The sequence below is a fragment of the Periplaneta americana genome, chromosome 17 (assembly GCF_040183065.1).
Source record: "Periplaneta americana isolate PAMFEO1 chromosome 17, P.americana_PAMFEO1_priV1, whole genome shotgun sequence".
NCBI lineage: Eukaryota > Metazoa > Arthropoda > Insecta > Blattodea > Blattidae > Periplaneta > Periplaneta americana.
In genome coordinates, this window is record NC_091133.1 from 28,113,315 (window position 1) to 28,251,830 (window position 138,516).

Here is a 138,516-nt window from a genome sequence, read left to right on the forward strand (position 1 = left end):
AAGAGCTTTCAATATTGAATCATATTTTCGCACAGGTACTGTCCGTTTGCCTACGTCGCATCCCTATTTCCCCCACCTGCTTCTGCTCGCCCCTCTGTAAAAGCTGGGCTGTCTTAGCTCTTTTCTGAAAACATTAATTTCTGTTAGGAATTGGACGTTTACATAATATTATACAGCTGTTTAATTTAACTTAAATAAAAGGGCCTCGTTAAGTAATTAACTGTCACGTGATTTCCTCCCTTTCTACAATCCTGCGGCATAGCCACTTGGACGGACAGTAGATAGCATGTCTGAGTAATTTTATATTTTCGGGTCGGGCAGAAGTGAAGATTGAATGTACAGTACTTAGAGTAGGGACAGAATTATTTCAACATGAGTTACTAGTACGAAGGACGAAACTGGCAATTGGAATTAGATGCAATAGTCTATAGTGCGATAATATGCACAAAAGAACTGAAGCCGGTATCGAAATGAACGGCCACCATTTTCAAAATTGTGTTTAAATATTCATATTATGATTATTTTTCAATTCAACTTCTTTCTCTATATTGTACGCTAATGTGCTGTAGACAGTATAATATATACTGCATAATGAATACGTTCGCATGGATAACTCACTTCGTGAGTAAAAACACTTATTCTTAATACAGTACTGTACTTTGATTAAAGAAAAACCTAATGAAAATTATCAAACTCAAAATCGCGATATTTCCTAGTTTACGTAAATGGATGAACTACTTTTCTTCCTTCCTATACCCAGGAGAGTGATTTGTGTTTTACGCCAGTATCATCGAACTCCAGTCTTTAAGGGGGGAGCAAGCGTTGTTTCCGGTTCTCTAAAGGTATAGATAGGTTAATATTAAAAATGTTAGTAAAAATAAAATGATATTAATACATATGGTAAAAAAATGTATGGGATAGAAAAAATACGTAACAAAGGAGGTCACAATACAGTAAGGCTGCATCATACTTGACGCAAATTACGTGACACAGACAAGCGGTCTAACATTTTAAGAATTCGGAAACAAAACCCATCAAGTTTTCTCCTGCGAAAACTGAATCGACGTTTATATTCTAAGACGGAAGGGCTGTTCTGTTGGAAGGTGAGCAGTTTGGCTTCAGGAAGGGAAAAGGTACTAGGGACGCAATTGGACTACTACGAACAATCGGCGAAAGATAGGCCTAGAGAAGAATAAAGAAGTGTATAGGCCTATAATATTTGTGGACTTAGAAAAGGCGTTTGACAGAGTGGATTGGAACAAACTGATGGAAATCCTGAAGAAAATAGGTGTTGATTGGAAAGAGAGTAGGCCGTTCAGTAATCTTTATATGAAACAAGTCAAAGCGAGGATAGAAGAAGAAATGTTAGAGGGAAGTAAAAATAAACATCTACTTGGACTTACTAAAGAACTGTTTTCAGAACATGGGAGGGGTGACAGTAGGAGAAAGAATAAAGTGCATAAGATTTGCTGAAGATATGGTGTTGTTAGCAGAAGAGGAGATATGGTAGTGAAGGTAAATGACAGCTGTGCGCAGTATGGGATGAAGATAAATGTAAACAAGATGAAGACCATGGTTGTAGGAAGGAAAATACAGAAGGTAAACGTGCAAATTCGAAATGAGACAGTAGAGCAAGTGACAGCTTCAAATACTTGGGGTGTAATATAAGCAGTAACATGAGCTGCTGCAAGGAAGTGAAAAGGAGGATAGCAATGGCAAAGGAAGTTTTTAACAGAAAAAGTCTGCAGACCTCTGGAAAAAGAATTAAGGAAGAGACTAGTTGAGTGCTTTGTGTGGAGTGTGGCATTGTCTGGGGCACAAACATGGACATTACGACGAAGTGAAGAGAAGCGACTAGAAGCATTTGAAATATGAATATGGAGAAGAATGAAGCGTGTTAAATGGACAGACAGAATAAGAAATGAAGCTGTTGGAAAGAGTGGAAGAGGAAAGAATGATCTTATTTTCTTTTACGATAGTCAACTCAACGTTATGTACGAGACATACTGCGGCAATTTTTGCCATATTGACTGAAGATGAAAAAAAAGCTTACTTCCAGCAGGATAACGCCACTGCACATACAGTAGTTATATCATTAGAAGAATTACATGATCGCGTAATTAGTGACGTTCGCCAACTTGTTCCTCGAATTTAAATGTTTGTAATCTGTATATGTGTGGGAATTTAAAACATGTAATGTATGTGAACAATCAACACTCTCATGAAGAGCAGGAGAATGGAACCTGGTGAATGCTGAAAGTTTCAGAAGGTGTTGGCCTCAGTATTTTCTACACTGATGTGATTCTTGCATCGAGTCGCGGAGTTAGTATAGCGCTGGCCTTCTATGCTCGAGGTTGAGGGTTCGATCCCGGCCGAGGTCGATGGCATTTAAGTGTTTAAATGCGACAGGCTCATGTCAGTAGATTTACTGGCATGTAAAACGAACTCCTGCGGGACAAAAAGTCCGGCACACCGGCGACGCTGATATAATCTCTGCAGTTGCAAGCGTCATTAAATAAACCATATTTCTTTTTCTCCTTGCATCGAGAAAGGTGGACATCATTTTCAACATACGAGTACACTTTAACAAAAGGTGAGGTTAATATAACGTTTTCTTATTATCCCTTACGGGTGCATTATTTGTATGGAACTACAGGCCTGAATAACTGACATTCACCGCCGATTAGTTTTTCCCGTGCGAGAAAGGTTGGATCTCCCCACTAAAGGCGCGTTACGACCGGTTATAATGCCAGTGAGTTGTACATGCCGCGCACTGTATTGGCCTCAGTTCTGCAGGTACATTATCTTTCAACTTGCCTTTAGCATGGAACCTTTCTGCTGTTCTTGGCAGGAACGTATATAGAAATGTTTCATAAAACTATTTATTATTATTATTATTATTATTATTATTATTATTATTATTACTTATATTAAGTTCTTAATTAGACCTTAATTTACGAATAAAATATCATCAGAATATACCCACTTTTAGGTCTTGGTTACCATGTCTTAAATTACTCTCGCTTTTAGAAGAGAGGAGTCTGAATAATGTACCTCGCAATTATTGTAGTCACAGTTTAATTAAATTAAAGTCATCTGCACCTGTACTTGAAATTAAATCTAGGACAGCAATGGGCAAATCATATTCGACACCAAAAAACCAGCACTATTGTGCACAACATATTTTGTATACGTCTTTATTGCTAATATATGTCTGAAATCGACTTGTTTTGCATGTAGCCAACATGAAAGATGTATAAGATAAAAACAATGTTTAAATTTAAATTATTACACAACAGCAGAAAAAAATAATAAAAAAATATTTTGTTCTGCGACTAAATAGGCCTATTTCGAATAAAGACTTTCACGAAATGGAATGGAGAAAAAGGGGACTGCGACTCCTTGCCCCCCCCCCCTTTCCATCTGTATTCACGCTTGGTTCTTGGGCCATCTTTTTGCATTTAATAAACATGTTCAACTATTTGTTTAAAATAATTTCCAGACACTTGGAATAAAGCCATTCATTCGTCTTCGCACTGGCCAATAAAATTCTCCTTGGTCTTCAAAATCTCAATTAAATTTTACAAATAATTTTCATGACCTTGATACCCAGAAATGCACCTACGCCATGGAACAACAAGGTCGTGACGTAGCAGTTCAGCATTCCCGCCTAGTTTCGTGTAACAAGTAAACAGTAGAGACGAACATCGTGTTCTCTTTCTGCACTTTGTTCCAACAAAGCCTCACGAGTTATCAGCCTGCCTGATCTCTTGAGCTACACGTTCATCACGTGTACAGCAATATCGCACGTGCCAAACCAGAGAAGTTGTTCACAGAAACATCCAAATGAAAGAATGAATTCATGCTCCTCCAGTTACAGAAAAGGGGCGTTGAGGGCAGAAGTGTACGCGTATGTTAAGGTTCACTTATTGACTTTAGCTCCAGTGGACGGATGTTTACGCAATTGCACACATCGGAAGTAGCCCGGCGCACCTTGTGCTATACAATGAGTAGGTTCAATATTACTTTCATAATTTTGTAACTATGTTCTATCGGCAGTATCACATAAATCCCAAGTGAAAACAATTCCTTAAGCACTATCAATTTTCGTATATAGCAATGCAATAAGTTACCACTTGTTAATGTTTTTACTTTTTTCTTACACAAAATATGAAATAGAAGGTTTGCGATCCATCAAAAATCTACTTCGAGATTTTAATATAAATAGCCCGTATTTTTTCAGAAACACTGATACTAAAGAAGGCGAACCATTCCCATTCTGGGAAAATTAAATCATATACTGCGTAGAAGAGTTTAATAGATTAGACATCATAAAACAACCAGAAATCTTGAACATACAATGCCTACTAATGTTAAGACAAAAGATCAAAACAGAATACGTACGAATGACGAAAGGATTCCAAGTAAAGGTTTTTAATGCTATCCTTGAAGTAAAGACCCTTGGTGTTCACTTGCACTTAAGAGAAGACTGAAAAGGATAGTAGGCCTATATCAATTGTTGATATTTTACAGTGTGCCAAATTTCTAGCACAACAGTTTGGTCAGTATACGGCTACCTCACTGGGAACAAATATCTCCAAATACTAAAAAGAACAGATAGGCCTATATCTGTGTTTGTCGAATGCGAATCATCATGCTTATGAAAAGGCACTTTCCAGTGCCAATTTTTTTATTTTGTGTGCACAAGGTTAGAATGTTGCGGAAAGAGAAGGAAGATAATCGTGTTCCGAAATTTATCCACTTTATCCAACAGTTTAAGTACACATTACCGAGGCTCACTATAGTGTTCCATAAATCGCATTCTTATTAATTTCCATCAACATGGAAATGAACTTTTAAGATTAAAAATGTCTTCGAAATATAAACAACGTTTCGATCTAACCTCCTAGTACTATAGACGAAAGAATAATGCCAATAAGTATTCTGCGAGCACACATGTCAAGTCATAAGATCATAAATCATTAATGTAGCCAGAGATTTTAATTTTGCCGCTGAACAAGATTCTGACTAAAGAAGAATACGCTATCGGTACGTCTTTCGCCCTCTCCAGGGACATGACCCTTCGAGCCCTTCTCTGGGAGTGGAGATCATTCGGAGTAAACTTATAAAAAAAATTAAAAAGTCTTGAATGGAAGGCACTGTCAGAGGAGTCAAACAGCGTAATACAAGATGTGCGCATGGTTAGGCAATATTCTGCCACGTTGCATTAAATAAATCGGCATTTTCCTCGGAGGTATACTCATGTTATTGGGCATACATGTACTCAATCATAACATGATCCAAGACAACTACATGCCTTCACTTGCCAATGACCTTTCACAGCACAGCCAAACACAAACAGAATCCTAAATGCTTTCAGGTAACCAAGTGAATTCAATGCACCTCACATAATTACTATAACAAAAAGCAACACATAGTAGGTAGATCTAAAGTCACTGTACAAGACGAATAAATACCGTTCACTGGCAAAGTCATCAAGAAAAAGTATGGAACATCACATAAAATAGCTTAGGATTAATAGGACTTTAACAGTACACTTATTCTTAATTAATCACGTGAAATCTATTACATTTTCTTAGTCACTTATTTGAATCTCATTTGAAGTTCAAATTAACAATTTGAAAATAAATTGTTGCCATCACAGAACATATTTTTCTTCAAGCAATTTTTACTGTCACCAATCCTAGCAATAGGAAGAATATAGTCGGTTTTCAGTTTTGTTGTAAATATTTACCACCACGTGACAACAGTGTGAACTTAATTTGAACTTACCTAAATCTTCGACGAGCTTCAGCATGACACCACCGATGTGCAAATCACCTTTCACCCTGAGAGTCCTTTCCACCTGAAGATCTGTGACGTACACCCGCAAATTCCAGGAGCCATCGCCAACCAAATACCCGTCGGCCATCATCTTGAGAGATTTAATTTATAACAACAGTACACGCACGTTATATATACAGAGTTTCTCGAGGGTTTGAATTTTATTTTCTTCAAAATTTAAAAAGCTTTTCACCCTTCATCTCTATATGTAACACGTGTTATAGAATATCTTAGCCGGAGACAGTGCAGTGTAACAGAAGAAATGTTGTAATAATAAATTGTTCGAAAGTCTGCAACGAGCACGATGATGTCTTGACGAAAGAGACACTTCAGAGCACGACAAACGAACGCAACACGTCTATCTACTTTTCACTGACACTCTTGACTGTTCTCAACTACGCGCCGTGTTTCCCCCACTCCAGTCTCTGGTAAAAGTTTTACCGATGCTATGCCGCGTCTCACCCACAACTAGCGGGGCCCGTCTTGTTACTTACTCAAATCTTAGATATAAAGAAAATCTCAATATGTCAGTTCTCTTAGACGTGTTTAGTAGTTCCACAATAATGAACGCATCTACAAGATGGATAATTTGTGATGGTATGTTTGCATCATTATTATTTTCTTTTTCATTTTTAGGGATAAAATCCAAACTTGCGGTTGTGAACTTGGCAATGTCCGTAAAAGGTAACGAGGACAACTTCGTTGAAAGTAGAGTTCTGATTGGCTCATATTTGAGAACATCATGGAGGATCGGATACGAACGTAACTAGAACAGGAAGATTTTTATTGTGTATATTAATTTCATCAAACTATCAAATAACATTTTATTGAACATTGCATTTGAATAAATATTACCACATATTTAATAAAGACATACTTTTTTCAATCGTAACTAGTTACAAATTTCCCCATATTACCACACGTATACTTGTACATATAATCTCCGTTAGGTGCAGCACTGTCCATTTTGACAGCGCAACCAACTTTGCAAAATGACCACTAGGTTCTTCCAATATCAACACTATAGTGTTATACATTTCATCATTGGACGATCGCGCATCACATCTCATATTTATTTAGGGTTGCACGCGTAATGCATAATAACAACTCGTCAGAAGAAAACATATAATTACATTGGGGTTTCAATGTATTTGACATCTTCCAATTGCCTTTCTCCATTCTTCACTGTCACGTCATAGATCATCTTCCAAATTCCTTTAGCTTTGAAATTTTATGTAAGCCAAATGAAACAATTACGTTATAATTATTGTCAAACACCCAGAACTTCAATTTTTCATTGTCTTAATATATTTTTGGATGAAAGGACTGAATTTTAAAAGTGTAAACAATAATTAAAACGTCACAAAATGGTTTAAGAATCCGCTATGTACTGGACAAGTTGTTGAAACAGACACACAAAAGTGATATAGACTATAAGATAAAATTTATTGCTTTATGGTACGGTATCTAAGAGAATTGTTTCTCAATTTAATAGAACCAATTTTTCGGAAACAATCGTCTTACAAATTGAATAAAAGCGAACAATCCTTTATCCTCCACTCGTATGAAATCTCTGATCTTGGAGCTAGTACGTTTGCCGGGGGGAGGGGGGGAGAATGACATTTATATTGTTACAGATTTAAGACTACTTCTGATATATGATTAGACCTCAGCTGTGAATGGACGTTGCAGTGCTTTATTCTCCATTAATTACCATAAGAATTTAGGTAGTAGAAGCTATAATACAAACTGTTTACTAGAAATATTTAAACTAATAAATTATATTAATTTGCTTTAGTTGGGGACATAACTATCACAGGAACTCATCCCGCCATCGCTAAATGCACTCATACTGGGTGTCAAGTTTGACATCCTCACGTCGACCTGGTTGGCGAGTTGGTATAGCACTGGCCTTCTATGCCCAAGGTTGCGGGTTCGAGCCCGGGCCAGGTCGATGGCATTTAAGTGTGCTTAAATGCGCCAGGCTCATGTCAGTAGATTTACTGGCATATAAAAGAACTCCTGCGGGACAAAATTCCGGCACATCCGGCAACGCTGATATAACCTGTGCAGTTGCGAGCGTCATTAAATAAAACATAACATTAACATCCTCATGTTTCCGACATACCTACATTTTTATTTCCCGGAACGGCGTTCCGGTCCAACTACACCACTGCTCTTGTATCTTCAAACATTTTTCTTATATTCCGTTTCTGTATCAGGCTTTTTCAACGGTCATACTGTCCTTCCTTTACCTTTGTACATTCCCCACTACAGTGCAAGTTTAATCTTATTCATTTTCCTGCTTGCTGACGAACTGCTAACAATTGTACTTGGGCAAGCACATACAAATTCATATATTTTATGCTTTTTTTAATATGAATACTCAATGTGTTAATATTGAGAGTTTTTGTATTCATACAGGGCTTTCGTTTCAAAACTTCCCGGTCTAAATAACTATATAATTTAAGTTGAATTTAATTAAACAAAAAAAAAAACACGTCAATTTAGATATTGAGGGGGAAGTTTAATTGCATATTAGGTTTCACCCCCAGCCACCCCCACTTTTAAATTTCAAATGGCACCCTTATCTTATGATACTTAAGTTGTTGAAGTTATATATCGCATTCATTTGTTTTCGCATCTTTTGTTTTTTATTGTCGTCTGGAAAACTGGATTGTCGTTATTGTTAATGTGCATATACACGATTCAACTTTTCTTTCAATGTTACGCATGCAAAATTCATATATGTATGACGTTAAAAACGGCGCACCATGTAGACACAAAATCTTCATGCATCTTAATAATTGAACGCGCGTTTTAAACTTGATTCTTTCAATATTCTTACCAGATTGCATGCGTACGCGCATGGAAAATTGAACTGTGTAGTTGATTGTAGGATGAAAAAAAAGTTAATTTTGTGTAATTTCTTAAATTTAATCAATAATGATGATTTCTGTTCTCCCTTGAATGCTATAGACACTTTTAAAATAATTTAATACCCAAACACAACAAACAATTACACGAAATTCTGAATAGTCTTTGTAGCTTTATTCTCTTCAGCTCTGATATAAAATAAAAATCTAGGTTGCCAGGCGACGATAGAAAACAAAAGATGCGAAAACAAAATGAATGAGATGTATAAACAAAATACTCTTTTAAATTTAAGTATTACAAGATAGGGGTGCCATTTGAAATTTCGAAGTGGGGGTAGCTGGGGGTGACACATAATATGCAATTAAGACTGGTTTTAAACTTTCCTCTCAATATCTAAATTGACGTGTTTTTTGTTTAACTAAATTTAATTTAAATTATATAGTTATTTAGACTGGGAATTCTTCCAATGAAAGCCCTGTATAGTCCTAATGGATTGCATTCGCGAATCGTGGTCGTCTTTGGAGAGTAAAATGTGTATCCATCTATAATAGAATTAGATTAATTTAATTCTCTGCTAGACACATTTTGCTGTCCATATGCATATGGCAATTATGAAAACTGTTAATTTTCAATTTGTTATATTGGCATGCCTGCGTCATTGTGTCGTATGGTATCGTACAAAATAGAATCTTGTGTGACGATCCAATTAATGTTGAACAATTTATAGAGATACGTTATTACATATGTAAGTTTCACGTGAAGGGATATACGATTTTATTATGCATATGTAGATGACAAAGTGAATAAACTGCAATTTGCAATACCAAGAAATGGTGTAAACATTTTGTGTTGAGGTTAGGGGGAGACATGTTGATTTCTGGTATTGTCAATGATGTAATTCACTGTTTTGTAAAATTACGACTGTATATAATAAAGTACTCGTTATAGGATTTCATTGAATCTTCTATCTCACTACGCATCACACACGAGACTGACGTCTGAATTGTATTGCATTATTTCATGACGAAAAAGATGCGTTACAACACTTCGGCGTTCTTCACCACCACAACGAAGGGAGGGAATTAATATCATTTGGTTTGTACCTGTAGTAATCAGCATCACAGTTTTCGGAAATACACATGCCGCTAATTATATCGTGGGAAAATATTCAAATTTGTATTATTTTAGTCTACGATAAAATACTAATTTTCACTGCATTTACGTTGTACTTTCGGTCCAAGGGAAATACCCATCTTTTAGGAAAATACATTTTATTCACAGATTTATAGTGCCATTTTTGGGCTAGGGAACATACTCTAACTCAAAAAAGTCTAAGGATCGTCTCGGATTGTACAATTTAATCTATGCACTGTGAAGGTAAAGAAGTTTTGGCTAATGTAGCGCTGCCACCAGAGCTACCTCAGCGTTAGTTTTACCGAAAAAATGTAGGCGTACTTAAATCATTGAAAATAACCTCAAAATTTCACACGAAATCATCACGTAACCTAGTTGTGGCACCATTATGTTGCACTACGCGGGAAAGCACTCCGGTCAAGAGTAAATTTGTGTAGGCCCTACCTACTTACCTAAAAAAAAAAAAAAAAAAAAAAAAAGTCACCGATCCTCGACCTTAACAAAACTCGTCTATTTATTCTTTCAGGTAATGTGTATTTCTAGAGTTACACCGTTTTTTCTTCCGTGTATTGTGCGCAGTGGGATCAAAGATTCACCAGAATTTCTTGAGAGAGGTCTAATCTCGGAGGACAGTATCGGAAATTATATTTTTAGTTTACGTTGGAATTGATTCCTTTTTTCAGTTTTTGTTATTTAAATAATTGCAAGTGAATACAGTACTTAAATATAGAAAAATGTTAAAATAATTCAGTTGTGTTCAAAACACAGCAGTAGGAATTTATTTATAACAATCTGAGATTATCTTTCTTGAATTTAATTAGAAATCACGAGGTAAAAAAATTTGACAATTATTTTACGATGTAATTCACATCATTGGCAATACTATGAATTCATTAATTGCAACTTTTATTTATAATTTAGCACAACTTATTGTAAATCCAAAACTATTATTTTATTCACTTTATCAAATGCTTTGTACTCCTGATTCTTAGATTAAATGTGACAATGACTAACCAATCATACAACTTGCAACAAAAATTTTAATATTTGTGTATGTGAATATGTAAATTTAATGAGTACACAGGTAATTTCCTAAAAAGTTTCATCCCTAAATATACTTTAATTATACAGAGAAACAAACGTAACTTGACCTAATTGCAACGACATTATTAAATCTAGGCCAGATAAGTTACGTTGTCCCGTGTCATAGCTGTATGTATAAGCCCTTATGTCTTGGACTAGAGATACTGAATGAGCACTGGATCAAATCGTCATGTGGGAAGAAATTTTCCTATGAAATTTCGTCCTAGTATTGTAGTGAATGTGGGGAGTTGCTTTTTAGGAAATTACTAGTAATCGCCTGTAGGACTACATTTGTGTCTTGGACACACTTATACTTGTGTACTGTGTATTACAGCTTTCAATTGTGAATAGTGCAGCCTGTAATGTACAGTGGGAGCCATAGATTTTGGCAGATGGATTTTGTTAATCTGAACTCCAGAGCGAGTTACTCACCGCTGCAAGGTGGGCTGATATCTCTGTTACAAGCAAACTGCAGCTAGAATGGGTGGGAAATAAGTGTAAACATACAGGCCCGAGTGGACTTGGATGGACAGTCACCTCCAAAAACTATGCACTAGTTAGCTATATAGCTAACTATAGAACTACTGTCTATAATGTGTGCATCTATATAAAAAGGGACCAGTTCCCGGCACACAGTTTTCGAGATAATTCTGTATAATCTTTTCCTTGTTACTATAAAGTATAAAGAACTATTCTATAATTAACAGTCTGAGGCCTGGTTTTTTCAACCTTTGTTATATTATAATAGTATGTTATTCCATTTTAACTGAAACTTAACAGTTGAAGCATTTCTTCAATTACTGTTAGTACTGACAAGCTGTTAAAACCCATGTTAATTTAACTGCTCAATTTCATGCAGTTAAATAATTTAATTCTCTGTTAGCATAATTTATTCAATATGGTTGGTAAGTTAGATGCTGAACTTCTATATCTTGGTTATTTAGAAAATGATATCCATGAATATATAAACAGAGCAGATCATTTCAGTGATTTGACAGAACAGAAGTTCATACAAAGGTATAGGCTATTTTCTGCCAGGCCTTACTTTTCGCTTTCAACGTAGATCCGTTTGTTTGTTATTCTCAATCATCATCATCAGTGCCACAGCCCTTGGTGGGCCTGGGCCTTCCTCAGTAATTGTCGCCATCCGTCTCTGTTTATTCTCAATAATTGGTTTACCCAGTATATTGCGAAATTATTTCCAGCAGAAGGGTTCTCTTGAATGAAGAGAAATTAGTACTACAGTTTCTTTTTGTTCCATTGTTTTCCATTTCACAACAGCAATACCAATACGGCAATACACTGCTCCATGCTACTGTGATATAAATGATGGAAAAAGCATAAATCAAACCTGAGAGAACAGAAAGACTTCTATCCTCTCTGAATCAAACAACAGAAACAAGTGAGAATCGCAATTGTCAGAGTTCAGAAAACAGAATTGGACCTATACTTGGATATAGGTTATGGTTAAACTCTAGAATCTCTGGTTCTAATAGAGAGTTAACAGACAGAATGTTAAAATGTGAAATGTAAAGTTAAATAAAAGCAATATTTTTAACAGAATTTATACTTTTAACTTACATTTAATTAACACTATGTTAGGCCTAGGTGCATTTTAACAAAGGTTGAAGAAACCGGGCCTGACTCATCACCTTAAATCTTCTTCCGTGTGTGTAGGTTTCTGTTAATCATTAGTCAGAAGATAAGGCGGAGTTTTACGAAATACGAACATTAAAGGATGGAAAATGGCAGGTAGTAATGATCAATAATTATACTGATTAATTTTTTTTGAACCAGCAGACATGCAGCCTTTAAATTTAAAATAGAGTCTCCTTTATAAAATTGGGTTAGACTATTGATCTCATCTCTCAGAATTGTTTCTAAATTGTTTCATGTACTCCCTCCAGTAACTTCTCAGGTTTGTTTTTATCCTCTAATGGAGCAGAGAGGAGGGAGAAGGAGTTGACGGTTTTAAAAATTCACTAAAGTATTTGGAATTAGCCACATTGAGACTTAAAATTTAAAATGAAGGTTACTCTCTACAATTTTGGTTAAACATTCTTAGATTTTTTTAAATACCATCTCCTAAGGTACTGGTGAAAAGGCAGAAGGGAGTGAGAAACCTCGTGTCATCTGATCTCGACGAAAGTCGATATCTGGGGATCTTTGGGATCACAGAATACGAATATGGTATTTTGTCCGAATTTATTCCTAAAGTGGTGGAGTGGGACAAAAATGGGTGAGAAATTAAATTTGATATCAGACCGGTTTTTGAGACGAAAATTTATACGAATTCAATGTGGCAGATTCAGTACTATAAAAAAATATATATATATATATCAGGTAACGCAAATAGACAAAAAACACAGTTAACACATGCATTTAAGGGGGTATGCAACACCTTTCGATAGTATAAATTTAGTAAAATCCAGAAATGTAATTTCTACATATCCTGAATGAATTTTGTGCTGAAATTTAGTATAGTTATCAGCCAATACTTCTAGATTAATAAACAAATTTTTAGAATCCATAAAATATTTATTGTGAATGGTAATTATATTTTTCAATTGGTGCAATTTGTGCAGGGAAAATTGGTTTCTCCGATATTTTGTACGATTTTGAATATTTTTAAATGCATTTTTCTCTCTTTTATTCACAACAGATCAATATATATATATGAAATATATGAAATATTTTTTTCTTTTGCTGCGAATAATTATTGTGAAATTAATTTTTTTACATAAAGAATTATTAATGAAAAAAAATTTTAAATGATAAAACAATGCTAAAGACAGGGCTTGTTTTCTAGTATGACATGCACTTGCTTGTAAAATGTCATAAATATATCATCTTTAAAACTGTCGAAGTTATGAGGGAAATAGATTTGGAAAATTTAAGTTACTGAAAATGAGCGACAAACTTATCAAAGATGAGAAGTTCTGTCCACATTTAAATGACCAAGTCAATTGACACAATCTCACGTTTTAAGTCATAACTCGAAAAGTCTTAAGAGATATTTTAACAAATTTTTCCCCATAGTTTTGAAGAAAGTTCATTCAAGAAAAAGAAAAAAAAAAATAATAATTTCCTCCATTTCCTTAGATGTAAACCGAAAATTGTCCCGTTCTTCTAGGTTGCAGATGAATGTTGATATCTACCTTCACAATCAGTGTGTATAATATTATAGTAACTAATTCAGCTGCATAAATATCTGCAGATAAAACAATAAATCATTTTCTACCAAAAAAAAAAAAAAAACAAACTAAAAATGTAATTTTTTAACCAAAATTTAGCAAAATTTCACCCATTCCTTTCCTTGTGGCGCTGAAGTTCATGAGGCAAAAACATAAAGATAATTCAAGTTCTGGTCCTTCATTTCAGAAGACCGCCACAAAGAAAAAGAACCTTGTTATTGGAGAAGAAGCAAAACTGCTGACACAGACTATGAAGATGGTGAAAAAGTTACACATTTTCTGCATTCCGTAGTTTGGGGGCGTCTTAATCAATTAATAAGGATTTAAATTGGTTAACAGCGGATGCAGCAAGAAATTCATCCAGACTATCAGACTCAGACTAAACAACACAAGAATCGAATCGATGACTTTTCTTGTGACCAATTGCTCAGAGAAAGCCTCATTGTCCAAGGATTACCATTCCTTGTAAACACAAACTATGCATGAATTAAATCATTAAATTAAGTTCTCATATTCATCTGTTTCAATTAATCCTTTTGGAACATGAGATTTCTTGCTTGGTTTATCTAATTACGTATTTCCTTATTTCAGGATGCTTTTTCTTTTGGTTATCACTCTTAAAACCGAACGTGTCTATTCCTGTCGCTTCCGCAACTCATTCTTGTACGTCATGAATGTTTGTTATTAATGAAGACAATTCGACACACTTCATACCTAATTTTTTGCCTGTCGCTTCATGAAGTAATAAACATTTGCAATAATTTCTTGGTTCTGACTATGCAATACTTTTTTCCTTTTAATTTAGAAAATGTAGGAGACTTATTGTAAAATGATTATGAACGAAAGTCATTTATGGCACTCCTATGAATCAGACTGTACTGTGGTGTTTCATAATAATGATATGAGCAGCGGGTATGAATATATAAACTACGACTGAGAGTATTATCGTAACTTATTCATGCAGCCCTAACAGGTCAACAGTAGCTCATCTACTGACATTGTCATTGTGGTCACCTGTCAAAATCACTGACTCCCACTGTAGGCTATATAAAATGTATTGGTTGTCATTGATAAAACTATACACACAGACAAATAACAAATAACTTTGATAGTTCGTGGTAACTCTATTTTTTTATGTAATATATTCTTAAGCTTTAATCACAAACATGTAAATATGCATTCCTTTTTGTAATTGGTATAGGCCTGTATATTTTGTGATACAATATCAGAACTCATGCAAAAGTACATTTAAATTTAAGAAACCAAAATTTAAAACAACAACACCGACAACATTTTATCAAAGATATTCAGGCTCTCACTGCCTTCAGAACATTCCCTTTGTTGAAATTTTGTCTTTGGTTTATAACAGGAAAAATACAGATGCATCAGGAAGACTGTTGACTACAGAACATCTACAATGCTTCAAATATCAAGAAATGTCAGGTTGTGCTTACAGCATTTATCACATAAATTAACATTAAAATCATGCATACCAAGAAATTTATCATTAGTGACTAAAACAAAATCTGCAGTTGCAGAATATCTTGACAGTCGTGGTATTCTGCGAGTGTCTGGTGAAGAAGCATCAGTATTCATCCAGGGTCTTATTACAAATGATATGAGACACATTGAAGAAGGAGCACCAAGCATGTATACCATGTTTTTAAATACTAAAGGCCGAGTCATGTATGATGCAATCATTTATAAATCAAAGGAGCAGAATGTTTTCTTAATAGAATGTGATAAATCAGCATCTCCACAGCTTCTGAAACATTTAAAAATGTACCGCGTTCGAAGAAAAATTGATATAAAAAATATAGATGACGAATTAAAAGTGTGGGTTATATTCGACCCCCAACTAGCAGATTACAATGAAAATGAGATTGACGGAAATAAACCTGTCAATCTTTCAGGTGTCAGCGACTCCACCAATACTGAAATAATGACGCATCTTGGAAACAGAAATGATTTAATAGTGTGTCGTGACCCTAGATTATCGGTCTTAGGAGTCAGAGTCCTTGCTCCATCTGGTGAAGATATTTCTTTGATAGATGGTAAAGATGATTCTTCACATCAGAAATACAAATCATGTTATCGTGCATTTAGATTTAAACTTGGAATTGGCGAGGGAGTGAATGATCTTCCACCAGGAAACTGTTTTCCTTTGGAAGCAAATGGAGATTACTTGCATGGTGTGAGCTTTCACAAAGGATGTTATATTGGACAGGAACTGACTGCTAGAACACATCATACAGGTGTAGTTCGTAAACGTCTTATGCCCCTTTTCTTTCATTCTGTGTCACAAACTGAATTGGAAATGAATGCTTCAATACAGCCGCTGAGTGGATCCAACAAAGTTTCACTTGGAAAGTTACGAGGTGTTGAGCATAACATTGGTCTTGCACTTCTGAGGGTTACAGAAGCGCTTGATGTTTCAAAGTTGAAGATATCGGATGTTACAGCAGAAACTAGGAAACCAAGCTGGTGGCCTCAGGAAGCACCAAAAGAACGAGTTTTTGCAGGAAAAACATAATGTATATCGAATTAAAGCATCTGTAGCCAGTCATACTATGCTGTGATAAGATATACCAAATGATATTATATTCATAATGATATTAAATTTGTTATAGTTTCTGATGCTTAAATAAAACATTTAAGTTAAATAATGTACATTTACTTGCTTAAGTTTTTTCTTCAATGTTACTCCATCTAAAAAACCTATTCATTATTATACACATTATCTGGGGCACTGGGTTCTTAGGAAACTCTCATAAACCAAATAATTCTAACAAGTGTACTAGGATGGTGATTATCATCATTGCATGGATTTATATGTAATTGAGGCATTTTCTGGAACAAGAACTTAACTGCAAAATCTTGAATTTGAGATATAGAGCATCAAACATTTTAGATCTCATATAACAGAATTGTGTCCTGCGCCGTGGTTTAAGGCCTCCTGACTGGGACTCGTGTTACGGAATGCTCGCTGGTTCGAGTCCTCATGGAGGAAGAAATTTTCTCATGAAATTTCTGCCAGTGTATGGGACCAATGCCCACACAGCATCGTGATGCACTTGTGGAGCTACAATAGACAGCAAAATCTGGTTGCGAAAGCCAGCTATAAAGCTATATGGGCTGGAGGGGCTCATCATGTTAACTACATGATACCTCCATTCTAATTGGATGATCGTCCACCTCTGCTTCGGCATGTGAAAGTGAGGCCAGCAGCCGGCTGGTCGATCTGAGCCCTTCAAGGGCTGTGGCACCATGGATTATTATAACAGCATTGTGCAGAATGACATTCAAATGTTTCTAGATGCTGCTGTGTTTGTTGGCAGGAAATATTTTGTCATGAGGAATATGTGTTATTAAAGATTCATTGTATGCTGGAAACAGAAAAAGGATGTAATGTACCTACGTTAACTTGTTATTTTAGGGAATGCCTCAATTACATATTCTGTTTCTTTCTATCAACAGACAGTGGCGGCTCATGAACCTGTGGATTGGGAGAGCTGCAGAAGATTTTGGTACATACAAATTTCACTTCTTGATACCATTACTAATAAGTACAGGACAAAAATAAATGCACTACATATCGAAAAACCAAAACTTCCTGACTTAGTTGGGAGATGTCTGTGGGACCATTTGCTAATCCCTAAGAAAAACTAATACCATCGATTTCAGTCTGAATTTCAGATCGGCAGACACTCAACTTACAATCTACCAGTTCATTCTGAATTGTCTTAGAATAACCTTAAACACTGGCATGTTCCAAATGATTTTTGAGAGGCTCGTTTAGATTACTCATGGACTGTAGCAACCCACAAAACACATCAGGGTTCTTCGAATCGTTTTTTCATCATGTCCCCTAAGGGGAAGTTCATATTGGCCACAAAATTTGATACAATCAAAATTTTTTTAAAAATAATTTCACAATTTTTTCTTACTTCTTGATTATGTTTGAGAATGTTTGTTCTGTTCGTTTCACTTAATTGCACAGCAGTATGAGTTGTGTAACATAGCCAATGAAACAACATTTTTCAGGTGAGACCGCGAAGATTCGTGCATTTTGCTTTTTAGGGGCAAATGTCCTAAATCTGTCACACCACTCCTAGTCCATGCAGCATCACCACCGAAGAGGAGGCAAGGAAAACAAAATACAGATTTTTTTTTTGTTCACATCCACGTAACCACAAATGCTTAGCATAAATTTCATTGTTATACTTCCTTACATATATGCACTATTTAGGCTGGATGAAGCTTAAGTAAGATTTAAGTCGGGGTAACGGACGACCCTTTAATTTCACTTCATTACATCAATTTTCTCTGCAAGGGAAAGTTGAGAAAAATAAAATTAATATTCTGTAATTCACACACACACACATGCTTGCAAATTTGCACTGGTTAAGTTACGGTATTAAGATGTCACACCAAATAACACTCAGATATACTGATGGTCAACAATTTTCTAAAACTGGAAAAGAAGTCTCTTTCGTATTTTACGTGCTATATCAAAAGGATTCTACTCATGAAATCATTTTGAGTTAAGGCAAATATTAGGTTCTGTTGGAAGCTGGATATATACGTAATAATAAGGCAAAAGAGAATATTAATTTCATTATATTAACTCGATAAGATTCTACAACAATAAGTATGTGAAAAGAAAATAAAAATTTTGTCATTAAGTTTCAAGGGAACAGAGAATCCATTTGACGCAGCATTACAATAGCGGTGTGGGAGGAGAGGGAAGATCCCTTGTGGCCTGGCTCTGCAAGCCACTGTAGCGAGATATGGATTTTAAACAGCGGCAGTTTCCCTCTGCTTCCCTTCACCTCTCTACCCCCTGACCATGCAAGACACTCTCTCTATGAGCTGACCACCCTGCAGATCCCAGGACGACTTTGAATGCAATGTCAATTCCAATACAGTCGACGCGCAAAAAGATTATGCATAAGATAATAGTACATATTCCCGGCCAGATGAAATATAAAGCAATTTACCAATAAAAGCTGTAACAATTCTTCTAAAAATTAAAATAAATATTATTTTTATTTTCCTGTCAAAGCAGGGAGTGCTGCAGCTCTGCAGCTCTTATGGACGGGCCGCCCCTGTCAACAGATCTGGAAAGCATAAATATTTGTGAATTACGATATCACTGATATAATAATTTTAAAACAAATGCTAAACAAACAAATGTTGATCAGAAAATTAAGATTTCGTGATATTTAATCCTGAAGTATTCAAATTCGTTTTTAAGTCCACTTTTAGGATTCACACATTTAGATGAAAGACACACTGACATCCGACAAAATTAAATTGAACACACAGAAGAAGATTCACAGAAATACGAATGCAATTGGCTTCAGCATGTTGACAAGTTGATTGATGATGAACTACACAACATTGCTCAGTGGATGAGATGATAAGACTTTGAGAGATGTAGAAGGAGATGGATGGAACAGGAACATTTGAATTTTATGAGACAGGACTAAATAACCCTAAATCTCGAACTTCGAGATGACGCTGAGATCTAGTAGGCTCTGAGGATGGTGTGAAGAAGCACCGAAATAGCTGTAAGCTGCACATGCTTACACAATTAACACGAGTAAGATCGCCATTTAATCAATTATTTATGAATGAAGTTACGGATGTGTAGAAAATAATTTCCAGAATTTGAAAGGGCAAATAATGACCTCAAAAATAATATGAGTCACACCAGTTGTAAATTGACAGATATTACGACACCATTAAATTTACAATTTAATCTATCGCTATATAATATATTTATGTAATTTCTCTTGTAGTATGGTTAGAGGTTTGTTTACTCTAGCTGCCAAAATTTTTAGCACAGACTTTAGATACTGAATCTGAATAAAGTCCCTTCTTCAATAGTGGAGAAGCAATTTTTATGCACAGGCTAGTGGAATACCAAAAACCACGTTTTCAGCATTGGGAATTCTGAAAACATATGTAAAAGCCAATCATCATCACAATACTTTCTCTTTAAATTTCGTAAACTGGGAAAACATAATTTTGCTGTCATAGGAATTCTTCCTAGAGATATCACTGATTGTGTATTTTGTGACCTGCTGGAGTATAAGGCCTTAACTCCGCCAGTATAAATAAATAATTAGATAGATAAAGTAATGTTAAATATATAATTCATGGTAATTTTTATGTGAATGTACAAAGTTGAGAATAAATTCGACTTTCTGGTTTAACAAAAGCGCCATTTTGGATTATTTTTATTTGCGATTTTATCAAAATCTAACTTCTATACATTATATACTTTCTTCACATTTCACATTTTTCACCAAATTTTTTCGTGGTTATGAAACTAGAAACTTTATGTCTGCAGGTATGTAATAAAATCTTTTGTAACATATTTTCAGGCATTACCAAATCTCAGTATTTTTTTTACCATCATGGAGTCTGAGAAAGAAATCATTGCTGATTCCACACAAGATACAAAAGAAGGTGGTACATTCAAGTGCATAAAATGTGGATTAGAGGAACATTATTCATATAAAGGGAAATGTCCACCATTTGCTAAGAAGATCCAATTTCTGGAGGACAGTTATGTGATGAGAGATCCATTCTCACCACCCAACAAAAACCAGTATTTGCTCCTTGGTTCAAATTGTGCTGTATGTGGGAATTCTGTGTGTCAGTCACCAGACTGCAGTATGTTTTATACCAAACGATTCTGTGTAACATGTGCTGAAGAAAATATGAACTACTTCCCAATTGAAGTACAATTAAAAATAAAAAAGAAATTAAGCGTAAAGAAGAACAAATGAATGTTTCAGGTTTAAAAGATACTATTAGTTTTAATTACAGTGCTGATGTATATCATGTCTAAAAACATGAAAATATAAATTTTGTTTTCATGGTCCACTTATTTATTTTAAACACTGTATTAGTGGTTTCTGTAATAAGTGTAAAATAAAACGTAACTGAATGAAAGAGTGGCATGTGAAAAGTTTGAAGTACAAATTAATTCAAAAGCGAGATTCATTCAGGATAGTAAGTAAACCAAATTATTTTTCAGCAATTTGTATTAAATTGCCCAATTATCTCTAAAATTACTGCAGCTAAGTATACAATTATTTGAAAATGTTCTGTCCATTCAATAAAGTGTATAAAGTAAATTTTGAATTAAATAAATTTAATTCTAATCTAATTATGTATCTAAATCATATCCGAACTTTCCAAAATCATTAGATTGGAACTGCCTTGGAAAATGCGTATCCAAAGAGGTACTGAAACGTTAAATACAAAAAATTAGCTGCTAATACATTGTATGGCACAAGAAACAGTTTCCAGAAATAGCATAAAATCTGCATTTGAGAAGTCTGATTTGATTATTTTATTTGCTGTAAACCTATGGCATGGACCTTCTACCTTCACGTCTGTCGTTGAGAAAGCTGTGCTAAGAATTTTATTTCCCTTTAAGGTGAGAAGGTACTGCCTATCATGACAATGTTAAGTTCATGAAGTTTGGATGCACATTACTCAAAAACTATTATAGATAATTATCTAAACAAGATTTTCAGGGAATGTTTTTACATTCTCAATCTTTAATAATACCTACTTACAAATTGAAGAATGTTAATAGGAGTTAAAAAATTCCACGATTTTTTGGGCTAAAATTTAATATCAATATATTTTTTAAATACGTCCATGAATCTCACAACAAAACCCATAGTTATTTTTAGTCTTTTGGGTTTGGTTAACATACAAAAAAATTTTCAGTTATTTTGGATGAACAGTTAAAAAAAAAATGCACCAGAAATTAACATTGTCAAGATAGGCAGTACCTTCTCACCTTAAATCCCATCACCCTCATCCAGCCTTCAAACTCATAAATTTCAGATCCAATGCCTAATACACGAAGAATAAGACCACTGAGGATGACCTTTCTCTTAAAACTCTTGAAACACATGTACAGTCAGAAACAATCGATGGTGCACAGATACTTTAAAAGTCCCTGAAAAAAAGCACTGCTCATGATCAGAGGATAAACGACCAAATTCACAAAGTGAACTACTAGTTGAGGTAATAACATTCGTTCTGTTTCGTTCTATGTTATCCCAAAGTAGCTAGAACAAGTGTCAGGGAAAGGAATTTAGCATAAATAAGTAGTACAATTAAGACTGTAAATGAAACAAAACAAAAGAAAGAAGAAAAAAAGAGAAAAACGATTCCAAGGAATGCATGACAGGAGGATCAAACATGCGACTGACTGCATGGGAAGCAGGCACTGTCCATTATAGAAATGGTCTGTATGAAGTGATGTAATACTTCAGAACTTACTTAAATCATGAAATTGGACATTAACTTAATTTAATTTAAATTAATGAGAAGCATTTTGCATTAGCTGTATAAATAAACCATCTTGTTATGCCTTGCGATTTATAAATGAAGTAATAGGGTGTGAAAATCGTTATTCATTTGCTTCAATATATGTTATCTACATCCTTTTATTAATATATTATGTTTAATTGTCACACTGTTGACTAGGGATGTAGACTATAGAAATTCATTCTGTAGCAGCATGACTGATAGGAAAGATCTGAGACAACATGTTATAGCACTAATAGAAAATGGCTTCTTAGTTTTGGAGGCAGGTCGAAGGTATCACTTCCCATTAAGGACAGCACAGAAGTGGACTCATAGATTTAAAAATTGTGCGATGTTTCGAAGGTGCTATTCTACTAGGCACCCGCGTTGTTCAACAAGGAAAGAGGATGCAGCCATTTGCAGAGTTCATGCAAAGAACCCATTTCGCTCTGCAAATCAGTTAAGAGCTGCAGCCAACTTCCCTGGCATTTCTCGAATGGTTATCAACTATTTGAGAGATGCAAATCTTCATTGTGGGTGAGCTACGGCCAAAGAGGGCTTACAAGAGGAACAAGCTGTAGACCGCTTAGCCTTTGCAACCAATTGAATGGATTTCAATTGGAGAAGAGTAATTTTCTCTTGATGGAACAGCCATCTCATCTGATTGCAAATCACGTGGCATGTTTATTGTGAGCCAGGCACCAGATATGACCCATGTTATGTCAAACATCTAAGGTCAGGACAATTTAGTATGTCTTGTCCACACCTGTGGAGTAACGGTTAGAGCGTCTAGCTGCGAAACCAGGTGGCCCGGGTTCGATTCCCGGTCAGGGCAAGTTACCTGGTTGAGGTTTTTTCCGGGGTTTTCCCTCAACCCAATATGAGCAAATGCTGGATAACTTTCGGTGTTGGACCCCGGACTCATTTCACCGGCATTATCACCTTCATTTCATTCAGACGCTAAATAACCTGAGATGTTGATAAAGCGTTGTAAAATAACCTACTAAAATAAAATAAAAAAATTAGTGTCTCTTGCTGGGGCTGGATGTCTTGCAATGGAGCTGGCATGCTAGAACACATTGACAACTGACAGAGAACTGCAGTATTTGCATTTTCCAGAAAAGTGTTGCTTCCTGCAGCCCGAGTTTGGTATCCCAAAGAAGATATAATTTTGCAGCAAGATAACCACACTGTGCCATAAACGTTCAAAGATGATTTGCGAGAAGGCCTGAGATCGAATTGATACCTGGCCTCTCAAGACACCTGACTTCAATGTTATCGAGAACATATGGACTGAACTGAAATGGAGGAAGATCGAAAATTATTTAAACCAGCGGTCGGCATTTCATGCGACAAGCCGCATTTTATGTTATATTTATGCAGGGGCAGTTCACTAATGCATCCCTCCACATGCACTTCACGTAGCACAAGCAGAGTACATATGTAACTGGCGATCAGCAGATCTGTTTCCAAACCATTAAATGTAAAGAGTGCAGCAAAACGAATATTTGTAGAAGAATGGAAATATTTGTTGTAACAGGAAGAAAATGTAACAAGTTTCGTATGTCCTAGACTACTTAAAGTGTTTCATATTACCACCATAAAGGAACATTATACAAAACTCTATTGTCACGTGTACTTTGCCATAATATTAATACTGATTAAGGAAAAAGCATTGCCGAATATCATTTTCTGATATTATAAAATTTTAAAACTTTGCAAAGAAGTCTAAATAAGATAAAATTTCTGAGATTTAAAAATTTTCCGAAAATTCACAATCCAAAATATCCATTACTTAGGTCATTTTGTGCTAGGTTTATTTCAGTGTTTGGATACACACACACGCACGCACGCACACACACACACAGTAGATGTGAGCAATTTCTTTAAAAAATGAAACATGTTAAATGTAAAGCAGGCTCCCGATTGATGGAGCAACATTCATTTGAGCAATTACAAATTGCAACTTGTGATGGAGAACCAGATTTCACTTCATTAATTAAAGCATCGAGATAGGCCTGATGAGTAATTTCAAATCCACCAGAAGTTTGTTGAGACATCATATAGTTCGGTAACTTACGAGGCGTGTTCTTAAAGTAAGTTCCGTTTTCAATTATAGCCGTCACATCGCTGCAATCGTTATTTTGCGCATGCATATTTTCTTCTTCAATCTTCAGACAAGCTGTGCATGCAGTTTCAGAGCTTCAGTCCGTGTGTGGGGTTAGTTATGATCAGTTGAAATGTTTAAAGTGATCGAGCACCCCGCCGACTGTGAGATGCGCTCTGTTATCCATTTCTTGAATGCGTGAAACATCAAACCAGCTGACATTCATCGTCAACTTTGTGAGGTGTATGGTGATGATGCCATTAATGATGGAATGGTCAGGAGATGGGTTAGGAAGTTCAAAGAGAGCCGCGTCTCTGTGCATGACGAGCAGCATACCGGTCGGCCATCTTTGGTCAATGACAATTTGGTGCGTGCTGTCAATGAAAAAAATCATGAGGACAGGAACAAATTGACCATCCCTCCTACAGCCCAGATTTGGTTCCGAGTGACTTTCATCTCTTCCAGCACCTCAAGAAGTTCCTCGGTAGTCAACGTTTTGATGGTGACGACACCCAAAATCTCATCTCGAAATTTGGCTGGGAACAAATTGACCATCCCCCCTACAGCCCGGATTTGGCTCCGAGTGACTTTCATCTCTTCCAGCACCTCAAGAAGTTCCTCGGTGGTCAACGTTTTGATGGTGACGACACCCAAAATCTCATCTCGAAATTTGGCTGGGAACAAATTGACCATCCCCCCTACAGCCCGGATTTGGCTCCGAGTGACTTTCATCTCTTCCAGCACCTCAAGAAGTTCCTCGGTGGTCAACGTTTTGATGGTGACGACATCCAAAATCTCATCTCGAAATTTGGCTCGGAACAAATTGACCATCCCCCCTACAGCCCGGATTTGGTTCCGAGTGACTTTCATCTCTTCCTGCACCTCAAGAAGTTCCTCGGTGGTCAACGTTTTGATGGCGACGACACCCAAAATCTCATCTCGAAATTTGGCTGGGAACAAATTGACCATCCCCCCCTACAGCCCGGATTTGGCTCCGAGTGACTTTCATCTCTTCCTGCACCTCAAGAAGTTCCTCGGTGGTCAACGTTTTGATGGCGACGACACCCAAAATCTCATCTCGAAATTTGGCTGGGAACAAATTGACCATCCCCCCTACAGCCCGGATTTGGCTCCGAGTGACTTGCATCTCTTCCTGTACCTCAAGAAGTTCCTCTGTGGTCAACATTTTGATGGCGACGAAGTGAAAACAGCAGTGCGGGAGTGGTTCGCATTGCAGGCGGGCGAATTCTACAATGAGGGGATAGAAAGACTTGTGCCACGACTCGATAAATGCCTCAATAATGGTGGAGATTATGTTGAGAAGTAATTGAAGTGTGGGGAATACAATGCAACAAAAATAGTTTGTAAATATCTTCCCTTTTACTTACTACACCCTTTTGGAACTTACTTTAAGAACACGCCCCGTATTTCTAGACTATATGGGGGGGGGGCAAGGTTCAGTCCTCTTTTCTCCCCAACCTACTACTTTCTATTACCCCTTGTCTTATAAAGTGGGCTGCATTTCATATGATGTCACCTATGCTGATGTTCTGCCGACCCCTGATCTAAATGATCCACCCTCAGAATCCAGGTCAGTTGTGAGATCAAGTTCTGGCTGGCTACCTGGGAAGATATTGCTCAGGATGAGAACTATTTCTACAACTTGGTGGACTCTATGCTCCAAAGATGCCAGGTGGTGATAAATGCTGGTGACATGTGGACAAGGTGTAATAAATGAGGTAAAACCTGTGCCGTGACCCTATCATGCACCGTGTCTATATCATCAGTGAATATAGAGGGGCAAGATAAGGTTTTAGTCTGAGCTGAACTTTCGTGTAATATTAAGTACATCACCGCTCACGTGCCAAACTCTTTTTGATAGCCTAATCTTTCTCTTCTTGCGTAACTTACATGCCATATCCCATCTCCTGAACTATATTAGATCTACATGTCTTTTTTTATATTTTTGCATTAATTTATCTTTGTTTTATTTCGGGAAAAAATTTATCTCCCAAGCAGTAGGATATATATTGTTTTTATTATCCAAGTTAAGTATTAACCCATAGGTGTTGGATATAAGTTGTTCCACTTAAAAAAACTGAATGCAGATTGGTAACATGTATAAAATTAGCAATATTATTTAAAAAGAAATTAAAATCCCCATGGACTGGGAATTGAACCGGGCCCCCCTGACATCACAAGCCTGCATGTTACTGAGTGCTCCACTGGGGTGAAGGTACAGAGATGGTACGAAGAGAGTCATCTGACTTGAGCTCAAAGGAGACAGCACACAACAAATTTACTGGTGTGAATCACTCTTCAATACATAAACTTTTTTGTCACCAAGAGTCGTGCCATCAATTGTTTCTGAAACTGTACATGACATGGCTGTCCAAGATTCTTCACCATGCATCATCAGCTAGGTCTTCAGAGCAAATATAAACATTATCTTGAACCATCTGTACTGTTGAACTTCCTGAATGGATAAGAGGGGGCAGAGGGAAGGAAGTTGGTGACAGAGGTGGAGCCAACAGAGTAGAGTACTAGGCCTATGCGCATGTTTCACATCACAATCTTTTGTTGAAAAACATAGAACTATTTTCTTCTCTGCGTACCATTGATAATGGATCAGCAACAGTGCAGCAGTTACGGTAAAATCATATCACTGCAAAGAAAAAGTAGCCCTGTTATCGACAGGAGGAAAATTATTACAAAATATCATTAAGTGTTGTGTGAAGAAAAATTAGATAAATGTTTGTAGGAACCTCTTGATAATGCTTATGAGAAAGCAACTATATACTTTGGCAAAAGTATTAGTTCTGTGAGGGTATTTAAGAAGGTTCAGTAATACAACAAAATGGCTATCACATTTCTCCGGGAAAAACTAAGTATGTGATGTTTAGAAAATACAGTTGTAATAGTTATGTTCGGTAATTTGTATTCCAAAAGTGACATAATAAGTTATTATAATGCTGCTATGAACAGGACTGCCCTTCGGGATTTATTAATCCTATTTATTAAACACAATATGTAAAACTATCAGCCATTTTTTATTTGTTCTATAGGCGTGGCTCTTGACCTCACAGACTGATGATGACTAGATTATTGGTAGAATGATGATAATGGTGAGGGGAAACGGGAGAACCCCAAGATAACCATGCTCCCACTGTGTTCACGTCAAATTCCTTCATGGCCCTGATGGGAATCGAACCTGGGTTGTGTCAAGATTGAAGGCAGAGAGGCCACAGGCAAAGTGAGTCCCAATAAAACCAAGCCAAAGGAATGCCGAGTAGACAAGCTTTTCGGAGTACATGGTCATAGGGTCCTTCATTTACCTCCTTACAACTGCGACCTCATTGCAGTTAACTTGGCCTGGGATAAAATGAAACACTATAGCTTATTCAAGCACACAATATGACGGGAAACATTACTTGTCTTGACAATGAAAGGACTTTCTGCTGTGATAGCAGAGGATTGGAATGGGTACTGCAGAAGAAAAATACCTTCAGAAGTCTGGGTGAATGGATGATGCCATTGATGAAATAGCTCATTTTGGACCAAGTGACGATGTCAGTAATGATAATGATATGGATTGTGCCTAATTGTAAAGTAATATAAATTAAAATAAGCCTGTAAAATAATATAAAAATATGTACACAATATTCTAAATAATATAGCCTAATATATAGACATAGCTGTAATAACTCCACCAATGCCTGTATGAGAGGTGGTTACACAAGACTATATTTAAATACTTACTCAATACAGGTTAGTTAAGACCTGCTATGAAATCATGTTTTCCTCTGAAAACCAGAGTGGCGTGAAAAGATACCTAATTTCATACTGCCAGTAGCTGAACCAAGATTCTTTACAGTAGAGAGCCCTGCAGTGAAAGGACCAATATATTCTGAAAAGAGTAGTGTTACCTGGGAGAAAGGCATTCATGCCAGTACATGCCGCACTGAGCAGTTCAAAAGACAGACTTATGGGATGAAAGTTCAAGATAAGTTATGACAACAGTATTACACTGAATTTATATGAAGAGGGTAAGAAATTTCCTTAGTGTTTAACAACACTAATGGTACACATAATTCACAATAGACACTGATTTAGTCATATTGTAACTTACAGGTTACATGAATCTGTTCCATTGTAGCATAATGTGTGCATTAACTAGCAATAAGCAGAGAAGTCACTAAAGTACTAGTTAAATGGAACATTTTACGCTATGTTACAAGTAATTTTTTTTGTGTCCTCCAGTTTGTATCGACAACTGGCTTTTCATAGGCTGCTTTTCCTCTACTGTATTTATTCATATATAAACTTTTAACTGGCTCTCCTAGACTGATCTCGGCTTAAGAGACATTATATAAATTTCAACATCTCTTGTAAACATCTCGTATATGCAGGTAAGTATCAATTCATTACACAAAGGATATGGACCAGTGAGATTTTGAATACACATATTCCCACAAGCTCTATCAGATTGGTAATGGTTAGGGACCGTAATTTTTGATGAAATAAGTTGTCAATCGAATGTATTACGTTATTTAATTATTTATGTACGCAGGAAAGCTTCTCTCACTGTCCACATTAGATGTATACTCCAACCAGGAGAAAGTCTCAGGGGAATGAGACGCAACGGGGTGATACTGTGAATGAATGTTGATGTCATAAGGTCACACACGTGGGTACACGCATCTCCATTGGCTAACTCTCAAAGCACAAATGATAACACTGATACACACATATTTATACTACTTTAGTTACAAAATTAGATCATGGTTAATTTCCTGGTCTTTTAATTGCTCCATACAGGAAATAACATATGCATGTTTTTTAAACTGACGTTATAATGGTAATATTATCTATCCACTTCGCTCCAATAGATGACACAATAGTAAGCACATTCCTTTCATGGTTAATCTCCTGGTTGGAGAACAGTAGAACCACACTGTCTGCAAACAATTTGGACAAATTCGTGAGGTGGCAGTATTTGACATAGGGTCATTTGTTTTTTACCATGAATATTAGATGAAATGGAGTATCGAATGATTAAGAATTTCACATTGATATTACAGTTGGATTTCCTTGGAAAAAAAAAAAATCGTAAATTTCAACGTTTGCATAAGATGCAGGCATACTAGACTACCACTGGATTCTTGGCGATTTAAATGACAGGCATATTAGTACTACAACCGGATTTAAAGTGATATGAGTCCAGACATGTCACCTTAGGCCACAACCCATGGCACAAGACACAGACATATTTAGTGTACCTGCTCATACTAAAACTGTGATTGGAACCCTTTATTTAGGGAAGTGCAATAAACCTATAGCACAGTTCCTCTTCAGTGAAAGCCAATTTAAGGGTTTAACTGCCCTCGAAAATTCATCACATTTGGATGGATTTTACTCTACGGCTCTAGGATCCAGTGACATATAACCTTACTTCATTAAGAAAATTTTTTGTATTTATAGTTCACTTATGATTCTTTGCTTCTAATATACAGTTGAACCTTCATACAATGAAAGCCACTATAATGATAAACCTTGTTGCAACGATAAATCTGATTGGTCCCAGTATATTTCCTATATTTTTAATATGTTAAAACAATGGTCAAATTTTGGAGAAACCCCGATGGCGATGGCAAGATAAAAACTTCGTATTTTTTAAATTTACTTCATGTTCAATACTATTTCACTTTTCATTTGGTATTGCTCTTAAAGATGTTTTCAGTTATTTCGCCTACTCTATTTCATACTTTTGTTGATTGATCTTGGCATTCTTTGTAAGGAATGTGTTACAATACAGCTCTACATGCTTCAAGGGTGCGTGATCCTTAACAAGATTTTCCTTCATGGTTCCTGTGATTGGCACCTTTCACATTCGAGTGTTAGTTGTTAATGAAGACAGGTGTAACACAGAAACAAATCAGTTTCGAAGACTAAATCAGCTGCATTTAGTTATTTAGATAGGGGACTGAATCAGACTGAAGTTGCTAAACATTATGAGTTTGCACAGTCAACAATCGCAACATTCATAAAGAAATGCAAAGAAATTGAGGGCAGTGTTGCAAGTGGTAAAATTAATCCTGAACATAAGTATTTAAAAACTGCAGAAGCAGAAGATGACATTGCTACCCTGAAGTGGTTTAATGTCTCTAGTATACCACTGGACCACCTGATTGTGCTCGAAGCAATAAGAATCACTTATGATACATTTTTCTTAGTCCCCAGAAAATTGGTGTATCGAAGTTCAACCGTATTTCTTTTTATTTGAAGTTCAACTGAGTCCAGACAACCTGCCACAATGGCAATACTGCCAATCACACATCTATTAATTTCTATTATGTATGTAATTAACGTGAAGTCCTTGGCATGATAATGCATGCAGCAGTCTTTTCCAATCTGCACATCACATCTCTTTTCAATCTCACAACCAACTTTTTTAGTGCATGTGCACATGGACTACTTGCTACAAGTACTTTGCCTAGCTTTTGTTGGATTCCTGCCCTTCCCCGAAAACCTGTTAAAACCTCCAAATTTTACAAGGTTGTTGGTAGGAAGTAATGCACTGCAAGGTTGGAGATCCTACTATACTTACTTACAAATGGCTTTTAAGGAACCCACAGGTTCACTGCCGCCCTCACATAAGCTCGCCATCAGTCCCTGTCCTGTGCAAGATTAATCCTGTCTCTATCATATCCCACCTTCCTCAAATCTAGTTTAATATTATCCTTCCATCTACGTCTCAGCCTCCCCAAAGGTCTTTTTCCTCCGGCCTTCCAACCCTAATATACTACCAAAAAATATAAGTTTACTTTAAAGTTGTTGCTTTACAGTTTACATGGACTGAAGTAAACTAAACAAGTTTTGTTCCTGACTTAGTGTCATTGGTAGCACCTGATTGCATGATGGTAAGTTACACTTGTTCGTTCAGAAGAAAATGATTTACTCTTATTTATTTCTTGTACACTGCAGTACATGCACAGAAATGTTATTAAATTGGTTGGCTATGTTGCAATTGAGTAAATTACTGAACTGACTATGAATTCTTTCTAAACTTAACATTAATAGTCGACATTCAACAGTTAATATAAATGTTCTAAAAAGAATAATAGGCATTTTAACTGAGACATTAAGAAGAGAAACAAATGAATCTAGTAATTTATATGTGGTACGATTTTATAAACGTCCATATTGTGACATCACTTCCAAATTTCTTGATTAGGCACAACTTGCATGAAAATAAAGTTAAAAAAAAACTGATAGTATTAGAATAGTGTATTATGTACTAAGAACTGTGAGACTTATCTGGTCGAGAATGCAGTTTGGGAAATCGAGGCCTGAAGGGCCGAAGTTTCCAAACATTTGAGATCAGATAAGTCACAGTTTGCAGTTAGTGAATAACTTTTTGCAATACTTGAAAATATGTAAAAAGTAATGATAAATCAAAATTGCATTTCTAAATTTTGCAATAGATTCATTAATTCAAGTAACACATGACTTGATTGCTATGTTACTTGTTTATGTATCGAAATTTAATGTTTGAATGTTTAATAGTTATGAAGCAGTAAAATTTCACTCAAATATTGTAAAAATGAGTGAGATTTGTATTGAAGAAGCTGTGGGTCTAGCATGTGCGTCACTTTTACCGGAAAAAGTAAATGAAAAATATGAAGTAGCTTACAACGGTTTTCGAAAGTGGTGTTTAGATAAAAACATTAATATTCATACCAGTCAGACTGTGTTATTGGCACATTTTCTTGAGAAATCTAAAAAAAATATATATTTCCAGCAAGCTTATGATGTGATTATTCAATGTTACAATCAACTATCTCTTTAAATTGAATTAGTTCTTAATGTTAACATGTCAAATTGCATATTTCACATTACAAACAATAAGTGGGTAATTCCACGAAAACCATATCAGATGTCACATATGAAGTTGTTGTTTTAAAGTCTTTACTATTTTCAAGTCTGAGAGTGATGAATGGACAAGACCGAGGCACAGAAGAGAGTTTGTTTTCGTTTATAGTTTGTTCTGAATGTGAGCGGGAAGTTAAAGCATATTATTCCTACAAGCAAAGCAACTGCAGTGAACTTTGGTCTCCCTTATCTCATCAGTCTGTGAATGATGTTAACAGTGAGTGGTTTGGTTGAACGTACACCTTCGCGAAAGAGGATGAAGCAGGTATAATACATTGCCTCATTCGATAGTTTTAACTTTTGTTATGAGATCATCTAAATCAGCTCAAGTTTATGTCCCGTCCGTTACCAAATGTTTGAATTTATTTAGTTTCAAGCCATACTATTGCAAACTAGCCAATGAAGAAACATATTCTCTTCCAATATTCCATGATGAACACCATGAACCTTCAAGACCTTAAATAAATTCAAAACAATATTTTTAATCGTGGCAACGGACGGGACATCTTGTGGTAACAGACGGGACAAGAATAACTGTCCCATCCATTACTTGTCCGTTATCATGAAGCCTATACCATGAATTCGTTATTATTGTTATTATTATTACTAGTATCATCACCATTATCATCATCATCATCATAGTCATCCATATAGTTAGTTAAAGTGTATATTGCAGGTTAATAGTACTTTAACAACATGGCAAATATGTCTCCAGCCGAGAAAATGAAGCGGTATAGAGAATGCCTGAAACAGTAGGAGAATTATGAAGCTGCTAAAGTTAAGGACGCAAGAAGGAAGAAACATGCACAGGCTCTGAAGAAGACAACTATGACACCGAAGGATATGAGAAAGCAAAGAAAATATGATCATGAACGGAAACATGTCTACCAGTAAAAATTAAATAGCCTGAGTCCAAGTGAAGAATCAACTTGTTCAAGTATTCTCTGTTTCTAACTCTAGGGCTAAAGTTGTCTATCGTGCTCTCCGTAATCTGCCTCAAAGTCCAAGAAGGCATTATGAGGTTGTGGGTGTATTAGCGAGAACCTGTGAATTATGCATGAAGGAAAGCAACATATCTGTAATAGGAAACCCTGTCAAAGATGTCGAAGATGATGCAATTAATTTTTATTGCAGGGAAGATATCAGAAGATAGGCTTCCGGAAGGAAAGACTGTTTAACAATTTACACAGATACTGGGAAGGTAAAAAATGCAGAAACAACATCTTGTGATGGATATTAAAGAAGCTTATAACCTATTCGTTGCAGGAAAAGGGACAAACATAACAAAACTTTCAAAATTTGCACCCCTTCGTCCCAAATATGTTCTTCCTATAACTTAACACCACACAATATCTGTATGTGTATGTATCACTGTAATGCCGAATATTTTAGTCAGAAACTTTGTCTTCCTACAATGAATACTGTTCGAGCTTACATGGAATCAGTAGTTAGTGATGTAGCAAACGAAAAGTTTATGTATGTTTAAATATTACTAACAAATATGGAGACTACGATAACTTGGACAAACGATTAGAAATTATGGAGGAAGATTTAAAGAAACAGGTTACATATAAACAATGGGCACATGCAAATGGAAGAGTATAAGAAATTGAAATCAGTAGTCAAATTGCAGAAGATGTGCAAGCATTGAAAAAGCAGACACCAACCCTCCTGATACATTGCTTCATCACAAGGCAACAAAGTGCATTTTTTAATGAAGTAAGACAAGCTTCATCTGAAGTGTGCTACCAGTGGACTTTTCGGAGAACTATTCCGCTATGTTTCAAAATGAAATACAGGCTGCCCATTGGAATAAGAAGCAAATTACAATTTTCACAGCAGTGGCGTGGTTTGGCAATGAACCTTGTAATTATGCCTTGACGTATGATAAATATGCTGTTTTTGCTTTCTTAGACGAAATTTTTAGAGACATAAAAATAATCATCCAAATGTGAAATACCTACACGTATTTTCTGCCTCTCCATTTAAGCAGAGATTTAATTTCACGAACATATCATTTGTAGAAGAATTTTATGGAATACAACTGTCCTCGAGCAATGGGAAAGAAGCTGTAGATAGTGTAGGGGCAACTATTAAAAGGCTTATTTGGACTCGGGTGAAAATAGGAAAATACACAGTTCAAGAGGCACAATCATTTGTCGAATGTGCTGCAACTTCTTCCGTCAAGATAATTTTGATTACAGATGAAACAGTGAAACATCATGATATGTTGAACACGCGTTGAAACAACGCAGCGTTCCTTCCAGAGACACAAAAAATGCATTCCATAATTGGAGTATCTCCATACAAAATCAAATGGAAATATTACTCTTACAGCTCTGATGACCATGAATTTACATTATATATATATATATATATATATATATATATATATTAAATGCATTTATGGTATGTATGTTCAATCTGATTTTTTTACTCTTTGTTTTATTTGTACTTGTATCAATCAACAGTTTTGGTATTACAACGTGAAATGATTATGTTGTACAATATGCGACATTATAGACATACTCAATTGTATTATTTTGTTGTTATAAGAGATATGCTAAAGTAATATGTGCAGATATAATGTCTATTAATTGTTTAAAACTTTTTAAAAGTAGTTCACTGTTTTATTCAGTTGTTCTTTCCATTCATTACAAGACATATTCGGAAAATGTCCCGTCTGTTACCCATTTTTAGACAGTTTCTCTCAATACACAATTCATATTACACAAAGTTTGAATGCACCCATGAATAGCTGTGTACACTCGCAGTATTTGGTAATATTGTGGTATTTTTGTATTTCATAGCAGGACAGAGATTGTATGGAGTTTGTGTTCATTGTATATACTGTGTCATTTTTATGTCCCGTCTGTTACCTTTCTTTAAACAGTTATAACTGTTGTCAAATATTTTTATAATTTGCTTTTCAACAGAAATAATATCAGCTTATAACCTGATGCAGGCATTCTGACTTTTATTTTGTATATTAAATAATTTCCGCACGAAATAAATATATATATTATACTGAACAACTTGTATGATTGTCCTGTCCATTACCATGGAATTACCCAAGTAATCAATGCATTTATAGATTTTGGTAAAGATCCATTAATTCAAGGTTTGGATGTTAGGTTACTATTCTGTTGGGTGCTATGTCATTTCCAACTAGTACTGTAAGTATGTCAGACTTGTTCAAGAATTGTTGCCATGGTAATTAAGAAATAAATTGTAAATTATACTTTCACTGCCAAATATAATATGTTAAAAATAATTAACTTACATAATTTTATTATCAAATCTTGCAAAAATATTATTCATAATAATCACACCAATGAAACAGCAAGGACTGAAGACCAAGGGCATAACTGCCTGTGATGTGGAAGAACGACGATGGGCTCTATATTACACTTGAAGACATTATTTCGATTTTAAATAACATTCATATTTCATTCATGCATTCCAAAAGTAAACTATTTACAGCATTCTTACAATAGTTGCGTTTCTTTCAACAATCACTTCTCAAGTTGCAATGATTTTTTTTTTCTGATGTCGCAACATTAATCCCCACCCTGCTTCTCCAAAAAGTGTTCAACTCTTTCTGTATTTGTCTCGCACAAACACTGCATGGGTCATAATTTAAATTTAGTTCTGAATGATTCTGTTAGTAATATTTAAGAAATAAGAGACTTATACACAACTGTACAGCATTAAATATTGCCTTGGACAATGGGATAACCAAACACACATTTAAAAACTCTGTCCTACGAGATAGTCTTCACAATTTGATTGCTAATTCGAGTTGAAAAATGGATTTTTGCAGGTGATGATATGTTTTGAGAATATAATTCTGTCATCTAACAAATCTTTCGGAAAAATACAGCTCTTGCATTGAAAAAGAAATTCAGTTCTTTTGATTTTGTTGTTATATTTGTGTTATAGTGTAAGATATTACAGTGCACCAGTATTGTTTCAAAATATTTACACGAAAAGTCCATTAATTTATTTATGGCCACATCATTGTTAACCTTCCAGTGCTGGTGCCAAGTCTCACAGACCCGGCACAATTACTTTTACTATTTACTCTGAAGTATTGGGGGGTAGAAATCTGTTTCTCCACCTAGCTTCCTGTTTCTTCCCATAGTTGACATGTGAGTACCGACTTGGATATTCGTGCAGCAGTTAGCGAGATAATTACGTAACGGGTCTGTCAGACTTGGCGTCAGTGTTGGCGTTACACAGTTTCGTTTTGAAGTTTTAGTGCTTAAGAATTATTTGTGGTAGTAATGAACTGATTGGTTCAAATATCAGCGGATTATTCTGTTTACTGATGATATGAAACATTTTGCTAGTTTTTAATTAATATTTAGCTTACGATATACTTCAAAAATGTCTTATGAAGAAAATGAAAAACGAGTTGTGACTTTGCTAGATACTTCTAAAATGTCTTACAAAGAAAATGAAAAATGAGTTGTGAGTTTGCTAGACGAGGTTTTAAGCTGTAAGAATGATAGTGAACCCTGTGATGATGACGCCGGCACTGATGAAGAAGATGGTGAAGTGGAAGTGTTTGATGGCAATACAGATACAGAACAGGAAGGTGAGAGCAAGTGGTGATGATGAACAATTTGAGATTCCGAACAAAGTTCCTAGACTTCCCGGCTTCAAATCTAAAGATGGTACGGTATGGAGACAACACTGCTCACCAAAGGCTGTTGGGACTCGGCAGTGTAATATTGTGACGCATCTACCAGGTGTGAGGCCATGAGCTAGACAGGCTAAAACTCCTAATGATTGTTGGTCTCTTGTTTTTGATGATGGCATATTAAATGTTATTTATAATTATTAGTCATCTACGTTTTGACAATACAGAAACAAGAAACGATAGAAAACAATGGGATAAGTTAGCTCCAATTCGTCAGGTGTTTGAAATGTTTTTGAACAACTGCAAAAAAGGATACACAATAGGTGAATTTGCAACAGTAGCTGAAATGTTGGAGGCTTTCATAGGCAGATGCTCATTCAAACAGTGTATGCCTAAAAAACCTAATAAATATGGCATCAAAATGTTTTCCTTAGTTGATGCTAAGACATGGTATGTACTAAATATGAAACCATATGTTGGTCAACAACCAGAAGGTCCATTTAGGGCAAAAAATGCTCCTCAAAGTATAGTCGAGCGACTTTTTCAACCAATATTAGGAACAGGGAGGAACATTACATATGATAATTGGTTCACTTCCTTTCCTCTTATTGCAAGCTTGCTGAATCGCCATAGAAAAACCTGTGTGGGAACAGTTCGAAAGAATAAAAGGGAGCTGCCAATAGAATTTGTGGATTCCAAAAAGAGACCAGTGGGATCTAGTGTGTTTGGTTTCCAAGAAGACATTACTATTGTTTCTTACATACCGAAAAAGGGCAAAAATGTAATTTTAGCATCTAGTATGCATCATGATGACTCAATAGATTCATCAACAAGTGACAGAAATTGTCACCTTCTATAACTCCACTAAGAGAGGTGTCGACGTGGTTGACAAACTTTGTGCTTATTATATTAATTGTTAAAATTTGTGCTGCCTATGATGTCGCAAGAAATACCAGAAGATGGCCAATGGTAATGTATGCACTACTGAATATTGCTGGAATAAATTCGCAAGTGATTTGTATCTTTAACAATCAGAAGGAAAACAGTGTCCACAGGAAGTATGTGAAGGAGTTGGCCGTGGGATTAACAGATGATCACTTGAAACGTAGAGCTGCCCTTACAAATCTTCCACGTGAAGTACGAGAAAGAGGGCAAGAGGTTGCTGGAACATCTTTTCAATATGTTAAGGCTGATCAGTTTCCAGAGGAAACGAGAAAAAAGTGCTTTTTCTGCAAAAAGGACAGTAAAACAAAATACTTTTGTAAAATATGTAAAAAATTTATACGTTTAAGTACTGCTCAGTTTTCATGCTCTGAATGCAGTGCTTAAATGATCTTCTGTCTCAAACCAGTATTTAAATATTATTTTTACTTTTTTAAGGAAAACCATACACAATATTTCAATTGTTTGCCGATTTGAAAGGCTTTTGTTGGTAAAGTTCACATTACATCCACTTTTTTTTCAATCTTTTAAAATTAATTAAAATAAATGTTATAAACAACAAACTGCTTATTATTTGCAATTCACCCATTTCAGTATATCCTATGGATGCTGTCAAATTGCTAAAATATTAATAAATTGGTTGGAAGAGTCAGAAATAAAATTAAATATATATGGGTCTACCAGACTTGGCGCCAGCAGTGATGTTCTAAAAGAGGGCGCCACTACTGGAAGGTTAAAACAAACCCGAAATATGATAAAGTTGAGGCAGCAATTTTCGAGTATGTTTTAAAGGAAGCAAAGCAAATTTTAAATTTCTGCAAAATAGACACTGTTTTCAAAACAACATGGCAACGCCACGTTATAAAGTTTTTTGATGAAATGGCAGTTGATGAATGATCACAGAATGCAGAAGAAAGGTTCTGAGTATTTGTTTTTAATGGTTGCCTGGACATCATAATTCAGTAGCTCAAAGTATGCTTTGAAAGCACGAATGATATCTCAGCTAAATTCTCGCTGCTCCTGCCTTCAAAACTCAGTACCTTAATCAAAAACGAAATGGTCGAAAAGGCCAAAATATCTTGCGAATATTATGCTACAAGTTTATCTCCTAATTTTCCTCAACAACTGATTAGTTTTCAATCCATAATGATGAAAGAGATTCGTAAACTTTTAACAATAAAGGAACTGGCTGGATTATTAATTGTAGAAAATCCTGCTATTGTCATCAATGTTCCTGATATGCACAATTCTACAACTTTTCCTCACTTTACCAGTCATGGCAGCAACAACCGAGCGCTCATTCAGTAAGCTAAGACTAGTAAAGACTTAACCTGCATAGCACAATGTCGCAGATGAGATTGAGTTCATTGTACCTGTACTTGCCATTGAAAGTGAAAAAAGCAATAACATTGATGTCAAAAAAGTCGCTTGTTCCTGTCAACGAAGCAATGACGCTTTGAAAAACTGTGAGACAAGTCCATTATTATTATTATTATTTGCTAAGTTAAAATTCACTACTGAAATAATATGGCATGTGTAGTTGCGAAAGATATATTGTTAACACAGCAATACAACTACTTTGGGCGTGGGCGGATATGAGAAATGAGGCCAATGGAAATTTTTTGTGGAGAGGGGGGAGAATATGCTTTTTTAGTTACGCTACTCCTGAAAGTATAGGCGGAGAGAGAACCATTTCCTTGGACGGAGCAAAGCAAAATCATAGAATCCCCATATAACGAGATTATGGGGGACATCATTTACCTCCTTCCCCCTGTTATAGCTTGACTGTGGTACAGTATATCGAAATATGATTACTTAATAAAGGTATTTTCTCAGGGCATGTTTCTTACAGTGTTACATCTACATCCGCGATGTTTCAGACTGAGGTGTATAAGGCTTGAACTGTAGGCTTATTACAAATTATAATAGGGCACAACTTAAAACAATCTCCCTCTTTTTCTCTCTCGTACAGAAACACATGCATACATCAATAAAACCACATAACAGTGCTAACAGAAACAGTTTACCTTCCTGAAGATATCATAATTATGAAATGCAAACTCTATTTTATTTAATCTCGTCTTTAAGTTTATACATTATACCGGGATCACTTTTCTTTTTTCTGCATTGTTGTGCAGTAGGTTATTCATATTTCTCCAAGTGGCGGCCTGAACACCTGCAGACTTGTACAGGTTGTTACAAAAGAAACATTATAGTGCTTCCATTCCTCAAATGAAGTATAGAAATGCTTATACATTCAGAAATTTAAAATAAATATTATAGTCCAGATACATGATCTGAAAACATTAATTCGTCAATTTAAGAACAGAAACTTAACCATAAACAAGAGCAAAAAAGATCTTTTGAATTCAATATTTTCTAACGTTAGCAGAAAAAAAAAATTCAGACAAGTTTGGGGGGGGGGCAGTTCCCTCCCATGCCTCCGCCTATGTCAGCTGAAGACTAATTTTTTTCTATTAGAAAGGACGAAAAAGCTATATGTCAAATAATGGAAGTTGAGCTTGTTATCAATCACAGAAACCTTAGCCAATAGTATATTTTAATTTCATGTCGGTATAATATGTTTTAAAGTACCTAAAATTCTTGCTCAGATTGTCTATTTTTCATGTATTATTTTTCAAGTTGCAAAACCGCCAAATAAATTGTTTGTGAGCTTCCACTACTTCATATACAGTTGGTCAGTGCAAATTGGGTCAGTAACATTCAACCTTTCTTAAATCAGCAGTCCAAAGTCAACTTACCTGGTTTACATGTGGTTCACGTGTAGGGGCCCAATCTGGAGCAGGATGCATAGTGTATCTCCAAGCCAAATCTCAGCTTTAACCTAGGTAGCTATTGCATTGTCTTTAAGGCAGAGATGTATTTGCAATCCTGATCTGTCCTCAAAAAGGAATTGAAGAGAACACAGAGCTACAAAGGTAAGCATATCTTCATCCTCTCAGATAGTCAAACTGCCTTTAAAGCACTTGAGTCCATCCAATTCAAGCCCAAATTGGTATAGGAATGCCTTCAAAACCTACAGGAACTGCCACAGAAAAACTCAGGAAAGCTACGATAAGCACCAGATCATCAACATATAGAGGCGGGTGGGAGGAGGGGACAAGCTGTCCAAGAAAGGAGCTTTGGACCTGAATCTGCCTGCAGTATTAACAATGAAATGTAAAAAACTGCAGAAAAATTATAGGCTAGAAGAGAACATCAGAAAATATGAGCAAAATATCCTGGCCAATTTATTGGCATAATGTTTGTCAAAGGCCCCAAACAAAGCCCTTACTAAGTTTCCTATGTCTGAACAGAAGAAAACTTAAAGAGAGCGGTTGGGTTAATTACTGGACACGGCCATTTCAGGAAACATCTAACTGTGGAGCTATTTCAAGGAGATCCATTTGTAGATTGTCTGAACAGCACACACAAACAGTAAAACATATACTGCTTGAATGTGAGATCTTAGATACAGGAGGAGACTCCAACAACTTGTCAAGAACAGAGAGCTAGAAATCATATGATGGGTTAAGGGATATCACAAAAAGCCCAAGAGGCTGCGTGAGAGAGACATTTCTCAAAATCCCCATTTTACTACTACTGTCTCGATATTTTTAAGGGTTCATTACTATTTATTTACATTAATTTCTGCTCCCACATTCCAAATATACAGTACGCTTCTCTATAAATAAGCAAGTGTTAATACATATTCTATAAGACAGACTTGATTGATAGAAAAAACACAAGACTACTAGTTATTTCCCCTCAACCATATTATCCTTAACCACGTTATTGATATGATTCCTGATGCCAAACTCAAATTCCCCAACAAGTCATGTAGAACAACATTAGCAGACTCACAAAAGAAGGCATAATGTGACAATTTGATATAAGAATATAACTATGCTGCACAGTGCCTCTTTCTCATGATACTCTTATTTATAGCTCTTTCTGAATGTAAAATATGTCAGTAATCATTAATACATACACAGTGCATTGAAAAGACAATGATTTAATATTAATAATATGAAAATCAGCATCCACGTTTCTTTTGTGGAGAGAACCGTGGACTTTCAAATTTCAGGCCACAAAACAATATCCGTAATCTGTCACCTCCTTGACTTCAACTTATTCAATATGAATGTATAAAACACTACAAGAACAGGCGTTTGTATTTACTCAGTAAAATTTACTTACTACCTTCAATTCTTACAATAATGTTTGAGTTTTTGCAGTGGTGAAGCTAAGATAAAAATACTGGGGATGATGAAAAAAAAATCTCCTTACCTTATATATTTATACAGCAGGTCCCAGCATTGATTTTTCTTGGTTGCAAAAATATCAATTACTCATTCCTTGAAACTCTGATCAGTTGCAACATGTTTAACCAATTTCTTTTCAATGGCGTTTGTACTGAGAGAACTTAATCTTTCCTTCTCCATTGAATTATGAAGATAATTTTTTTTATCCTTTTCAATGTGCTCATACTCCTTTCGGAGGAAGCTGTAGTAATGACGAATGCCAAGACCAACTAGAGAAGTTGTGTTAACTCTTTATAGATGGTTTGAAGACCATTGCTAATTATGAATTTCAGGAGGTCTGCAGGGAGTAAATACTTTTTTTATCTACATAAATATTCTTTCTAATAGTTCTTTGTTGAAAACTGGAAATAGTTATTTAATTTCATAACAAAAAAATTTAGTTCATATTCCACAAAGCTATTCTGATCTAGCAATTCATCACATTTAATCTTTTCAACATCTCCAAAATGCATTTCCATTTATAGTTATTTGCACTTTGACACAAATTTAAAGCTGGAAGAGCACTGCAAATGATCATGTATGAACTGTTTTTGTCTGGAGAGAAGTTCCAATAATAATTCAAGATAATTCCCTTTGTCGTCGAAACTTTCATCTTCAAGCTCTTGCTTATCTAAGAAACAAAACTTCGATAAGTCTCTCAATTACAAATCTATTTTGTTTCACAATTTCATTATGTTTGTTGGCTTAAAGAAAAAATTATCTTCATTCTGATGATGTCCTCTTTAACTCTAATGTTTCGCGACTTTTCTAACAATTTTTTTTTGTGACACAAACCCCATAAGATGACCACTCATTTTCACCCCCAAACAGAATACAGGCATAATAATGTAACTTATCTGTCTCAGAGCACGCTGTTATCTAAGAATATTTCTCATACCATGAGAACTGAAATTTTCTATTTTGTTTTCCTCCATCCACTATTTTAATATGCAAATGTGTTGTCGATCTCAAATCTTTGTAAGCACATTATTTTGTTTCATATGTCTAACTTGAAAACGGTTTCTCTTTTAATTCAACAAATAACGACTACAATGTTCTTTCAGTATGGGTAATTTTACACAAAATTAGTATGTTAAAAAAAAACATACACAGATATATGCACTTTTGATTAAACTAATGCTCAACAATGCAGCACATTCACAGAAGAACAATATAGTGCGACATATTATATATATACGTACTGAGTCTAGTCATCTTTCCTACGGAGCTGCAGTATCGAATTGATACTCCCTCTCCTCTTTTCTCACAAGCTTGTGTATGGTTTCGTAACATGCTGTTTTTTATGGTGATAGGTAGTTAGCCCTTCGCCCAACCCCCAAACTGGAGGACCACCCCTTATCGGCTGTTCACGACTGCTTATTCAATATATTCGCAGCTACCCTCCATATCTGGAGGCCATCTCCTCTATCTGCAACCTGAGGATGTGCCATGCCGTGGTGATAGGGACCCACAATACATGCACGATAACAGAATGTAAATGATAACTTGAATATTATTTATATCGCTAAAGAACGATAACAGAATATAAATGATAACTTGAATATTATTCATATCACTAAAGAACAATAACAAAATATAAATAATTTGAATATTTTTTACATTGCTAAAGAACAAAAACAGAATATAAATAATAACTTGAATATTATTTACATCGCTAAAGAATGATAACAGAATATAAATTATAACTTGAATATTATTTATATTGCCAACAAACAATAAAAAATAAAATGATAACTTGAACAAGACTCGAACTCACAACCTTCGAATCACTAAGCCAGCACTCTACCATTGCTCTATGAGATGCAGATATCGAATGACTCTTACTTAAACACAATAGTTCTGAAACTGCTTCAAGTGTGATTATACAGGTGCATGCATCATGTAACATCACCATGATCCAAAGTGAACTTAGAACATATTCGCTGTTCACGGAGTGGTGCCCATTTTTTTTTTTACAACTGTACCTTAACGCTGTCAGTGAAATAGGTCGATAAGGTGAGAAAAAAGAGAGAGAGGTGTGTAAACAAAAGAGACCAAAAAATTGCTTATTTAAATGATTTTTACATAGACTTATTAGTCTATATATATATATATATATATATATATATATATATATATATATATATACTTATGTATTGAGAGAGATGGACGTACACACACACACACACACACAGTTTGTAGTAAGAATACATAGCTGCATTGGGTACAGTGACACCTAATTTTGCAGAATTTTCATCATGAATTAAAACAGTATGATGGGTAAAGGATGGGAAGGTTGAAATCATACCATCTGATATCAGTACTACCTCAATACAACCAAAACACATCAAATCTAAAAGAATCTAAAATAATTTATTTTTGTTCAAATTTCTTTACATGTTAAAACAAACATACATACCAGTATAGCTATTTCAGTGATGGTTTGAATTTCATCTTCTTTGATAATGATTTTGGTTTCTTCGCAGACTTCTTGAATTTTAGGAGGGCCAGTTTTGATTTTGGGAGCAATTTATTACGCATTGCTATTTTCTTCAAGTCATCTTTGTTCTTTTTCTTTTTCTGTAAATGCACATGGATATTAAAACAAAATAAGAAATAGTCACTAAATAAAAAAAAGTAAAGCTATACATACATTAATACGTATGTTCAGCTATAAGCTGATTACACGATGTCCACTGTAAAACAAATATGCAATTTTCCAGAGCTGCGGATTGATGAGAATTTCATGTAATGAGTGGTTTTTCATTATTTCCTGCAGTTTATGGTTGGTGTTATTACGCTGAAGTAGAATGTGTTCTATTGTTTCTTTTTCTATTAAACATTTTTGACATAGTGGTGACTCTGATAATTTAAAGCAATGCAGATAAGATTCCGTAACAAGGTGTCCAATTCTAACCCGTGCAGCAAAAGTTTGTACCTGTCTGTACAGTAGATTTTCATATTGCTGGATTGTTTCAAAATTTTGAAAACTTTGAAGATGTCTGCTTATCTTTGCTCTTAGCTTGTGTGGATGATCTTGGGAAAGATCTCTGACTTATTTTGTTACTAAAAATGATTGCATTTCATACGCAACATTCTTGGATAGATTGATCCTTAAATAGAGGTATTGAATATGAATAGAATATGTCCAATAGTTTCGAAGAAATTGCTGCACACAGACAGACAACATGTTCAAAACCATATTTCTGTTATTGGGGATGCTGAAAACGTGCATTTTTGCGAAAATCTTTAAATCAATTTTTTTGCAACATTATAATAAGTAAAGGATGGAGCTGGACCCACTTTGACGGTGAAATTCAGGCAATAGAGATGGCACTAACACATCATTTCTACAGAATAAATTCATTTCAGCACGCAGTTATTTTAAGTGATTCAACTTCGGCTATACAAGCAATAGCAACTAATATCTCCAGTAAAGTGTTAGAAATAAAAAGATTATCAGATTATTGTTTAAACAATACTCTCTCATTGCGGGATCCACAGTAATGATATTGCTGATTTTTTGGCAAAGAAAGGCACCAAAATTTTACTAAAATCAAATCAAACTTTACCCCATCATTCTGCAAAAATTATAATTAAAAGAAACTTCCAGAAAGAACTGTTGCAGCACTTCAAAATTCAAAGTAATGACAAATCATGGGCAGCTATATTGCAAAATAAATACTTAATTCTTGAACACCCAAGACTTGATGCTGTAGCAACATTTAGATTGTTAACAGGTCACAACTATTTGGCTGCATACCTTTATAAAATTGGAATCTTCAACTCTCCAAATTGTATCCTGTGTGGTGAAGACAATTCTACAATGAATAAGCATCATCTTTCGAGCGTTTAGCTCTCAAGACATCATGTACAAGAACGCTGACTGGATTTTATTGGGAAGCAAGAAAACAAATAGAATATATCTAAGCATTTGGGCATTAGGCTACCACTACCACTACTACTACTACTACTACCTCGGCCTTAATATTCCTTCAGCATTACCACAATGATGGTGATCAATTTCTGGACAGATTCGTGACAGGAGATGAGACATGGGTACAGTTCGTGAATGCTGAGACCAAAGAACAGTCAAAGCAGTGGATGCACACCCATTCCCCGAACAAGTCAAAAAAATTCAAACAAACATTCTCGAACCGAAAGATGATGACTACAGTTTTTTGGGATCACATAGAAGTATTGTTGACAGAGTTTGTAGTGCCTGGGACAACAATAACAGCAGATGTTTATTGTGAAATGCTAAAGAAGCTTCGGAGAGCAATCCAAAACAAACGCTGCGGATTACTTTCCAAGGGTGTCATTCTTCTCCATGACAACGCAAGGCCCCATACTGCTGCTCGCACAAAGGCTTTGCTGGACAAGTACACATGGGAAACTTTCGAACATCCCCCTACAGGCCAGACTTGATGCCGAGCGACTACCACCTCTTTCTCAAGATGAAGATCTGGTTAGCCACTCAGCGCTTCAATGACGAGGAGCTCATGAATGAAGCGAAAACCTGGCTAAGTACACAGGCGGCATCCTTTTATGAAGAAGGAATACACAAGCTAGTTCCATGCTATGACAAGTGCTTGAATTTATATGGCGACTATGTTGAAAAATAGTGTCACTATCCAGGAATGTTTTCCAGGCAATAAATAGTTTGTAACATTGTGTTTTTTTTTTGTAGCCAATTGGAAGTTGATTTCTGAATAGTCCTCGTATTTATTTATTTATATGGTATATTAAATATCGATAGTGTTCAGGTAAAAGGGCTTAACCCTAATTTAAAAAAAATGTGACTTTTTTACTGTAATTATTAAAATTTTAATTACAAAATGCGAAGACACAACTTTTGCAATTATGTTTAAATTTCACATATATTAGGTAACTAATAATAAAGTGTTACATTTTAATTTTTGTTGTTCCTGAAACATCTTGTTTTGTGGGATAAGCCCTTTTACCTAAACACTATCGATATATTGATAGTTAAGAAATAAATGCAGATTTATCTCTAGTTTCTTCTAGAAGTAACTGTTCGGGCTATTCCATATGAAATCGGACAACGAAATACCATGACATGTCAGAATTGTTTGAAAATTCGTACTGAGGTTTAGTATGTGGAAACTAGTAAATGTACAAATTTTGACTTTCTTTAGCTCAGTAGTTTTTCAGATAAAATTCCTTAAAATTTAGTATATTTTGTATTTTATTCTTAATTTCAACGTGTACTACTATGTCTGGCTTCGAAATAAAAACTTAAGCTATAACTAATTTTGTAGTGCACATTTAAGTGTATTAATAGGGTATAACACATATATTTTATTATTTGTGAAAATTATGGATATGTTGTTTTTTGTGACTTATAACATGTTACCACCAGGAAAGTATGGATATGAAATACTATAACATTAGTTATTGTTCAGACAAAAACCATACAATTTTTTTTAAAAGCTGTTTTAAATGAAAAGCCTTAAAATAAATATTTCAAATCTCGCTATAAAATACGCACTCCCTGCAGCGTCATGCGGAGATGTGAGAGGAGCCAGAATATTCTTATCAGTTGACCTTGAATGGTCTTGAAACAGCTGGTGTGTTGTCACAACACAAGGAATGAAATGAATACGTGACCCACCAGCCAATCTTTTGTGTGTATTATTACAAAGTGACAGTGGTTATTCAATTCCAATGTTTGGGAGTTTTCCTTTATTGTGTTGCAGCAAATTAAAATATTAAGGTAAGATAGTGATTACATATTGTCTCAAAAGCAAGAATTATACCAAACGTAACCATCAGTAAACAGTAACAGGTTAGTGTAGTGATTATGTAATATCTGTATAAAATTATTTTAGTATTCAGAGAAATACAGTTTTCATTTCGAGCTGCTTTCGAATGCGTGAACTACTTGCATGATAGAACTTACGAGCTGCTAGCTTTGGCCAACTATGCGCACGCTCAGCTTGCTGTGAGATGGAGCTGTGCAGCAAAGAAATCCACAATGAGAATTCTTTTCTTTATTTTGGATCTGTAAACTGTGTTTTATTCTATATTAAGTCACCCATATTGTCGTATTTTTATTTTTTAGCTATTTCATCAAGGAAAAAAGTAATATATATAAATATGCCTAGTCAAGTGAATAAGAATTTAAAAAAATCCCTCCAAAGTCATTATATTACTCTTTGAGTCTGCTTTAAAAAGAGATGTCGTTGAAAATCCTACCACTAAATGTCTCTGAGCAATGTTCTTCCAAAACCTAGAATTTTATGAAAGTACAATAAATTTGACGCTCTGTAAAGTAATACTAGTTGGAGATATTTTAACCCACCACTAGGCTTGTCCAGTGAGGCCATTTAATGACAGAAGCACCTTTCTTTTCTTTAAATGCGAGGTCAAATTTTCTGAAATTTTGTCCGATTTCATATGGAATAACCGTTTAGTATGTTGTGACCTAATTGATTGGTTTTTGAAGGAAGAGAATCGTCGAGTGAATCTGCTGTACAAGTATGCAATAGTAATAGGTATATGACAGGTCCTACTTTTTTAATACATAAAATGCAAAATCTCATCAGTTCGTCTTGGCAGGCCTTAACTTTCAAACCCACTGTCCACCACTGGTTTATATACTTTTCACTGTAAATAGGCCCTAAGTGACTCTTCAGGTATTGCGAATAAGATTCTGATGATGAAAACTGTAAGTAGTTCTAAATTGCTAAACACATTAAGAGTCAATATATTGTTGGAAATCCTAAATTCTTACTCAGAACCTAATTAATATATTATGAAGTGATATCACACACTATACTTAATGGTATATTTGGAAAATAATCATTAACACTCCAAGAATTTTACAACTGATAAATAACCTAATGCAAAGTCTTAAATATTTACCAAAATCATTTTGATGTAGAATTACGTCTTTCTCTTCATTAGATATAGGTGAGTAACTTGGAAATTTACCATTGCATAAAAATACAACCCCCTCTCGCCCTTGTGTTTCCCATTGTTCTTGTCTTTCCTTTGTTATCCTTTTATTTCCCAGGCTCTTCTTGGGTTTCCCTTGTTCTCCTTGCATGTCCCTTGTATTCCTCGTATTCCCCTTGTTTACCTCTTGTTATACTTGTCATTCCTTTTCCTCATCTTCCTTGATAATGGAGCCAATATGTAGCTCGAAAACACTGTGTTCTTGCATCCAAAACAGTGAAAAAACCAAGGAATCCCCCACATTAGAATTCGTACTGACATTCAAAACTCCTTAAGATTTATCATATTTCTGATATTGTCTAGTGTCTAATTCAACAATGTTATCAGAGGAGATACATCTTTCACCCAGAGTTAAAGAGGTTTTTTGTATCTGTTTATATTATGACAATGGAAAAAAGTATTCAACGTACGAAAGTTGGATGCAGCATAATGTAGGGTAAAGTAAAATGTAATGTGAAATTAAACTGATAAATAATAGTTTGTAAACCGATTTTACCTTCTTCTTGTCTGCTACCTTCTGACCTTGGAACCCAGAAACTTTATGTTCTGAGTCTGTTTCATTTTTTTCTAATTTGATAGTGGGCTCAACAACATCAAGATCTTCTTGTTCATCCAATGTCGGAGAATCTTCATTACTTTCCTTTTCCGTTTTCAAACTTTGCAATTTATTTTTCCCTGGATTAGGTATCTTTATGTCATCAAACTTCTTATGGGGCTTTTTCACACATCGCTCCACGCGAATTTCTCTTTTCTTTAGTACCTCGCCATTGAGTTTCAAAGCCAGTTCCACTGCATCAGTAGTCTGTAACATTAAATATACATAACAATGATTTTCAATGCATTTCGGTTTTCACTAGTCTGTTTTGAATAAAAGTCTATGAAATAAAATGAAGTATAACAAAGTCATATTATATAACATTCAAAAACTGGTTGGAACAGTAGCTCACTGCTTAATCATGTAACTGATAATGGAGGTGTGTCGACTTGGAGACTTATTTTACTTTCTTATAAAGAGAAAGTATTATGATGCTGTAAAAAAATGTATTTAGAGTTTGTCACGGAAACATATGATTCCAGCATTACTGATGATGAAAAAGTCGTTTTGGCATGTTGTCTATGTATACTGGTTTATCCCAAACTATTGAACAGATTTCATTCATATTTAGTATTTAAGAGTCAACTCAACCAGGATTGATGAAATATAATTTTTATGTAAGAATTAATGAGTCTGTACTTGAAGTTAAAAATATATAATAGCAATTCAGTCGAAAATGGCTCTAACGATATGCCTTTAAATTTCCTTTCTTACCTAACATGATACTATAACTAAGTTACACAGTGGGTATATCCCCAAAAATGTTGTTGTTGTTGTTGTTTTCTAATGCCAGGCGTTTGACAATAAAGTCATTTGACCTCTTGCACTCCAATATTTTTCAAAGATATTATCATGACCAGCCACTGAAGCACAGATTTTGTTATACCGCCAGCATTCCATTGTAAGATGTTTAGTTGATTCTGTACCATTAAAGTAGTCCCCACCCGGAGATCCAATTGGGGGACTATTTTACCTCCAGATAATTTTACCTTAATGGTACTCATTTCATATTGGAGTTAAATGGCAAGTTGTAGCCGATTTAAGTGAACATCATATTTTAACGTTTTGGTGGCTACTTCATTCACACACAACCCCCAGAATGTCTGGAGGACCACACCTGCTGTTGGTCGATGGGACCATTGGACCTAGCTGGGAGATCTTGTTGATCACCAGCTTTCCCTCCTTAAGCCACTGGAGGACGATTTTAGTGCCATAGCAGGTCAGCACTAGGAACAGAAAAGTAGAAAGAGGAGGAAGGAAAGGGAAATGAACCCCTAGGCCTCAAATGCTCTAATGCCGTCGGGGTCGAAGAAAGTAAGAGTTCAGTCAGAGGACTGGATAGGAAAGGTTAAAGAGGGAATTAGGTATTGGATAGAGGAAAATTATACCAAATTCAGTCAATAACTCATCAAGCTGACCAGTGCTAATGGATGAGTAGCCCCTCCCTTTAGTTCAGCTCGTAAAATTATGCTTACTAACAGCTGCACCACGGGAAGGTAGGGATGGGACATTGGGTATTTGTCCAGGTTGGTTCCTTAAAGCCTTCAATGGGAAGGATTAATGACTCTCCTCCCTGTATCTGACAGATACCCTTTATCCCCAAAAATGTTCATGTCAGAACAATTAATTAAATTCTTCAGTTAAAAAGTTGGAGCTCAAGAATGTCTGTCTGTGTTGATTATTGAAATTAATATAAATGAACAAGGAGAGGAACTTAGAAGAATATTACAGACTGGCAAAAAATGGTGCACTTTATGTTTCGAGATAAACTCTCCTCCTTTCTCTTTGTATTCCTATTGTTCTTCTCTCAATACAAATCATTTAATAGTCTAGCAAGTCTTGAAGTTCAGAGGTAAATAGATCAGAGAAAAGAGCTGTAAAATTCTTGTATGTCTGGTTTATACCTCATATTATCTATGGAACTATTACTTGGGAGGCTGGAAGGGAAAAGACCTTTGGGGAGGCCGAGACATAGGGTAATATTAAAATGGATTTGAGGGAGGTGGGATATGATGGTAGGGACTGGATTAATCTTGCTCAGGATAGGGACCAATGGTGGGCTTATGTGAGGGTGGCAATGAACCTCCGGGTTCCTTAAAAGCCAGAAGCACGTAAGTAAGTTTTATCTATGGAACTCTCAAATACCAAAATATCTATTACCAAATTTATCTCAAGGAAATGAAAATCTTACATGACATTTAATATTACTTCACAAATAGAATAATAGGCTACATAAAAAAATATCAAAATAAAGACAATATGTCAATACGAAATTGACAATATTGCAGTCACATATGGCTCTTATTGGTTGAAATTCAATGGATTCTTATACTTCATTGGTGAACTGGTACATGAGTGAAACAGTCACCGTAATTAATGAAAGTGTATCTTCCACATTTAAAGTAACAGAAAAGGAATATATTGTTTCTCTACTAAATGTAGTGCCTTACTCTAAGGCTTACTATACCAAAATTATTTGCTTTTCATAGGAATCACCAAACTTACATTACTTTCTAACAATTTTTTTGTATTAATGGCAGGTATGAGTACTTGACTGTTCGTCTGTTACCCATATGAAGCCAGTTGTGTAGACCAATTTACTGACAGAGTCATTACCCAGAATGTGCCACAAGAGGCTAGTTTATGCTACACCTGTGATAAGATATGATTTGTTGGGATACCACAGGGCAAATGGAGCTCACGCAGAAAATCTCTATGTTATCTACACACCACTGGCTTGTCTAACAGACGTTATTGGAGCTATGCCCGGGATCAAACCCGGGTACACAAGATTATAAGTCCAGTGCTCTAGCTACTGGACCACCAAGGCAGCACACTTTCTAAGAAGTACAATGAAACCTCGGTAAGGCACTCTTCAAGAGACCGCATAAAAACAGCGTATTAAATGAGACCACGTGTCGTACGCCAGACTCCTGGTCGTTTCGCTCTCCGACGTGTTGTCGAGGTGGGGAGGGGAAACGGGAGTGACGTGACAAGATGGCTGTGGTTTGTGGGTGGGGTGATACGAAACTGTGGTGAAGGTTAAAGGAAAGACTGTTTTTAAAGTAACATTTGTTTATTACAGAAATTGCTAACAAAGAAAGTATAACTGTGGTTCCCTCCTAGTTCTGTAGTAGGGGTAACGGGAGAGTCGTGATAGAAATTGATAGTTTAGAAATTCGTCCTGAGGCTTCGATGCGAGGAGAGTTATGATGCGTGATAGTAAAGTACGACTTGAATGAGAGGGAGGTAGGGGTAACAGGAGTGCCTGGGGAAAATCGGCTTGCTTTCATGTGTGTTGTGGGGTGGGCAGGATAACGAGAGAGATGGAATCGGGATGATGGTTGATTCTCTAGGTCGAAGGATCAAACACAGAGTACTGTGCGACATCGACGTTCGAGAACACACCCCTTTGGATTCGGAGGATCAACACAGCGCACTATGCGACTTACCGACTCCAAGAGGGGGAGGAATGGTGGCCTCTAGCGTTCGGAGGATCAACACAGCGTACTATGCGACTTACCGACACTAGGGGGGGGGGGTTGGTGGCCTCTAGCGTTCGGAGGATCAACACAACGTACTATGCAACTTACCGACACTAGAGGGGGGGGTTTTCAGGCGAGGACTGTGGTTTATCGAACAAGCTGGGATAAGTGGGAAGTCGAAGTCAGGAAGAGAAGTGGGTGGGTTGGAGGTGGTGATGAGACTAGTAGCGAGACGAGAATAACATAAGTTTAAGATACGTAAGAAGTGAGGAAGATTCGGCTGGTGTAAGAAAGAATACAAGAGACAGGGGCGCAGCTTGGCTCCCTGTTCCCGGAGTGGTGGCCGTGTGTAGGCACGTCCGAACAAAAGACAACCATGGCATAGGCCTGGTTGGAAGACTGCTGCCAGTGACGGAGGACGTGTTAGAGCTACCTCTTTGCCATCTGGCGAACGAGTGTCTGAAGTCACGGAGATGTGGTATATTTATACCCCTCGGAACAATGGTGGTTGAGGACGCCCTTGACGTCACAGTGCCTGGGGGTATTTTCTACTGCCAACGTGACTCGTCGCCGCGCAATCTTTGCTTTCTCCCTTACAAGAGGGAAAAAAGCGAGCCAACCTGCTTTCTGAGGGAGAAAGCAGCGACTCTCATTTGCGCGGGTGGATTTGAACCGCTTAAAGTAGGACGCACGGGCATCGAGAATTGATATACACAACACACGTATTAGTGAGAGTGGGTCATTTTTGGACTTGTTTAATTTAAACACAGAGATATGAATCAGCATAAAGATTTGTTGCAGAAATTTAAGGATAAAATACTGTAATTATGCAGGATAAAAGGTTATTTTATTTTCTTTCCTTTCAGAAAATGTCAGAACAAATACATTTCTTATCAATTAAAGTGCCTCTTTACTAAAAAAGTAAAAAATTGTTTTCCGTCGTGCACTTGATCCAGTAGTATGAATAATTGGATTTTCCACATGATTTAAATCGGACGTGACATCAACAATTTGACTACTAGAAACATTAATGAATCTATGAATCACAGATACCGTGGCAAGGGCTTCGTTGCGAGAAGAATTTGGAATGTCTACTGCTTCTACTTCCTTTTCATCAAGTCTTCAGTGACAATGTGATTTAAAACTGCCAGCAAGAACGACAGGCTCTGAATACAGTAGTCTTGCAGGTACTCAAGAGTCGCATTCCATTCCATTGTATTCACCAAACAAAGACCAGTAAATGTAGAAGTCCAGGAAAATTTTCTCAGTATCCTTTAAAGTACAATATTTTAGAATTTTCATCAGATGAAAGAGTGTATTAAACAGGATGATGAGCATATTAAATGGTGGATTTTATATGGTTTTATATAGGGATGTCAAGGGACCAGACGAAAATAGTGTATAATGCAGGATTGCATAACAAATGGGGGGTGTATTATCAGGGTTTCACTCTATCATTAATATATGGAGATAATGGCGGGCTTATGTGAGGGCGGCAATTAACCTCCGGGTTCCTTAAAAGCCAGTAAGTAAGTAAATGGTATACCCACTTTAGTCTTTATTATAAAGTTAACTTTTTTGTAACTGGTTTATTTTACTATGCTTTATCAACTGCGATGGTTATCTAGCATCTATGTGAAATGAAGATATGATGTCAGCGAAATGAGTCCAAGGTCCAATGCCAAAAGTTACCCCCCAGCACTTGCTCTTAATGGGTTGAGGGAAAATCCTGGAAAAAAAAACCTTAACCAGGTACCTTGTTCCAATCATGATTTGAAATTTAAAATTTAAATTATGTTTTATTTAACGACTCTCACAACTGCCGAGGTTATATCAGCATCGCTGGTGTGCCAGAATTTTGTTCCACAGGACTTCTTTTGCATGCCAGTAAATCTACTGACATAAGCCTGTCGCATATAAGCATGGGCTGGGATCGAACCTGCAACCTCGGGCACAGAAGGCCAGCACTCTACAGACTGCACCACCTAGGTATACTCATGATTTGAACTCAGGCCCATTCGTTTCATTGTCAGACATGCTAACCATTACTCCACAGCAGTGGACTAAAGCCAACTTGTAAACAGTCATTGTCTAAAAACACAGATACTTCTCTGAAGAGGGAAGACTGTGATTACTGAGTGACTGAAGGTTCCAATGCCATGTTTCTTCACTTTATGAGATCGAAACATGCTTTCCAATGGAAACAGTGTGAAAATAATGTTTAGATAGTATCACTTATGGCAACTGGGTAGTTCAGTTGCTGGAACAAGAGGCTAGAGATTAAAGGTCCTGGGTTGAATCCAGAGTTGTGGTGGATTTTTTCTTGTTGCCAAAACTTTCAGAATGGTCCTATCAAATTGAGTATCGTTTCATTTCCAGAGGTAAAAGACCGTTGAAGCATGTTGCTGACCACGCCACTTCATTCCAATGTTAAGGGCTCTATTTCTAAGTTTCTTCGTGTCATGTAAAGGATGCACCTTTACCTTTAGTAGTACTCGTATTTGCAGTAGGGGACTGCAATAAAGAAAGAAACAATGCTTCTCTTCCTCTACTGTTTCAAACATATGAGAAACACGTCCATAAGTAAGTTACAGCAATATAGTAATTGCATACAGAGCAATCATTTTATCACTTAACTGCCACTTTTGGCTCTAGCATTAACTCGGATTACACTGATGGGCATGTATGAACATGCTAATCTTTTTTGCAACTCTAGTTGTGATGATGTCACTGCCTCGGTATCTGCTGATGCAAGTGCTGGTAACCTCTCACGTGTGCTTACATTAGGGTAGATGAGAAGCCATAAAATTTAATGATCTCTATAGAATATGATAAAAAAAGATTTTAACGAGTTTCGAACTTGCGACTGCACAATCACCAATATCACACCTACAAATTGAGTCATTGCTGCAACCTATCACAAGTAGGAGGAAGACAAGTACATTAACTACTATGAAAACAACAGCTTTCAGCTTTTACTGGCGATAACTCAGCAACCTTTGAAGATTTATGTGATTTAGCTTCACTATAATTCATTTCTATCATAAGGTCATGTGATGCCATTTGAACCAGCTAGTTTTAGCTTCATTTGTGTGTGTATTACTTACAAATCTGTGATTATTGTATTCTGAATTGTGCTGAGAGACTAATTTTGTGTTTCAACTACATATTATTATATGTTCCAAGAATTTATTTATTTTATTTTATTGGGTTATTTTACGACGCTGTATCAACATCTAGGTTATTTAGCATCTGAATGATATGAAGGTGATAATGCCGGTGAAATGAGTCCAGGGTCCAGCACCGAAAGTTACCCAGCATTTTCTCATATTGGGTTGAGGGAAAACCTCAGAAAAAACCTCAACCAGGTAACTTGCCCCGACTGGGATTCGAACCCGGGCCACCTGGTTTCGTGGCCAGACGCGCTGACTGTTACTCCACAGGTGTGGACTGTTCCAAGAAAGATAAAGGTAGTAAATATCATGTTCTTCACAGGTAAGTCACAGAAATAGTTTTTTCTGTTTATTATTTCTTTCAGTATGAAGCAAATAGTCAGCTTCCAATACCAAAAGCTGCCAGAGAACTGAAAAATACTACTGTTGTGTAAGAAATGTTCGAAAGAATAATTTGTAAGAAAAACAATAATTAAATGCGAATTTTTGTGCAGTATTTTGATTACTTACTTACAAATGGCTTTTAAGTAACCAGCAGGTTCATTGCCGCCCTCACATAAGCCTGCCATCAATCCCTATCCTGTGCAAGATTAATCCAGTCTCTATCATCATATCTCACCTCTCAAATCCATTTTAATATTATCCTCCCATCTACATCTCGGCCTCCCCAAAGGTCTTTTTCTCTCCGATCTCCCAACTAACACTCTATATGCATTTCTGGATTCGCCCATACGTGCTTACATGTCTTGCCCATCTCAATTGTCTGGATTTAGTGTTCCTAATTATGTCAGGTGAAGAATACAATGCATGCAGTTCTGCGTTGTGTAACTTTCTCCATTCTCTTGTAACTTCATTCCTCTTAGCCCCAAATATTTTTCTAAGAACCTTATTCTCAAACACCTTTAATCTGTTCCTCTCTCAAAGTTAGAGTCCAAGTTTCACAACCATACAGAATAACCGGTGCAGTATTTTGATTACAATGTAAAATTCGCAAATAACGAAAATGTGTGCGAGATGTGAATGATTTTAATAAGAAAAAAAAAAAAGTCGAATATCAGGGTTCGACATGTACAGTAACAAAGAATTTCCGACAGTAAGAAATTAATTATTAAAATAAAAGAAGCTCTTAGGTTTAAGGGAAGCATGAACTCTACCAGTGGCGGTCGGTGACTGTGGAACCTAGGGAAGCTACTAAAAAGCATTGTTTTAAGGAACAGAAGGTGACCTCCACACTTACTTTAAGCCAGTGGTTCCCAAAGTGGGGGTCGTGTAAAGAGTGATGGGGCTCGCGAGATGATTTACAAAATAAAAAGAACGCCTTATTAACATACAATTATTTTGCATTTATAAACCTAAACAACTTTGAATATAAAAATTAAAAAAGCCTCAGCAATAATAAAGTAAAAATAATTAATTTAACTGTGCCTGTTTTTCAGAACGTAGCCTCTCAAATCTGGACTATGTATTGAATACACACACAGTGATATCATTTTCAAATTTAAGGTTTCTGCTTTTGTTTTGATGGCAATCATAGACGAGAAACTTAATTGTCATGAATTATGAGGTGTTGCAAATGTTATAAAAAATATAAGAGCTTCTTTTGCAAGCTCGAGATATTATTTTCATGCAAAACTAGTCAAACTCTGCGAAAAAGGCTATAGTTTCAACATCCCATCATATTTATCCTACATATTTTTTTTAGAATTTCAACCAGTTGAACGCAATGGATTTAGTATCCATCCGTGGCTATCGTGATTGTTTTGAGTTTTTTTTTTTTTTTTTCGGAAAATACGCAAGAAAATATTGCTTACAGTTGTTCAAATTTTACAGGGATTTCTATTTTTGAAATGGAGTCAAGAACTGGTATTGTAGTGAGGGTACGAGGATCGCAAATTGAAATCTCGCCCAAAAGTGGATCGCGGCTTCAAAAAGTTTGGAAACCAATGTTTTAAACAAATGTTGGGGTAGCGCCTTAATTGAATAGTTTACAGTATTGAGAAGAACAACACCACTGATATCAAAATGAGACACTTTTATCGGACAAGGGATGAGTAAATTGCTTCACATCTTTTGAATACGGTCAAAATACGAGTAAATAACAAAATGCGTTTTTACTTTATAATTATGAGCAGAAATTCATTAATAGAACAATTTACAACATTATTTTCATGCTAGCAAATAAAAATCTCACCTCTATTGCTTATTTGTATATAAGGTCCATTCTCCTTCCTTTCCTGGCAAAAATGTCTATTACATTGTCAATGAAGTTTGAAGTCTGTTTCAAGGACACCAGAAGCTCCTTTTCAATCGACATCAGTCCAAGTGCCGATAGTCGTTCCTGCCCCTGAGTATTCCTGCAGTATGTTTTGATCCTTTTCATTGCCGAAAATGATCTCTCTACAGAAGCACTAGTTGCAGGAAGCGTTGAAATAAGTGTGCAAAGTTTATAAACTTCCGGGAATGTATCACTGTCTAATTGGAATTGCTTAAAAAATTTCAAGAGATCACTGACAGATTTGGTTGCATAATCGTCTATATTAAATATTGCAGTCAGTTCACTTCTTAAGCGAGAAAACTCAAAATGCCTAGGATAGGCATCTTTCAAACTAGAGAAAGCTCTTTCAGGAAACATTTGGCGATGAGTGTTCCGTTTGCTTACATCCAAGAGCTCAAAAAAAGATAATGCTTCTAGGTCCAGAAAACGACTTTCCATTTGTTCAGAAATGTTATCAATAATTTCATAGTAGAGACGTCTATAAACGTCGCGATCATTTTCAGTTGCGGACGAGCGGGCTCTTTTTTTGAGTGGCTCTTCATTCGATTCAATTTGTTCCCAAAGTGCGTTGAATTTATCTCTCTGATTTCTCACTAATTCCTTTATTTGCTGCACTTTTGATGAGCAGTAAACAATATCTAAGGATTTCTTCTGCAGAATGTTGAATAATGTGTCTGTCAATGGAAATAATTGTGCAAATACTAATAGCATGAAATTAAAGTTGAAATCATTTAGTTCTGACAGAAATCCGCGGGCGGCATTGAATGTTTCTTGATCCCAATTATCAGGATTTTCTCGAATGTGAGTGAAGAAATCTTTAAGGGCCTCCTTGTTGTCATATACGGTATGAACTAGTCGAGAATTGTAATTCCATCTGGTTGGGGCTATCTTTGGGAATCTTTTCTTTACTTCTTCATCCAAGGCATTGGTCCTTCTACTTGACTTAGAAAAGAAGGATGAAAATCCTGAGATCGTTTGAAAAAATATTTTGCAAACCTTGATTGCACACAATGCCTGCGACAATACAAGATTTAATCTATGGGCGTAACAGTGCACGAACTTCGCTTCTGGATATTTTTCTTTTACTTTTGCTTGTAGCCCCCTAACCTGTCCTGCAAAAACTGCCGCTCCATCGTATGTTTGCCCTATTAGTTTACTGCCGATATCATATTCATCAATACATTTGAAAATTATCTTAGCAAGCCCTTCTTCTGTTCTGTCTGCACTGACGTCGGTAAATCCTAAAAATCTTTCTTGGATTTTACCACTTTCTGTCACATACCGCACAACTGTACTTAGTTGTGACTTGCATGCAATATCTGTAGATTCGTCTAGCATAATTGCTATGAAAGGAGAACTTTTAATTTCTGATTTAATGTGTTCAATTAAAACTTCCCCAATCGCATTTATCAAATCATTTTGCGTGTGTTTGGACAGCCCTGTAAAAGTAGAGGTTTTCATATGTTGCGCCAATTTTTCATCATATTCACTTAATAGATTCAAACAATCAACATAATTCCCTCTATTACACGATTCTCTTGATTCATCGTGAGCCCTAAATGACAATTCGTTCTTTCCTAAGAAGCATGTTACAGTAATTAGGCGTGCAAGAATTTCTCTGTTATGCTTCACTAAGGCATTGTGTTTTAAAACGTCAGCTCTCAATTGATCGTTTATCTGTAAATCAATTCTTGTTAACCCAAATGTTTTAAGTTTCGTCATAGAAATAAAATGACTTTGGGTTATCTCATGGCGATGTGCAGATCTATGGAAATTGCTTATGTCCGAAAATCCCTGGGAGTTCCAAACGTTTTTGTCCGTATTAAATATTAAACATGGCCAGCAATACAATTTCTTTGAATCTGCACATGCAGTGAGCAATTTAAATTTATCATAATAAACATCTGCTCTAAAATGTTTGAAACATGATTTTGTCTTTGTCTTCAAATCATCAATTTTCGGCATAGGCCTACCATTTATAATTATTAGTTTCTTATCTTCAAAATTATGTGATCCGAACGACACTTTTCTTAAGCTATCAATAATGCAACATGCACTTGAACTCGCTGAAGAAACAGCAGACACACTCACGTCATCAGCCACATCACGACTACCGCTGGAGGTTTCCGAAGGATGTTCGTGGAGAACGGAACCCGTGTCAGGAATAGCTTCACGCATATCGCTTGCAGTTGAGGTGCTAGGCGAATAATTCATTATGGAAGGCTATTTGGACTTAAAACAAAATAACAGTAATATCGGTGGACTATATATTTTGTAATTCAATGTACAATTCATAATAACATACTGCACAACTCAATAACCCACACCAATTAGGAAGAAACGCATAAAAATACACAATATTTAACTTTCTCTCGGAATCATACGGAATCTCAACCTGACGTAGCTTCACTGCATAGTAGCGCTACAACTGTCACTCAAATGCGCAAGCGCGGCAGCAGGCAGGGTATGGTATATGCCGGCTACGCTGGGATAAAGGCACAAGCAGCACACTTCATGTACGGCGGATCGAGCGCGACTGAGCGAGCGCAAGAACATAATCGTTCAACAACAGAATCTTTTGCAGTTTTTAATAGATTACAATTATTATACTATTGTGCACATAATCGTGCATGGTGAGGAGGGAAGAGGAGGGAAGCTCAGCTTCCCTCGCTTCAATGAACCGACCGCCACTGAACTCTACACTATGAATCCAAAAGGAGTATTGATTTCAAATATTCCAAAACCAACATTGACAGGGAATTTCTTATGGAAAGAAATTTTAGCAGAAAAGGCAGTGTTTTATGTATAATGCATAAAATAAGAAAAGAGGGTAATTCAACTGTATAACAAAAACAGAATCACATCTGGTAACATGTCAAGTCTTAAGCAGTAGAAAGTAGCAGAACTTTCAAACAGGAGTGATCAAAAAATCTCGTCTATGATGCTACACAATATTTTCATATAAACTGAGCAGAATGTGTTTAATATACTGGACATTTGCAAGACCAAAACATGATATATGAAGTCATAATGGAGCAGAGCTTTTCAAGCAATTTTTATTACTGCACAAATTGGCACCAAAATTACCGGAATTAAATTATTATTATTATTATTATTATTATTATTATTATTATTATTATTATTATTATTATTGGTTTTTGAGGGATGTGGGATATGATGGTAAAGGTCCACACCTGTGGAGTAACGGTTAGCGTGTCTGGCCGCAAAACCACATGGCCCGGGTTCAATTCCCGGTTGGGGCAAGTTACCTGGTTGAGGTTTTTTTCAGGGTTTTCCCTCAACCCAATATGAGCAAATGCTGGGTAACTTTCGGTGATGGACCCTGGACTCATTTCACTGGCATTATCACGTTCATCTCATTCAGACACTAAATAACCTAAGCTGTTGATAAAGCGTCATAAAATAACCTAATAAAAATATGATGGTAGAGACTGAATTAATCTTGTTCAGGATAGAGATCAATGGCAGACTTATGTGGGGGTGGCAATGAACTCCAGGTTCCTTAAAAGCCATTTGTAAGTAAGTTGTATATTATTATTATTATTATTATTATTATTATTATTATTATTATTATTATTATTATGATTAATCCTAGGTATTTATAAACTTAGTTCAATATCAACACGTGAAAGTAATCACACATATTATATTCTAATATTATTGTTATTTTTGTTGTTGAACTTGCAGATGATACGTCAGGTTCTGACGTCAGACTCTGAAAGTATTAGCATAGTGGCAAAAATCGACGAAAATCGTTAAATTTGAGCTGGGTAGTGGGTATAACTGAGAATACAGTAACTTGAGATTTTTTACATTTCTGGCCGATGTACTGTCCATCTTCAGCAGGTATCAGAAAGCACTTCAGTTAAATTCTACCAATATTGTTGACATGGCTAGATTAACTGAATCTGTGAAGTCAAAAATATCATCTTTGCTTGAAGATCCCATCTTGGAAGGTTGAACATAGACTCTCGTAGAAAGCATTACTGGCAGGCCATGTGATTTCAGACAGCTGAATGACGTTGATCTGACTTCCAGATCTGGTTCCAGCTCAGGTTATCACGACAAAAAAGAAGGGACACAATCTCTATGTTACAGATAACAGAGACTTAACCACCATATTCGTGGAGGTGAAGGAGGGCGTCATAAATTTCTTACTGTCCAGTCCACAGGAATTTTGTGGTTTTTAACCTTCTTTTCGTCAAACTTTAAGACTTTGAAGGCGTAAGCAGAGTTCAAAGAAAAATTATGTTAAAAACATAATTATCAACATATTTCTCGGTTTCATGATGGAAAATCAAAATCGAAAATTATAAATCATGATGGATACAACATGTGAACAGAATGCCATGCAATAGACTGCCTAAATTACTTAAAAATTATACCCCGTCAGGCACAAGAAGCCAAGGAAGACCATTGAAGAGACTCCTCGACATCTGATTAGAGATCAGAAAAGGTCAACAGTGGCCTAACTCCCTGAAAGCTACATGATGATGAAAAATACAAGAAAAAGATGACAGAATGGCATTCCGACATGTTCTGCCAGAAAAAAAGTACTGATTGTTACTATAACTCAATTGAACTCGATTACTCACAAATTATGTGGCAAAACATAACACAACTTTTAAATTATAGAAAACATAGAAAATGTGGTCCATGACTTTATAAACAGTATTTACATGTCGATTTGGGCAGACTTGCTGATATGCTTAGTGTGTAAAGACATAACACAATGGAAGAAGGCAAGAGACAGTGAATTCTACTTTCTTTTTCTCTTTTCTTGTCACCTGATTTGGCAATAGGCCACATCGATCATAAAGTTCAAAAGTGCGACAACTCAAAAATTGCCATTTTTTAGTTATTGGTACTACTGAAAGCCCCTTTCGGAGCTCTTTCCGATTCAATATTGAGATGTCATATTTACAACCAAAAATAAAAAAAAAAAAACTAAATAAACTGCTTTAGAAATAATTATAACTATGGACTTTATTAGTACATTTCGAAATGTATTAATAATGAACTGGAAGATTGTGATAAACTCGTCCTGAATACTGACTCATTTCTAATTGTCGTGGTTATGAACCAGAAATCTATTCCTTTCTAAGTGATTTATTTGAAACTTTCAACTGAAGATATCTCAAAACTTGTTTTTTTGAGTTGTCGCACTTTTGAACCAGACGATCGATATTATGCCTGTATTCTTTTCCTACATGCCAAATGTCTTCTCTTATGATGGGGACAGCAGCTGAGATGAACTTTTATGTGGTCAGATATGGTCTCTAAATTTTGCCTGAAACCCTCATTTTCAGTGACATGATTCTTTTATATGCTGTAAATCTACAATATGAGGTTTATGAATTGATTTTCCGTTTAAAGGATGTAATGCAAATTATTTTTATTGTCCATGAAAAACTGTTGCATTCAAATCTCAATTCTTTGTGCACTTTCTTACAAACACCGTCAGCAGGGAAATAAGTGGACCTGTTGTCCAATGTAACATTCTACAGGAACCATTAAAATGTATTTTAAATAACTCACTATATGGAACAGAAAACTGTGAAACGAAGTGCAATTTGAAGTAATTCACGTTGGATAAATTCGGAGCAAGTACATATTATACCATTACAGTAAGTAGGTCTATTAATGTTATTTACTTGTTCTTATTAAATAGATTATGAATACATTGAGTTACGAAATTTGTGAGGAGCGAAATTACCGTCAAGTACTTCTCACAATACCAAGATAATATTTTAGTATGTATTAATATTTTAAAGAAAATATAAAATAATGCAATTTAGGTTCATGAACGTCTACTGAGTATTTTTAAAAATAAAAGTATCACATTCATACAAAAGGAGGATGTCTTGTTTCTAGTCATTAAGTTAAGTTTGTGTACAGAACTTTATCCTTATTATCTATTAAAAATAACTGCTACCACTGGATATAAAAAAAATACAGGTACTACAGCTAATCAAGAATGGTTGCCAGCCACTCAACTGAATTATCAGATTCCTGCAAGAAAATAGATCCAACCATATTAAATTGTATTCAGTTCTTATAGTTTCCTATCATAAAAAACCTGAAAAGAAAGCGAACTGTTGTGATTCCTTCACTTGTGTTCCTTGCGAGCCTGCCTCGACTCTCACTTATTCTCTAGTTTCATCCACCACATGGTAAATCTTAGAGAGAAGATGGTCATCCCCCTCCTACCTTCCACCCTCGCCGCCCTTGTTTGAGAAAAGGGACTACGGCCAGCCATCCAGGTAGAAGAAACACATTACTTGCAATGACTGGCTACTTTTCCCCGCCGATATTGCATCACTATGCCAGTGCACACCCCACACTTAGTTCAGTTTAAACTTGCAAGGCCACGCTGTCATGGAAACTTAGTTCCCACCTTCACTGCCCATCACGACATCACTAGTCATGTGACGGAGAGGAGCCATCCAAGCCACTACTATAAAAGGCGAGATTTTACAGTGCTAATGTTCAAACCAACAACTTCTCTTCTACACCCTTCCCAGCTTCGACTCTCCACTCTCACCCTGGATTGCTCAACCCTAGTCCTTCCTTCAAACTCCCTGTAGCGGTTGGAGTTGCGGGTCAGTGTTTGTGAGCTCGATAATTGCATCCCCCCCCCTACATTGGTTGGAGTCGCAAGCTCGATAGGTGAAGGTACCTAGTTCACAACTCCCTCTTACTCGCTCATTTTTCGAGCAAGTTTCGTTTCACCTCTTTCCAGGCACTCTTGTTACCCCTCACTTCTTACATCTCCCATCCTAGCTTCGTCACATCTTCAACTAGTCTCAATCAGAGTCATAGGAACAAATATTTCAATATTCGAGATTTTCTCAACAACACTTCCGTTTCCCCTGCCCCCAACTCAGTGGAGGAACTAATTGTTGAAATAAATATCTGTATCTGTAACCAGAGTTTTTCCTTTCAACATCGCAACATTCCTGCCCCCCCCCATAAGCTTCGGCCCATCTTGTCCCGTCACTCCTGTTTCCCCTCTCTCCACTTGTGACTACAGCATTCAGCAGAGACCAGCACACACAAAACTTTATGTATGATGAAGTGTATCCCCTACATCGTGTCAGTGATCAAGAAATTTTCAAAACATTTTCTCTTCCATAGCTGTGTGTATGTGAGAGGGCAAGATGGAGAAATGACAGAGATATCACATGTGTGTCAAAGAATTAATGAATTGTGCCTGATATCATTGCGTGAAATGAGGGTAACAACATATATTATGCTAATCTGCACAGATACACAATTCTTTTTTTTTTAATTACAGTAAAAAAATTAATGTCATAAAAATAATGCATAATTTTTCAATATATATGTTGCAAAAACAAAATTATACCATAGGGAAAGGCGAAATATAAACTCTTTTGGTCCACAGAATTAGACTGTACTCTTTAAAAATTAAAGCGAAACAAGACAAGAAAAAAACTGAAATAACTATGAATCAAACCAACTGCACTGAATATGGACACCCAGAAGCAAAATGAAAAAGGAAAATAAACACAGGAAAGAGAAGATGTTTTGAAAATTTCTTAAACAACTCTGAATTCATAAACAACAGGAAAACATACAATTTTATCAAATGAAATAAGTAACAAAAATAAATACTTCAGTCATAAATCAATAAAAAATGACAAAGAAATACCATGTGGTCAAGAAATGGCTAATACTTTTGTAAATATTATGCAAATTCGTACAGACTCAATGATAAAACCAAGTTGCTACAAAGAAAGCTCAAAAAGAGATAAACTAAGTCCCCTCCCCCTCCCTCCAAAAAAACAGGAAAAGAAATCTTTACCAAGACTTTCTCAACCAAACAATTAGATGAAGGAATAATGAAAGAACAGATAAGAAGGAAACAAACCAGACACAGAAAACAACTTCCTGAATTTATAAAATACTAGGGACCATCTATCAAAGAATACCTTCTGAAACTCTTAAAGAGAATATAGGGCAAATCAAATACCATTAACATGGGAAAGTAATATTATACTTAAAACTTAAACCCAAAACACCAAAACAAAATACTCTAAGTTACAGACCAACAATATCCCTAAACACCTGTATTGGCTAAGTTGATGGACAAGCTGTTTCAGATCATGCAAAAGTACAGGAACGTAAGTAGAAATTAGATATCATTATATATATATATATATAAAACACAAACAAAGAAGCCTTCAACAACAAATATTTAATTGTCTTAGCCACTTCAACAGTCATGAAAGAAGCATCTGATACTGTTTGCAAAATATAATCTAATAAAGATATTACATGGAATGAAAGTTGAAAGAAATCAGTATTCATTGCTCGATACCAGTAAGATATAATGGATATACCTAAAATATGAAGAAAGCCAAAGAAGGTCTTCCGCAATAATGTGTCAGTAGTACATCCCTCTTATAATATCTATGCAAATTATTTAGTACATTTAAGAAAATAAAAGAAATAAGCTGTATGCCACTCACAGATGTCATTGTAATAGGGTATCTGCAAGGACAACAATAAGAACCAAAGAAAATACTAAGTGAAGAGTAGCAAAAGTTGAAAAATGGGCCAAAAATAAGAATAGGTTGATATATAAGTATCAGCAAAACATATTATCAGTATATTTCATTGAAATATAATTTAGGCAAAATTTTATAAACATAAACTTCCCATACAATTTTAATAAGTTCATTTTTTTTATGGCAGACATACTATCTACACCATTTTATTTGTTACTTCACCTGAAATTTAAGGGGAGATGGGGGAGAGAAGTGTCCAAGGTTTTTTTACTAACATATTTCCGTGCAAATTTCGAAATACATTCTTTTTTTTTTTTTGCAGGATTACAATACCGCCTCTTAATAATTACATTATGAGAAGCAAAAATTCAAATTTCGAGGAAAGTGACTTTAAGCAATAATGATTTTGTTTGGTATATACAATTTTCTTTTACTGATTAACTTTATAACCCCTTTACTGTGTTAGTATTAGAAAATTACTTGGCTGACTAGTTTCGAAGTGATATTCTTCATTGTCCGAAGCTTAGTGAAAGTTAATCAGTGATTATAAGTGTTACAAGTGTGTATCCAACAATGGAGAATTTTGTTTTTCCTCATTTATGTGAGTTCTGTGTCCAGACCTGTGAAGTAATGGTTAGCGTGTCTGACCACGAAACCACATGGTCCAGGTTCGAATCCTGGTTGGGGCAAGTTACCTGGTTGAGGTTTTTTCCGATGTTTTCCTTCAACCTAATATGAGCAAATGTTGGGTAACTATTGGTGCTGGATCCCGCATTCGTTCACTGGTATTATCACCTTCATTTCATTCAGACGCTAAATAACTTGAGATGTTGATACAGCATCGTAAAATAACCCACTAAAAAAAAAGTGAATTCTGTAAGAATATGAGAAATTCATTGCAACCATTTGCGAAACCATCACACATTTTGACTGAAGGAGGAACGAGATATTTCAGTGCTTTTTTTTTTTTCTGTGGCTTTTGCAAGATTTTCAAGTTTTGCTAGAGTATTTTCAGGTAAACTAATAACTGCTATTGATATTGAGTTCGGTAGTAATTTTAGACAGACAACAGTATTCACCAATGTAAGATGCATGAGTAACAGCATACATTACCTCAAAGTTGACGTAAGCAAATCCTTTGCCTACACCAGTTATTTTGTCTCTTATTATTCGGATGTCTACAATTTTTCCACAGGAGTCAAACATTTTCCACAAATCATTTTCTTCAGCAGCTGCAATGTAAGTCCAATTAGGGGCATTAGTATCTTTATGCTGTTTGTTATTCATTGTGAAATCAATGACCAGCAATATCCAGATATGAACACATATAAAAGAAAAGAAAATTTTCTTGGGTTAATCAGAGAATATCAACAGACTTCAATTAATTGAAGAAAAGCTAATATATTGAATGGAAAATTATTCGACAAATTATGAGGAGATACTGTAGTGTTCTGTTTTGAGCAAGAATGTCATGTTTTATAATGTTCTCCCTTCTGTCTTGTCTGTTTTATATGGCTAATTTATTGGTATCTAATGTTCAACAGTTGATGAAAGAATATGATCAATTCATTTTTATATACTTTCATAAAATATAACTTCAGCTGTGTGCAGTATGGAATGAAGATAAATGCCAACAAGACGAAGACAATGGTCATAGGAAAAAACGTAAAGAAAGTAAACTTGTGAATTCTAAATGAGGCAGTGGAGCAAATGGTCAGCTTCAAATACTTGGGGTGTACTATAAGCAGTAACATGAGCTGCTGTCAAAAAGTTAAAAGGAAAATAGCAATGACAAAGGAAGCTTTTAATAGAAAAAGAAGCATTTTCTACAGACCTCTGGAAAAAGAACTAAGGAAGAGACTAGTGAAGTGCTTTGTGTGGAGTGTAGCACTGTATGGGTCAGTAACATGGACATTACGATGAAGTGAAGAGAAGTGAATAGAAACATTTCAAATGTGAATATGGAGAAGGATGGAGCATGTGAAATGAGCAGACAGAGTAAGAAATGAAGCTGTCTTGGAAAGACTGATGATGAAACTGATCAGAAAGAGGAAAAGGAATTGGCTGGGTCACTGGTTGAGAAGAAACTGCCTACTGAAGAATGCACTAGAAGGAATGGTGAACGGGAGAAGAGTTCGGTGCAGAAGAAGATATCAGATGATAGACGACATTAAGATATATGGATGATATGCGGAGACAAAGAGGAAGGCAGAAAATAGGAAAGACTGGAGAATGCTGGATTTGCAGTGAAAGATCTGTTCCTTGGGAAGAACACTATGAATGAATGAATATATAACTTATGATTTCACAGTATAAATAAGCTGTATAACAAGAAATAGGTTAAGCATCACAAAAAATTTAATTAGTTAATTTCTAATGTGTAGCATAGGAGGAATTCTTGCAAGACACCAACACATTACTTGTTAAGGCTATCATGACATATATATGTTTCCTGCATTCTGGAGGATCAGAGGTACAATAGTGTATAAGGGTTGTTTGAAAAGTTCATAGCCTGACATAGAAATTAAACTAGGATTATTCTAAAACAATCTTTATTTGTCAACATAATCCCTCCTGAGATTCACATTCTTGGCCAACTGATGCTGCAATGCTGCTATACCCTCCTTGTACACAGATTCCTGGAGATATACAGAACATTTTCTGCTGCTGCGACAACCTCTTCATTTGACGAAAATTTCTTCCTGGCCAATAAGCTTTAGGAAAAAAAAAAAAAAAAGTCTGAAGGTGCGAAATCTGGTCAGTAGGAGGGTGTGGCAACAATTCGAACTGTAGTTCATGTAGTTTAGCAATTGCAATTGCAGATGTGTGAGCAGATGCATTGCCATGATGAAACAACATTTTGTTCTTGGGCAGACCTGGCCTCTTCTCGCGAATTTTCCCTTTCAGTTACTGCAGGAGAATTGAATAATATTCTTCAGTTATTGTTCTCCTCTTTGCTATAGTCAGTCACGATTATCCCTTAGAATCTCAAAACATGGATGCCATGACTTTCCCAGTCAATTGAACAACTTTTGCTTTGGAGATGGAGAATCACTGTGCTTCGATTGTTTCGACTGGATATTTTGGTGCATCATGGAATGACTCGTCAGATCTACAAAACATTTTTTTTTTAAGTTATCATTATCAACATTCAATTAACTTCTCAGCTTGCAATGAACATGGGAGTAGTAAATCTGTCTGTCTTCAGTGAATGCGGGACTGAAAACAAAACTAATGCAGCACACCTGCAACAATGGGAGATATGAGTGCATTCACTATTTTAATTTAATTGAGATCGGTAGCAGTGTATTTGTATTATGTAATTCTAATTGAACAGGAGAATGGAGAAAGTTACACAACACAGAACTGCACGCATTGTATTCTTCACCTGACATAATTAGGAACATTAAATCCAGACGTTTGAGATGGGCAGGGTATGTAGCACGTATGGGCGAATCCAGAAATGCATATAGAGTGTTAGTTGGGAGACCGGAGGGAAAAAGACCTTTAGGGAGGCCGAGACGTAGATGGGAGGATAATATTAAAATGGATTTGAGGGAGGTGGGGTATGATGATAGAGACTGGATTAATCTTGCACAGGATAGCGACCGCTGGCGGGCTTATGTGAGGGCGGCAATGAACCTTCGGGTTCCTTAAAAGCCATTTGTAAGTAAGTAATTCTAATTGACAAAAGTCAACAATGAGTTTTAATCAGCTTGAAATTTAAATCTAATAATGGGGAATAAAATGTTAAAAATTAAAATTTTCCTTAATAGTCTCCTGTTGTATCTTTGTTCTTGTGCTTGTGATTTTATAAAAAATTAGTTAGTTTTCGCAACAAAACAAAACGGTATGGCTGACAGGCGGCAGCTATTATTCACACAGTCTTCAGTCAGCCTTCGTTTAAGATTTAGTGAGTGTGTTTCCATCTTAATACTTAATAATGGATGCGTAGCTTAAATTGGAAACAATAAAAAGAAAAATATACTCGAGTGAAACTAACAATCTTGGGAGTGATAGTGAATCAAGTGTCCCTGCTTTGAGCTCTGACATAAGTGCAACTAGTTCGGCAATTGATGTGAAAAAAAAAGAAGCAATACCAGCGTAAATATGACACGAACTATTTGGGGTTGGGAGTTACATGATGTGGTGATAAAGACAAACCCAAACCACAGTATGTATTATGTTCTCTCAAATGCTTCCATGAAACCAAATAAATTACGAAGGCACTTAGAAACAAGCATTCAGATGTTAAAAATAAAAGTAAAGAATATTTTGCTTGTGCATTAATACAATTTAAACAGGACAAATCTGTTGTATCTAAAGTAGGGTCACTGAATTCAAAGGCTTTGGAATCATCATATTTGCTTAGTTTGCATATTGCTAAAGCTGGAAAACCTCATTCTATAGGTAGGGAAATGATCCTTACGGTGGTTAAGGATATTGTTAAAGAAGTGTTATTATTTTTGAAAGATTGTAAGGATGAGTATGTGGTTTTGTTTTTAGATAATAATTGGCTGGCCACATTGGCTTATATAGCAAACATATTTTCCCAACTAAATGACCTCAATTTGTCCCTTCAAGGCCGAATCATCACTGTGTTCAAAGCTTGTGATAAAGTCAAGTCATTCCAGAAAAAGATCAATCTGTGGTTAGAGTTCGTCAAAAGTAATCTTTTTTTTTTTTGCCTTTCCAACCTTAGATTATTTTCTAAGTGAGAATAATTTTTCCTTATCTTCTGATTTTTGTGATTCTGTAGTATTCCAGCTCTCTGCTTTCAATAATGAGATTGAAAGTTATTTTCCAGAAAATTACAGGAATTTAATTGGATTAGAGACCCATTCCTATATTTCGAAAGTTAAAAACTAAGAGAACAGTTACACGATATTAGCAGTGATTCTGACATAAAAACTAAATTTTTACACTTAGATATAACAACTTTTTGGATACCATTAAGGTGTGAATATCCTGAACTTTCGAATGGGACATTAAAGTTGCTCATGCCATATCTTTGTGAAAAGGAATTTTCCTCTTTAACTCAAGTGAAAAGCAAGTACAGAAATAGACTTTATGTACGCTCTGATTTATGACTCAAGTTAATTGCACTTGAAGCCAACATATACCAGCTTGCAAGATGCCCATCCATCATATTAGTTCGGCGAGTACAAAATATTTTAACAAAATTTCAACATGTGCTCAATTAGAGCATTTTTTTTATTAACATACAATCCTACAGTATTTACTTTTTCATCAGTGATTAGAGTGTACTAATTTAACTTATGGGTTGTGTGAAGTTTAATATACTTCAAGGTGGATCCCAGACTTAAAAAGTTTGAGAACCACTGTAGCAGTGGATCCAGGTTTCACCAAACTACCTAAAAAAAATCGGGCATATTTTTTCTCGAATCCAACCAGACAATCCCTCGAAATTTGACATTGAACAGGTTTTTGTTTCGATGTTAATATATGCAGAACCCACCTTGTGGAGACCTTTGGATATGGCCAAGATATTGACTAAGATGTGGTGCACCCATTCTGTTGAGATATGCATAACCTTGCTAATTTCTCGGACTTTTAGTCGACAGTCATTCAACATCATATCGTGAATTTTTTCTATGATTTCTTCACTTGTTCCTGTTACTGGACGTCCACTGCAGGGGTCTTCTTCCACACTCTCTCGACCATGTTTAAATAGGGTCGCTCACTTTTCCAGTCAAAAATGCTGGAACGGATTACCCCAGTGTAGCATCCATGTCTGCTTTTATTTATTTTGGACATGGACTCATTCCCTCTTTTATGATGAAGCGGAGAAATTAATTTTTTCATTCTCATGTTTTACGAAATATTTAATGACAGCATGAAGCTCTATATTTTCCATTTTTGCCAATTGGTTTGGTGCACTAATTTCAAAATTAAACTACACAAAATACAGTCAACAGAAAATTATGATTTTTCGTGCTAATGTAAAATGATCACTAACAATGGCAGCATTATTGACACATTTTCAATGCCATCTATGTGTCACACCATGAACTTTTCAAATGCACCTCGTACATCTGTTCTTATCTGTCACATACATACTTTAGTACTAGTACTTTATTATAAAGTTAAGAGCTGACATATACACTTATACTTTAATTTCACTTAATCCTGGTTACTACTGCAGGTCTGGTGTGTTTCTTGCACAGAATCGTCTAAGCATACTTGCCATCTACAGATTTAGGAAATATGAATTGATATTTGATAGGCTGCCCAAAACTGACAAACTCTCTAAGCTAATTTAACTTAACAGTAATAATATATTTACAAGTAGCATAAGGGGAGACGAGATATACAATGTCTAAATATACATATGTAGGTAAATGTATATAGTAGAATAAATTTATTACCTGTGGTAGTCATTTTCCTTGAACAAAAAAGTTTATCAAATGTCATGTTGTTGTTTTAGAAAATAAAAACACTTGCCATATGCTGCAAGAATGTGTTCATAAGACCAGTGATCATGTTTGTTAATTTTGCAGCATGAATGAACTTTTGTTTTTTATGCATTGTTTAAATTATGTTAGTGAATAAATCTATTATTCAGGTATTAAATGAGAAAAGTTTACCTTTTCATTTGCATTTCTTCAGTATAGACATAAACTAAAAGCGTGAAACAAAGTATATTTCAATGGCTTCGATACAGACAAGAAGACTTATGATTTATTTATTTTCATTAGGCCTAGGAATCATGTATTACCTTCTATAATTTCCAAGCAAAAATTTAAACTGAATATAAAATAACTCAATTGAAGCCATATCTGTCACAAAAAACTGACGAAAGATAATTTCCCACCTATGTATGCTGATTATTAAAAGTAAGTAATTTATAGTTAAACCACTTATTTATCTTGTAAATCTTTCTTTCAGCTGTGGTGAATTTCCAAATGAACAGAAATTAAATAAGATAATGCCTATATTTAAGAAAAATGATAAATATAATCTGAAAATTTACAGACCAATAGCTGTGTGTAGTACTTTACCCAAGATATTTGAATATTGCATGCTAGATAGACTTCTCAAGTTCAATGACAAATTTAATATCTTAGATAGTAGTCAAAATGTTTCAAATTTAATAAATCAACAAGTTCTGCAATTTATTCTGTATTTATAAAAGTTATCTCTTGACGCAGGCAAGTGTCCTGTTGGGATCTTTTGTGATCTTAGCAGGGTGTTCGACTGTGTCAATCATAGAATATTGCTTTCGAAACTTGAGAAGTTTGGTATTCATGGTGTAGTTTAAAGATGGTTTTTATCATACCTGAGAGAGAGATAACAATATGTTGATATTGTAGAAAGACTAGATAAGTGTATGGAAGCTTATATATCAAACTATATTGATACTGACATTGGTGCCCCTCAAAACTGAATTTTGGGTCATGTATTATTTATTTTGTATGTAAATGACTTTCCTCTTTATTTAAGAGAATCACGAGTCAACATTTATTATTGGCAGAGTGTGGTCGCATGCTGACGAATCAAGGACCGAAGAGCGTAGAGAGGCAATTTGACCTATGAGCTAGTGGTAAAGTTCAAGTTGCAATATAAAGTGGATAAAATGGTACAACGAGGTGAAGTGACAGAGAATGGGAGAAGTGAAGCTAGGAGTGAAGAATTACTGATGCTGAATAGTACAGTAAACTCTAAAAAAACAAATGAATACATCAGAAAGCTGAAAGTTTAAAATGAAAGACATCACTTTGAAGATTGAATATCTGCTACGGAATAATGATCAAATGAAAGAGAAAATTAAATATTTTTCGGAGTTGAAGAAGAGGGTCATGAATATGAAATGGATACATATGAGAATGTATGCAACATGTGCGATGAGAGTTTTGGTACTGATGTGAGAACAGGCCATATTGAACAGATTTATAGAATTGGGAAAGAAAAATTCAGACCTATTCTAAGATTTGTAAGTATGAGAACAAGAGAAATAATCCTAAATGTGGTAATTTAAGAAAATTAAGGAAAACTAAAATAAGGGTTAAAAAAACGTAAACTATGAAACAAGAAACAGACACAAATTGCTGATACCATTCATGAAGAAAGTCAACGGGAGATACTATGACTGGAGTTTTGTCAGGAGAACGTAAATCATCCGGAATTTGGATTAAATAACGTAGCAGAGAAATGTCAGAGACAGGCAGAGAAAGACATGCAGTGGGAATCGAACACAGAAGAGGAGAATGAACTCAAGAGAACAGAGCAATCCACTTCAAAAGACAACATCGGAGTTAATGTAGAATATGTAATGAACCAGTGGCTGTGCAAGGTCCAAACTGAAGAGAATAAAAAGTTCGCAAAACATAACATGGAAAGTCAAGAAAATTTGGAAAAACAATGACTGCTGGAATCTGAACGTAACAGAAAGTACGGAATGAAAAATGATAAATTAGGAGTCGGAGCAAGAAGGTGACACATGCAGAAAGAAGACATCGAACCAGGAAACATGAAATGTAACATAAGGAAGAATTTTACGAAGTTAGCAAAGAGAAGCACACTTCGAAGAAGAGTGGCATAAAGGATACAGCTGCAAATAAGTATGCGAGTGTTAGGGCAAAGAAAAGTTTAAGCTGTGTAAAGATGAGCGAGATTAGTGAAGAAGGGGGAGCTATTGATGGATATGAATCAAGTAAGGGGATAATAGAGGAAAGAAGGGAAGAGGAGGAGAGGGATCCAGGATTGGAGAAATAGGAGAATCACCTAAGATCAATATGAAGAGTGAAAGGGAAGGAGTTTTTTCGAGTGCAAGACTGAGTGTAAGCTGCGAAAGGGAGTGCAACGAGGAGAAGAAAGAAGACGAGTGTATAACAGTGAATGATAGCAGAGATGATCCAAGGCCAGCGATAGTGGGAGATATTGATAGAATGCTAAGGATGTGTGAAAAACTAGAAGAAACTTGTAAAAAAATTAGCGACTTATAAGATAGGTAAAGGAACAAGGAAATGCAAACAAAGACGTGTGAATTGCAATAAGTGAACTAGAGGAAGAAGCTGATCTAGTCGGAGGTATTAGATGCAATAAAAAATTGTGACAATTCGATTATTAAGTGTTACTGAAGTAGAATCGAGAATAAGATAGAGGAATAATTGTTAAGTGTTAACGAGGAAAAGATGAACTGAATAAACCAGTGAGAAGAAAAGTAGTAAAGGTAGTTAGGCTAAAATTAATTAGAAATAGTAAGTAAAGAATATTGTTTCATGTAGTAGAGAGAGGAAGATTACAGGAAGTGGCGTAGTAGAAAGTGAGTGCAAGTAGTAGGGGGAACAATCCATAAAAGCTAACCAAGAATGTGAAAAAGTGTGTGTGGATCGAATGCCTACCCACTTCACTTGCATGATTCGGGTTCTGCATATTGCGGATAGATGGCAGAACTGTAACCCATTTTCAATTTGTTCACCACATCGGCAGGTCATGTTGTACATGATATGTATCTGTGAAGAGTTACGTCATGTACTAGGGTGAGTATATGTGTAAGTATAGTGTAGGGAAGGGTGAGGATGATGAGGAAGGGAGAAGGGGAAACCTAGTGCCGGCATGTAGCCTACTCCTATTGAATACCACCAAGGGGGCTGCCAGGCTTAACATCCCCATCCGATGGACGAATCACTATCAACAGTGACATATGCCTCCTCTTCATATGCACTGCAGAGAGATATGGGATTTAACCCAGGCCTATTGATGCACAATTTAGTGATTAGCAGTTGTGCACCGTCATCAAGTGAAAAAGTATTAAGTCAACTGAACAAATAATAGCAAGGAAGTATTACAAACATTCGAACATTAGAATGCTTAATAAGAAATACGGTAATGTAGTCGAAAAAGTAGATAATTAGTGAATATTAGTCAGAGATAAAAATGTTTTTAAGATAAACAGAAAATTAGGGATAAAAGTAATGAAGGATAGAAATGTTTTTAGAGGAGGATTGAGTAGACTGTAGCCAGAATATTTCTAAGCAAGAGTAATGTAGGCAGTATTGCATAGTTATCGGGAATGGGATAGAGGAAAGATAAAGAAGGTAAAGAGTTTAAAGTACTGTATGTCATAAAGGATGGAGTAAGAAAATAGAAGTCTGAAGTAGAGTTTCAATTTATGTACTGCATGATGTGAGGAGATAGATGAGAGGTAAGATATAGTAGGATTTGTGATTAAGTGTAGTGGTGGAACATATACAGAAATGTGAGGGTAACCACTACCTGAAAACCATATGATGATAATGAATATGAATATTTAAGAGAATACTTTCTTACTATGAATGCTGTTGATACTACAGCTGTTTACAACACAAATGTAATGAGTTGTTGAAGGATCTTAAATTATGGTTTACAGACAATATGCTTTATTTGAATATTAATAAAATCTGTTTTCTTCAATTTCACAACATTCAATAAAATTTCTTGGCCTAGTTTTTGACGAACATTTGAATTGGTAATTACATTGTTCATACCTAATTCAGAAAATGAATGTTGTTTGTTGCCAAATTAGAAGTATAAGATTATGTCTTTGTCATAGAACCACTTGGTCCTTTTATTATGCCGAAGTAGAATCAAGATTACTGTATCATATGGCATATGCTTCTGAGGGTCCAGTCAGAAGATGAGTGATGTGTTTATTGTGCAGAAGCATAATGTGAGACACACAACAGGTGTTGATAATTATACTTCATGCAGATAACATTTTAAGTTTTAGTATTTTAACAGTTTATGCTTTATATTTTTAGGCTTATGGAATTGATACATACTAATTGTGACTTTCATTATTACAACACTCATTTTAAGAATAATTAGAACATTCCAACACACTATTTAACAAGTTTCAATAAAAGGTATATGGTCTATTGCTTAACAATATGTAATGGTTTCCCTGATCAAATTAAAAATATGAATGATTTAAGGTGTTTTAAAAGACATAAGAAGTTTAACAAATCTCTGTCCCTACAAGTTAGATGAAATACTATGGGTTTATATTGGTGCTAATAATCGTAATTTTAATCATTTTTTTTTCTTTGACAAGTCCTAGGCTATAGTTTTTTTAGCTCCTTTACGAACAAATAAGGAAGTAAATACAAATATATACATTAATTAATATAGTATCTTATGAACATAAGAACAAAAAAAAAAAAAATAACTTCACTATTATTACTATCTGATTTTCAGATGTGATGAACGATGCACATTGGCATTAGTACTATAATAGTACATTATGCAACGAGCCTATAATGGTAGTAATTAAGACGTGAGTATGTTTATGAAACTCACTTGCACTCATTTCATAATTTTCATACGAGCGTCTTAATTACCATTATAGGCAAGTTTCATACGACTTTTTATGCTCGACCATATTATTCATAAGTATTCATATTATTCTTATCTGAGTGACCTTGTGCAATATCTCATAAACTGTGAGATGTTGTTATTGTTGTTGTTTTCTAATGCCAGGCATTTGACAATGAAGTTATTTGACCTCTTGCACTCCAATATTTTTCAAAGATATTATCATGACCAGCCACTGAAGCACAGATTTTGAGATGTTCCGAATCCATTTCTTGGTTTGAGTTGCACAATGGACAGTTAGGGGACTGATATATTCCAATTCTATGCACGTGTTTGGCCAAACAATCATGGCCTGTTGCCAATCTAAATGCAGCTACAGACGATTTTCGTGGTAAATCGGGAATTAACTGTGAATTTTGATGCAGAGAGTTCCATTTTTTCCCTTGGGATTGTGTTATCAAATTTTGTTTGTTGAAGTCTAAGTATGTAGATTTAATAAATCTTTTCACAGAGTAATACGTAGATTTAGTAACAGGTCTGTAAGTAGCAGTGCTACCCTTCTTTGCTAAAGCATCCGCATTCTCATTTCCCAGGATTCCACAATGGGATGGTATCCATTGGAATACAATTCTTTTATTGAGTGATATTAATTGAGAGAGCATTTTAGTTATTTCTGCTGTTTGAGATGAAGGTGTGTGTTTAGAGACTATTGATAGAATAGCTACTTTGGAGTCTGACAATATAACTGCATTTTTAAATTTATTGATGTGGCATAGAAGATTCCTGAGACTTTCCCTTATTGCAATGATTTCACCATCAAAACTTGTTGTTCCATATCCAAGAGATCTATAAAGTGAGAAGAGACAGCACATAACACCTGCACCGGCACCTTGTTCTCTGGAGATCAAGGATCCGTCGGTGTATAAATGAAGCCAGTTTTGTGGAGAGTACCTAATATTAATTGTCTCTAAAGACAACTGTTTCAGTATTTCAGTGTTTACTTCTGATTTCAGTATTTCTTCTGTTAAATTTAGATTATATTCTATATTTAATAGAGTTAAAGGGTTTGGTTTAATTTGTAAGTTTTCTTTTAAATTCGGGATAATGATTTTCTGTTTTAATTCTTGAACAATGGATATGAAACTTTGAGTTTTCAATCTACAGAGAGAACTGTATGAATGCCAATTATTTTCTGGTAATCTGATAAGTTTTTCATATTGAATCAGTGCTTTTTCTTCTATTGTCATTTTGATGCTGTTAATATTAGTGAGGAATCTCATAGAATCTATTGGAGTTGTTTTGATTCCATCAGTAATGAGTCTGAAAGCTTGGTTTTGAACATATTCTATGTCGTTTATGAAAGATGAAGTAATCAAAATTTCTCCGCAGTATGTCAGCACTGGCTGTATAAACATTTTGTATGTAGTGTTCAAAGTATTCCTAGAGCATCCCCATTTCTTTCCTGCTAGTCTTTTTAGAAGGGAGAATCTTTTACGAGCTTTTTCAGAAATGTATTTCAAATGGTTGCTCCATGTTAACTTACTATCGAAAATAACTCCAAGATATTTGGATTCATAAGTCCTAGGAAGGTGTTGGCCATTGTATTGGATATTGAATTCTCTTTCTTTTTTACCGAGTGAAAATATTTGGTAGTTACTTTTGCTTAAATTGAGTGTCATCAAATTTGATGTATTCCATTCATGTAGTTGATTTAGAGCTTTAAGAGCAGAATTTTGAATTTTGTCTCTATGTCTGTAAGATCAGGAAGTCCACAAAACTATATCATCTGCAAATAGTGCTGTTTTCATGTTTGATTCCTCTAATAGGGAGGGTAAGTCATTTATATAAATATTGAATAAAGTTGTGCTGAGGAGATGTGCGCAGACGCGAAAGTATTGATTTTTTCCGAGGAACAAATGTCACTGACCTTGATATAATCTAGAGAGTAAAATGAACATTAATCTTGATATAACCTGGAAGTTTATTTAGTCATTGAAAAACGAGATGACAAATTGAATTTATTTGAATATTATTTACAATTACCGTTAATTATTATAATAACAGAACATAACCTTCTGCGACAGTATTGGATTTCCAGCCTCCGTGACGTTTCGCTAGTTGTCTTTCGATTGCATATCCGAGAATAATCGATACTTGCGCTTTCATATTGCTTTCTGATTGGTGGAAAACCTGAACTTTAATGAATAGGTGTACTTTAATGAGGTCCATTAAAGGGCTGCTACCAGGTGTATAATTACTACATTTCGGCATGGTCGAGCATAAAAATATTCTGAAACAGAAGGAGTGAAATGTGCAAGAACGAAAACATCAATTTCAGAGGCATATTTCGTTAGGCCTGAATGTACTAGCAGAACCATTTGACTAAACAAGAATACAAGTTTATTCAGCTATTGGATGCAATAATTTATTGCTATAAATGAATGCTTCAAAATTACTTTTTTCACCTAAGTTACATATTTCATTATTTTGATGTTACATCCTTCTTCTGGGGAGGCTTCAATTATTATGGATAGTACTTTTATCGACAATTAAAATTTTTATGTCCCACCTTGAAAAAAATATTCAATTCACACCCTACCACAGATAATAAAACATGTATGTATCTGTATTAAATTTGGTCTATTCTCTCTCCCCTGGCATTATGAAATAGTTTAAAACTATTAACTTACAAAATGGAACATTTCCAAGAAACACTGCTTTCTTCTGATCATGATCTGTTTTTGATGCCATATCCACTCTTAGATAATGGTCTGCAAACAGTTTACCATTTGCTGCTAGAGCTTTCTTCGCTGACTCAACATCAACGAATCTAACATATGCATGTATGCTGGTCCTATTGGGATGGAATGACTTCTTAATGACAGCAACTTTCTTGGGAACTCTTGGGTCTGCAAGCGGGGCAGAGCGGAGTCTCACAGCTTCTACCTTTCCATACTTCTTAAATAGTTTTTTAAGTTGGCCAGTACGTATTTTATTTGGCACATTACCAACAAATATTGATCTTGAATCATGTTCCTTTATCACATCTTGGTTTTCTACAGCAATTTGTTTTTTTCTTTTTTTCTTAATACGTTTAGCAGCACACATAGCATTTGGCTTATCTGCTTCATGTTCCACAGTATCAGTTCCTGTTTTGTGTCTGCAAAATTAAAATATCATATTAGTTTCCGAAATTATTCGAGATTGGCAACCTTTTTCTTATGTACCACATCACTGGAATCATTATGAAAATAAATTATCACTTAGTTAAGACAAATAGTTATAATATGAAATATTACTACTATTAACTGGCACTTGATTCATTTTCCATCTGAACATGAAACAAAAATAAATAAGATGAATTTGATATTCAATTCAACAAATTAAAACATATAAACTATCAATTTCTGCACATCGATAAGAGAAGCTGTAAAAGTGAGATATATGAAAAAGTTGTGAGCTATGTACAATATAATTCATTAACTACTGGCAGATAATCCAGTTTTTGCAGCTTAATTTTGTTTGCATTGTTTGCATCTATACCTCAGAATAAAAAGTTCAGATGTTGACAACACAATATGCAATATCATTACATGGCTACAACCAAGAATGGATCACCATATGTAATGGTTTCCCTGATCAAATTAAAAATATGAATGATTTAAGGTGTTTTAAAAGACATAAGAATTTTAACAAATCTCTGTCCTTACAAGTTAGGTGAAATACGTATGGGTTTATATTGGTGCTAATAATTGTAATTTTAATAATTTTTTTCTTTGACAAGTCCTATAATTTTTAGCTCCTTTACGGACAAATAAGAAAAAAAAAAACCCGCACGCACACACACACACACACACACACATATATACATTAACTAATATAGTATCTTATGAACATAAGAACCAAAAAAATAACTTCACTATTATTACTATCTGATATTCAGATGTGATATTGAAACTTTCCTTACAAGTATTTCATTGTTCAACTTCAGATGATATTTTGTTTCCCAACATTCTTACCATCAGAAAAATGTAGATGAACACTAAAAATAAACTGAGCAAAATAAAGATGCATAGAAGTTGACCAACTCTTTAAAATATAGAGAAGCTCTGTAACGACTGTCTCAGTCTAATGTGGTCTGCCCGCACATTGGTTTTTCGTATCTGTAACAATGGTACATGTATCGGCCACATGGCATGGTGAATTGATGCTAGTACCCTCCAAGTTAACCAAGAACATGCTGAAACTGCCTGCCATTCTTTACTACACATTTTTGGTACCTGCTTAGCATATTCTCTATTATTCCCATCAAAATCTCCTAATGGATATTACACTTGAGATATTTTAATGTGCGTGGGTTTCTTCTGTACAATTTATCTTTCAATGAACCCCAAAGATAAAAATCACAGGTGGTCAGGTCAGGGAATCGAAGAGGTCACAGATTAACACTAATGACACTGTCCTGGAACACTTGATTAATTTTTTGTAGAGAAATATTTGTATAAGCAGTGCAAGATTCCTGTTGAAAGAATGCATAAATCTGTTCCAAATCAACTATTCAAGTATTGTAAATGCCTGTAATATTATATTAACAAAAATCAGCATTTAAAATTAACAGAGATCTTAAAACTATTAGAAATAATTTCTTGTTAAATAACCAATGTAAAGGCTTCCCCACACCAATGTGAAATATTCGCAGCGGTGGCAAATGTTTCGCTTCACTAAGTTGCCACTGCCTCAGTGTACATTGCAGTATATGAGGTGACCACACAAGCGTGAAAGTATCGCCAGGCATCTGCGAAACTGCAGCACTGAAATTTAGATTCGCCATCTGCATGGTTTTTTCGCTGCTGCTGTGAATTATACGATGGTGTTCTGTGGGGAATTGTAAGAAAACATCCGGTTTTATACGATTTATTCTAGAGGATTACAAGTACATAAGGAAAAAGGACAATATGGGAATTAAAAGAAACTGGTAAGTTATTCACATCTTTAACATATCGTAAGAGAAAAATTCTAGCCTACATATAGCCTATCTATAAACAATAATTTCATATTCGCATCTCTGTTGTCTTTTTATCAGTCCTTCAGAATATCATAGCACTGTTTAGTACAGAAATGTTATTAGAGAACTTACATATGAAATTTGTGTCTTTTAACATCTTACTAACGTTTAATACTTCAAAGTTGATCATTTTCTTCCTTTACGAAAGGTTTCATTCTTAAAAGCAAATATAAGTCTACATTTAATAGCAATTTTTGTCAAAACTAATCTCATTCGTATTTATTTTTATTCCTATGAAATACTCTAGAAACTTTTATATTAGCTAGTATAAATAGGCCTATTAATTGTTTTCATTAACTCTTACGAATTCGCACACTAGTTCCTAACATTAGTACTCATGTGTGGTTCACCATAGCTTAATTAATAATAATCAGTAATTTGGACTTAAATTTTTATTTTCTTATATGATATTTGTCTAGATAATGTTAAAATAAGTGACTTGCAATTAATTAAAACACACGATTAACTAAAAAATTTAAGTGATGGAAATATGTTGTAAGCAGATTTTAAATCAGAGCGAAGATTTCTGTATTAACAGACAAAAAAAAAAAAGGTTGACTTGAGTTCTTCGCCAAGTGAAAATGGTATTTTATATAACTCACCACAGCTTGAAAACCAGTAAAGATTTTGAATAGCGGCAACTTTTAAAAGTAATTTCCATTCTTTCTCAATATTTCATTCGCTCTGACCCCCCCATCTAACCTGACCTCCACATCATAGCCTTGGTCAGCAATCTGTAAGTATAGACAGTATACAATTCCCACACAAACAAATTAAACAATCATAATTTAGTACTTTATGTATTACAATATTGCATATTTGTTACAGATTAAAATACTTGAGCATATGATGGTAGTTACGTGATTTCGTAATATCCACTCACTTCAACTCTATATTGAATACAACATTTGATCAGTGTCGAATAATTGGATTCAACATTTTTTTTTTTAATCCAATGCCACCAGGTTGTCTTTTCGACATTTCTGGTCTTCTCTCCTGGCCATGGCTTAGTTGTAACTCACTTCTGAGGTTGGGGCACCTGGAAGGCGGAGTTACATTACCCTGATGATGTGATAGGATGATTATGATAGGGGGAGAGGGGGAAGTAATGTGCCTGCAACTGATGGAAGAAATCGAGAGGTGCCACCTTCTGGACATCTGTAGAAATTTCCAGCATCGTACTTTCCCGAAACGATGATCTAGTTATAAATTGGAGATGCAAGTGAGCTGAGGAGTTAGTTGCAGTTACAGTCGTTGCTAGTTCCTGGTCACCAGCCAGTCTGTGTAGCAGTGAAGCCAGCTTCGAGACCGGAGTTCGAAGTTCAGTGGACTGTCTCTGAAGGTCTGGGGTTCGAGATACTGTGAACTCGAGTGACTGAGCTAGAAGAACTAGCCAAGGCAAACGAACTGTGAACTGAGAACTGGCCATTTTGTGTTGTAAATAGTGCTTTGTGGACATTAGTTAAGATTAACAGTACAATGTTGTTCTCAATAATCCAAGTAAATTGTCATTGTCGTCTGTGGAGTGCAATAACAAATACTGTGTTGCGGTGTGGAGTGGAAACCCCATTGTTGACGGGAGTGTTTACATTCAATTTATAGAAAGTGATTTATTATTGTTGTTTTGAATAAAAGTTACATTCTTGTTTTGTATTAAAGTTACAATAATATGTAATTTGTATCTTTTTCAGGTAATTCACGATATTATGACTCATGTCACGCTGTATAACATTTATTGCCTTTTAATATTCATGTGTATAACCACAACATGACAGAGTCTCGCATACAGAACATTCTCATACTAACACAATACATTTGATTTTAGATATTTGAATATTATTTCATGCCTGATGATGCCCCTTTGGAGGATGAAAACATTTGCAAGTGTAATTAAAAGTAAATATTTAAAAAACAGTGATATGTAACTTGTTTTTTGTACATTTTGTTAAGCCATAAAAGTTAATTATTCAAAATCTGATATAAGTAAGAGTATAATTTATGAGGTTCACACTATGAAGTTCCTCTAAAAGGAAGCAAAATCTTTTCTGTCCAAGTTGAGATGACAGCTGGATGACATATAGATCCAAAGAAGAGAGACTTCTCACAGCCTTGTATTTTAAAAGTCTTCTTTCTTTGAATTTTTTAATCATACAGTGACAGTGACACTCATTAAGAAAGTCCACTTTTTGTCGCTCATTTACGGTGTTTCTCATTTGATCAAGCAAACACTTTGCTCCAAATCTTTGATCTTTGATCAGAATCAGGTTTTCTGATTTTTTTACAACTAACAATAAATTTGGTGCTGAACACTTCAAAAACTCAGGTTTTGCATGAGTCATGAGGTTTTTGAGTAGTTTCTCTACATATTCGATGTGGTATGGAGTCATTGGTTTAGATGTTTGGAAACACTACAAAAAAATAGTGATACTCATCAGCAGTTGTCTTACAAAAAACTGAGTTTACACTTTGCAAACGGATCCACCACTGCTTGCTTAGAGTTTCTACAGGAATTGTAGTAGGAAGTTTTGATTGCTTAAGACAGTAGTGTCAGAGTTGTAAGCTCCGAAACCGGTGCTAGAGATGTCCAGTCAGAGCGTGAACTTGCTTATGTCTGTGGAAGCATCGGAGCACATAACGCGTTATAGTGGAGAGCTCCGCTCCATTTAGGCTGTCTGACAACACTGGCTTAAGACAACATGATGAAATATCTACAGAGCTCTTTCATAACATTTGGAATAATCAAACCAACAAACACCACAAAAATTCAAAGGAAAGGTTTCACAACCAGTCAAATCAGTGAACAATCCTCGAGAGCTGGCTGTGATGCAAGAAATTCGTCATATCACCAATTGACAGATCGCATTATTGTCTTAAATGCACCATGCACAACATACAGCCCTCATGTTCCTAAATTCAACAGCTTTTCATCATCACTGCAGATACATTTTATATGATCTTCAAGTAATGTTCAAGTTATCACAGTCACCACTATGTCAAAACTGTTTAACAAAAGAAGAAACAATAGAACACATCCTACTTCAATGTAATAACACCAACCATAAACTGCAGGAAATAATGGAGAACCACTCATTACATGAAATTCTCACCAATCCGCAGCTCTGGACAATTGCATATTTGATCTACAGTGGACATCGTGTAATAAGCTTATAGCTGGACACACATATTAAGAAGTAAGTAAGCTCAAGTAATGTTAAGAATTTATGATTGACATCAGGACCGTCCATTGAAACCTGCATCAATTTAGATATTGGTAGGGGAGAAATGCCATCTAAGAACTGTTTCAGCAAATGCTGAGCAGTACTTTTATCAAAAACATACAGTTCAGATATCGACTACTGAGTTTCTGATTGGAGTTGTCCCAGAATCTGATGATATCTATCTGCCCTCTTTGAACAATTTTATTCAATGATTCATCAAAACAATAAACTTGTCACAAAATTTTAGATGGTCCAATAAACTGAGCTGAAAGTATGGAGCCAACCCTTGAACAATAAAATATGGAACCTTGTCTGGTCCTAGACTGAGCTATTGTTATAGGACGGACATCAACCAAAAAATGTTGTTTATATTATGGCACGCACTGAAAGACATTTTGTTCGAAATGATCTGCAGTGCCCAGATTTCAACTTTGGTTACATCATCTTTTAAAATAAACCTATTGTCTGAGATATTACACCATTCTCACCTTTTTAACACCTTCTACCTGTTGTTTAACATTATGTGATGTAATATTCGAATCTTTAGAACAATTTTCAGAATCACTTCCAGCTTTATTATCAAACTGAATGTCCAGCTGTATGCACATGCCTTTCAAACTGAAACCTTTGTTGAAGAAGAACCACCTGGCCTTGTTCGATAAAATATTGACAAAGAGAGTTGCTTTCTTATACTTCAATCATTTTGATATGAGTTGATCCTTTTGCATTGGACACTAAAGCTTGCTTTCTCATATTGTTTAAGTTCAAAATTTTTTTGCACACTTTACAATATGCTTGAAGTTTATTTTCCATAGCACTGACCCATGATACAAACTGAGGAAAAAGTTATGGCTCAAACCACAAATGGTTTAAATTTAGTTTTTTGTTTTTGTACACATCATTGTATTTCAAAATGTTCATTAAACATTACACCTACAACCTGGAAAAGATAATTTAATATTAGGATGTCTAAATAATTGTGTGATAAGTGTATAGTCAGACATATCCTAAGAACATTCAGATAAATGTATTTATACACAGCACTGCTCATATATCAAGTCTTATTTATTTTCTATTTTACAATTAATTATTTTATTATAATTACTGAGACTGCACTGTAATCATGTTATAAAGGATGTCACCCTACAGCAATTCTGTAAGAAAACGTTACAACTTGTGTTACAACAAACTGGAGTATCCCTCAGTTTTCATCACTGGGGAACTTTCTCATTTCCCTGACTTTCCATGACTTTTTGGGGGATTCCCCGACCTCTACTGACCCTAATTTTTTTAATTGATTTTCCATGACTTATCAGACTGTAGGAACCCTGCAGGTTTGAACTGGAAGCCTTTTGATCTGTAGTTGAATGCTCTACAACTGAGTTGTAATGACTGCCTGCTTCTAACATGATAAAGTTTCACTATTACAATGAAGGTGAATATATAGTGCAGAAGATGGGGATATTGTCTCTATACCACCATCGATGAACAACTGTCTAAAAAATAGTTTTTTTTGTTTTTGTTTTTAGGTTTGCTACACTTGGCCTGTGGCCTCGTTTTGTAAATATTCTTACTCGCATGATGAAATGCCATTCTCAACAATACTTGTAGGCAGGACCTATGATAAATATTTCAACAGTATTACAATATTTTCTCTTTATATGTTGTATAATGTAAAATAAACATTATGATGATATGAATATGTCCAAAAAAATGCTTAAAGGAAGATGTTTCTCACCAAGATTAAAATACTATGAGGAAGTCCATGAACATATTGCTGCTAACTGAAGAGAAACAGAGGCCTGGCAGAAAATGATATCAACTAGAGTTGCCACTTACTCTAAACAGAATTATCTCATCTTCTTAAAATAAATATCGTACATATAAAACAGAATTCAGTCAATTCAAAAGTACAATACTGCCACTGGATGAAATTTAACATTGTCTACAGAACTATTTATACTAGTGCTGTCGATCGATCAAAACATTTAATCTACTGTAATACACAATTAACTTATTGTTAAATTTAATTTGTGTTTGGTGATAAGCAATAAGTATAAAATGTAGTAGGGGAGAGTCGGGTAGTATCGGACAGTGCGTTTCTTTCATCTACCACCATATGGTAGTACCTGAATGACATGGTTACGTTTCTCTATGCGACATCACAGAAACGTAACCATGTCAATCAGGTACTATCATCGTGTGGTAGATGAAAGAAACTCACTGTCCAATATTACCCGATGTCCGGTACTACCCGACTCTCCCATATATATATATATATATACACACACACACACATACTGTATCATTATATTACAAAACAATACTATTTTAGTTATTTACTAGCATATTTATAATGAAGGCTTATAATTTGTGTCAATACTCCAGGGATTTTTGAGACAAACACAAATTAAAAAAGTATGAGGACTCACCTAGTTAATACTGCTTCATCCATGATTTTAAACATGTGAGTGTATTCACATGTTCCGAATTAAGTGCTACTCTACATTTAGTAACAATGTTTCTTGCATCACTAAACACAAAATTTTTTTTTCTCTCAAGCACTTCTCCACGATCGTTCAATTTAAATCCAAATCCGAGTTTACTTCTCAAATTCTCATTGGCCTATGGCATAATGGAGTTTTCACTTTTTCACAGACCACAGAAATCTGATTTTTTTCTTTAGCAAACTAAACACACGAGCTTCATGTAGAAACTCAGTAAAGAAACTGCAACAGAACAGCAGACTGGCCCCTATTGTAATGGAGTTACAAAATTTTAGAAAGAGAAGAAGATTCTCTTACTTGCACACATTGTAGCCATGGCTAAAGAATGAGGAGATGAATTCCAGAAAAGTATTTCATATGCTAGGAAGACGAGCTGACAAACTTAACAAGGATTTCGCATTGTTTTTCAACTTCAGGTCACTGTCTTCATATCTTAATCTCTTTCTGAAGTGTTTGTGCAAAGATTTGCCCTATGCTACCTGCTTTGCAATTACAAAATAATGGTATTATCGTGTTTGAAGTGAGCAATTTCTGAGAGACGAATACTGTCAGAATTTTTACTCTGAGTTTGCATTAACAAAATAATAATTAATATCAAGAACAACCAATTAATTTTAATCGACTCGATTATTAAATTAAATATTTTGATCAATTAATCTTACAATAGAAACTGATCGATTAATCAATTAAATCCCACAGCACTAATTTACACACATTTAATTCTATATGTAGAGGCAACAATTAACTAAAAATGACAGTTACTAATAAAAATAGACTTTTTTTGCTGTTTTAAATTTAAAATTATATTTCTGGTTCCTACGAGCAGCACTTATCAGTTCAGGTTTTATTTTCACACACTAAGAATTCACCATAAGACATTGCACAGTTGACCTTTACACGAGTTCAGCTCTAGCTAATCTTGTGTTCATACGATTCCTTGATGTTGTCCATGAAGCACTTATTAAACTGAAAATTTGTTCTAGAAAGACAATGCTAATTGGTATGGATATTCACAATGCAACAGACCATGTACGCAAGACAGGCAATAAGTAACTGAGTGAGCAGAAATGTAATAAAAATAAAGAAGAATCGAAGCAATCATTATTGATGCAAGTGTTACCAAATTTTTTGTTGAATAAAATTAACTTCGTCTACTTGAAGAACCTCCAATAAAAATACCTCACATTTAATGTCAGGTTTTAACATGTAACCAGACACTGGACAATTGCTCCAAATACCTGATGTCAGGTTCAAAACCAGAAAAGCGGCAACCCTAATACCAACAAGAGACTAAGGATCAGCAATTCATTTAGTTTTGGAGATGCTGAGTAAAATATGTACTTAATTCCCTTTAACAGTTTTATTTGCATAACTATTAGTAGCCTACCATACTCTGTAAAACTTGATCCATCATAACATAAATATGCCCTTAAAAATGTAGGTACTTACTCAAGTTTAATTTTTTTGCATTTTACTGGTGAAGTATCTTCAGTTACTTCCTTCTTTATGTTCTTCCTTTTAGATTTCTGTACAGCCTCAAACTTTACGCTCGTGTCTGTATTCTGTACATTTTTAAACAACTTTTTCTTCCTGGAAGTAGTAGACTTTATCCCTGACGAGATCAGGTCAGCCAAACTGCCAACCTTATATTCCATAATCACCTGAAAAAAGTCCAGTAGGCTAAAACTGTAATTTAATGAATCAGTATTTCTAATTAAATCATTTATTTACATACAGCATATGCTTTACTGTCTCCCAGAGCAGTAGAGTCATTCCACATTACAATATATCAACTCTCACCACAAGTTCTTAATTACATCTTATATGTATAACACTTATTTGAGAAATCATAATTTATTAGAGTCGACGGCAATTCGGAAGGCGGTTGTCTGCTAGTGTTTGCGTCGAGAGAGACAGATAGAGAGAGCAAGGCAGCATACAACATTGCCACATCGTACTTCATGCGCATGTGCAATACAAATAGCGCAGGAGAGAATTTAAATGATCAAAAGACAATAATGACCTTAGCTGTTGATTACTGTAAGCATGACACCAAACAAAACCTCTTTCCTTCACTAACAATATTCTTTGCACGGTTCTCAATCCCACACCACATGCTTCTGCAGCCGTTTCTTGCATGTTGGCAACGTTGCTGCCAGCATCAAGATGGCCGGCAGCGTTCTGCTCAACGTTTTTAAAATAATTATACACCTTAAACACTATTTTCCGCACCTGCTTGTGTAGTACTTGTCTTTTTACAGTCTCTTCTTCCATTTATTTACCTTACATACACACAGTAAATGTTAGTTTTACTTATTCAATGTACTGAAACACTCGTACGTGAACAAATGAACTCGGGAAGTGCTTGTTATAGACTGATTCACAATTGGTTCTACTGTACAAGCTTGTGACGTCACATACCAGAAATGCTATGGCGCATATAGAAGCTAACCGCCTTCCGAAATGCCGTCTAGTCTAGTAAGGAAAAAAGTTTAGGTCTAAATATACTGTCACTTACATTACAAGACAAGGACATGGATATTTTTTTTCTGTTGAACATCACAATATTATAATGGTGATCACTGGATAGGAATATAAATCCTTGAGAATATATTTATGTTATGAAAAATCTGCCAGATTTCTGTCACTCACATTACTTGGTCAGAATTACTTAGTAAAAAATTTATTTTGAAGTACAATGTATTCAAGGAAGACATTACAATCTATAATTAATATATTATAAAATGAAATGCAAAGAAAAAAAAACATACAATTCCTAGTATTTTAGAAAGTATGGTATATAATGCTTGCATTAGCATAAAATTACCGATTAAATTATGTAACTCAGGGCTTTGGAGATACCAAATCTTAAAACAGTTTACTAATATCATGATATAAGATAAGAAAACTAACTTTAAAATCACTAAAATTTGCATGAAAAATCAAGCAGCAAATATTGATGATGAAAATTTGAAGCTCAGTTTCATAAGAAAAGCAGTGTCCCACCAAAATATCCAGTACACAGTGGTAGCCAATGGTTGAAATAAAAGTACCACTTTGTCTCATAATTTTAAAACTTAGATGAGATGTCCCATTCCTCATAGAATGAACTAGTAGCAATAGTAATAGCAGCAGTATAGTAGTAGTAGTAGTAGTAGTAGTAGTAGTAGTAGTAATAGTATTGGTGGTGGTAGTTGTAGTAGTGGTAGTAGCAGCAACAGCAGCCACAATAGTGGTAGTAGTAGTAGTAGTGGTAGTGGTGGGGTTGTGGTCATGATCTAGTGGCAGTACTGACAGCAGCAGCAGTAGTAGTAAATAATTTGAAAGCATTTTTTCCAGAAGTATTTACAATTTTACTGTGTGCCACAATATTGTTAATACTAGTACTAATGTAGTATACTATGAGCATTTTTCGTAAGTCTCTACAGATCTATAGGGCCTATATCTAAAATTTATTATCTCTATTCCTATTGCAAATTGGTACTCTGCAAGAGTAGGCCTACTACATTCACTATTAGGCTATGAATATGAAATCACTACATATTTCTTTAAATTAACAGCTCTTACTTTTCTCTTATGTTAAGCTCGATAATAATAATTTAAGCTTTACTCTAAAATACAGTATGGCTTTCACGAATATCTCATAAGTTACTGCACACATGTTACAACTCTTCCCAAGCTTTTCAGTACTGGTACTCTCCAGAAGTCACAAATACAATATATTAATTATATTACATTATCAAAACAGTTATAATGATATTCATTGCACATGTGCCATACTTGGAAAACTGAAGCAGACGAACAAGATGCGATGCAGCCAACACAGTATTAGTTCTTGGCAACAGTACACAGGTGTTACTTACGCACAGTACTACAAATCAGTGAATAAAAGAGTATTTTCCCTGGACAATGTAAATGGAGTAGCTTATATTTTATATTAGACAATTAGAATGCCATAGGAGAAGGAAGAGTAAGAGGAATCAAGGGAAATTACGGACTGGGAAAGAAGAATGAAAGGGGTAGTTCATTGAGTTTCGCGTGGAAAACTGCTTATTCTTAGCAAACATGATGTTCGAACAACCTAAGAACAAACTTCAGAAATAGACATCACCTGATGGTAATTACAAAAACCAAAGAGACTTCACTGTAGAAAGAGATGGAGAAATGCAAAGAGAGTGCCATGAGCGAACTGTAGCTTGGACCATAAACTGCTAATTGCAAAGGTAATTAAAGAGAACAAACAAACCTGTACACACAAGCAACATCGATCTTGAAAATATTCCACAGCAATACAGACAAGAGACAGGAAGCAAATTTCACTCCATAGTATGCACAAACAAAGATCTCAACAGCCTTTGGCAAGAAAAAAGTCAGGTGATAAAAAGCGAAATATTTGGTGATTTCATTTTCAAGAGAGGTCAACAGGAAGAAATCAAAATGGCTTTCGGTAGAAACCATCAAGATAGCAGATCAGAGGAGCAAAGCCGAAGAAGTACTGTTTCAGAGGCATGGTCAGAGAGACAAGGACAACTATATCAAAAGTAAGTGTGCTGAAATCGAGGACAACAGGAAAAGGCTCAAGATATGTTCAAAATAGTTAGGGAACTAAGTAAGCCTAGCGAACATATCTCTAGAATATCTCTCTTCTTAAAGGAGAAGATGAAACATTGCTGTACAAGAAAGATAAAACAGTCCAAAGATGGAGACAATATACAGTAGAGTTATATAAAGCTCAAAGATGTGATCAGGTAGAAAAAGTCACTTAGGCCTATGATAAAGAGTCAATCATTTCAGAAAGGGAAATAGAATGGGCATTGGAACAAATGCCAATTAAAAAAGCACTGGAAAATTATAAAATACCAACAGGGCTTTATAAAGACTGCTTCTGGCCCTGTGCAATGCCATGTGGGGAAAAAAATGAAATGGCATAAAACCTGGAAACAGTCCATATTCATACTTCTTCCTAAGAACGGTGATAATAAGCTTTGTGAAAATGATCTAACCATTTCATTAATTCCACATGCCAGTAAAATCCTGCTTAAAATCATATTAAAGCAATTGCAGCAGTATGTAGAAAGAGAACTGTCGCTAGTACAGACTGATTTTAGAAGAAAGCGAGTTCTAGAGATCAAATCATTAACCTATTTTGCATTAAGAAGCAAAACTGGGACTGTAACAAGAATATCCTTCTATATTTCACACATTACAAGAAAGCCTTCGACAGTGTGGATCACAATAAGATGTGGGCATTAATGAAAAACATGCAGCTACTTGAACAATCAATTATGCTCGGGACAGGCTGTTTTGTTATTAGAAATAAACACAAAATGTGACTGAAATATGCACCAAGAACTACATGCAGGTTTTATCATAAGTGTGACAGCAAAAATTGGCTGTTTCTGTATATAAAAATTCATTTCTGCGACAAAAACGAAAAAAGGATATTCATTTCTAAATTAACTTGAAGAAATACTGTATAGTACCTTATATTAGTTTTGAAGATATCAGCTGCAAAAGAATAGGGAGACAAATTATTTGGAAATTCTCTTTAATGACCCATACAACCACTGATGACTAGGTTTACGTATAATAATCCGTTAAGTACATAACAATAAAGCTGATTACAAATGGTACCTACTGCCACATCAATCAATCAATCAATCAATCAATCAATCAATCAATCAAACAGGAGTGAGTTTTAATAGCTGGCACGGTATTTACCTATGTCCCCATGTTAATTTGTAAAACCTGTGCACTCGATTTATTCACGTACACTGTTTGATTGATTGATTGATTGATGCAGCAGCAGCGGTTATCATTTGTAATCAGCCTTATTGTTACTTATGCCACTGCTGCCACCATCACCACTTTTATTTCGCCATGAATGTTGCAAATACATTGCCGTGTATAAGATTATTGCTAATTAAATTAAGATTGTGTATGAGTATATGATATTACATGGTGAAAAAAAAAATCATGAAAAGTAATGCAGTAAAAGGTAAAAGTGAGAAGGCAGGACTCAAACTCAATGTCAAGACGCTGAGATAATCAGCACTGATCAGCAAGTGAACATTAGGCTGTCTCTCAAAGCTACATTTACAACTGAAGTGAACTAAATTGTTGACTAAATAGCTGGATGTGACATCAGAAGTTACGATCCAAAGCTACATAGTGCATAGCAATCAAGTTCGTAATAGTAGCTAGTAAACGAAAGTGCTTGCTTGATTGTTGGCTTGTACACTAAACAAACATGGATACCTCATTAGCAATTGGGGCTATGAAATCTGAAGATGCTTTGGAAATAAAATGTAAATGCAATGTAGAATAACATGTTAACTTGAAAAGTTTCATGAACTGTTCACTGGGAAACTGTTTATAATCACCAGAGCTGCGACAAAATCTACTTTGGCATCAAGCTGCATGCACTTCGACCATACATTTTAAAAACAAATGATGACGCTGTGGTATGTTATGTAAACAGTGACACTTCATTTAAATACACAACTAGCATATCATATTGGACACCACAGTAATTGAATTAACTACAAATCTAGGCCTAATTCAAACAAATGTAATTACAGTTGAGGCCTTGGAACTGCTCTACTAATTTTCATAAACAAGTCTTCTACAAACCTGAGGGCGTCAGGCATTTGCATATTTGTCTAGATGTTTGATGGTTTTAGGGAAGTCATGAAAATCGTTTTTGATACATAAAAATTGTTGTACAAGTTCGTCAAAAATCTGTGATTTTACAAGTTTTATTGCATAACTGTCTCCACTATTAAGTACACTGATAATAACTGCAATAAACTGCAGCATTTAGCCAACTCCCCCAATGTGTTACAATGGGCTGTGGAGGTAAAGGTACATTGTGTGTCATTTCTTTGAGTTTTACCAAACTGCTTGGGGACTTCAATAGTATTTTTTTCACACTGATATCTGTCTACATTGCTATAGCTCGAGCAATTACATCAGTTACATGATGTAGATCTAATGCATGATCCAGACACGTGACATGGATCATTTTAGGATACTTTGTTCGAAGTTTCTTGCCTGCTTTTACCATACATGATGTTACATCAGTTACGAATACTGAGTGTATTTTCATGTTTTATTCCTTTTGGGCATAAAAACCGCAACAAATCTTCAAATAGTTCCATAATAGTTGCGTGATTCACCTTTTGGAGAACTTGGGAGGCCAACAAAAATTTCTTGCCCAGTTGGTCTGGTAAAAGCATGTCTACAATTATGTTAGCAATATACCTCCAGCAACATTTGTACTTTCAACAATAGCGATCCAGTTTATTTACTCCTGCACTTTGCCTTATGTGCGATATGAGCAAATACAAAGATTTATTGCAAGCAAAAATTACATACAATAACAAATATTTTACAACACTATTGTAATACTCATATATGAATATTCTTCGAAATTCAAAATTGATTACCAACCTCATAGTAAAATAGCCTACATATTACAATTTATTGTATAAATATAATGCAACTGGGTCACACCCGAAAAAGCAAGATGCTTGAGGTCGGGTGTGGCCAAGAATGAAAACTGGACAGAAGAAAAATAATAATAAATAAAATAAATGATAGGCCTAAAACTTCATAACATTTTGGAATATAATACTTCTAAAGAGTTGATTGAGAAGGCACTCTCGATTTGTGTACTTTTTCATAAATTGTTTAAAATGTAGGTTTTCTAACTTATAGGTATAATGGAATATCACCACATATCATTGTTTGACATAAGTCTTGAAAAAACTCGACTTGTGTAATTGAAGTTGAATATGATGTAGGCCTACATGGTTCTTCATCTTTGGTTTGTGACTTTACATTTTGTTTCTGTTTGTCAGTACTACAATATTGCTGCAGGAATTGACGTTTGGTAACCTTAATTTCAGTCTTACATAATTTACATAATACCTTTTGGGCACTTTTGGAGAAATGTTGACTGTCAAAATACGAGCTGATTTTTCCATCCTGTATGTCACTTCATTTACTATATCAATGTACTACCATTTACTATGGAAGAGTTGTCTATACTGGTATTGTACAGTATATACATACTTCATCCACCCACCGCATAACCCCTCTTCCTGCTTTGCCTTGCTACCCAAGTCATACATATGCTGATATCTTGTCCAGGTAGATTCTGTCACAGCTCTGACAACCACAGAACCAAAATTTCCAAACAATAACAACTGATAACTCGTAATATAACTGCATTAGGACATACATACATACTTCATCCACCCACCGCTTTGCCTTGCTACCCTAAGTCATACATATGCTGATATCTTGTCTAGGTAGATTCTGTCACAGCTCTGACCACAGAACCCACATTTCCAAACAATAACAGCTGATAACTCGTAATATAACTGCATTAGGACACTGCCTTCTTAATTTAGTGCTATATCGTAATATCATAGTTTTCAGAAAAATAGTCTATGAAGAAGGCCTTTATTCAAGCATATGTGGGGTGTAACTTTAATAGTGGCAACACTACTGTAAAAGTGAAACGAGATGGAGTTAATTGTTGTCACTTCTACCACATGTTAGTCTATGTCTACCCTCCTCCCCCCCTAAAAGGACTCTTCCGTCTGACTCACAGTGCATGCTCTGTGGAGAGTTGAAGTTAGTCTCCTGTTAGTTACAGCTCTAAGCGGCTGTGTTTCGCCATGTTTACAAAGCAGGAACAGCGATCTTGGCTGAAAATTCAATCTGTCCGTGGTCGCACAGCACGACTATGTCATGATGGTCTTGTTGAGGCATGTGGAGAGACGGCGTTACCATACAGGACTGTGGGGAGGTGGGTTCGAGCCTTCAATGTGGAGTGTGACCATGTGGTAAATATGGCTCGGCCGGGTCGTCCTAGTGTGTCAGTGAAGAGGAATTGCAAGCTGTTTCTGCACTATTAGACAATGATCGACAACAGACTGTACGTTAATTAGCCCAGGAGATAGGAATATCGCATATGACTGTGTTTTGTATTCTAAAGAATCGCCTAAAAATGAGAAAAATTGCATCTCGGTGGGTTCCCTGGGATTTGACGGAGGCACAGCGATTGATACGATACGACACTACTCAAACTCACTTGGAGCATTATGATCGTGAAGGAGACGCTGTCTTATGGCGTATTGTTGCACTTGATGAGACATGGGCCAGATCATACGAACCTCTACTTAAGCGTCAATCAAATAAGTGGCGTCATTACGGGTCACCATGCAAAACAGTGGTGCGTCGTATCCCTACGAATGTAAACATTATGCTGATTCTTGTGTACAACTGTGACGGCATCATCCTATCACATACTGTCCCGCAAAGACAGAATGTTAATGCACAGTATTTCCGTCATTTTTTGGAGCATAATCTGAGACCAGCATTGCGAAGAAAGTGCCCACACGTTTTGCAGAACCCTCCCATCATTTTGCAAGTTAACGCAAGGGTGCACACTGCACATCCTGTAGCTGATTTGTACCATCGGAGGGGGTGGGAAATGTTTTTCCCTCCACCACATTCACCGGACTTAGGCCCCTGTGATTATGACTTAATCCCAAAGATGAAGGAACCACTTCGTGACGTTCGATTCCGGACTGTTCCCGATATTTTGCAGATAGTAGGGTAGTTCATCCGAAACATCAACAGAACAGGAGCTGCTACAGGGATACGACTTCCACATCGCTGGCAACGAGTTGTAGACAATGCTGGTTACTACATTGAAGGACTGTAGAAGTTTCACAGATGTATCACTTGTATATTCGTAATAAATAAATAGTTGCCATTATTAAAGTTACAACTTGTGTACATGTACAAAGCTTTCTAGTGTATAGTTTACAAGTTAGCTAGTTGCTAATCATTAGCATGTAGTATAAACTTGAGCTTTGGGACACGGCCTAAGGATCAATGGTGAAGAACTTAACTCCGTAGAAAACAATACAACTTTCTAGATATAGGAAATACAAAGGAAAATAATTTTAGGCAAAACGCCATATCAAATTTAAAAAAAAAGTTATTAAAGATCCAGGCATTTGAATAGTAAATGCAGCGAATTTCCCAGTAATGTTATACGGATGTGAAAGATGGACCCTAAATATGTGCGACAAAGTTGCTGGGTATAGATCTATCATGCTGCTGCTACATTTTACGTTGTTACCAAACTTGGGGCAACAGTTGGCTGCACTGCAACATCTTACGTATACCACCACTTGCCAACAATACCGGTATTTATACCGTCGCAAGGGCAATGTTATTTCTCAGGAGTCAAGACTTACGAAAATCGTCGGACCTTCCACGAGAGATTCTTCAGATTATCACAGTGCTCAAATCACTGAAAACTGATTCCCAAGTTTGCAATAACTTTTTCAGCATTGTACGTTGTACCTATAAACGTCTTTTACTAACACATTCTGCTAACAAGCAGCAATGGTAACAGTTTTTTTTTACAATAATCCTCCACTGTGTATAAATTCACAAATATGATTGTGTCAAGATATGTAGACTATACATACAACCTATCGAGAAAGATTAGCAACACAGCTGAAAAGACAAAGAGAGGCAATGCTTGAATGCAGATTATACTGTAGCGTGTAGGATGCCAACACAAAGAAACGAACCTAACCTAAAACTTGATCTACTCAGTGCGTTAAGTCCCAATTGTTGCCAATTGCTTCGCATAATTAATATAATGCAGTACACAATGTATCCGACGAGTGGTTGGTGGTACTTACTTATTGCTATCGTTATAGCTTCATGCTGCAGAGTTAACACATCCAAGTAACATTACTTTCAACCCAAGAAAAAAAAAAGAGCGGATTAAGATTAAACGCCACGGAAATAGGATAAAATTCTATACTTACTTACATAAACATTTGCAAAGTCTCCCCAGATTTGATATTATATTAAGTCTACCGCAAAAAAGACACGCATGCACACCATGCCGAAACCACATCCACCATATTTATTTACCAGATACCAGACTTGCCAATATGAAAATTCCAGAGATTATTAATGCTTGACAACACTTCTTGGTTAGTATGTTCTGAGCAAAGACATTTTATAGCGTTCTGAGTAAACCAATGATTAAAATCAATTTAAAAAAATATGCTGCATATCGGGATGTCTCTATTTCGTCTCAAAATTAACTGTTTTTTTTTTCTAGACTCTCAATCCTACCTTAGCATTCCTGTCATTATTATGATTACAAATACATAATTTCCACAAAATCTTATTAATATATTGAGATCTTCCTCTTCTCCCACTCACTACTTCCTGAAAAATTGAACTTTAATAACCTTGAAAAACACCGTAGAAGAAAATATGTTTCACAAAATTACCAATTTAATATTGGTAGTGTAAAAAGTGTAATGTTAGCTATTCTGCAAGCCTTCGTGACCAATCTAGGCATACTAAATTTTAATTAAAAGTTACAGAATAAAATTAGATAACATTGTATTTGTTTGACTTAGATATATGTATACATAATTACCTTGTTTACACTTTTAAATAAATTTATTGATGTAACAAAATAAGTTTAATTAATTTAATAACATTACATAAAAATTAAACTATGCATTTGAACTCAATGTTGGTACGACACTTAAAGGTGAATGGTGGACGCACGTGTGTTCTGTATGGAGAACGTTTATTGACTTTCTTCTTATGTGAATCTTGCATGAATAGTCTGTATGAATGATTGAGATTTATCAACTTCGTGGCTCGTCAGAACACCATTATTATTAAATAATGGATTCTGAGAAGGATGGTATCTCTTTATTCCCAAGTTTTGTTGCTTATCACCGTCTTCAACTAGAATCATCAGGCGTTCCAGCCCACTTTTGGGAAGTACTGTGCAGGAAACTTAAAGACCAAATTTTTGATGCTGGAAATACTTTTGAAATACTGAAAATTGAATCTGAAACTGAAGAGGGCAAACCATCGTGGAAAGTTGTGGTTTCTCGAGAAGAGGGAGTAGAAGCCGAAGACGCAAGTCACATTTATTTGATAGATCATGCATGGACGTACCATGTTGCTGATGCTAAGCAACATTTGAGAGATATTGATGGACTTCTTGAAAGAATGAAAAGTTTGATGGGATTCGATGATGAAAGTTCGTTGGATGAGGAAGTAGACGCAGTTTTTAATGAAATGTGGAAATACAATCAAACATATACCATAGGATCAATGTTACATGTTGAAGAGAGAGTTCCAGTTTGGTATATTATGGATGAATTTGGTTCAGCAATTCAACATTCCGATGAACCGACATTTAGAGTCGTTCCATTTATTCATATGCCACAGCAGATACCATATACACTTCTTTTCCCTATCAAGAATGTTCCTAAGGGTAAAGAAGTTACGAGGGATTATGTAGAAGGACCTTTAGCACATTCAGAAATTAGAGATGCTTTATTATTGCCTTGGTTTCCAAAGTCATTTATGATGGAGGACTTTAGACAACAGGAACCTGATGATAATTACTTTTTGGAAGGACATACAGTTGAGTCCTTGCCAGATCTAGAAATAAATTGTGCATGTAGTCCTAAGCTTAAAGGAACTCTGAAAGTTTATTCTGAATATAAATTTGTAAATGATTATTTAAAGCATCCTAAATTTGAAATAACTTGCACAAAAGATGATGCTGATGTGCTTTGGTACACACATCATTTTACAGATTACAGAGAATTGCAACAAAAAGATACATCTGTGTTCGTAAATCAATTTCCATTTGAAAATGTGATTACCATCAAAGATCTTCTTTGCATTGTTAGCAGACGAAATGCAAATGACTCTAAAAATTCTGAAATAGGTAGCCTTGAAACAAGACCCTTGTGGCTTCCAACAACATTTAATCTCAAAACTGAACTCCCAAAATTTGTAAGTTATTATCAACATAGAGAAAAGGAAGGTTTAGATAACCATTGGATTTGCAAGCCTTGGAATTTGGCCAGAGGCCTAGATACGCACATTACAAATAATCTGAATTATATTTTAAGACTACCTTTCACTGGACCAAAAATTGCTCAGAAGTACTTGGAGGATCCGGTACTTTTCAAGAGAGCAGAGTGTGGTTTTGTGAAGTTTGACATTAGATATGTTATTCTACTCAAGAGTGTACAACCTCTTGTAGTTTATGCATATAAAAATTTCTTTCTTCGCTTTTCAAACAAATCTTTTGAGCTACGGGACTTTGAAGACTATGAGAAGCATTTCACTGTTATGAACTATAATGAAGCTGCATTACTGTACCGTAAACTATGTCATGAGTTTGTGGAAGACTTTGAAATTCAGTACCCAGATCATAACTGGAAAGATACTGAAAGAAAAATCTTTGATATGTTGCGCGAATTGTTTGTGGCTGCAACAAGCAAGAAGCCACCTCGTGGGATAGCACACAGCCCACAGTCACGAGCATTGTATGCAGCTGATATCATGTTAGCCTGGCAGACTGGTAAGGATGGATGTCGTGTCATGCAACCAAAGTTACTGGAAGTCAACTGGACCCCAGATTGCCAAAGAGCGTGTGAATATTATCCAGACTTTTACGATGACATTTTTGGTCTTCTATTTCTTGATGAGGAGAAAGATGTATTCCAAGTGCTGTAACAGAATGGACGCTTTTGAAGTGAATGGCATTGAACAGATATTATACAGTGGTTGCTGCTGATTTCGAAATTCTCGGTAGTTACATTAATTTTTTTAATTATAATTTGTTGGAACAGGATACAGATTTTTTTAATTATATTATTTTAATTGCCAGTTTATGGTGATCTGTTATGTTACAGTATTGACTTAAAAGGGGAAAAGAGACTATCAAATATCAATCTGTTATAAGCCTTCACTCATCTTTAGATCAGAAGCTAAAGATACGAACTACTCAAGAGGGAAGGGAAGGTGTGAACTATATTACAAAAAAGAAAAGTTAATTATGAAAACAGAATCTGAAAAGTTTCAATATGGAAGTCACTGTTACTATAAAACTGCCATTATACAAACTTCTTGAATGCTTTTTGTAATTTCGGAAAGTTGTTGCCACTATTACAATGTTTACTGCTTTATTAAATTTCGTTTTCTGAAAACAATCCTACATGGAATTTAATTGCAATTGTATACTGTTTCAACAGCCAGTGAAAAAGGAACATGTTCAGTGTACTGTATCTCAATAATGTAACTTGTCGATTTTCATTTCATGTAAACACCTTTTTTAACTTTTAAGGACACAGAATAACAGTTCAAGTGAATTAGACCTACTGCTGGACTACATTAATTTTTATTGTTCCTATGTGTCAAATCTTTGCTTATATTGTTATGTGAATATAGAGAAGATCTGAATACTAGTTACAGAGTTTATTTTTATTAGCCATTGTAATGGCTTATTTTTTTTTACCTTTTTTAATATGAAATAGTTGTTGTAAAACAATTAATTGGTGAATATCGTTTAAAATACAGAGACAGATTGAATAGCAAGAAGAGGATGCCAGGTTCTCTTTACCCAGAGAGTACTTTTTGTCAGACTATTACTATTTAAGCTGATATTATTTATAAAACAATCGCATCAACTATTGCATGCTACTGTGCTTCTTAATCTGATATACTGTACATTGGAAGGTGTAAATTTCTGTGCAATGGGAGCTTCTTTATCATAATTTGTTTCGAGATGATAATTAATGTAATATGTATTTCTCTCCTTTTTGTAGGGAATTGCTGAAATAGGCTACTGCCTTTACAGGTAATTATGTACCTAGTAAGCATTGGCCAAGCCATATGTCCAGGGCACATACATTACCAAATATTGTATCTTGCATATTAATTAAATTTTCAATGTTTTTTCATGTTTGAAATATTGTCAGCCTCTTTACTCTCTAACGGGAAAATATGTCCCTGGACCTCTATTGCGGGAAGTTGGTGGCCTGGCTGATGCTTACTATATAATTACCCTTTTATATTGTATAGGTAATTCTTTACAACTGAGTTACCAAAGGAAGGCGGATATTTATTCATAGCCATCTATTGTCCAAGATGCATATATACAAGATATACTAAAAGCCTGAACTAACCAAACCTAGCCTGTCACTGATACTCGACCTTAAGAAAACTCGGTTTCTATCTACCTATGTACCTACCAAAAGTAGGCTCACATGCAAAGCATGCGATCCCACCTCTTTGCCAGCCACCTCTTTCACAGCAACTTTCCATCCTTATTTTGGTGCGAAATACAACGGATTTATATGCTTTTATGTTATATATAAAACAGTCTAATTTTAAATTCCATTTGTCTTTAGAAATTCATACCATTGTACATTGTTTCTTTTTTGTTTAGGCTTTGGAAAGTGATCATGGAATTATTTTTCACTGTGGTAATTTTATGATGTAGCATAATACATACAGTTAGCCTGCTAGTAATGTGATATTGTGTAGATCAGGCATTTCCAACTGCTGACTCTGTGATGTCACACGTCTGTGCTCTTTGAGAGGGGAAGCATAGGTGAAAGAGGAAATTAAGAGGAGTAGCAGTGGGAGGGATGGAACTATTTAAATAGCTGAGACACAATATTACCCTCCCTCACGTGCTCTACGAGATCTACTCCGAGAGGAGAAACACATTCCAATGTCACAGGTTGGTCAATTGGAAATGACTGGTGTAGATGATGACGCAATAATGATATACTGATATTTTCTGTGGATTAACAACACAAGTGCCTATATAATATTAAGCAACAATAGCGAATCTTGAGTTGCTGATATTTCACAATGAAATAGTGCCAATAAGCAGACACTTGCTGTAGGTCAATATCAATTAATGAATTATTCATATAAAATAAAATAAAAAAATATGCATAGTATTTATATAAAGAAGTTACTGTTATAGGATATATCTACTGATTTAAGTGTTTAAAGTGTCTGATGTTACAAAGCCACCAATACTTATTTCATCAAGGGAAGCAATTAGTCGGAATTAAAAGAAATTTATATCTGTGCCTATATAAGAAGAAGATCTTGCAAGAATGTTTAGGCTATATTTTAGAGACTGTGATAGTATACTTATATAAACACAAAAAAGTTTTCTTGTGAGGATGTCGCTTATAGTACAGAATATTTATTCTATTCCCTGCAAATTAATGTTTCCAGTGACTTTGAGAAAGAATTAAAATTTATGCACAGCATTTAGATTGTAGAAATGTTTTAACATGTCTGACAATACAAAGACAGCAGTTGCTTCATTTTGCATTAGGAAAATTTAATTAAAAGAATATATTTAGAACAAATGTGACATTAACCATGGTGCATTAAGAATATCGGCAGTGTCTTAAATTCTAAAGTTAATTTTGACTTTTGGGAAAATATCTTCCTGAAATGCAGTTTTATCGATTCCCATTAATGACCCATTTGTAGATTAGATAATTATGTAATTACTGTAACATTAATAAAATAACTGTTCAAGAAACATGAAATGGGCTTTGATAAAGTTGTTGATATAAATAATAAATTGTACAGAATAAGTGCTTAGGTATTGGAAAGTGAAGTTGTAGTCAATATAGTTCGATATTGAAATTGGTGTGTAAAATATTTATCACAACGTAAGTTTGCTTCCCATCATACATAAATTGCTTATTGTCTTATACAAAAATGTATTATGGAAATTATTTAGCATTGGAAGTACTATGAGTACGTAATTTACTTTTAAAGTTAATTTTGATTTATAATAGTGATTGGTAATACAGAATTAAACTTCAAAGTGGCATTATTTTACTTTTGGTAATTTGAAAATCAGCATTCTTTTGTATACCGTAATAGCTGTACTACCAACAACAATAATTATGTTTAAGTGTAGGCCTAAGTATACAACATGAATTCTTCATCAGTCTGTATGCTGGATTTTGTTATGTATCATGTCCTCCTGAGTCCTGAGATTATAGTATATTATACCGTACTTCATACATGATTATGATATAAGATGTATGTGCAGAGACCCAAAGTATAGTATAATGTACCTGCATTTCTGCCCTAACTGTAACCTGCAGAATTTTTCACCATTTTTCCTCATGTCACTTATTTTGAAGTGTAGAATTATATTGAATTTTAAAAATAAAACAACAAATATCTCAGGAGGATATTGATATGATACGAACAGATGTGCAATATTATTTCATGAAATTCATCAAATAAACTATGCTGAACTACTGGTAAGCTGTGTTCTTGTAGTTTTTCCCTTTTCTTTTGGGCTAGTGATGATTAATAACAACAATAAGAAATTTGTTGTTTAATCCTACCGACCACATACATAAAAAAGTTCCATATAATTCCCTATATTGATGAAAGTTCGAAGCTTTGCTAAATAACATGTCGTCACTGTACTTCCGAAATCTGCAGTGTGCATTTAAACAGATTTTTCAGGAGAAAGGGGGGGGGGGAGGAAAACATCACTTTTGATTCCCTTGCTTTTCAAAGCTATCTTCTGTATAATTTCTATCACTACATGAAAGGTGATGAAATTATACAGAAAGTAGCTTTGAAAATCGAGGGAATCAAAAGTCATAAATGTTCTTTTCTTTCTTCTGAAAAATCTGTTTAATTGCACATAGCAGATTTTGCAGGCACAACGACAATATACGGTAGCATTAATATACACCAGACATTCAAGAATTTCACAATTATTTTGTGTCACCTTTCTGTTGCATAATGAATCCGTGATTTTCTTCTGCTTGTCCAATTGGTGCTTAATGCTTGTTCATTCAAGTGCATTCTGTTGAAGAAAGAATCTTGTAAGATTTGTCGATTTTTCATGTCTCATAATAGCAAAATATGTTAGCATGTTTAAATTGTCAAAGCCATCTTCACACCACACACCATTGTCTTTAGATAACAACAAACATGACCAACAAAATTATTTAGTCCTTTGGTCCAGTCTACCAATGTCTATTGCTATAGGTGTCACAAACGCACATGTTTTCTCTTTGTTACTTATGTTCAACTTTTTAATTTTTACAGGGCATGACCCAACATTATTTATATTTGTCTTTCAAACACTCAATTGTGAAAAGGATTTTAAAAGATTGTGAATAACACACAATTTCACTTGATTGTTCATATTCTATGACAATAGTAAGTGCCAAACCTTCACAAAGTTATTATAATTCGCGTATTAAATTAGTACATAAAACCAGTTTGCTCACTGTTCAACCTATGTTATTGTGGATGGTGGATCTATGAGAGGTGAATGTGTGGAGCAATAGCGAAGCGTACATTTATAACAAGAATAGACATCCAAACATTTTTAAGTCACACAAATCACTTCTTAATATAATTAAATTGCATGCAACATACTGTTTTCAGAACATGGGAGGAGTGGTAATAAGAGGAAGAAGAATAAAATGCATAAGATTTGCTGATGATATGGCGTTATTAGCAGAAGAGGAAATGATACTAAAGGATATGCTACTGGAGCTAAATGACAGCTGTGAACAGTATGGGATGAACATAAATACAAATGAGACGAAGAGCATGGTCATAGGAAAAAAAAAATATAGAAGATAAACTTGCGAATTCTAAATGAGGCAATAGAGCAAGTGGACAGCTTCAAATCCCTGGGGTGTACACTTTGTTATAAACTGCATTACTGTATTATTTTATTAATTTTCCACTATACAGTATATCAAATCTCTCATCTGTTTTACGAGCTTACAACTTTACTTATAGATTAGTTCAGGTCTTCTCTTTTTACATAAAAATGTTTCTATCACCATGTCTTACATTGAGTCTTTAAGTCTTAGTTTCTGAAGCACATCTTTTTCAGTTGCTATAACACTCAAATTACAAAGTCGATCATGACCTTGAGATCTCTTTCGATAGGTACCGTATCTGTTCAATTCAGAGCTAAAAATGAGCACTCAACTGAACTAGTTTTGCTACGTATAGTTCAGTATAATCAGTTCAGCCAACTTGTACAACTGTTTAAAACCACAAATTAAGTCATTGCTTTCAATGAATTTTAGCAGTTTACATTCAAAGATCCTTACCTTTCACAATTTAGCTTTCAGTGTAGCTCGATTTCATACCACGTGCAATGCTCAAGATTCGTTCAGATCAGTGAGAAGATAAAGTTGTTGTTTTACTTAATGTAAAAATGGGTGAATTTAACCAGGTGGAAAACTTAAATTAAAACATTTCCGACATATGAACTTTGAGGAAAAGCAAATGATATTTTAACAGCACCTGGTTTTCATATATGTATATGGGTAAATATACAGGTATAGGCTACTGTAGTAGATTCGAATTCCACGTTAACCACTGGCAAGCCCTTGATTTAGCAACAATGGAAATTTAGTCCGCCAACTTCCTTTGTGTTCCGAGTCAGCTACTGCGACGCGATTAAGACATAGACATAGTTGTCACATCTGCTCTCTTCTCATCGCATTCTTAGATATTTATACATTTATTACATACATGTGCATTTAATGTTATTGGATATTATTAAAATAAAACCTTACCTGTCACTCAGTTGTTTTCATTCATGCCACTATCCTTGTCACTGGAGGTACTATCATCATTGTTCAAATTAATTATTATTCTATCGTCATCATCATAATCTCTAGTGCAATACTCCAACTCCTCCTTTTCCACATGGCTGCTAGGCCTACACTTTTTCCAATAGTCACTGTCAGTTTCACACTTACCTAAACTGAAGCTTGGATTTTCCTCTCGAAAGATAGCAAAAGCCTCTTTCAAAAATATTTTAATGTAATGTTTTTGTAGTGTCATATTTTTGCCATTTTCCCATATAACAATTGAATCTTTCCTGGGCATGTGTATACAATGTCAGGAAGAAAAAAAGAAGTTTGTAACCAAACTATAATCTTTCTGCAAATAGCACTAATGGATTTTTTAAGTTTTTCATCCATCCATTCTATAGTATAAATACATACAATGCAATATTATATTATTATATAATACCAATACATATAGTAAAAATTGTTCGGTAGTTCACTCCCAGTCACTTGTCTCGTATGGGACATAAAAACATTTGCATATATGTAAATAAAAAAAACGCATTAAAATTCCCAAATTGCAAATGAATATTAGCCATACTAATACTATTTAAAAATATAAAAACTTTACTTCTATTATATGTTGTTTCCAAAGAATATTGTGGCACCTGTCTGGAGCATTCTGGAAAATCCTGGTTGACTCGGGAGTGTGTGCGTGCATCCAGCACAGCGCAGAGTGGAGAGAGCAGGGGAAGCGAAACTTGGGCTTTGGTAGGCACCAAGCATGGCGTGGAGCGAGGGAAAAAAACTGTGGTCCCGGCGCGGAGAGGAGGGGACTGAAGTAAGGAAGCATCTGGAGGCCGATTGTTGTGGGTTCCAGAGGCTTTGCGATGCAGAACATTCTAGACGATCATGGTAAATAAATAACACTGTGAGTTGCCGATGAGAGTGAATCGCGAGAAAGTTAGTTAGCCTTCAAGTCTTGGACAGCAGCGAGCAAGGTGGTCCTGAGTTCGATGTACAGTGAACTTGAGTCTTCGGAAGTCAGTCTACACGTGAGTCTTTGAGCCAGCAAGGAAGCCAGCCTTCGAGACTGGGGTTCGACGTGAGGAAGACCGGAGTTCGAAGTGCAGTGAACTGTATCTGGAAGGCTTGGGTTCGACGTATAGTAAACTTGAGTGATTGAGCTAGAAGAACTAGCCAAGGCGATTGAACTGAGAACTGACAGTTTTGTTCTGCACATAGTGCTTTGTGAACATTTGTTGAAATTAGGAGTACATTGTTGTTCTTCTCAATAATACATGTGTATTGTCATTGTCGCTGTGTGGAGTGCAATAACGACTACTGTGTTGCTGTGTTGAGTGGAATGCACATTGGCTTGTTAACGAGTATGTGGTTAAAGGTAGAAATAAGTCACATTGTTGTATAAAAGTTAGAGTATGAAAATATAGCCTTTTAATGTTATATATGGGACATTTAACAATAAAATATTTCTGTAGTTTGAATCTTCCTTTGTTGTAAATTGATTTAGGTTTTAATACCTGTGAACATATTATAAATATTCGTACTTTTTGTCAGTGTCCCGCACTGTGGCATCGTGGTCTAAGGCATCCTGCCTAGGACTCGCGTTACGGAATGCATGCTGGTTCGAGTCCTCATGTGGAAAGATTTTCTCATAAAATTTTGGCCAGTGTATGGGACCAGTGCCCACCCAGCATCGTGATGCACTTGGGGAGCTACGATAGGTAGCGAAATCCGGTTACACAAACCAGCTATAACGGCTGGGGGGCTCATCGTGCTAACCACATGATACCTCCATTCTGGTTGGATGATCGTCCACCTCTGCTTCGGCATGTGGCCGTGAGGCCAGCAGCTGGCTGGTCGGTCTTGGCCCTTCGTGGGCTGTAGAGCCATGGATTATTATTATTATTATTTTGTCAGTACTCAAAAACTTTCAATACCGGTATCTTCTTAAAAATGCTGCTAGCCACTCCCAAACCTATGTTATTTTTCTTTGCTTTCGCAGCTGTTCCAAAGTCTTCATTTTTAAATAGGAATACTGCATAATATAACATGAAATTAACCTAATTTTCAACCAGACATGCTTAATATAAAACTTTTTTAACAACTTTAAGGAGAAAAAATTTCTCCTTCATTAACTTTCTCAAAATCGTGTCTGGGTTGACTTTCCTGTGGAATGCCCCTGTATTATTATCGTCATATTAACTAAGTGAAGTATTAAAACTAAGTTCCCTTTAACATAAAACAAAATTGTGATTTCTTATACGGTACTCGAAGTAATTAAATATATTTGTAAAACTGTTACATAATGTGCAATCAGTATCTAAAACTAGTATGTAATGTAAAAGATTTGGGTGTAATAATTGATTATATTATGGCATACCGGTTATATTGAACATATTTTAGACATAATACAGAAATTTTGAATTTATAATGTGTAATTCTAAAGTTTTGAAAAATATTTCTTTATTGACTTAATTACTTACTTACTGGCTTTTAAGGAACCCGGAGGTTCATTGCCGCCCTCACATAAGCCCACCATTGGCCCCTATCCTGAGCAAGATTAATCCAGTCTCTATCATATCCCACCTCCCTCAAATCCATTTTAATATTATCTTCCCATCTACGTCTCAGCTTCCCCAAAGGTCTTTTTCCCTCCAGCCTCCCAACTAACACTCTATATGCATTTCTGGATTCGCTCATATGCGCTACATGCCCTGCCCATCTCAAACGTCTGAATTTAATGTTCCTAATTATGTCAGGTGAAGAATACAATGCATGCAGTTCTGTGTTGTGTAACTTTCTCCATTCTCCTGTAACTTCATCCCTCTTAGCCTCAAATATTTTCCTAAGCACCTTATTCTCAAACACCCTTAACATATGTTCCTCTCTCAAAGTGAGAGTCCAAGTTTCACAACCATATAGAACAACTGGTAATATAACTATTTTATAACTTCTAACTTTCAGATTTTTTGACAGCAGACTGGATGATAAAAGCTTCTCAACCGAATAATAACAGGCATTTCCCATATTTATTCTGCGTTTAATTTCCTCCCGAGTATCATTTATATTTGTTACTGTTGCTCCCAGATATTTGAATTTTTCCACCTCTTTAAAAGATAAATTTTCAATTTTTATATTTCCATTTCGTACAATATTCTCGTCACGAGACATAATCATATACTTTATCTTTTCGGGATTTACTTCCAAACCTATCTCTTTACTTGCTTCAAGTAAAATTCCCGTGTTTTCCCTAATCGTTTGTGGATTTTCTCCTAACATATTCACGTCATCCGTATAGACAAGCAGCTGATGTAACCCATTCATTTCCAAACCCTCTGTTATCCTGGAATTTCTTTATTGACTACACTTTATAATTATTTTGTACGCACTAAATTATAATATGCTTCTATAATTTGGTCCCCAGTAAGTAAATATCACAAAAATCGAATTGAAAATTATTCAAAAACGGTTTTCAAGATTCCTATATTTTAAGAAGCATCATCGATAAGCCTTTCGAAATAGAATAACTTACCACAGTTTGCAAATTTAATTTAAATTAACATCACTTATAAATCTTTTGTATGAAACATTTTTTCATTTGGTGCTTGCGTACAAAGTTATTTTGGGTGGTCAAGATAATGGGACATTCTGTATATACACTACTGTTTGTGGAAAGTACAACACCCAGAAAGAATGGCCTGAACGACTCCAAACTCGGGAGATGTGTGGAACAGTGTACCACCAATAATTGATTACGTTTCCAGAGAGATGGCATACACATAGGCCCAACAGTGACGTCTCTTGTGTCACCAGCAAGGTCAGTGTTATGCCTTGCTCAGTCAGTGCTGAGCTTCCAAACGATGTGGAAACTTGAAAGCTAATGCAGGTATGGTTCGTCGACATGGTAGGGCGCAATATCAGCACGTCAGTGAGTTCGAATGGGGCAGAATGGTTGGTTTCCAGGAAGCAGGTTTGTCATACTGTGACATTCCGGCTCATACAGGGATGCTGCTACGACAGTTATGCTTATGTGGAACCAATGGATAGAAGAGGGTCATACGCAGAGACGAGCAGGTATTGGACCACGTAATGTGACCACAGGACGGGATAACCGCCATCTTGTCCGCATGGCTGTGACGGACCATACAGCTTCATTCACAGTGTTGAGTCGATGTTAGAGTACTGCAAAAGGTGTGGACCTGTCTCCAGCAATGTTTTGTCGCCATCTTTTGAGAACTGGACTAGTGGCTCGCATGCTGTTGCATCGGCTTCCATTGTCCAATGCCTCAGACTGCAATGGCCACGTGAACGCCGTCACTGGCATGCTGAGTGATGTAGTGTTTTCAGATGAGTCCCGCTTGAACTTTTCCTACAATCATGGCCGCATAGTATTAGACGCTACCATGGTGAATGCAATCTGAGCATTGTTGAGCAGCTTAGCAGACAAACACCTAGTGTGATGGTTTGGGGTGCCATTGAATACGATATACGATCTCGCCTCCTATGTATTCAGGGCAATCTGAACAGCAACCACTACATTAGGGAGAGAGCTTGAGGTACTGCCCCTCCTTCAGGCAACTCCACATGCCATATTTCAGCAGGACAATGCCTGGCCACATGTGGCGAGGATTGTGCAAGTCTTCTTTGAGAACGACGGGTATTACTGCTTCCCTGGCCTGCATGTTCACCAAACATGTCGCCCATCGAACATGTATGGGATATGGTTGGTCGGCAACTTCTTTGTCATGGTCTTCCAGCACCCATTCTTTACGCTTTGTGGACTCGCATACAAATTGCGTTTAAGGAGATTCCCCAGGAATATATCCAGGCCTGCTTTGATTTCATGCCATGATGCTTAGAGGCTCTGATTGCAGCACATGGAGGCTTCACACCATACTGAAATCTCACAGTCACAGTTCTTTAATTACGATTACGATACAGACATGCGCACGCGCACACACACACACACACACACACACACACACACACGCACACAAGGTGGCCCACATAAAGTGTTACAAGTTACTCTGTAACTGCTAAAAACTTTATTTAAAATGTATCAATAAAAGTTGCTTAGTTTATTGAGGGAAACGAAAATATTTTTATAAAAATTCCACGGTTTCATTTAAAAATCTGAAGATGCACCCCGGCACTCCCTAAAGGAGCCCTGGAGAAATATTGCCCATATCGCAGTTTGGAAGACAATGCATTCGGTTTTATTTATTCATTTAAGAGATATTAACTTGTAACACTTTATGTGGGCCAACCTGTATATAAGGTAGGCGTAGGGTCCATGGATGTGATGGAAGCATTGCTTCCCATCTAATTTTTAAAAGAAACCATTTTTTTTATATTTACGGATTAGTTAATCATTATTCGTCTTCTTTTATACAGTATTTCGTTAGTTTGTATTTATACAATGTTTTGACTTGGAATGCATTTGAACGTGTGGATCAATGTGAGATGGTGGGTTCCGACTACCTGACTGTGACAATGGTTTTCTGGGAAGAAGGAAAGAGACAGAGAGATAAGCATAATGCTTTCCTTCTTTTTAAACCTCTAATCGTATGTAAATTGCGACTCACATCATGCTTGTGAGTAGCTTTCAGCTTATTTCTGGCGTTTTTCCGCTATTGACAAACTTCAGCATACACCAGGTGGTGCTGTACAAAACGCGATACTCTGTAGCGTTTCAACAATTACATTGCAGTCATTTTATTAGTAGTCACGTATGTTAATATTACTTGCTTACAAATGATTTTTAGAGAATCCGGGGGTGTATTGCGACCCTCACATAAGGCCGCCATCGTTCCCTATCCTGAACAAGATTAATCCAGTCCCTAGCATCATATCCCACCTCCCTTAAATCCACATTACTATTATCCTCCCATCTACGTCTCGGCCTCCCCAAAGAACTTTTCCCTCAGGTCTTCCAACTAACACTTTATATGCAATTCTGGATTCATCCATACGTGCTACATGCCCTGCCCATCTCGAACGCGTTTTTAATATTACAATTATAAAATGTAATATTACTAGTAAATATTTAGATCATCACAAAATACTAATAATTGGTTTCCCTAATTCTGTCCACGCCCATAGCGCCAAAGTCATTTAAATGATTTTAGTCACATTTATGAGTAGACCTCGGATATTATAATTCTAAAAAGTACGTTTAGGCACCTAAAGTAGTTTTTAAAATATTAAAACAGGCTCTAAAATAGAAACTATTTCCGATTTAGAATTTCTGCAAATTGATATTAGCAATGTTTATCGATGGATTTTAGATAATGGGTTAAATTTTAATATTAAAAATGTTATTACATGACTTATACAAAGAGTACATCTTTTTTAAAAGCTAATTATACAATAAATGATGAATCACTAGAACAAATATATTATGTAAAAGATCTAGGTGTAACTACTAATCAAAATTTGACTTTTTATAATATATTTAATATAACAAATAATGCTTTCAAAAAATTTACAAAACATTTCGACTTTGACACTTCATTTTAAGTTATGTATGGGTTAAATTGTAATATGTCACAATAATTGAGGAGCAGACATGGAAAACGGTATAAGTGCCTCCGAGGTCAAATTTTGTTTTTGTCATGGAATGTGATATATGTAGCAGTGCCAATGTCATAGTAATGGATATATGTGCCAAACATCCTTCCATATAGTCAAACGAGTGCATTCTAAATGGCACTCTATATAAATCCCATAGTATAGTCCTGATGAACGATATAAGTGCCATCTAGTTTATATTCTGTGGAGGGTTACACTGCAGTGAGTGTAGCGGTTTTGTAGAATTATCATGGATAATAACAGGATACTAACTATATAAGTATCTAAGGCAAAGAAGTGTGTAGAAAATAGGAAACTACGGCAGCAAAGGAAGTCATACACAACTGCTAAGGGAGAGGGTTTGTAAAGCCATGGTTCCTAATGAGATGCAGGACATTGTAAGGTCGGCCAGAATTAAAAAACCATTCAAAGTGATTTCAATGAAATCTGAAGACTTCTTGGATGTGGCTTCAGAAGTTGACAGGGCTCTAAATACGTTAACATTGCACATTACTCAAGTACCTATCATGAATTCGAGTTGCTTGTGATGATCCAACATTGGTCCTTACCAGAAATAAAAAAGCACGTTTAGGCACCTAAAGTAGTTTTTAAAATATTAAAACAGGCTCTAAAATAGAAACTATTCTGATTCTGAACAGTGGAAGACATGTCAGGTTGCAAGGAGAGGACGAACACTGCAATCTGTTACAAATCTGAAGAAGTTTGCTATGCTGATTCCTAAGAACTCTTTAAAGGCAGAGAAGAAGAAAAATCTTCTGGCAATGCTAGATTTCATGGACACTACGTAAGTACCATGGTTTTTATAAGGACCTATGCCAGTAAGAAAAATAAACAGTTTCTCATACTTACAAATCAAACTGTTAGTGTTCTACCTTTTAATATTCACAAATCACTCGACTGTTTGTACCATTTTCAAGAAAATTATACATGGCACTTATATCGTTATCAGACTTTGATAATGAGGGAGCCAGTTACACTACATAATATTGTCAGTAATGGGTTGTTTCACAGCTCAATATGTTTGCAGGGAACTTAATTGGATGTTGAGACACTTTATGTTGAAAAAATTAAATAGTAACTGCTGTGATTTCCCCACACAATATCATTTTGGCACATATACCGTTTTCCTTGTCCAGTCCACAATTTGGTGTCCCACTTGTAAGTCACATAACTTAGCAATCAAATTGAAAAATATTGAAAAACAATTTTCAAGACATCTTTATTTAAAAAAAATATATATATCATTACCGGGTGTTTGGCCTTCCATAACAGAATTTCGCAAAACAGTCTACTTACCAAATTTAATTCAATATCTCTTGCCAGTCACAGATTACCTTACTGAGCAACTTTTATTGTATAAAATATTCAACGGTCTATTGGATAATAGCGAAATATTGTGACAAATCTAGTTTAACGCTTGAATATCAATAGTCAAACACCTTATCACATAAAAGATCACCAGTGTTAAAAATGTGTTCTAAACTCAATGAATTACATATGTAATAAAATCTAGATTTCAGCATTTCTTGCATTAAATATAAACTTTTTCTTACTAAAATATTGAAGGTAGTTGATTTAAAAAAAATAATATTACTACTTTACTGTATAATCTTCATTTATATATTTTACGCAGTTTATTTTTATATCTGTATGTATCTATTTTTTTATTTGTATATTTCCTTTGATATATGTGTCTTGTATTTATATCTGTATTTTCTCTTTTTTATGTTATAAGAACCTATTTGTATTGTTTGTTGTAACTGGGGCTTTGCCCTGTTATAGACAAATGAATGAGTGAGTGAATAAACGAATTTAAATTTACATTTAAGAAAATCTATAAATCTATGGATAAGAAAGAAATTAACATAGGATTATTCTTCGACTTATCAAAAGTCTTTGATCTGGTGGTTCACAATATTTTACTAGAAAAAATGAATAGCCTAATGTGGGAATATGAGGGAAAGCACATAGGTGGTTTCTATCATGTCTTTCAAAACCTGCACAAAAAGTGGTAATAACAAACTTAAACAATGAAAGTAAAGAGATATCAAGCTGTCTCTCGAAGAAGAACTTTATAAAATATTGTTCCCCAAGGATTTGTACTGCGATCAAATACTGTTTGTAATATACATTAATGATCTAAATTTTACATAAATCTTGGAAAGTTGACACTTTTTGTTGATGACATTAGTGTTTTTGTATCAGATATAAATATCAATACAGTAGTGTTAGCTCTAAAGTAAAAGAGAGAATTTTTAATTGTTAAATTGGTTTGAGAGAAATAGACTAATTGTAAATAGAGATGAAACGTAGGCCTACTAATTTCATTTCATAATGTTCAGAATAAAAAATTCAAATGTTCAGCTATTACAATCCAAGGTAAGGTAATTGTAATTAACTACCAGTATACTAGTCCCTCTAAATTTCTGGGAGTTGAACATTTGAACTGGGCAATGCATATTGAGATACTATTAAAAAAAACTAAGCAAAATATACTTTGCTTATTTTCATTCAATTTTAAGGTATGATATAATTTTTAGGGACATTCAGCAAATCGTTGGCTTGAAATGACAAGGTTCTAACCACCAAAATTACAGAATTTATTTTGAATGTAAATTGGCCTTAGATTAGGGTTGCTTAAGGATCTCCATTGTCTCCAATACTTTTCAATTTGGCACTGAATTGCGTTCTTGAAAATTTAACAGATCATGAAATTAGCAACCAATATGGTTTTATACTTTCCAATGATCTTCAAAACCTAAGTAATTTTGCATTTGCTGATGATTTGGCTCTCGTTGGAAAAGATGAAAAGTCAGCAACAGCTCTCATTGATATGGCTGAAAGTAAATTAGATGAACTAGGTCTTGAAATTAACACTATTAAAAGCAAGTGTATAATTCTCGAAAGAGGTGTTTTAACTAAAGGAGCTCTCATTTCACTTCATGGATCAGCCATACATAGTACTGATGATAAATCTGAAACAATTCGATATCTGGGAGTTGATTTTCGCGACAAAATATTCTTAGATAAAAAGAAAATTATAACAAATTTAACACGTGATCTTAACAATCTTACACAAACTTCATTACTGTAGCCTGATCAGAAATTGAAGATTGTGAATGAATATATATGGCCTGGGCTCATCTATCATTTGCAATGTGCTCCACTTGATCAGCTCCCTGACAGCTTCCTTAAAGATCTGGATAAAGTAATTAGAAGTGCTGTCAAAGAAATGATATCTCTTCCTGATGATACACCTAATGACATGCTATATTCTTCTAAAAAAGTACGTGGCCTAGGGCTTATTAATGAATGGGAAGCTAATATTCAGCATTTTAACATCTGTAAACGACTCTCACAAGTCAGTGATGATCATCTCCTTCTTGTCAGGAATCTTGAAGAGGAGAAGAAAACTGCTCTCAAACGCCTGAAAATTCCTGAAGTCAACATAACACCTCGAACAACTGGAATACATCTACGTGATGAATTGCGAAAGAGATCGTTTGAGTCCTGGTGTCAGTTACCTCATAAGGGGAAAGGTGTAGTCATCTATGAAGAATATCTAAGAGCCAATTCATGGGTCAGCACCAAAAGGAATTTGTCGTCTTCAGAATATATTACTGCAATCAAGATGTCCTGCAACCTTACTGCAGTGCGCTCCGTTCCTGGCAGAGCTTTCAGCACGACCCATTGCCGTCAACCAGGCTGCAACGAGACAGAAACTCTTGGCCACGTGTTGGGCTTTTGTCGGAAAGGAGAGTTATTGCGTAACAACAGGCATCATAGAGTCCGTGGAGCTATCGCGTGTCTTCTTTGGAACAAGGGTTGGGAAGTTCATGAAGAGGTCCACTGTATTTCTGAAGACGACTCTCACAGAAGAGCGGATATAATAGCAATAAACAGGCAACAACAAAAGGCTATTATCATAGATCCAACTATACGCATGGAGAGAGATCTAAACCAAGCTCATCAGGTTGATCAGGAAAAGAGGGCCATTTGTGAACCTTGTATTCCCTACCTTAGTGCCAAGTATAACATCCCTCTCTTCAATTGGTCAGTGACAGGTTTATTTTTTGGTGCTCGGAGTTCTTTACCAAAATTTACATATCATTTTTTAAAACAATTATCAATATCATCTTTTGAAATTCAAAAAAATCATCTCGCAAATTCTCAAAGATTCCCTGCAGATTATACAATTTCATTTATACCACTCAGAAGGCCTTACTTAAGGATATGCTAATTTTAACTAAAACCTTTTTTTATCAGTATAATTTAGTCATCTTCTAAGATTTTATTTTACAATTGATAATCAATGGTGCTTAATTATTACACTTTATTTTTATAACACTATTCATATTTAATTAATTGTATTTGTTTGCTATTCTTTTCCGGATCCTCGTGGTCATCCTTAATTAAGGCCGGATGAGTTTCTCTCTCTCTCTCTCTCTCTCTCTCTTTATATGTAATAATGTAGCTGTCATTTGTTGGTTAATATGAAAAACAGAAGAATGCCAAGATTGTATCTGCCATAGAAAAAATCCTGTAGTTGGACTGACAAAGTTTTAACTGCTGTCAGTTCTGTAATATTGACTCAGTAACCAGCCATAGCGTCTCTTCCGAGATTATGTGAGTGACTGTGTGTTGTGTTTCATTCATTATCAAATAAGAATGCATTTATGTGATATTCTACGTGGATTGTGGAGTCATTTCACCAAAGGACTACAAAGAAGGTACCGGGTAGCGAACAAAAATAAATGGCAGGGTACAATCAGATAGCAGAAACATGAAGCTGGCGAATCGTATATAAGTAGAAGGGGAAGATAATAAAAAGGTTGTAATTTAAAATGCACCTCTAAAATCAGTGATAATGAAATAAAATAATAATCTACTTCTATTATACAATTTATACTAATGAAAAACGACACTTTCTTCTTCATTCAACTGAACGTTTCTTCAAGGAATGTCCAAGAGGTAAATAATAACAGTTTAAAAGGAAAACGATAAGAAAAGGTATGTAGCTTAAAGATAAAACAATAAGAACAGAGATGTTTCATTCTTAATTTTTTACCTTCAAAAATGTCATTAACTTTCTAGGGACTGAGATAAGTTCTATTTACAGAAGGAAGTTAAATATTTACTATCTGATAGGTTACTTTACCACAACGAAAACTATTTATTGCACTTTATGGAATGACCATAAGCTCATAGAAGTGTTAATGGTTTGGCTAGTGCCTTTAAAAAATTATTAGATCCAGTTACTTGTGAAAATTAATCTACTGACTTGGTTACATGGAGTGATTCCTGTGTTGCTCCACGGAAACGTAATCCATATATTTCGAATGCAGCACTTAAATTTTTGAGAGAAAGCCCTGGAATAAGTACTGTAACCATGAATATTCTATACCTGGTCATTCTTGCTGCCCGGATGTTGACAGCCCACACAGTTTAATTGAAAAAGCTATGGAAAAAATTAAATGTTTTCACCTTTGGGTCTAGCGAGACTGCTGAAACAAAGAAATAAATTAGGCGTTATAGAGTACAGTAATCCAGTTAAGAGATCCAGACTTCAAAGATTTTCTTTCACTTGCCCTATTACTGAATCACAACTTGTATCATTTTAAAAAATATCAACCATTAAATTTACTCAGACCCTATATTTTATGAAGTGACATTCAAGTTCTCTCATAATAAAAATGAAGAAACAAATATAGTTAATTTAGAATTGTTCGAAAACGGGCGCAGAAAAACAATATTACTTTAAGACATTACAGAGGACACATCAAAACCAACAAGTAAACTTACAGATATCGTATCTCCAAAGAAAAAAAAGAAAGACTTGAAGAAGAATACATACCAAAATAATATAGAAAATATTACAATACTCTATTGAATTTTTACTTGCAAGATTTGTATCATATACTTAATTTTGTTCTTGTAGGTTCTATAACAATAAAATTAAAGAAATGTCAGAAATAAAATTAATTTGATAACCATTTAAATATTTTACTGAGTTATAATTCATGCTATATTATCAAAATTGCAGTTAGAACCTTGTATTATAACGAGATTTGCTTTTCTATGAATGACTAGGTTCTAACTGCAAATCCCTTTATCTTATAAACAAACAATGCTTACGAATATGCACTCCATACCTCTACAGACATTAATAGAATAGAATTTGTAGCATTCATGCCAAAGTAGAGTAAAAAATATATATAGATAACAAAAATAGCAAACTTTAAAACTTTGAGGAAGTTTTCTCGAAACAAGCAGTTGGTCAGTTATAACCTTGTCATTCTAATTCAACGAAATGCTAAACTAGCTTTCAAAATGCAACAGGAAGTATAACGCAGATCCATACAGCTACTAGTTGCAAACAACTTTTTAAAATACTACATATATTACTTTTGCCACGTATATACAGTACTGTATATATTTATGAAACATTATTACCAGTATATGTAAAAACAAATTTAAGTCTTTATACCACTATGCAGATATGCATCCATGTAATACAATAAATGTTATTGTTTCATGTAATACAAGTTAATGCAAAAATACTTCTTTCACGCTTATGTATAACCATTTACCAAAATGTCTTAGAGAAATATCTGCTATGTAGAAATAATAATAATAAAAAAATATACCCCTTATGTATCTACTTGAACAATGTTATTAAAGTATGGAGGAGTTTTTTGAACTAATAAAATGTTCTTAATTTGGCCTGAAAGTCTCCTAAGTATGTAAGTAGATTAGACTAGGATTTTATTTGTGTACTTTATCTAATTCGATGTGACATGATCAAATGTTACTTTGTTTTATACACACATATAAATTATTTTGCATGAATTGTAAATTTAGAAAAGTCCCATAAGATACCTCTTCTCGGGTTCTTAGCCAGGTGAGTTGGAGATATGCTTCCACGCTTTCGATGACTAGCTCTGCCATCTTCTTCTTCATTCCCTGAAGAAGATGGCAGAGCTAGCCATTGAAAGCTTGGAAGCAAATCTCCAACTCACCTGGCTGAGAACCCGAAAAGAGTTATTCTACATCAAACGCTGGGAAAGCCTCAAGTCATACATCGTCCCATAAGATCTTCGATGTTTCGATGGATGATAATAATAAATATTTATATTTGTTTAATTTATAAATTATGTGCGGTATGGAAAGTTGTAGGAACCGAAATAATAACATTGGAAAGGACAGTACTGCCCAGATTATGATTAGGAAAGAAATGTGGTTGTAAAAATCATGTTCAGACTCTTGAATACAAAACTAACATTATTTCTGTATCAGCCTAACTGAATCATTCTGGTACCTATATACCGGTATTTAAAGTTTTTGCAAAATGAGAGCAAAAATTAATACACAGTATCTGCGTATGAAAAGCTACATCAAGAATACCAGTAATACAAAAGTGTATGTAGTAAGAAGGTATGTTAAAATGACAGGAGGTATATTAATTATATCGTGAATCTTCAATTTAGCTTTATTTTGAATGCAGTAAGGTGCTAATATAATTCTAACAGTTTGTACATTACATGGAACTTTCATACATCTTATATTTGTGCAACAAGAAGAGTTCTTATCTTGAGACAAGACTCTTACAGATCATCGTCAAAATATCATCTTGCTTTCACGTAAGTAGCACAATAACTGAATGGCTATAACACAGTGTCCTAATATCTACAGCATTTCAAATTCTTCATCTATTTATTTACAAATGGACAATAATATTCTTTGCATTTACACCACCCAACAAATTTTGTTGTCAAAATATATTTCTCATATTTACCTTTCACAATGTCTTAATGAAAATAACTATTATTAACCTATGTTCTAATTTACAACACTTGTACATGATTTTGTCACAAATTTTGAAATGTTTCTTATAGTACAGATTTCAACAACTTAAAGGTAGTGATGCTAGATTGCTACTTCACCCTTATTCCATAGAAATAGTAAATGACTGTCCAATACTGATTTAAATACTACATGATTAAACTTGTAATATATATAAATAAAATAACTTTATATTAAATATTTCAAAATTTGTTGAGTAAAGTGCAAACATTTACAACAACATACAATAGTATAAATAACCTTTTAATGATTTGAAAACTTGACAATAAAATTTTTAAAAGAGTACAGCAGTATCATTTTTCACATCATATAGCATACAATAATTGTATCGCACGTAAACCCATGACATGTATATGTACAAGTAACAACAAGACAAATTTTATGCAGTGCCATTATTTTGAGTAAATGAGAAACTTCTCTCAAAAAAGGCACTGCTCTTTGAGCAACAACAAATTAGTAAACTTGTAAAAATATCTAGTCGACGAGAGTTCAAGATGTAAGAAATGCATTAGCAAACTGGCTCACGGAATGATCAAGCTTTTAGAACTCATTACGCCTTGTTATGTTACTGGAAATTAAGACAATAAGAATGTATAAATATTAACACACACACACACATATTTTTTTTGCAGATTCATTATAAAGTCTCATATTACTTTATATAGAATTTAATTTTTTATTATATTTGAAAATATTACGTTTACCGTACCTCGAATTTGGTTTTGTTTTGCATACCGATACTATAAAATTGTTAATTATTAATAGGAGCTCATTCATTCATTCATATTCATAAAATACTGTGATCAAGTATATGATTTACAGTCTGAAAATGTTCTAGATATGTGTATATGGTGATTCCACATTTTTTTATTATCCTATGTGACATGATTTTCCAGAAATAATCACCAATGTACTTGATCAATTAGCGATAAACTGTCATTATTTTAATGATAGTAATTATGAAATACGATGAAATGAAGCATTGTACAATGTGTCTTACAACTCTGTAATTTTTTTACGATTATCTACTTCAGTTTAGTATCAAATATGAATACTGTACATTGTTATAATCTCTTAATGTAATAGTGTTTATTTTAACCCTCACTTCCGTTTGTTTAAATTCTCTAATTCACTCTAGGGGAGTTTTGGACCCCTACATTTGAATACCGTAGAACATTTCTGGTGATCATTAATGTAAGTTAAAGTTCTGAGAGCATATAGAACACTACATTTATCTCTGATAAGCAATAAAAATACATGTATAAAGTTATTAAAGAATAAAAATTATGATTTATAGTATCATTATAGAATTCTAGAGAATGAAAACTTGAAGAGACATAAGTTGTGAAGAGACACATCTATAATTAATTTGTACTAAGAGCTAGAGATGAGAAAAAATTTATAGTTAGAAGTGAGGGCTGTCTTTATTTTACTCTGTACCAATTAATAAAGATTACAAATGTAAGCAATTCATGTGTATGCTACTTTTTAAAATTACTTAAATTGTATTTTAAATTTTTAAAATACATTTCATGCAATTAAATTTATGGGTTATCCTCTCTTAGTCTAATTATTGTGTCTGTACTGGATGGGAACTATTTTAATGGCATTCTGAAAGCAGTTATTGTTTAAATATGGTAATGCGTTTGAAAAAAAAAACAATATGACTATGTCTGTACAGAATATGCCAATATAAAAATTTACACAAAATAAAAATAGGGTTTATAGTACACAAAATTTTAATCAATAACAATTCTTATGCTGACATCTCACAATATAGATACAAAAAATATGCACAATTGTTATGATTCTATTACTACACTTATATTTAAAATAATCTTTGATCGATCTATGAATGTCTTCCTATTGCAGTTCATCTGCATTATACTTTCCATCTAGCTACATGTATATAATTCAAAACTGTTTTCCCTCCTCAGCAATGTATGCCAATAAAATATATACAATATACACTGATAATCTCTACATGTATTCTATTACTTTACGTAATAGGGAGTCTTCTACTGAAACCTTTCCTAAAAATGGTTATATTGGAAATTATAAAAAGGAAAAAATTGTCTTTGTGACTTATGATGAGATACAAGAGATGCAAAAATGTAAAGAAGCAAGTGCTAGTCAAATATTTGTAATATATTCTGTAATAACTGATAGGTGATAGGACAGTAATACTAGTGATTTCATCTTTATGTTTAAAAACCCTCATTATTGGAGATGCATTTTAATTACATAGGGTACCGTAAAGTGGGGTGACTTTGAATGCCGAGGTGACTTTGAACAGTAGTTTAGCGCCTTTCTAAATTAAATGCTGTACCCTATTGCGAAAGAACTGAACTAGTTTATTGACAACTTAAACAGTTTTATCGCAATTGGGTACAGCATTTAATTTAGAAAGGCGCTAAATTGCTGTTCAAAGTCACCTCTGCGTTCAAAGTCACCCCTCTTTACGGTACTTATAAACATTTATATTACCACAACTCAGTGAGAATATGTTACATGATATTTAATGCAGTCCTATTTATACCGTTTTATTAACAAATTCGGAATCACTGAATTCATTTTATATCATGAAAAGTAAATTTATTTTCTTTATAAAATTATAGACTATGGTACCGGTACCAACTTTTCCCATGCCATAAGAAATGACATCCTAATTTACTCTGTTCCTAAGATACTTTTCTGGAGAAATGCATTTCAATGCATTTAAGTTTCATGTTTTATTCTTATCATTCACTAGGATATAAAAAAAAATATATTAAAGCCAGGATAAATACAAGTGATTATAACTCAACACAGCTTCTATACGTGAGTATTTAAAGTTTATACTTTTACATTAAAAAATTGTCTTTCAGGTGAGATGATTACCGGTATATTATATAAATCAAACATAGATGTTTTCTATCAAATTCTTATGATAATATAATAACACTTTTATGTTGAAATACATATTTCAATATGATCAAGAAGTATAGGCCTAAATGTACTGTATATTGGATAGTATCTTCAATTTTCACACTAATGAAGAATATGTATCTTTTATTAAAAATGTAGAATTATGCTCACACTTCATATGAACCCGAGGAATACAATAATCACTAATCTTCATATCTTAACAATAATATTCTAACGAGGATGAAGAGGTCTATATTCTTAAATTAATTATTTAGTAGGAAATAAATGAGAATTAAACGGATTCCTTATACCGTAGTTGTCGTTAAAAGCAATGTGATTGTTATGGTAGATAAGAAATAAGAAAATAACATTTATTGCATTACGTGCCTTGAAAATTTACAGAAGACAGATGCGTACAAAATGGAATTTATTCTTATGCTAATTCTTTCACATAAAACTGGACAGCATTTGAAGAGTTTTTCTAGAGCTTGTCTCTAGTGACCGAACTCGAAGATTTCGGTGTATAATCTTATGAAGAAGTGTAATACATTTGCTGAAAATTAATTAAATTTAATCATTTATGCATATGTTTTGGGAAAACAACGTCTCGATAATGCTATGCATATTTAAAAGGAAATTTTTCACAAAGATAGAAAATTAATGTAGTCACAAGACAATTATTTCCATTTTTTAAAGTAATGTGAGAAGAAGATGGTTCTGAAACTGCACCTATGAAGATATATGAAAACCTGTCTAGTCTGGACGCGTCAAGTCTATTTTATCCATTACCAAGTGAGGCTACACCACAAAAACACAGCTTCTGAAAAATTCCCCTTCTCAAATTGAGTTTATTTCTTACTTACATTTTAAATTTAATCAACAAAATACATTTATTTTGATTGCTCTCAAGAAACAATATTCGTCAATAGCAATAAAAGTACACAATAAGTTCGATGATGTTTGGGTAAAGGGAGATAAGTCATAAAAATGAATTTTGAGATAAATGAAAATTAAACTTTGAACCATTATAGGAAATAATTTTTTTAACAAATACATTAAAACACATCAAATGCTAGTATTATTTATTTATTTTTTTTTGTAGAATTTAACTTGTGTGTTCACCTGAGGAACAAAACTCCATTTGCACAAAAAAAACGACAACCCTCCTGTACCTGAACACCAAAGAATTATACATACTGTAGTCAATGTATGAGACAAGGAAGACAATTAGCCAGAAATGACACCAGTGCTCAAGAGGAGCAACTCCATTCTTCAGAAAATGCTTGCAGACTACCAAAATAAAATATCAACATATAAAATAAAATAGGAAAGAAATGTTCACTGATCCCTATGCAGGTCCCTAGGAATCATTTTTCAGTGCAAGTATGGCCTAAAATCTTTAGTGAAATAACCGCTACTGCTTCTAAGATATAGGATATGTGTCTGCAGGAATTTTGCTTTGAACTGTAAGGATATTCTATTATGCATACCGGTAACTACTTTGATAATGAAGTTATGAAAATGTGGTGTGAAATGGAGTAAAACTGATTAGGCTACGGGTACTTTAGTGTTAATTTTTTAACACAAATAACTGAAATAAGTAAATTTCCTCCTAGCTTTATACAACATTTTGAATTAAAGGGAGTAAAACTGATGACTTTTATGTTAATTACTAAACAGAAATAAGCAAAATGAGTGGATTTTCACCTAGCTTTATAGAAAATTTCTGGATGAAATCTACAGAATAAAAGGGAAAGGTATACAATTTAGCACAGAACAAGATTACAAGTTTGAATAGATCTTTATAATCACTGTTACAGTTCTTGCAATAAATAATACCTACAGTACTTTTGATGTTACAGAAGCGGAGATTGATTTACTTATAGAAGTAGAGAGTACCGGTATTGAAATTCGTGATTGAGAGACTCAGTGGAATTTTTACATAATCCCATAAAAAATGAGTTAAGAAGAATGAAAATATTTCACACAAACAATTTATATAACTTAGCCTATACGGAAACTCAGGACTTGCTCCAGGCCAATCTGTCACTTACAGTATTTTACGTAAGAAACATGGCAAAGTTCCCAAACAAATATCAAGAATTTGTAATTTACGATATTGTTGTATGTACTAAGCATTTGAACTTTGTATTTACTACAAAAGCTATAATTTTGCGCTTCCCTTCTATGTGAAAATGGAGTTCGTTTATATTGTTTTGGTTCTTATTTCGCTACGAACCTATCAATCACCCTAGGTACTGTAATTATTAAAATGAAGCAGACTATTGATATAGTGTACCTACGTAGAATTCTTTTAAATCTTTTAAACTAACAAATAAAGTTTAACTTCTGCCATATCACACAGTTACATGGAGAGACAGTAATAGTAAAAGGCACAATAACTCCTTTTGTTTAATAAAGGCTTTCTATTATAAAAATAAGAACACAAAGAAGAAATGAACTTTCATAGAAAACAAAACAAAACTTTAAGAGTACTGTAACTATTTTCTCTCCCATCTTATTCACATAATTAAACTAAAATTATTCGAGACATAATTTTTATAATAGTGAAGAGATTTTCTGTAGCATTTTCGTTAGATATCTAAAGATAATTTTATACATGACTGATAAAGTTCCCTATGTGTAATGGATACTGTTAACATTATTAAATTTCTAAGTTTTGTTGAAGTATTTCCAAAGTGGCTACCGGTACCAAGTATTTAGGCCAAATTTCATCTGTTCTTGTCATCGATTTTGTTCAAATAAATGTTAGGACTATGCAGATATATAAACAAGGCATACAGTACGCAGTGGCGTATACTGGTTAAAGGGTTTGGGCTACCACTGACTCTATTATTACACAAAATATATCTAACAATTACTTTAATTTTAATTACTATGGTAAAACTAATAATACAAAATTATTACATTACATTATGTTATATTATAAACTTTTTCTTTTGTAATTTCCTTGGGCTACCGCTGGTAGCCAGGGTAGTCCGCAAAATACGCCCCTGACAGTACGGTAGGCCAACATAAGAACTTCTCGGTATGATAAAAAAACCATCAAACCAGTTTTTTCGTATTTATTATTGAACAAGTTATTACATTTCAGATATAAATTCACTATTTTCGAAGGATACTGCACAATAAATGTTTTATTCACTTTTCATTCTTAATCAGATTTTGTTTCGTAAGTGTATATTCAGTACTGAAAATAATTTTCCAAATATATAATTATTTTTTATATTCTACCAAAGTTTGATCTAGTAAGATTACGTATTTTCTCTCCCATCTTATTCACTAATTACACTAAAATTATTCGAGGCATAATTTTTACAATAGTGAAGTGAACATCTATTTGAACAAAATCGATGACAAGATCAAAGAGATGAAATTTGGCCTAAACAGTTGGTAGCCACTATGGAAATACTTCAACGAAACTTAGAAATTGAATAATGCTTACAATAGAAACGCACAATCATATAACATATTTGACACACTCACGCAAAAGCATCCACTTAACAAGTTTCTTCAGCTTTCTCTGCATAGGAAGCTGAGAAAATCTGCCATTACTGTCTTCAAAAACAAAATCATGTAGATACCTAAGATAAATAAAATAGGTTCCTTTTTTTTTCTAGCTTATAATTTCATTTTCTAGAACACTGATACGGGTAAATTTTGCAATCAATACTGTACAATGCAAAAAAGAAAAAATATATAAAGTAAAAGACAAATTATTTTGATATTATAGAAGCTCGACTTCCATTTTTAGTTCTGCTGAATTTAAAATCGCTTAGCACCATTTCACAATCATAATTCAACCATCAGTTACTTGAAAATTGTATAATTTATTACAAAATTGTAGATGTTCCATATAGCGTACACTTGAATATTCTAAGATGAATTTGTGACCACTGTGCTGAATATAACATAAACTGACTTCATTTAAAGTTATTTATATTATTTTTCCATTGTTCATATACGGAAGTTATAACAATTACAGTGTAATATATGGACGATATTTTTATACATTAAAGTTTCCAAGTTAAAGAAAACTTAAAAAATGGCATTTTTATTTGTATTTAGATATTCCAAATCTTAACTATATGCTATATTATTTGCAAAATTGTTTTTTAATACACTGAGGAGTACTGTATTACACATTCATTTCTACATTGACCAAATCCATCTACAGATTATATTGTATTTCGTTATCCATAATACTAGCACCATCTTAAAACTCAATTCCTTAAAAGTTACAAAATCAGTACACACAGTTATTAAAACAAATCTTCCAACTACGATGCACTTAACTTTATTGGTATATGTGAACCAATGGTACCTACAGACAAACTGGTTTTATAATCTTAAAATTTTATATTATAGCCAGTAGAACATCTTTTTTTATTTAATGAACATTAAATAATGGACATCAATGGGCCATAAAATCCTTCTTTGGAAGTTACAATGCATGTTACATAGTAGTTACTATAACAATATACAAAGTCTAATGCGTTAACATATTAACGCGAGTCATTTTCTTTTTTTGGCATATTATGCATTGGGTGGTAATGGTAGAAAAATCCAATACTACTTCATTTTCACGATAATAGTAACAATACATTATGGATCATAAGATTTGTCTGTCTCAACCTCAATAACAGTGGTAATTTACAAGGCAAGTGTCTATGTTACAGCACAAAAACCCAACGGTAATGTACAGTACAACATAAATAATTCGTTGCTGCAACTGCTGAGAATAATGTAACCTTGTTGATACGTTTGAGGACTGGACTTATAAGTATGGTATATACCATAATCTGTAGAGTATTTGTGTAAAAATTGGAAGAAAAATTAAATTACATATTCATAAGTTTCACAGCTCACAAGTCTCTGGAAATATCGTGACAATTATTAAATATCTAATGAATGACCTACCTTCCAAGATTTATGACTGTTATGGTTGTCGTGTCTCTTCGATTTCCCAATTTCTGCCTATCTTTGAGATAGTCTAAACATTAACAGTATGTAACTATAACAATTTAAGAGTTCTAAACCAAATTACAACTGAAATTCGAAAAATTGTTTCTCTTGTCAATGTCAACAAATTACGAGAAATGTTAAAAAAATTTCATGATAATGTAAAATATGTCTCTTGGCATAGGGAAACCATTTCGACATCTGTAGTCCTGGTGTCTCAAGGTTTTGTGCTTCTTTCAATTACTGCAACAGAATTACGTCTTTTGAAATACCGAATGAGGCACACTGAGAAAATAAAAATATTGTCATTATTAGTTAAAATAAATTTGAACAAATAAAACCGGAACGACTGAAGACTGAATAAATCTGTATCGTCTTCCCAAACCCTTTTTAAATTGCACATCAATTACGACCTGCTACTGTATGTAAAAAAGATAAACTAAAATAACTGTTACCGGTACCATTCTTGTTATTTTACACTATTTTAATGGTCAAAAATCTTTCATTATGGTGAACATTACGAAAGTATTAAAATTTACAGCTTTATACTACCTGTACTGGTATTTAAAAATATTTAACACTCATGGGGGGAAAAAAGACATATTTTAAGGTTTTAATATCTCATTACAGTGATTAAGAAGTAAGGTGAAATGGTTAAGGGTAATCAAAAATGACATTAGTTCAAAAAAGTTTTCATGTGAGGGATTCTAGCATTTTAATATAAACATGATAGGTACTCTTAACAAAATTTCTGGCTTTGGAGGTAAGATTGACCATAAACATGAATACCCTAAAAGTGTAACACATGTGCTGAAAATCAATTAAATTTAATCAAACAAATCTCTGTATTATGTAAATGTTTTCAAATAGATCATGAAAACCAGGGTATTATAAAGGCATGCAGTGTCTCGCAAGCTATTTTTAACATTTATTTTCTTCATCATCATCATCATCATCATCATCCTTGCATGTTTTGGACCTAGGGATCCATTATGGTCTCTATCCAATGTTTGAAGTGTGTCGATCTAAGGACTCTTGCCCACTGGTTGCTAATTTAGAATCTGACGAGGCATTCTTCTTACATGAGATTTCCAATTTCTTCTATAGTTTATATTCATATATATTTATATTTATTTATATTCTATAGTTTTTATTTATATTGATGACATGTTCAAAGAGTGAATATTTCATATATCAGCAACAAACTGCAGATTTATATTCATAAACTGTATGAAGTGGAGAAAGATTACTCGACATAAAAGATAAAGGCAACGGCATTCCGAGAAGCACAAAAGTAAAAAAAAGAAAATTAATCTGCAAAAAGATTAAAAAAAAAGTTCCGCAATTCTGCTATCTCAGTTGAGATATCACATGACGTAAATGAAAATATATAAAATGAAATCAGTAAGTTTAGCACATATGTGGTAGGTACCATAGGAAGAATTTCGAAAGACAAGGAAGAACTTGGGTAGCTTTTAAAAAAAGTAGTCCATTGGTGTGGAGTAACAGTTTGTTTGCCTGACCATGAAACAAGCAGGCCTGAGCTGAAGTCTTGGTTGGGGCAAGTTACCTGATTGGGGTTTTTTCCGAGGTTTTCCCTTAACCATCTGCAGCAGAATTGCTGGTTAACTTTCAGCATTGAACCTCGGACTCATTTCGCCTTCTTTACTGTTATTTCATGTATCATCCTATTAGGTTGGTGGGGAGATCGTGGCAGACATGGTTCCAGGATTCATCTACAGATTTCATCTGTCTAGGAGAACAGCACAAATCACAGGGAGTTGTAGGGGTTTCAAGAGAGTGGACTACGGCAGACCAGGGAATGAAGCTCCTTTGGACAGATGGGACCTTGATGGGTTGCAGAATCTATGGTGGCGTGGCCTTCTGGCCAAAAGGTGCAGTAGAACGCAAGCAAGTGAATTTCGAACAGATGCCATTGATCTGAGGAGGCGGTATATTAACAGGGAGACAGAGGGGCGTTCTTGTTCACACAGACTTAATCTGAACTGGATTTTATTGCCGAATCGATAACATGGCACCAAACAGTGAATCATCTCCTTCAGGAGCGGTCCTAAGGATTTCAAAATCATCCCAAAATAAGAAGTTTCCCAATGAGCCTAAGGTTGCGGTGTTTGCCTATGGACCCTCCTCAGAGAGAAAAAAAATGCTTTTAAAAAGTAGCAAAGCTCGCTAATAGCAACAGAAATGCAATTTATGACAAATGTTAAAAGTTACTATAGAAAAGACTAATTTCGCAATGAAGGTATAACAGGGATATGATTCATATAGTAATTCCGAGCGTGAGCTATTTTAAGCTTTCTCTTTGGGCACAGCACTTTTCTGGCTACTGCATATTAATATACAGGAGTAAGAAAGGATGTACATACAGTACAGTACAGTATACTGTTGCATACCATGAGAGATCGCAAGTGAGTCTAATGAGGAATCGGAGGTTTAGTTTTTATCTGAACATGGGGGTGAAGTAAAGTATTTAATATGCAAAAAAAAAAAGCATTATCTGTAAAAAAAAAACTACCTGTATGTCAAACGTCATTACGAGACAACATGAAGACAAATATAAACATTATTCGGGAAAAGAAATAAATTAATGTGATTTCAGACTTGACATCACAGATAGGTACAGTAATTTAAACTATTAAATTATTCCCTTAATTAATTTTTATGTAATTATTGTTATTTATTACTGTTTCATTATATTCAACTGCTGTCTTTCGTGATGTTTATCTTTTATTACGCGATTCTCTGTTATAGAAACCATTAGGGCAGAAGAGACCAGTTGGAAGATCAAGGATTACATGGGAAGAAGGGATTAAACTAGTTTCAGGAAACAGAATGGAATTTAAAAAGTGGGTTCGAGGCAGTACCATAATAGTGGTATAATAGGGAAGAAGAAGAAGTAGAAGAAGAAGAAGAAGAAGAAGAAGCAGAAGAAGAAGAAAGAGGAAGATTCTCTGTTATAGAGCTCATTTACTGTTGCGTTCACTTTAGCTATTAAATGAATAAATAAGTATATTTTATTACTACTACTACTATTACTGTTATTATTATTATTATTATTATTATTATTATTATTATTATTATTATTATTGTATTGAATGTATATGATTGATCAAGGCATTTCAATAGTCAGTTACCATTATTTTGTTAATTATTCTCCTTCAGCATACAGTGGAGGAGAATGACAGTATGACATTACTGACTGCTGGATATAATTTAGCCTCGAAGAAAGCGCAGATGTCTCGTTCTTTCACTGAGGTCCTAATTATCAAAGGATGTTTGAGAGATGTTGCCAAAATTTTGTCTCCGAATATACCGTATTCTCTAGGTATCAATCACTTCTGTTGTTAAGAAGTGCAACACCAACCAGGTACCTGGCTAAGGACTGTCAATAACAAGTAAAAAAAAAAAAGTCAGACATTCCCGCCATATTCTTTGACCATAGAGGAGAGTAATGATCTATCCGATATTGGACAAATTAGTTGTGTTTATCGTGGAGTGAATGGAAAGCTTGAAATTTCAGAGGAATTTCTAGATTTGATTTCTTTTTAAAATACTACCACTACTACTGGGCAGGATATTTTTTTATATTCTTCAGGTTACTATAAATATCATGGGACTGTCACTGGATAATTTAGCATCTGTAACAACACATGGTTGCCCACCTATGATAGGAGACAGGATTTATTTACTGTAGGACTTTAAAAAACAAAATTGAAGTCTCGACAAATGCCCATCTATCATTGCATATTACTCCAAGAAATGTTATGTTCCAAGGCTTTTAAAATTGACCATATCAGGCAAATAATGATTAAGTCAGTGAATTTCAAAGAAGGCAACAATCTCAATTATAGACTGTTTAAGGAATGAGTTCATGGTAGCAAAAGATAAAGATGTGCCACAAATTAATGATCCAACCTGGCTCCAGGACCTAGCATTTTTTATGGACATTATGTGCGCCATACAGTTATAGGGAAATGATAACTTATCTTCGAGATGGTCGATACAGTTCAGAGTTTTGAGAGAAAAGGTTTCAATGTGGATCATAAAATTTGCTTCTCAAGACTTGGTTCATTTTCTTTTATTAATGTCATTGAACTGTGTGGTCAATTCTAAAAAATTCTGTGCAATCTTGAATGACCTCTCAGAGAACTTCGATACAAGATTGAGTGATTTTATTTCTATGAATTCCAAATTGGACATCTTTAGTCTTCCCTTTGAAACTGAACTTTTAAATGCGCCAGTACATTTGCCACTTGAAGTAACAGACATGACCGGCGATAGGCTACTAAACTAAGCCTATAATAAAGTAGATATAATATCGTTCTCTAAGATATTAAATCCATTGAAATATCCACGTACAGAGAGTTTCTATGCAGACCGGTTCCAGCTAGTAATATTCCGTCAGTTTAATAACGGTAGTGTGTAGTGCCTATCTTGAGAGAGCCAAGCGGTAAAGGGTGAATTGGGACTGTCTGAGTAGGGAAGCGTCTGTATGCCGGTGTACGACCACTTGCCACCAACCAACAGATTTTGTTAGGCAGAGGTTGGAATGGGACTGGTCTGCATAGGAACGATCTGCATAATGAAGTTTATTTCAGTACATATTATTATTTTCAATATTTGGCAGTATGTACAAGTGCTAACAGTTTTATTCCTTGATCAATTAAACGGGAATAAAATGAGGAACTGACAATCAGATGACAATTTGACTTCAATATTGAGACTTGTAACTGCAAATTCAGTAATTCCAAATATCGAAAAAAGAGTTTGAAAGAAAACCAGGCAACATTTTGGTTAAGGTTCTTCAATAGCGTAGTTTAAAGATTTTCTTTTTCTACCTTAAGTGTTTTGAGTTTTCTTAAGAATGATTTGTGAAAAGCACCGGAGTTATGGTGTGATATGTACATATTAATTTTTAACCTAGTATTATATAGAAAAGAAAGTGTATTTTCAATGTAAAAATAAATAGTTTACAAAAAATAAAATTAACTTTTCTTCTTTCTCTTTTGGTTCTCAAAAACACTTTCCTTTGCGATAGCCAACATACAAACAAGAGGAGTAATAGATTGCCAGCAATGATATATAAATGGCAAAAGAATAGTAAGTCGTTCTAGGAAGTAGTGGAATTAAATTAACCTGGAACATAATATAATCTAATCCTTGTGGTGGTGGTGGTGGTGGTGGCGGTGGCGGTGGTGGTGGTGGTGGTGGTGGTGGTGGTGGTGGTGGTGGTGGTGGTGGTGATGATGATGATGATGAGTATGCTTGCCCTTTCTGAATCCAGAACTGCTTAGAGAATACTGAAAAAGATGTTTTCAGGGTGGAGCAGAAAAGTATACGCACTTTCTTAACTACTTCGTAAAACTTCGACATTAAAGAAAAGGAATGCTTTAGGGAGGAGCAGAAAGGGAATAGGCGACCTTAACTAAAACTTCGAAATTAAAAAGAATGCCTCCTTGCTTTTCTTCAAGGGGTTCCAGTCTACAAATGTACAGTGCATGGTGTCCGGGATGAACACTACCAATAAGAAAGTTTTATAACTCACTAATTAATAAATTTATCTAAATGCTGAAGGGAACAGTGGAACTTGCCAAGTTTTTATGGTGGCAACACACAAGTATATTTCAGAACGCACATCCTATTTGACATAACACTATCGATCATAAGCGCACCTATCACCAAGGTACCAAAAGAAGAAACTGGAAACCTAATTAGAAATCTGAAGATGGCCAACATCAAGCCAAAACTAGTCATTAACTAAGATAAATTACCATCATAGTTTTAATTAACATAGGAAAGTTGTTTATATAACATATTTATTTAATTATTAGTGATAAGTGTTAAGAGTGTGTAATCGAGATACATGCCAATAAATATTACTCATGATGTACAATTTCTTTAAAGTCTATGAATCACGCCTTCAACCAAGTGACAAGTTCACATATCCTTAAAAATACATTTAACATCTTGTCACATAGTGTACGATATCACTTGAAATAATAAAATGTTCACTCTAATTCAAGTAATTGCAACAGACAACACTGCAGTAAAATTGGATTAAGTACATCCTTTTCCCAACTATACTCTTATCTCCTCTGAGATTCTGGCTGATATGTACACCTATTATTAGGCAATATATCTCACTTGACGATATGTGTCAGAGGAAGAATAACTTTGTTTGTATACATTTAAAATCTGATTAGTGTAATACAGTGGTGGTGCGTCAATAAGAGCACAAGAGCACGTGAACACCTTGTTTCCATTAATGCACGATTAGTTTTATTATTTAATACCGTACTGCCACAGTAGGGATGTATAATATCAGAATCGAGTATTTTATACTTCCTGCATCTTGCATAAATTTCTTATGTAAACTTGGCAACATGCGTTCACGTACAAGATGTGCTCCTTCAAGAAGGTTACAGGAATTTCACGTATGCGTGGGAGAAAATTGTCTTTTGTTGGTCACTTATGACTCTTCAAGAGCACAAAGCATTAAGTGAACAGTGAATCTATCCTACAGATGTCAGGTGCTCGATGCCTATCGTTCACGTGCTATATCTCAAGCAAAGACATCTTGAGGAGGAAATTTAATATTCTGTATTTTAGTCGTAAGTGTCAGCATTTCTCACTGTTGGAACGTTTACTTTGTGTGGATGTGTGTACAGTGCTACTACGAGAGTGTAGTTTGTGAATTACTATACTTTAGTGTTAGCATAATAGCATAGTTTGGCTTTCAAACACGTGCTGGCTGACTGTGATAGTGGTATGAATTTAAGTATCTGAATGATGGTGTATATTATTTAAGAATAATATTTACTGGCATGTATTTATAGTAATCAATCTATGCGAATGGGATTACAATTATGGCATAGGCTATAGTGTATTGTGAACTAAAATGTATTACTGAACACATGCTTTTGTAAATAACTGCACTGTGAAACTCTGTTCAATTTTGAGCAGTAAAGAACTGGATAAACTGACTTACCAGGAAAAATTTGAAATAAAAAGACTGGGTTTTATTATTATTATTATTATTATATGTTTTGAATTTTTATACAGTTT

The 138,516-nt window shown here is 34.9% G+C and overlaps 4 protein-coding genes across 7 annotated transcripts in view; 2 read left to right on the top strand and 2 right to left on the bottom strand.

The window, feature by feature from the left end:
* LOC138693204 (unc-112-related protein-like) overlaps nucleotides 1–6,437 on the bottom strand; it is a 527,407-nt gene extending 520,970 nt beyond the window's left edge. Inside the window, exon 1 of one of the 2 annotated variants that reach the window (XM_069816977.1) lies at nucleotides 5,794–6,437. In XM_069816977.1, coding sequence (XP_069673078.1) covers nucleotides 5,794–5,935 — 142 coding nt within the window. In that variant the 5' untranslated portion in view covers nucleotides 5,936–6,437. The remainder of the gene's footprint in view (nucleotides 1–5,793) is intronic. The other variant, XM_069816976.1, reaches the window with a different exon arrangement.
* Nucleotides 6,438–9,371: 2,934 nt separating this feature from the next.
* Nucleotides 9,372–16,795, top strand: LOC138692592 (putative transferase CAF17 homolog, mitochondrial). Its single transcript, XM_069815593.1, has 2 exons — nucleotides 9,372–9,466; nucleotides 15,502–16,795. Exon 2 carries the CDS (start codon nucleotides 15,550–15,552, stop codon nucleotides 16,663–16,665), a length of 1,116 nt encoding a protein of 371 aa, XP_069671694.1. The 5' UTR covers nucleotides 9,372–9,466; nucleotides 15,502–15,549; the 3' UTR covers nucleotides 16,666–16,795.
* A 27,962-nt stretch (nucleotides 16,796–44,757) lies between these two features.
* LOC138692591 (RNA-binding protein 34) lies at nucleotides 44,758–100,925 on the bottom strand. 3 transcript variants are annotated; one of them, XM_069815592.1, is made up of 6 exons: nucleotides 100,754–100,925; nucleotides 91,022–91,233; nucleotides 81,473–81,942; nucleotides 68,580–68,698; nucleotides 49,883–50,188; nucleotides 44,758–44,985 (listed from the first exon to the last, which is right to left on the bottom strand). In XM_069815592.1, the coding sequence occupies exons 2-6, from the start codon at nucleotides 91,225–91,227 to the stop codon at nucleotides 44,833–44,835; spliced, it is 1,254 nt and encodes a 417-aa protein (XP_069671693.1). In that variant the 5' UTR covers nucleotides 91,228–91,233; nucleotides 100,754–100,925; the 3' UTR covers nucleotides 44,758–44,832. The 3 variants fall into 3 exon arrangements, with proteins under 3 accessions (XP_069671693.1, XP_069671692.1, XP_069671691.1); XM_069815591.1 differs by lacking the exon at nucleotides 100,754–100,925 and adding an exon at nucleotides 100,442–100,593; XM_069815590.1 differs by lacking the exon at nucleotides 100,754–100,925 and adding an exon at nucleotides 100,438–100,584.
* A 216-nt stretch (nucleotides 100,926–101,141) lies between these two features.
* TTLL12 (Tubulin tyrosine ligase-like 12) lies at nucleotides 101,142–105,012 on the top strand. The gene has a single exon (XM_069815589.1). It carries the CDS (start codon nucleotides 101,324–101,326, stop codon nucleotides 103,181–103,183), a length of 1,860 nt encoding a protein of 619 aa, XP_069671690.1. The 5' UTR covers nucleotides 101,142–101,323; the 3' UTR covers nucleotides 103,184–105,012.
* The last annotated feature ends 33,504 nt before the right edge of the window (nucleotides 105,013–138,516 follow it).

Coding starts and splice junctions, on each gene's coding strand:
- TTLL12 (XM_069815589.1), top strand. CDS start 101,324: ATGGATTCTGAGAAGGATGGTATCTCTTTATTCCCAAGTTTTGTTGCT.
- LOC138692591 (XM_069815592.1), bottom strand. CDS start 91,227: ATGGAATATAAGGTTGGCAGTTTGGCTGACCTGATCTCGTCAGGGATA. Junction 50,189..68,579: donor TTGCTTACGTCAACTTTGAG/GTAATGTATGCT, acceptor TTAATGTTACAG/ACTACTGATGCAGTGGAACT. Junction 44,986..49,882: donor AGGTAGCAGACAAGAAGAAG/GTAAAATCGGTT, acceptor GTGCATTTACAG/AAAAAGAAAAAGAACAAAGA.
- LOC138692592 (XM_069815593.1), top strand. CDS start 15,550: ATGCTTCAAATATCAAGAAATGTCAGGTTGTGCTTACAGCATTTATCA.